Source organism: Meriones unguiculatus, chromosome 1 (assembly GCF_030254825.1).
Source record: "Meriones unguiculatus strain TT.TT164.6M chromosome 1, Bangor_MerUng_6.1, whole genome shotgun sequence".
Classification (NCBI taxonomy): domain Eukaryota; kingdom Metazoa; phylum Chordata; class Mammalia; order Rodentia; family Muridae; genus Meriones; species Meriones unguiculatus.
Window position 1 is genome coordinate 122185182 of NC_083349.1, and position 144179 is coordinate 122329360.

The 144179-nt window shown below is 48.0% G+C and overlaps 2 protein-coding genes and 1 pseudogene across 7 annotated transcripts; 2 read left to right on the forward strand and 1 right to left on the reverse strand.

The window, feature by feature from the left end:
- The first annotated feature begins 27064 nt into the window (after positions 1 to 27064).
- Ntsr2 (neurotensin receptor 2) lies at positions 27065 to 34197 on the forward strand. The gene is given in 5 exon segments (XM_021628269.2): positions 27065 to 27736; positions 30614 to 30887; positions 32340 to 32430; positions 33683 to 33851; positions 33853 to 34197. Coding segments are annotated over 5 exon segments (1374 nt in total). The 5' UTR covers positions 27065 to 27112; the 3' UTR covers positions 34069 to 34197.
- A 5205-nt stretch (positions 34198 to 39402) lies between these two features.
- LOC110541503 (large ribosomal subunit protein eL30-like) lies at positions 39403 to 41061 on the forward strand (annotated as a pseudogene).
- A 5276-nt stretch (positions 41062 to 46337) lies between these two features.
- On the reverse strand, positions 46338 to 113513 carry Greb1 (growth regulating estrogen receptor binding 1). Of its 6 annotated transcripts, none has more exons than XM_060366136.1 (32): positions 112875 to 113475; positions 107443 to 107562; positions 105620 to 105796; positions 96665 to 96847; positions 95253 to 95393; positions 92935 to 93063; positions 89411 to 89524; positions 88862 to 89005; positions 86600 to 86785; positions 82612 to 82962; positions 81261 to 81389; positions 80457 to 80585; positions 79507 to 79620; positions 78735 to 78915; positions 77121 to 77313; positions 75580 to 75716; positions 74862 to 75201; positions 73633 to 73748; positions 72053 to 72249; positions 71066 to 71170; positions 68960 to 69597; positions 66173 to 66275; positions 64945 to 65103; positions 63510 to 63652; positions 59450 to 59611; positions 57671 to 57875; positions 56892 to 57066; positions 55674 to 55895; positions 53247 to 53382; positions 50306 to 50506; positions 49471 to 49609; positions 46338 to 48294 (listed from the first exon to the last, which is right to left on the reverse strand). In XM_060366136.1, the coding sequence occupies exons 1-32, from the start codon at positions 113029 to 113031 to the stop codon at positions 48131 to 48133; spliced, it is 5790 nt and encodes a 1929-aa protein (XP_060222119.1). In that variant the 5' UTR covers positions 113032 to 113475; the 3' UTR covers positions 46338 to 48130. The 6 variants fall into 6 exon arrangements, with proteins under 6 accessions (XP_060222119.1, XP_060222102.1, XP_060222127.1 ...); XM_060366119.1 differs by having other exon boundaries at positions 79507 to 79704; XM_060366144.1 differs by having other exon boundaries at positions 55674 to 55892; positions 112875 to 113474.
- Between the last annotated feature and the right edge of the window lie 30666 nt (positions 113514 to 144179).

Sequence of the window (144179 nt, forward strand, 5' to 3'; positions counted from 1 at the left end):
AACAAAACAACAACAACAACAACAAACAGGCATAGAAAGACATGGATAGAGATAGAGGAAACTGGAATAGAGAGGCAGAGGCAGAGAACCACGTGAGAACAGAGGCAAACAGGGACACACAAAGACAGAGAGATGCTAGAGACAGAGATACTGGAGGTGCGATGGAGAGACAGAGGGGATCTGAGGGAACAGAGGCTCCCACTGCAGTGTTCCTACCAGTCATCCACACGCTCTGCAGGGTTCCTATTGCACACAGTCCCTTCCTAGCCAGGCCTTGCCAAGGAGGGCAAGGTTTGGCTCTCTCCCTCTCTCAACTCCAAGTGGCAGCTTTAGCCACGCCATCTTTAAACTTATTTATTTTGGAGTTCTTTGAGGTAGTGTTTCACTATGCAACCCAGCAGTCCTGAAACTTGCAGCAATTTTCCTGCCTCGGCCTCCAAAGTACTAGACATGTGCCACCATGCTCTGCAAAATCTTCCATGTCATGTGTTTCTGTTTTTGGTTTGGGGTCTTTGAGGCACTAGGGACAGAAGGCGGGGTCTCACACATGCCAGACCCATGCACCACCACTGAGCTGCACCCTCAGCTCTCCTGTCTTCTTACACTTCGCTGCACTGCTGTCCTCCCAGGGCTGGCTTTGCCAGCGAGGCAGCCATTCACAACAGACCAACCAAGTCAGAACGTAGGTTCCAACCGTCACCTCTCTGGGCTCTCGTGACCTCGAGCCTCCAACCAACCACCTGTCTTCCCTTTTCACCTCAGGACCGTCATTACATAAAGAGGTCATGTTTTCTGTCCCAGATGATGCAGGCTGGCTGCTCCCAGCCTCAACGTCCTGCCTTATCTCTTCTTTCCCACAGAAGCACCATCATCAATGCCTCCCAGACAGCCCATGCTTCCCTGCCTGCCCTAGGTGATATTCCAGCCCTCCTCCTTCCTAGGAGCTCACCACACTTTCTGCTTCTTAACACTCATTTTCATGTCTGCATATCTAACACTCCTTATCAAAGCAAAATTTGAATACCTTTTAAACCCCTGGCCTCCTGGAGCTCGTGACTTTAGAAGGTAAAACTCAGTGGAGACAAACAAAGCGACAATGGCGTACTGATAACCAGACATGTCCTAGGCTACTTTCAGCAAGACAGCATGGGTGATGGCCTAGACAAATAGACTTCTGCCAGCCAGAATAGACACATCAACCCTGCATTCCCCACCCCCACCCGGGGAGCGACACAGGCAGCTTGCTGTCCTCTAGAATAGTAGAGTTTGACCAGCGGAGCTCAACCGTAACCCATCACACACATTCTTTTCTCTGCTGTAAGAGAGATGATGACACACAGTTAACACAAGAGTTTTAAATGACAACAACGTTAGGGAAATTAGTCCAGAAATTAGTATGCTGTTTGAACTTGACAGCCACCAGGCTTTTACTGTTCGGCTGTCACTATCACTATATATCACTAACTAGCAACAGGGCAAGGCAGTGACTCTTTGGTATGACAGTCCCCCAATACGGTTCACCCGGGTCATGCGCTGGGGACAAACCCAAGAGCTTTTGGCAGTCAGAGCAGAGGGGCTAGAGATTGGGTTGGTCAAGTCCAGGCGCACATGCACTGGGCACCCACTGGAACTTAGCCATGCCTGTGCTAAGTGCTGAGCTCATGGGGTAATTTCTATGATGACAGAGACAGGATACTTGGATTGCTCATGGGAGGGAGGGAGGGAGGAAGTGCAGAAGCTGGTATCTGTAATTTGGCATGATGTGTGTCATAGGGAAAGAAGGGAATTTTCTTTGAGAAATGTAGGGAAGGGGAAGGAAGACAATCGAAGAGGACCAGAAAACCCAGGAAGAGATGGGAGGAAGAGCAAAGTCAAGAAACTTAGTAGGATAGTCTTGAGGTTGTGAGGATACAGCTCAAGGCCAGGGGAGAATGAATTGAGGAAGAGCCAAAGAGTTTGAACACTCAGGAAGAGTGGACTCCATACCCCTAGTGACATCACCTGCCCAGTATGGGTGTGGGCAAAGCCAGAGGAGTTCTCAGAAGGGTGAAACTCATACAACTCATTAAGTTAACCGTGCTACTTTGCACCCACAGAGCTGAAGTCCACTTGTAAGGTATTTCTTTCAATACAAGGCAAGAAATAATCCTTGGAAGAGTCTGCAAGGGTCTCAGAACTGCAGAGAGATATAAATTTTAAGTCTTCTTAAATTTTAAGTTTTATTTCTAACTTGCATTGAAAGTAACAGGTTTCCCTGTGGTATTTTTATACATACCTAGGTATTTTCCCCTCCCCCACCTTCTCTCATCTCCCTGACTTGATCCTAGCTGTGTCTGTCCACTTTCCTTAAAGCCTCCTTCCCCCACACTCACTATCCCGTACAAACATATATATAAGATCAGAAGCTGTGAGAGAGAGCATGTTGTATTTGTTTCTCTAAGCCTGGCTGATCTCACTTCATTTTCACAGCTCTATCCATTCTCTCTTTTTTTTCTGTAAATTTCATTTTTCTTTATGGGTGATTAAAATTCTGTTGTGAGCCAGACAAGCTAGCACACTCTTAATTTAATCCCAGTACTTGGGAGGCAGGGGCAGGCAGATCTCTGTGAGTTGGAGGCTGGGCCTGGTCTACTCAGTGAGTTCCAGGACAGTGAGAGCTCCAGAGTCTCAGCTTGACACCCTGTCTCAAAAAAAAACCCAAACAAAGCAAACATTGTATATATGTACCAGATTTCATCATCGATTCATTGTTGATGGCTATCTGGGTTAATTCCATTTCCTTGCTATTGAAATAGCATGTCATTTTTTTATGCAAATAAGTAAGGCACCTGTGGACTTGGCTTCACAGCAGGAAGACTCAGTAAGAGTAGGAGCTTGGGAGAGCAGCTGATACATCTCACCTGACATCTACCTGAGGTCCCTTGGCTTTCATGGCAAGCCTTCTGCTTACAAAACGCAAAGCCTTGACCTTGTTCAGAGCACAACAGATTCCAGCTGAGCAGGTTTGCGCACACGTGCAGAGCTCCTCTTTGGGAAACCAGCCCAGAACTGCCAGCTGCTAAAGGACATGGTGCACTCTGTGGAGTGGGAGGAAAGGATTCAGTCAATGGTCACAGTGCGGCTGCATGGCATCATGCCACTGACAACTGTGACCTCCGACTCTAAGTCATCAACTCAAAAGCAAACGTTCATCTGTAGAAACAGCAGCCCTGAGTGTGGAGAAATCACTGTTTCTGACGACATCAGAGCTTAGATGCTGTCCCGGAGGTGCCTGCGCTGTTCTTGTATTTCTTAGAAGAGGCAGGCGCATGGCAGCCAGTTCTAGCAGCTGTGATCAGGAGAGAAGTTCTACATAAATAACCCAGAGGAAGCCCTTTGGCCTCTAGAACATCCAGTTCCTCCCCAAAAGCCTCTGGCCTCCTGAGACTGCCGTGGTGACCTTACCAAGCACGAATGAGGCTGATCCATAGTCAGCTGGGTCTCTGCCAAGGCAGCAGGCAGTCAAGAAGCCCCACAGCCTTGGTTAGGTCCTGCTTCATGAAGGTGAACTACCTGAAAACACAGACTCTCAAATCCCAGAAAAGCCAGTACCTGGGCAGTATTCTAGCCTGAAAGGGGTTCTGTAGCTTGGGAGAAAATAATGGCACAGTCAGTTCTACACAGAGCAGCACTCCAAGGCCACCACTGGCCTGTCTGGGCTGGGAGGCCACCCAAAGCCCAGAGGCATACTAGGAAGTCACCCAAAGCCCAGGTGCATGACAAGTCAGGCCTGTCTTCCTTCCTTCAATAGTTGTCCTCAGGAGACCCACACTTGAACTCATTTCCCTTTGGGTAGGATGAAGTAGGGTTGGTTCCTCAGCCTGGTAAGAGGGGAGGAAAGTGCTGGGATGAGGACAGAAGGACATCACACACTAGTAAGGATTTGGGGTCTTGGGACTTGCAGAGCTACCTAAGAACATCCTTCTGGTTTTTAGGTTTGTTGCTGTTGTTGTTATGTTTCTTTTCACATCTCATGACCTGCAGAGTCAAAGTGACCATCCAGCTCTGTCCCCATCCTGGCTCCCATCCCCCAGAGGCCCAGGAGTTGTCCGAAAAGGGCTCACATATTCCTGACATTCTCCTCTGTGCACCATGGTCTCTTTGCAACCAACAACAAAAAAAAAGAAAAAAAAAGTGCCACTGTCTCTGTGTGCCCAAAGGCAAGCCACAGGATGTGTGCCTCCAACTCCTCAGCAATAAGATAGATAACAATTATTCCCAGGGGTAGATCAGAGTTTACTCTGTGTGTGTGTGTGTGTGTGTGTGTGTGTGTGTGTGTGTGTGTGTGTGTGTTGGGGGCACCCAAGGAAAGGAGGAACCAAGAATAAAATGGGGAATGGAGGGCTGGAAGGAACAGCCACCCACACCAGTGCCACTCTGCTGAACTGGTCCCGTGTCCCCTCCGGGATGCTCTACATTAAGGACTTTGAGCTGGTGACATGCACCTAGAACAATGAGAGAGAAGTAACTGAATCTTTACACTGAGCTGGCTGGCCAAGAAGGTGGAAGATTAATATTCTAAAGCTGCCTTCCATCTCGTCTCCGGCCAGCAGGCTTTTCAAAAAGGGGTGGAAATAACGGAAGTCAGCCATCCCAGAGTTCAGTCTTGCCCTCTCCAGTGAGGTGGTCAGTCTTGTCCCTTAAATTCATGATAGCTGTGTCTCCCTCCTCTACACTTCTCCCTCATTGTCTGGAGATCTGGACTCAGCCACTTTTTCAAATGCTGAATGTAGGTCAAGTGAGTTGGTTCATCAGGTATAGGCTCCTAATGATCTGACGTCAGTTCCTATAACCCATATGGTGGAAGAAGAAAACCAACTCTCTCAAGTTGTCCTCTGATTGCCACACTCACTTGCCAAGGCACATACATGCTGTGTGTATATCACCCACACCCAAAATAAATAAAAGAAAAATTTAAATGTTCAATGTAGTTAGTATTCCTTGGTGTCAACCTTCCACTCTTCCACAGTCACCTGAGCTGATCAGTTGCCTCAGAACACGCCGTTAGCAGTATGCACCTGCTAAGCTACTAGTGGCCCGAATGTGCAGGATTCTTTTTGCCATACACAGTACAAATGTCCCCATGTAATACAAAATATGGAAGGTCTCCTCTTCATTCCTCCCGGGCCCTAGCAACTCCTCTATCTGGAACACTTGTCCCCAAATTCAATTTCACTTCCTCTGTCCCCTTCAAGTCTTGGCTCAGATGGCATCTTCCTGGTGAAGCCACCATCACTGCCACCTGCCCTCCCTGTTCAGAACCCCATCCCTACCCTCTGCTTTATTTTCCCTCTCATATAGCACATCACTCCGTGTTTGGTTTCATCGTTCATTTATGGACTATTCAGAATGGGAGCTCCAGGGAGGCTAGACTTTAGTCTGGGTTTGTGCCGTGTGGGACAGAATTGTTGGTGAAATTTCTAGCAGAGGAGCTGGCGCCTCAGAGCTCTCAGGAAACACTGCTGGATGGCCGAACTGGGAAAGCACAGCCTGGCGATTGTCTTGGACCACAGTGTTAAGATCCGGATCTGGGCTTAGGATATAACTTAGTGATAGAGTGCTTGCATGTGAGCATGTGAGAGGTCCTAGGTTCAAACCACAGTATCACAATAATGACAACAATTATAATAAATAATAATTATAAAGCCCCACACTGCCTCATTAGACTACTGTTAAAATAGATCTACAGACACTGGGAAAGTAATTGACTTTTTTTTTTCCTTAGGCAGGGTCTCATGTAGCCAAAGGTAACTTTGAATTCCTGATCCTCCAGCCTTCACCTCTCAAGTGCTAGGTTTACTCACATGACTTAGGATACTTTGGGACATAGATGTGAGGCTTTTAGCTAGTTCTCCAACTCTCCAGCGCCACCTACTGTGTACAAGTTATCGGTCCTTGTAATCCACTCTGACCCAGTTCAGACAAGTCTCTATGATTGTTGTTTACAGGAAGGCCTTCAAATAACATAGCTTCCTGACCTCAGCTACTCTCAGATTGCAGTGAATTTCTCAAGATCTCAGAATCCCGTTTGTCTCTGTAGCTTGCAATTTAACAAAAGGTATTTGAGCCAATAGTGTCTCATTTTCTGATGACTTTTATCAAAGGAAGATATCTGTAGAAAAGGAACATGAACAAGTCTTGTCCTACAGTCCTCTGTGATCCAGTTTGGGCAGCCCTAGAGTGTCATGTACCTTGGAGGGAAGTGGAGAAGGAGGTGTGAGAGCAGAGAGGGGAGGAGAAAGCGTTTGTAAGATGCTTAGGAAGCTCCACGCACACTTCACAAAGTTTGTGATGCAAAGCCTAACCCTTGTTTTTCACCAGAATCAGTTGAGAGTTTTCTGGCATTACACACTCCGAGTCCATGCCCATCAGGTACAGAGAGCAAGCAGATGAGCCCAAGTGAGGCAGGCAAAGCCTAGGAGATACTTCAGCCTGGAATCCTATTTGGCTTGGGTTACACACCCATATGAGCATGTGTGCAAGTGTGCACACGCGCACACTCTAATTCCTTCTCATGCATGTACTGTGCACACACTCCATTCCAAATAGTGCACCCAGCAACCCCAGGACCCCCACGGCCTGTCTACCTATACAATAGTGTGCTTCTCTGCCCCTAGTAACACTCAAATATAGATAGTTTCTACTCAGCTATTTCCAGTGTGTTCAGGTATGCAGAACAGGAGGGTAGATCTGGCCCGAATGATTTAGGTTGCATTTGCAGTATGACTAAACTATGTCCATCTTATGCATATACATAATCGGGCTGCACATGACTAAACTAAGTGCACTGTGGGAAGGAATGTGCGCAGTGGGAAAATGAACATGTGATCAAGCAAAATAGAGCTCTACCCACTACCCCAGCTGACAACCCACCCTTCCTTCCTCCAGACTCAAGTGGCCCGCTGTCAGCCTCAGTAGTGGATCCCTCCAAAATCCACACTACCGATTCTCCTCAAGTGAAATTATCTTGTTCCTTTTTACAAATCTGCGCGCCCTTCTTTTCAGCTCTATTAGATAAGAGGCCCAGAACGTGGGAACACCCAGACCACCCAGTAATGCAGGGACTAGGGGCTTGTCAAAGCTCTTGGTGGCTCTGTTATTTTGGGGAACCACTCATTGCTTTGCAACTGGACTTACAAATGAGGCCGCTCGAGAGCAGAGTGACTCACCGAAGCAGAGAAGCTCCCGAGCCAAAGCAAAGAGGAGGAAACAACCTCAGACTTTGGAGTGGCGCTTTCGCAGAAGGTCAAAATACTGACTCTCCCCGGTGAGTGGCAGTACATACCTTTTAGTGTTGAACTCATCCGCATTCCTTTAGGATACCCAGGCATCAGCGTGCAGACTGCATCCTAGATGCCTTCCACTGAGTCATTCTGAGCGTTGGAGAGCGAGGGACGTTAACTCCCTGTAAGAAGGCAGCAGCGACCAGCATCACCCACTGTCATGCTGTGCCGAAGGAGTTTTCCTTTCCCAGGGACAGCTTGGAGTGTCAGATGGAGAAGGGCAGGCACAGGCATCCAAGACACACATACTTTGCACACACATGGTTGAAAGGCCTCCAGTGAGGAACTTGAGGGAATCTTTCATGAGGCACAATAGGATAGGCGAGACGGCTGGTGGGTGGCAGGGGTTCACACAGTGAGTGCAGCTAGATAAGGCCCTGTATCCACGAAAGAGGGGATGGCTCAGAAGGAGGTTTCAGATGGCACACTGGTGGCTCTGGTCTTAGCTGCTCTTAAACATTTTAGCAATTTTGTTTAGCACAGAAAGCATGTTAGTAGCTATAGCCAAGATGACGTCACGAATTAGTTCTTCAAACCATCCCAACCCCCTTGTATATAAACACATGGAACAAAAATGACATCATGGGGGAAAAAAAGACATAGACTTAAATAGATCAGAAATGTAAACAGAGGGCCAGCAAGATGGCTTAGTGGGGAGAGGGGATTGCTGCCAATTCTGATGACCTGAGTTCAATCCCTGACTTCCATTTGTGTGCCATGACACACGATGCCCCCACCCTGGACACAGGCACACACACACACACACACACACACACACACAGAGATAAATGAATATGATTGATTCACAGGCCAACAGACAGTGGCTCATGACTATCTGCGACTCCAGTTCCAGAACATTCAACATCCTCCTCAGGCTTCCACAGGTACCAGGCGCTCCGGAGGGGCACACACATGCAGGCAAAACACCCATGCACACGAAATAATAAGTCAAAAATACAACTGAAAAACATTTCAACAGTTTTCCATTTATTTGTTATGCATTGCGTATATCACGGTGCACAGGCAGAGAACACAGTGGAACTCGCAGGAGCCTGTTCAGAGACTGAACTGAGAGCACCAGGCTGGTGGAGTGGGTCTTCCTCTGCTGAGCAATCTCACTGGATAAGAGCCAATTTACCCCTCCCTCATTCTCTGTCTCTGTGTGTGTCTGTCTCTCTCTCTGTCTCTTTGTCTCTCTGCCTGTCTCTGTCCCTCTCTCTTTCTCTCTCTCCCTCTCTCTCTCTCTCTCTCTCTCTCTCACACACACACACACACACACACACACACACACACACACGCACGCATGCATGCACTCGGGACACTGATATTCCAGGAAGCAACAGCAAATGAAAACACAGAATGTAATTCTGGCATTACTGAAAGTCAAACTTCACTTCCCACAGGAGCTCTGCTGTGATTAGAACGAACGTTTTCAGCCCTGGCCAGGAAACACCACCAGAGCTGTAAGAAAACGGGGATAGCTGGGGCCCAGCCCCATACATTCCTACTCTACACCATCTGGTAGTTCTGTGAGCAAACCTGTCTGTCCAGGGCTGACACGAGCAGATGTCTAAGAGGCTGGACCATAGTGTCCAGCTCAGCAGATAAAGCTAGGTGACCAAGAAGGCTCCACCCACAGTCACACTCCAGACTACAGTGTCCCATCAAGTCTCCCTCCACATGGATATTTCCAGAGATTGGACCCCCGAGAAGCCGCTCTCCTGCTGCTCGTCATGTGCGCACCCCAGCCATTCCTCACCCCCCACGAAGACTCATGCTAGGATCAGGTGGAAGATGACCATCACTTCAGACACATTAGCTCTCTAATTCAGGCTGGAGAACCAGCGTCCATGAGCGAGCGTCAGGTCCCATCCTACACACACAGAGAGAGCAGGAAGCAGGGCCTCCGGGGGAGAGCAGGGTCTTTGGAAATAGGAGGCCCTTGCTGGAGACACAGCATCCGTCGCTGCTGGGATGAGACCCCAGTCCTGCTGATAAAGCTCTCTCACGTCTGTGCGTGATCTGTCTGATCTGAAGCTATAGACGAGCTACAGTAGTTCACTGAGGGATGAGGGTGTGTGATACATTTTTCTTTACTGTTACACGGTGTATGTGGGGGGCTGAGGTCAGAGGACAGCTTTCAGAAGTCAGGTTTCCCCTCCTACCACGTGAACCCCAGGGAAATAAACTCAGATTAGCAAGTGTCCTTCTGCATGAAGCCATCTTGCCTGGACCCACTGTGGGACTCTTTTTTTTTTCTTTCTTAGATTTATTTACTTATTTTATGTAGACGAGTGCTTGTTCTGCATGTATACCTGCAAGCCAGATGAGGGCATCAGATCCCAGTATAGATGGTTGTCAGCTACCATGTGGTTGCTGGGAATTAAACTCTGGATGTTTGCCAAGAGCAGACAGTGCTCTTAACCACTGAGCCACCTCTCCAGCCCCCACTGTGGTTAAGCATGGTTAGAGCGAAGTATGGAAAATGGCAGATATGGTAGCCGGTGTAAGAGTTTACCCAGGGAACAATAATAAACCAGGCATATCACTTCAAGGCACTTAGGATTACCAAAAACCCAAGAATAACTCATGTTTGCAAAAGGCTGTTTCCCAAATTGACTGCTTAGATCCACTCTGACTCACTCTTTCTCCCCGTGTGCTGACACCAAGAGCATTTCGAGCTGGAGTAAAAGCTAGACATTCGATCTCCCCTCGCTTCACCGTCCACCGCAGAGTGTCTATCAAATGCCTATTAATAAACTCGTTTTCTGCTTAGGTCAAATCAGGTAGAAGCACCAACTTGCCAAGTCTCCCCTCCCCCACCTTTTTCCTTTGGAACTGGTTTGACGCTTAAACCACCTCATTCTTAGATGAGGAGAATTCATTTAAGAAGTTCAATAAACACTGTCTTGTTGGTAGCTGAAGATGGTTTGTGCGTTCACTTCTTTTCCATTTGTTAATGATGGCCACTTCTCACTGGAGAAGGATGAGTTCCCTGGGCAAGACCTGGACTGAGACTCTCGTGACATCGCCCTCTAGAGGCTATTTTTGAGCCAGACCACCAGAGCCTTATTAAAAGCTCAGTGGTTCTCAACCTGTGGTTCCAAGTCAAACAACCCTTTCACAGGGGTCGCCTAGACTACTGGAAAACACAGATATTTATGCTATGATTCGTAACAGTAGTAAAATTACAATTGTGAAGTAGCAACAAAAATGGTTGGGCAGTCACCGCAATGTATTAAAGGGTCTCAGTGTTAGGACGATTGAGAACACTGACCCAGACCATCCCTATGCAGGGCTCCCTTGAAGAGGAGGAGTGACAACTAAGGAACAGGTGAGGCTTCAAAAGCCTCACACGGCAGGAAATCAGGGGGCTCCTAGCACAGCCATGAAGGGGAGCCTTCATTTGAAGGCTGGAGAGTGGCACTGCCTGTCAGGAAAGAATGGCAGCTGTGGCTCCAGAGTGGAAGACATTTGGAGAGGCCTCCAGGATGTTACCTCTTCCGGGGACTTCAGTGCATGTTGAGTGGGGCTCACGGGTGACTGTGGAGGGTGATTGCACAGGACTGGCAGGGTCAATGTGGGGGTGGGAGGCTTTGAAAGGGTCAGTGAAGCTCACCATCCCCACATCTGCAGTGGCTCTATGCTCATGTGTAATCACACACACACACACACAGAGAGAGAGAGAGAGAGAGAGAGAGAGAGAGAGAGAGAGAGAGATCTGTAGACTATTCATTTGTGGTTTATTTATAGTAAGGCTCTAAGATGGGTGTGCAGATATTGAAGATCACAGTCAGGCTCAACTTCCTAGGCCGCTCAAGCACACAGGGCCTCTCTGAGGACGTTGACATAAAGGGCCTCTCTGCATACACAAATTTCAACAGGTTTTCCTTTCCCCAGCAGGTCTCAGCAGCCTCAGTCCCAGGGCCAGTAAAGCCTGACAGATCAAGCACAGTTTGGCCCTCATACCCTGTTGCCTCCTCAGCCAGTACTCCGCAGGACACTAGGACGTCAACAACAGCTCTGCCATGACCTCATTTGATAAAAGCATCCATCACAAGCCACCACCTGACAAGAAACCAACCCAAACAAGTGGGCAGACCGAAGGAGCCATATCACGCTTGGTCACTCTCTTTTGCTTGTTTTCTCTATACACCTTCTCCTCACCTGACCTGTATCTACTCAATTTGTTTGCATATTTCTTCCCTCCTCATCTTGAATGTGAGAACTGGGAGGGCCTGGGGGAGGTTGTTTTACACACGAGTTCATTTCCAGCACTTAGAAGGGTGTCTGGCATAGTAGGTTCTAATGAGTATGCATGTATGCATGCATGCATTATGCATGTAATTATTTGTTGTGTGTGTATTTGTGTGTGGGCATGTGCACTGACATGTGGAGGCCACAGGTCAATGATGGGTGCCTTTCTCAGTCACTCGCCACCTTATGCTTTTCACACAGCTCCTCTCACTGAACCCGGAGCTCAAAAATTCAGCTGGGCTGGCTGGCCAGCAAGCTCCAGGGACCTGCTAGTCTCTGCCTCTCCAGCCCTGGGATTATAGAAACAGGCTGCCATGTTAGGCTTTCTGGATTTTCTTGGGGGGGGGGAGGGTAGAGTGGGTTTCTGGTATTTTTGTTTTGTCTTGTTTTTCTTTGTTTTGTGACACAGGATCTCACAACATAGCCTTGGCTGACTTAGAACAGGCTAAGTAGGCCAGCCTGTGACAAGACCCATAAACTGCCTGCCTCTGCCTCCTGAGTGCTGGGGTTAAAGGCGTGCTGGACTTTTTGTGAGCGGATGCTGGGGTCTGCGTGTTTGACAGGCTAGCACTTAACCAACCAAGCCATCTTCTCCCCAGCCTCCTACTGAGAGACAACCATCTATTAGTTTTATTTCAAACATGAAATTATCCACTTTTAATGTTAAAGAAGGATAGGAGAAGGCCTTCCTCCAGTGGATGCACCTGCCTGCGTCAGCATCATTCTTGACACTGAGAAGTATTGGAGTTTGAAGCTCCAGCACCTGGCAGGGACCCAGGGTCACCACTCAGGCCACCATGAGCCTGCCCGGAGTTCACACACTTTATGAGTCTTGTGGAATTTTCCAAGAGCTCATACTTTCCTCACAGCTTCTTCTGATACATTTTTCATGAGGAAAAAACATTCTGCAGTCTTAAAAAAACATATTTTTCTAAGAAAAAAGGAGTAACAATCAGACTGTTCACCAACCTCACCTCATTCGCCCTTGTCATGAGCTGGGAAAGCAGATTCCTCAGCCCCATGCTTTCTGTTCCGTTTTGCTTTGTGTTTGAGACAAGACCTCTATATGTAAACCGAGCTGGCCTTAAACTCATGATCCTTCTGCTTCTACTTCTCAAGTGTTGGGGTTATAGGAATGTGTCACCATGTTCCAGTTTTAAAGGTTAACACACCCTGGGAACCCGAAAGCAGTTGTGTCAAGGACGGTGGCCTTTCTTTAGAGGAAGCAGAGCCAGAATTCCAATCCAGGTACTATGAGCTCTGAGGCTCGGGCACCCTGTGGCCTCTATCTCGAGCAGTGGTCCTCAACCTATGGGTCACAGCCCTTCACAGGACTTGCCTTGATAAACACAGATATTTACATTACAATTGATAACAAAGTTACAGGTATGAAGGGGCAACAGCAATAATTTTATGGTTGGGAGTCACCACAACAGCATTAGAAAAGTTGAGAACCACTGATCTAGATGAAACAATCGGACGTCAAATGTTCCATCTCAATGTGCTTGAGGGAAGGAAAGTGGAGGTGAAGGTTGGGGGACTGGAATAATTCAGGTGGAGCAGCATGGAGCCTCTCAATCACTTAAAAGCAGTGTCTAAGAATTTGTCTTTGGTAACCCAACTCCATAAAGCAATTAAAAAATTCCATTTACATCAGAAACACAATAATGAAGCAAAAAAAAAAATTAGAGACATCCTTTAAAGAAGACTGGAGGCCCCAGGCTCCATCATTGGTTGTGACATTATAAAGGTGGTAGGTAGTATTTGAACTAAACCCATAGAGATGGGCAGGGCTATGGTGGATTGAAGGGAAGAATGGATCCAGTGCCATGTCCATACATGACGATAAATATGCCCTGCAGACCACCAAACAGACCATCCTGGATGCTCACTTATAGCACTGACTTCACTCCTTACTCTAGTGAAATTTCTGGCTAGGTTTCTATGATAAACACCATTACCAAAAGCAACGAGGGAAGGATGGACTTTATTTCATCTCACAACTGTACTCCATCATGGAGGGACGTCAGGACAGGAACTCAACGCAGGAACCTGGAGACAGGAACTGAAGCAGAGGCCAAGGAGGAGTGCTGCTTACTGGCTTGCTCCTCATGGCTTGCTCAGTCTACTTGCTTATACAACCTGCAACCACCAGCCCAGGGGTGACATCACCCACCATTCCACACCAATCATTAAATTTTAAAATGTCCCCACACACTTGCCCACAGGCCAATCTGATAGAAGCAATTCACCGGTTGACATTCCTTCTTCCTGGATGACTACAGTTTGTATCAACTTGGCAAAAACAATAAACAAACAAACTAAACTCAACAAACAAAACATCAGAACATGCCTGCATGTGAGTTTCTGTGTTCATCCCAACTTCTTGTCACTCGTAAGTCCCATTAGGGGGTGTATTATAGCAGCGGTTCTCAGCCTGCAGGTCATGACCCCTTTGTGGGTTGAATGACCCATGGGGGTGTCTTAAGGTGGTCTGAAAACACAAATATTTACATCACAATTCATAAGTGCAGCCAGCTTACAGTTATGAAGTGGCAATGAAACTAATTTTATGGTTGGGGGGAGCTGTGTTAAAGGGTTGCAGCGTTTGGGAGGTTGAGAAGGACTGTTAGGGGATAGTGCTTTCCTGCATGTGATGTCAGGGTGCCGCCTGCAGAGGGAGCTCAAGACCCTCATGCTCACCCCATCCTGGCCAAGGTGGGCCCTAGATGCAGGAGCCGTTTACCAGGCACTCCTCCAACACCTAAGTGAATGGTGTTTAATTTTTAAATTAGAGAATATATATATATATACATATATTTATAATTTGTAATATAAATAAAATTTTATATAGTTATCATATATGAAATATATAGTATATACATACATGTATATACAGATATACATATATAGGCTCATGTGTCACAGCGACCTTCAGCTAGCTGTGTAGTCAGTGATGACCTTCAACTCCTGATCTTTCTGTCTCTACTCCCAAGTCCTGGCATTACATACATGTACCACCATGCCTTGTTATATGCAGTACTGGGGATCAAACCCATGGCTTTGCCGCATGCTAGGCACATACTCTACCAACCAAGCTTCATGCCCAGCCCTGATATTCTTTTCATTTCATATAGTTTAGATGTATCAATTTTATTTGATGTGTGAGTATTTGGCTTGCATGTATATGCCCAAGCACTTTAGGAGAGGGCATCAGATGCCCTGGCACTGGAGTTACGTATGGATAGTTGTGAATCACCATGTGGGTGCTAGGAATTGAACCTGGACCCTCTGCAAGAGCAACACATGCTCTTAACCACTGAGCTACCTCTCCATCCTCCCAGCCCAAATTTTGGCTACTTGTCACTATTGCATTTACAGCCCTAAGTCACAGGCCGCCCTTCCCAGGTTCAATGCTAGTGTTAAGGATACTTGTTATCTGTGGAACCCTGCTGAGCCTTATATCATTAGCTGTTAGAAACATAGCTTTACAGATGGGGAAACTAAGGCTCTAGCAAGCTAAACCTGTGCGTGCCACAGCTGGCATATGAACCCGAACCCTTCCGGCCCTACACCTTGGCCTTCCGGGTCTTATATTTGGCCCATGACTGCTTGCTGTCTTTCAGAATCTGGGTGCCCAGCCAAGATGAATGTCACAGTGCACATCCCAACTAGGAAGAGAGAGAAAAAAATCCCTGACAGTGGACAGCTTGGGGCAGGAACACCCTGTACTCTCAAGCTTTGCCTGTGCTCAAGCTTACCTCCCGGGTGGACTCCATTGCCGTTTGCTGTTTATTGAAATCCTACCCCTCCTCTGCCTGGCTCTTAGGCCAGCTTCTCATAGGCGCCTTCCTGGCCCTGCCGGCACAGTCACTCCTGAACTCTGCGGCTGGCAGACTGCAGCCTGCCCACCCACAGCTGGCCTGACCTCCTTTAGGGACCTGGCTTAGCATCTCCCCCACCCTCCCCAGCTCTGAACACACTCGGGACCCAGAAATGCTTATGGGGCTGAAACAGAGCCCAGAGAGACTCTGTGAATGTCTGTGGCCAACGCTGCAGGTGGGTAGGGCAAACTGGGCAGGTGCCTCCAGGGCTTGCTTCTCTGCCAGCTGCCCTTTCCCAGCCCCATGGTGGCCGAGCTGCTTTTACTCTTCCCAGAAGCCAGGCAGCTGAGCCTGGGCCCCCAGCCAGAGTGACTGCAGCTCCTGTCTCTCTTGTCTGCTCACCAGATCCTCTGATGCCTCCCGCAAGCATCCCTGGTCTCAACCAGTCCATTTGGGCTTCTGCTGCAGTTTCTGGACTTGGTCCCAGTTCCTGTGCTTTGCTAAAGCCACAGCCCTGGGCACCCCCTTGTCTCCCAAGATTCACTGCCAGATCCTGATCCAGATCCTGACCAAACCCCCACTGACAAAGGGAGGCATTGGTTTCACAGGGCCTGCTGGTTAGGCGCTCCAGGATACTATCATGCAGTGGGTCAGGTGCTTTCAGAAAGCAGAGGCTTGAGCCCAGCCCTCAAGGCCCTACAAAGCCCAACCTTTGAACCAACCACCCTTGCAGGGAGCCAGCAGCAATGTCTCTAGCAGCAGAAGCATAGACTATTACTCCTCACTGTTCTGCCCCTCATGGACTCTTTTGCTCTGAGGACAAACAAGAGAAGCCATCCCAGCCTAGGACAGGGGAGTGACCTGTTGTAGACACTGCCTGTTGAGTTCTATAATGAATGAGCATTTGTCTAGTACACAAGACAGTAGGAAAATGACAGAATAAAACGGGACAATAGGTGGATTCCAAACTCTTTTGTCCCTTTATTGTAAAAAGCCGTCAGTGAATGGAGCTCACAATGCTCTGGGCTTTCTCTCACGCCCTCCTTTATGTCCTATACAATCTACACTGAGCACAGTCCAAACATAAGCAGGGGCTAGAAGGTAGCCTATAGAGCAGGTGCTTGCCTTGCAGGCATGAGGACCTGAGTTTCAGCTTCCGTGTAAAGCCCACGTGAAAAATCCCGGATGTGGTGGTGCATGCTTGTAATCACAATTGGGGAGGCAGAGACACAGATCAGTGGGGCTTGTCGGCTACTCGGCCTTAGCCTACACAGCAAGTCCCAGACCAAAGAGTTTCACAGTCAGCTTCCCCAGATGCCTGCTACCTGGGATGGGCAAGACAACAACATGACAATGAGGCCTGTATCTCATGGCTACAGAGTGTCAGTCATCAGGGTGGACGCCAGTGTGTCTGATGAGCATCCTGCCCTGCCCACAAAGGAGGCATGAGTTTACATCTCAGCTGATACACGTGTGGATGCGTGCTACATTTAGGTGACTTCCTATACTGAAAGAAAGAAAGAAAAAGAAAATGCTACTTTGATTCTCGACTAACCACAAAAACCGTTCATTGACTCGTCAGAGCGGCCCTCCCAAAGGGAAGCGACGCTCCTGTCCCCAGGGCTAAGCCTGTGAAAGCGCCTCCTCAAGCATGAGTCCTGACCACCAGTGGGGCTAAGTGATTAGCGGGGCACAAGCAGGAGCAGAATCTAGGGCCTCCTCTCTCTTCAGCTCCCCGGACTGCACTGCAGCCCATCCCTCCATAGCAGCCCCTCGCCTACCACCTGCCCTGAGGACAGTGAACTGACAGGTGCCCAGTGCTCTGGGACGCCAGCAGCCAGGAGCTTCTTCTTGCGGATGCAGAACAGGTGCTCTCTGCTCGCAAAGCCCTCCCTGCTCCTGGCCTAGCCCGTGCATCTGGAACCATTTGGGTCAGGGGCATAACATCTGCGCTGTACGCAAACCCACTGGCCTTTTCAGGAACAGTGAGGCCCAGATTTTAGCCCAGAGCCTATCCCCTATAGTCACTGACACTTGGGGTGATCACAGCCCCCACCTCTTTGGGCTTTAGGGTCTTCAGTGAACATAACTATGTCTATACAACCTCCCCCTTTCCTGGACTTTGGGGTCTGAAACAGGCAGTACAAGAGAACTGAGAGCTCTGGAGCCCAAGGAGGCCCGTGTCATACACAGTACTGTAAATGACCATGACAAACACGAGTCATTCTCGTGCCTCTGCCTTCCTCCCCAATGAGGTAGGGACCAGAAAACACTCAGGATCAAAGCAGACACCAAACATTTTCCATCCAGGGCAAAGAAGCCAGGCTTTGAGTCTGAAATACGCACCACCAACCCACAGGCAGCCAACAACCTGCAAACAAACTTCCATGACAGCCCTGAGGTGGGAGCTTTCAGGGAAGTGACACTGGGAAGGCAGGAGCCTCCTGAGTGGAGCTCCAGACAGCCACAGACCACACAGCTGTGGCCGGGAGCAGAGGCTGAGTCAACAGACAGCCACATGCAACCTTACCCAGGACCATGCCGAATCCAGAGAGCTCTTGTCCCGTGGCGCCTCCCATTTGGAGTTGCAGATACGATCCTGCTCTGCCATGGCTGGACCTCCTCATTCAGTGTCTGGAGAGAAATGACCCCTGGAGACAGCAGCTCATGAGCTGGAGGCTGGGCCTAGTGACACCGGAGTAGGCAAAGTTGCTTCCCTTTACTGAGCTTGGGCCAAGTCACAAGGCCCCAGCAAAGAGCAGGGTGTTGAATTGCAAATCCTTTCCCACCTGGGGACTGGCTGACAAACACAATACCTGGGATGCAAAGAGACCAGAAAACGCCAGTTTCTGTCCAGTTTGTGTGGGGCAACAATAGGGGCATGAGGCCAGCTGGCTCAGCAGGACACTTCAAATCTACCATGTCCACTCCTGCCTTTAAGGTCTATCTGAGGAGTAAAACCCAGAGACTGGGAGTAACTTCCAAGGCTGAGAGTAAGTTCCCAAGACAGAATCTGGATTGAAACCCACATGGGATCTACAGAGGAAATTTGTTGAGAGGAAGTGTTGGCAGAGATATAATCACTCAGGCTTTCTTCCTGGTTGAGTGCATGAAAAAGATGCTTTATAGGAACAACAATCCACAGCCCAGGAGATGGCTCAGTGGGTAAAGGTGCTTGCTGGGTGTCTTGGAGTTTCTATTGCTGCAATAAAAATACCATGACCAAAAGAAGAACCTAGAGACAAGTGCTAATGCAGAGGCCACGGTGGGGTGCTGCTTACTGGCTTGCTCTTCGTGGCCTGCTCAGCTGCTTTCTTATAGAACCCAGGACCACCAGCCCAGGGTTGGCACCACATACAGTGGGCTAGGCCCTCCCACATTAACCACTAATTAAATAAACGCCCTTCAAGCTTGCCTAAAACTTGATCTTATGGAGGCATTTTCTTAATTGGGGTTTCTTCCTCTCAGATGACTTTAGCTTGTGTCAAGTTGACATGAAACTATCTGGCACACTGTGCAAGCATGAGGACTTGAGATCAAATCCCTGGAGCCCATATAAAGTTGGCACCATCGTGGGCATCCACAATCCTGGTGCACCTACAAGAAATAGGAGGTGAAGACAGGAGAATCCCCAGAATCTTGCTGGCAGCTAGCCTGCTGCACACAGTCAAAAGAAGAGACTCTGTCTCAAACAAGGCAGAAGACCAGCCAGAATGGCTGGTTGTCCTTTGACTTCCATGCTTTGGCACACATGCACCACTATTCACACACACACACACACACACACACACACACACACACACACACTACAAACACCATGTACACAAAGGTTCACCCAACAAAGCGACAATTTATGCATTTGTGCTCTATGAGTGTTCCACCAAATCTGAGAGCACTTGCTCTCTGTTACACACTGTCACGGATCTGCTATAGTCAAGAGAGCATGGTTCGGCAGCAGAACTGCATTTCCCACGTGGCTATGTGGCGCACTGGGTTGTATCCCCTTTCCCTGCACTATTCATTGCCCCTATTGCACTCAGCTCCGCATCTCTCAATAACTCTGGATTTGCAATGTTTTCTTATGCCTTGGGAACTATACTGACCATGGAGGCTGCATGATCATGTGTGATTTCCCATAATTAGAGCACATCTCTAATCCTACACACAGAAAGTAGAAGCTTCAAGAGCCGGCCTTGGGTCAAGAAGTGGGAAGTGACAAAGCAGGCTAGGTGACTTAAGGGACAGGGCCCGTAAGCTGATTCTTATATTCCCACAAGTCCTGCCTTCCTTTGGGCTCAGGTGGCCTGCAGGTGCTAAGAGGAAGGCTTACCAAGACCGGTTCTGGGAAATCTGGGATCAGAGGCACATGGGAGGACTGAGCAACAGCGACAAGAAAAGAGGCTTCAGAATATCACCACTGAGCATGTTGGTGGGCGAAGGAAGCCAGAGAGAAGCAAGTGTGCAAAGGGTTGGTGCCCCACCAGAACAAGATGGCAAGTTGACTATTGCTGAAGACACTACATGCTGTGGTCTAAGAACACAGAGAATCCAAGCTTGAACTGAGTGACCTGGCAGCTTCCTCACTGCTGAGCATGAGGAAAGCGTTATGTAGGCTGCTGGGAGAAAAAAAGCCATTTAGCTGTGGACTCTGTGCTTAACACTATGTTGGTCAGGCATGATATGCCCACTGATGCAAGACTGCTATAGAGGCAAGCAACTGCTTTCTGATAGGATTTGGAGCCCACTCCACAGGGAAGAGTTCACATCTGGTCCCATACACCTTATCAAAAGCCCGTGGCTGAGGAGGTCATAGGCCCTAAGCAGGAAAAGCTATTGCTGGTGGTTTGTTACATAGACACAATCTTCCTGTCAAACAGCCTTCAAAGTAATTACACTCATACCCAGCTTTGGACAGAGAAGCTTCCCTTTGCAGTGGGCAGTGGTAAGTGCAGAGACTCCTAACTGCTCCTAATGACAAGAACGGGTGACTGCTAAATGCCCAGCCACAAGTAAGACATCTATAGTGACCTTTCTAACACAAAAAACACCACAGATGAAGAGAAAGAAAGACTATAAGAGCAGGAGAAAGTGGGGGGGGCACCGTGCAGAATTCTGATTCTCAGGTATGACTTGGCTACTGCACTCTTGAACTCGAGACAGAAAAAGAGTCAGCAAAGGATAGTAGGAGGCAAAAGCTGCAGCCTGCCTCAGTTCCCCTGTGTGTACCCCCTCCTCATGTTGCAGCCCCAGAGGCTATGGCATGCCCCTGCCGTCCTCAGCTCTGAACGGGATATTGTATGATTCTTCTGGCACACCTGTAAGATTACACACAGGAAACCAGAGCTCGAAGAGCTGGACGTAAATGGAAAAGCAGGACAGATGACTTCAGAGACAGTAGTACCCTGTTGGCAGGGACTGGATCTATAAAGTCAGGTGTATGTTCCACCCTGGGCCCCTCTGTCCCACCCACTGAGCTCTGATTCTAACCACTCACTAGGGACACCCTGGGTCTTCATTACCCTAGGGAGGATGGGTGCGCACAGTCAGAATAGGCAAGCCACCACTATGACCCAGACTAGTGCCCGAATCTGAATGCCCTGAAAGGTTCTTAAGTGCAAGGGAGAAAATGCCAACGCCCTAGGACACGTCCATCAATCTGGGTCACCACTGCCCTTACTATTTTTAATTTGCCCTGTTGAGATATTTTAAGAAACTCATGACTGACAGGTGATAAGATTGTGGGGCCTTGTACCTGTCAGGTTCGACACTGGCTCACAGACTGATGAGAGCATCGGGCACATGTAACCTGTATCCAGTTGCTGGGCACACTGCTGTGAGGAAGACACAGTGGGCTGCATCTTGGCCATTGTTCCTGGAGCGCCAAGCCTAACCCTGGGGTTTTTGCACACACGGGAAGCATGCTATCTTCTAGACAGAGTGCTTGGTGACATGTGTCTCGCTGCTGGATCAGACAGCTGTGAACGCATGCTGGTTGGGCAGTAGGCCAAGAACGGGGAGGTGACCACTAATGAGACTCGAAGCACGGGCTCAGCTCGGCAGAAGTTCAGCACTGGGCTGAAGCAACAGCTGGAACTAGGCCAGCTCTCATCTAACTCTCCCCCCTAGAAGCTGACAGGACTTAGAGGGACTCCCTCCGCCTCCAGCAGGCTTTCCTTTCCCACCTGGGAAAACCAGGATGAAAACAGACCTTCTCATGCATGTACAGTGGCATACAGTGGTAATCAAGAGACTAGCAGAAGGATCACAAGTTCAAAGCCAGCCTGAATGGCAGTGAGCTCAAGGCTAGTCTGGGCAACTTAATGAAACCCTGAAAAAAAAAAATTCATGAGGTTGTGGGGAGACTGAGGCCATAATCAGAAAGGTCTCAATGTGGTCCTGGTACATTGTGACCCTGGGAAATGGTGACAATTCTTGCTCTCTACAGAAACTTTGAGGTTAGCATCAGGGCACCATGGTGTGGGTGCAGAAACAGTGTGCGTGTGTGCACATGTGTATGCCTATGCGGTACACATGTATTCATGCGTGTGTAAGCCAGAGAAAAACTTCTAGTGTCACTCTTCAGGCACCACCCATGGCTTTCTGGAGACAAAGCGTCTCTGCTTGAAGATCAACAATAGGCTAAGCTGGCTAGCTGGAAGCCTTAGAGATCCTCCTGCCTCCATCTCTATAGCCGCAGGAATTCAAGTGTATCCTGTCACATTTGGCTTTCTTGCGTAGCTTTCGGAGATTAAAATTGAGTCCTAATGCTTGCTGGACAAGAGCTCCCCTTGTTTGATATTAGAATGTTTCAAAGAGAATGTCACAAGACTTTTATCCATGAGTCCATGTCTCACGATCCCCACCACCATTGGGACACCTCAGGTCTATGTCCTCAGCTCTAAAAGATGAGTTTTACTTTGAATATCATCAGCTGCAGGAGGCTCTAACTTCTCACCATAGCACCCTTAAGTTCTCCACCACCCCCTCAGTGATTAGACCAGGACCTGGATAGATGTCCCTTGCAGCTTCCAGCTGTCAAGAATCCGCAGGATGATGCCCTCGCTCCGTCAGCCACATCTGCTCTCACAGCAATCAATGCCCTAATTTCACCCTTCTCGTGCTTGTCCTCTTCCAAGGCCAAGGCCTCTTCCCCATCCCCAAATGATTTCTTCTTCTTCTGGACTTTAAGAGGAAAGGTCAGAGCTTGGAGCTGTCAGTGCTGAGGTCATTCTGGGAGCCACGTGCTCTTCCTACACATTTCATCTCACAGACTTCTTGGAGTTAGACAGGCTTTTCTCAGGTGAAGGATGAGGAAATGCACAGGCCACAATAGGTGCAACTTCCACAGAGTGTTCACATCCCAGTCCCCTGCCTTCATACTTAGAATGTGCCAGGGAGGGTCTGTTATTTATGTCTCACATCATACCCACCACAGCCGCCTCTCGGGATGAGGTTGCGACTTCATTCACTTTGGGCATTGTAGAACAGCAAACAGACACGCATTGGAACTGTTCAAAGCAAGTTCAAGCAAATAGTGACGCATGAATCAGCAAGCGCCCAGCATCTTAATGGATCCCACAGAGGACATGAGGAAATGGATTTTATAAGTCCAGAGATATGTCGTGGGTTATATTTACAGAGCTGCAGTGTTTGATCTGGGTCAGGAGAAAGGTCCCTATAGTAAAAGTATAGTTAGTTGGCAGCTTCAGTGGGTTAAGCTAATATCTGTTTTGTTTAATAGAGGTATTTACAGTAAATAGCCCATTAAGATGTGCTTGTGTTTGAACTGAACAAGTTCGATATATTGGCTGCCTTCATTGTTGCTATGACGAATACCTGACAGACACAAGTTCAGAGAGGAGAGGTTTTAGTTTGGTTTTGGTTTCTGCTCTGGATTGTTATGCTTCTCTGTATCTGTGTGTCGTCTCTCTGACTCTGAGGTTGGTGCTTTGAACTTTGACCTTGTTTCTTTGTCCTAACTGTTAATTTTTCCACTTAGTTCATATTTTTACACTCAGGACAGAGTGGCTTCTGAGCTCCCAGTGGGATGAGTGGAGAACTGGAATCCAACTCCAGGGCTTCTGGTGCTGGTGGTAATGTGATAACACTATATGATTGGTTGGTTGGCCTTGCATCCCTGTGTCAAAGTACCTCAGAGAAACAGTGTAGGAAGGGAGTCCTGGGGAGATGGCTCAGCAGTTAGCAGCACTTGTTCTTCAAGAAGATTAGATTCTCAGCACCTGCCTGGTGGCTAACAACCATCTCTAACTCTAATTACAAGGGAATCCAATGCCTTCTTCTGACCTACACAGGCTCCAGGCATGCTCATGGTGCCCAGACATATATTCAGGCAAAATACCTATACACATAAAAAAAAAACTCTTAAACAAACAAATAAAACAGTGTAGAAAGAAAGGTTTACATTGACTCGTAGTTTCAGACCAGGATCAGCTAGTTGTCTATACAGGCAGAGCATCTTGGTAGAAAGGGCAAAGTGAACCTGAGATGCTTATCCTGTGGTGGATAAGAAACACACACACACACACACACACACACACACACACACACACACACACAGAGCTGGATATGGTATATAATGAGGTCATGAGGGAATGCTCCAGTGATGCTCTTTCTTCCACTGAGCCACGCTTCATTCAGCTTTGAACTCTTCAATAGATATGGTGGTTTGAATATGGTGGTCCCATAAGCTCCTATATTTGAATGCTTAGTCACCAGGGAGCAGCACTATTTGAAAGGATTAAAAGGATTAGGAGGTGTGGCCTTGTTGGAAAAAGTATGTCTCAGTGGGTAGGCTTTGATGTTCCATAAGCCTATGCTAAGCCCAGCCTCTCTCTCTTCCTTCCCCTCTCTTTCTCCCTCTCCTTTCTCTGGCTCCCTTCTTCCTCTTCCTTCTCCCTCTACTTTTTCCCTCCCCCTCCCTTCTCTCTGCTTCTGGATCAGGGTGTAGATCTCAACATTCTAGTGTCATACTTGCTATTATGATCCCCAACATGATGACAATGGACTGACCCTCTGAAACTATAAGCAAGCCCCCAATTAAATGCTTTATTTCATAAAAGTTGCTGCGGTCATAGTGTCTCTTCACAGCAAAAGAGCAGTGACTAAAACAATGGCTTAACCTGAAGATTAGGTTAGTGACACCCAGGAAAACCTGAAGGCCAAGCATGAAGGCAGCTATGAGGAAGTCAACACTAATGCCAACCTAAGCAGTTTCATGGGAATTCAACCACGCTGTAAACTTCAAGGTGGGGTACATGGGGAAAGTAAATGACTTTGCAGTGTTAGCCTAATACCTATTTCAGCTCATCAGGCTCATTAAAACATCAGCACATTTGCACACACACATTTACATATGCGTGTGTGCTTATATATGTGATTACATGTGCAATATTACACATAGCCACAATCATACACACATCCATGATCACTTTTACCCATGACCTCACACACACATGTGTTCATACACTAACACTTACACATGATAAGCAGAATGGTAATCAAGGTACCAGCCACAAGCCTATGGGACATTCAAGCTGAGTCCCTGAGAAAGTCCTTCACAAACCTTGTTTACAAGAATAAAGGCAGGACTAGAGAGAGAGAAAGGAGGTGAGTAACAGGGCCAGCAAGCAAAGTCCATCAGCACCTCTGGGTGAAGGAGAGAGGAAGAGAGCCAACAGGCTGTGCCTGGACAAGAAGGGGTCACGTCCTCAGCCCTGGAATCTCAGAATGTCCCCTCACGTGGTGTCCTTATGGCTTTTGCCATGCTACAAAGCAGAGAGGGATTGTGGTCGTAGGTAGAATTGGGATTGCTAGTCAGTTGCCCTCCAACTAAGAAGGTTAGACCACATTGCTTCTGAACAGCAGTTTGAGAAGCTTCCTAGCTGCCTCACCACCTCAGGCTCCGCTGCACACCCAGCTTAGCTGTCTCCTCTCAGCCTTTGTCCTTGCCATGCATGTCCAGAGGGAACCTCCTTGTCTCTCTCCGTATCCCTCACTCCTCACTCTCTCTCTGTCTCCCCTCTCATCTGCTCAGTGTTCTAGGCCAGTGGGATAAGAGACCCAGACAAGGGGCTTGGGAGATGGCTCCTTGGTGAAGGGTGCTGACTGCCCTCACAGAGGTTTCAAGTTCAGTGCCCAGTACTCACGTCAGGTTCACAACCAACTGCGACTGACTCCAGCTCCAAGGGATCTGACAAACCAGTTCTGGCCTCTGCAGGATGAAAATCCATTTTTGTTATTATTGGTGATGGGGTTGTTGTTGTTGAGACCATTTCTCACTATGTATCTCTGGCTGTCCTGGAACTCACCATGTAGACCAGGCTGACCTTAAACTCACAGAGATCCACCTGCTTCTGCTTCCCAAGTTCCGGGATTAAAGGTGTGGACCACTACACCCAGCTGAAAATTCTCCTTATTAAAATAAATAAAAATAAATAATGTTCTCAAAGATGTGAATGATTAAAGTGTAAATCCTGACAATTATGATGTATTTTGCAGTTGGACAACTAAGAGAGAGACAGTCTGGCCCCTTTTGCTCAGTTTCCTTCCTTGTAGGGTGCTCTGGTTTACAGTGAGCTTATGCAATTGATGGCAATTGATTGTGAAATTTTCAGGGTCCAGAACCAAAAAGTGAAATGAGAGCCCTGTGCCCCAAAATTAGAAAGAATTCCAAGAGGACAAGAGGAGTACCAAGTCAGCTCTTAAGCAGGGATCCCAATAAGATGACAGATAACACACAGCCACATTTGCTGGTGGCTTCTATAATTTCTGGTTTAACTATTCAATAAAGCCATGGAGTTATGGCTCCCTTTCGAATTCCCAGACTCAAAAGCCTTCCCATGTAGGAGTAGAATGAAAGCAAATTTACATTATCTCGGTTTCACTGTGAGTATGGATAAATATCCAGAAGAAGACGAAAATAATTGTCACTGGGCCATATAACCTGTGAAGTCAGGAGGCCCAGTTGCCAATCTAATTCTGTCCCAGGTAGACGCTAGGCCTCTGTTGGGATGAGAAGACCGGCTCTCCAGAAAGCCGTCATTAGCTTACAAATGAGACCGTAAAATGTTCTTAAATAGACTTAACACACATTCTTTCCTCGGACCTGAGAGTGACAGCCTCAAAGTCCTGAGACAGTGTACTACCAGGAGGGTGCAGCCCCGTTGATGAGAGCAATTAGGGTGGCAAAGTTGCTGGAGCCTGGCAAAGCCTTCCCAGGCCTTCTCTTCTTCAGACTGCTCACAGAGATGATGGCAAACAGATGGGAGAGAGGGAGCGTTGTAAAGTTCAAATTCCATGTCTGTCTGTCTGTACCATAGCTTGAACATCTGCATGCCAATGAACTCATTTGATTTGCAGACAAATTCTGCAGCATGGGTAGTATTTTGAGATTGAAAAACAAGGAGTGGGGCACAGAGGGCTTTTAAAACTTGCCCATGGAAGTAAATAAACTGGAAAAAAAAATGTCACACAGCTTACTATTGAACCCCAAAGGATCCCCCTTTCCCACCAACTCGTGCGTTTCTGGATTGTGCCAAATGGAAGAGAGATCCTGCTCTGGACCTCCCTCCAGGGGAGTGTCCTCCAGCTTTGGAGGTTCCCAGAAAGGAGGTGGTGCCGGCTCACCGGGCAGCTAGCCCAGGCTCTGGGCAGTGAGAGGGAGGGAGCGGAGGCCACCACGAGACAGTGATGGAGACCAGCAGCCCGTGGCCCCCGAGGCCCAGCCCCAGCGCAGGGCTGAGCCTGGAAGCGCGGCTGGGCGTGGACACGCGCCTCTGGGCCAAGGTGCTGTTCACCGCGCTCTACTCGCTCATCTTCGCGCTGGGCACGGCGGGCAATGCGCTGTCCGTGCACGTGGTGCTGAAGGCACGGGCCGGGCGCCCCGGGCGCCTGCGCTACCACGTGCTCAGCCTGGCGCTGTCGGCGCTGCTGTTGCTCCTGATCAGCGTGCCCGTGGAGCTCTACAACTTCGTGTGGTCGCACTACCCCTGGGTCTTCGGCGACCTGGGCTGTCGCGGCTACTACTTCGTGCGCGAGCTGTGCGCCTATGCCACTGTGCTGAGCGTGGCCAGCCTGAGCGCAGAGCGCTGCCTGGCTGTGTGCCAGCCGCTGCGGGCCCGCCGCCTGCTCACTCCGCGCCGCACCCGCCGCCTGCTGTCGCTGGTCTGGGTTGCCTCTCTGGGCCTGGCCCTGCCCATGGCGGTGATCATGGGACAGAAGCACGAAGTGGAGAGCGCAGACGGAGAGCCCGAGCCCGCCTCGCGTGTGTGCACGGTGCTCGTGAGCCGCGCCACGCTCCAGGTCTTCATCCAGGTAAGGAGGGAAACCCACAGTGGAAGGGAAACCCACTCCCTAAAGTTGTCCTCTGACACCCACTTCCTCACGCACCCCCTTTTTCAAAAAAAGGAACCACAAGGGGAGCCTGTGAAAATGAAGATTTCATGTCCCATTAGACTCTGTACTTAGGCCACCCCAACCATGTGGCTCTTGAATGGGCCTCCGGGAAATCGAGGGGAGCGTTTCTCTGCGCCTCAACTGGGGGCTGATAGAGTTCTGTCTTCACTTCCTGGACCCTCCTCACCCACTTACTCTCACCTGCTTTTTCCTCCCTAGCTCTGCCTGGCCCCTCTCTGGCATTTAGGTCAAGTCTTTCTTTGTGTGGTCCCTCCCCAATTCCTCTTAACCCTGGAAATGAGCTATATTTCCTCCTCTGTCTGAAGGCCTTCCCTCCTCCCAAGGCCTCTCCTCCTCTGCCCCGCCCCCACGCCCACACCTCCACGTGAGCCACTCTCCCAGCACTTGGTAATGCGTTTTTTGGTTTTTTGTTTGTTTGTTTGTTTTTTGTTTTTTGAAAGCAAGTCTCACCTTTCCAAGTCTCAGGTTTCCAGCAGTTCCGTAAACCAGGGCCCCTTGAATTTACCCTGTCACTGTTCAAATGGACAGTGGTCCTAGGTGTCACACACACACACACACACACACACACACTGCTATAGTGAGAGAAACTAAAGCAGCCCCTCCAGGGTCCTTTCCAGAAATGCAAAGGACCAAAGCAGGGTGCCACCAGCATCCCTTCACTACCCATGGGCACCTAGAGGGTGTGGGAGGGTAAGCACACGAAGGCTCAGAAAGGCACGCCCACCGGTGCATCAGGACATGTGTGGGATTAGGGGGCGGCCTAGATGTCTGGGCCACCACACGCTTCTGCACTGAATTCCTGGTCAGGTGTGGACTGGAGTCTGGAGGGTCCTGTGGAGAGTTCCAAGTCCCTGTGTCCCAGAGCAAAGAATTAGACCAGGGGCATGCTTTATTGGGGGTGGGGGGTGTACTTCCAATTGAAGTGGACAGAGAGCAGACGAGGAGGAAACTGTTCGCAGTTCAAGGGCTCTGAGCCGTGAGGGTAGAGTAGCAGTGACCTTTAATGGGCCTCTTCCCCTTCCCTCTGCCTCCTCATGAAGCCCCCTCATAAGCGGTTACATAGCACCTGCCTCCTTCCACATTTGGAATTCATGAGCTTTTCCTATTCCATGCTCTGTCCCTTACCTGTGGCTACTGGTGCTGGTCACCAGCCTTTCTCTGCCATTGGTTCCTCTCATATTACTTGTGATATCTCTCTCTCCCCACCCTTTTCTCCTGCCCCAGTACCAGGTTGCAGCCCCTGGCATAGAGCTCCTCCTCTGTGCCCTCCCGTGTGTGTCAGCTGGGCCTGGTGGGAAGGGAGGAAGGGGTCTAGGACCTAGCCAGAGGTACTCTGCTTAGCACTCTGCTTTTCACCCGAGAGGAACTGGGAGAAACCACCTGGGAAGAGCCAGCTGTGCCCGTGTTTATCTGTCAGAAACACAGGAAGAAGGTTTAATTTAGAGGAGGATTCAGGACAAGGTTGGTGAGGAGGAATGGAACCCTGAGTCAGAATTATAGGTTTGCTGGCTCCCAGGAGGCCCTTTTTCTGTTCTTTGTCCCTGATGATTTGCTAACTCAGAAAGGGGTGTCTGGTGGTGGGTTTTGTTCACATGCCTGGTTTGTCTAAAAAATAAATAAATAAATAAATAAGCATGGCACTGGTATCATGAGAATAATTAAATGTGACCCTGTGAGAGTGCCAGGGATACAGCACAGCAGTTCCTCAGTTCATGTCCCCCCCCCCTTCCTTCCCCACTTATGCTCTAGAGAGTTGCCCTCCAGTTTTCCTTCCCTCTAAAGCAGCTAACCTGAGCTACCTAAGGACATTATCCATGGCCTCATGCAGCCTTTTTCCCTCCCCCCCTCTCTGCCTCCTCACAAAGTCCCTCCATCAGCATTTGAATAACATGTGTAACCCACAGAACTTGCCCACAGAGCCTCTGAGTGAATGGGTGGGGAAATTACCCACAAGCCACCCCCTCTGCTGTGTTTGCCCTGGGTACGTCCAGGGTGCCCCCTCTTCACTTGGGCCCTGTGGTGCCCCAGCTCTGGCATGGGGCCCCTTTTGCCACATGGCTCTGGGAGCTGTGTCTGTTCTTGCTTGGGTAGAATGAGAGGCATGTCCAGAGCTAGCACTGCAGCCTCCCGGTTTTCTAACCTCTGAGGCTGTGATAACAGATGATTATTTTTAATGACTCATTTTCTTTTTAATTATACATATATGGCTGGGTGTCTGGGTATGTCCACGTGAGAGCCGGTGACTGCAGAGGCTGAAAAGGGGCATCAAATCTCCTAGAGCAGGAATTACAGGCTGCTGGGAGCTGCCCAGCATGGGTGTTGGGATCAGAACCCTAGTGTTCTGCAGGAGCAGTGTGCTCTTAATCACTGAGCCACCGCTCCAGCCCATGGACTGTGGTTTTAAAATGAAGGTAACCAGCCAATGGGAGCCATCTGAAGACACTGTTTGAATATAAAGACTGCAAAAGGCTGAAAAGGGCTGGGGCCCTCAGGGTACTGTGTCCAGAGCTGGAAAAAAGCGGGCAGAGGAGGTTGAGCAGCCAGTGACGTCTCTCCTTGGGAAGCTTCTGACTCCTGTCAATAGCGCAGTATGGCTTCTCTGTGACCTTGGGCTTGCACCATAGCATCACAGTTCCGAGGCTTCCCTTAGCTTTCCCTTCCAGGTCTCTGGTCCCTGCTTCTGCTGATGCAGATTCTGAGTACACAGCAAACCTGACGGCCAGAGCCGAAGGCCTTTGGCACTGGCCTCCATAACACTCGGAATTACCTCCACAGGTGAACGTGCTGGTGTCCTTTGCGCTCCCCTTGGCACTCACTGCTCTCCTGAATGCGGTCACTGTCAACCACCTGATGGCCCTCTACTCCCAGGTACCATCAGCTTCTGCCCAAGTCAGCTCCATCCCCAGCCGCCTGGAGCTCCTGAGTGAGGAAGGCCTCCTGGGCTTCATCGCATGGAGAAAGACCCTGTCCCTGGGGGTCCAAGCCAGCCTGGTGAGACACAAGGATGCCAGCCAGATCCGCAGCCTCCAGCACAGCGCCCAGGTTCTCAGTTAAGTCCTCTGCCACAATACCAAGAGGGAGAGGAGCCCAGCTACCGGGGATGCTTCCATCAGTCCCTGGCTACGTGACCTTGGCAAGCTAGGTCTTTTTCCTAAACCTCAGGGGAGCTGTACATTCTTCCATGGCTTTCCCTCAAAAGCACAATGGGAGAGTTAAAAGAAAGAATTGGAATTCTATGCACAGAAGTACAGATCTGCCCAGGGAGTAGCATACTCAGACAGGCAGATCCTTGGCTCTGTTTCAGAAAGCTGGACTGCATGGGAAGGCCAAGAGTAGCTACAGTGCAGGACTGCAGTCTGGCGGTTGTGGACTCTCAGACTGGCTGGGTCCCCAGATCTCATTCCTCTAGCACTCCCCTCTCCAACTCACAGCACTGATCTGTTTACTTGCTTGCTTTTTTAAGGCTCTGGAACAATCTGGCCTTGTAAGAGACACTTTTAAAAGGACAGGGAATCAGGTCTCTCCAAGCACCCATCATGCCCTAGTTGAAACCTGGGCATTAGCTGAAGTCTGGGGGGATCCAATGAGACGGGTCTGCAACATCACGATCTTGTGGGAACAGATGTAAGAGCTAAGTGCACCGTGGTGTGACATGTGGCAGGAAATCAGCACAGGAAGGTGTGCCAGGCTTTGCTCTATGGCTGCTGGGCAAAAGTTCCAAGAGCCAGTGTCTAGATCTGTTGCCTTCATAGCTCTTTAACATACAGGCCAAATAGTGCTCTCAAACTTCAAGATGTATGGCAATGATCCAGAACATCGTAAAAGCCAGAGTGCAGGGCCCAGCCATGAGATTCCAACCCACGAGGTCCTGGGTGGGATGACGAATGTTCATTTCTTCCAGGATACTAGGTAGTGCTACTGCTGCAGGGCCTCTGCTACATATAACACCCTGGGTTAAATGTGAGCGGTTGCTCCTGCGAGGAGAGGGAAGGTTGTCAGAGTCCAGTAACAAGGTGATGAGAGCTTCCTAGGGTGGCAGCAATGGATAAAGGGAAGAAATAGAGTGGACAGTTGCTGAGGAAGAGCCCATTAAAAGGCAAGATGTGGACGGATAGAACACTATCCTGGCTTGTGGCCTGATGAGGGTGCCCCGTGCATCCAGAAGGAAAAGGAAGAGCTCAGGGAAAGGCTCTGCAGAGCACAAGAGGCATTTATATTATGCTGTACATGCAGTCAGCCAGGTGGGAATATCCAGCCCTAGCTGGGAGTGCATTTCCGAGCTGATTCTGGAAGCATGTTGTGCCACGGACATCACAGGTTCATATTCAGTAACCTTAAAGTTCTCTTCCCACCCTTTGGCTTGAGGAAGAGGCCACAGGAGTTGCTGTTGTCACCTTGGGCACATTCTTCCCTGAACGATGCTGTAACTGAGAACGTGTTTGCTTTCTGTCTGCTATGCCCTCTTTCTCTTTCTCTTTCTCTCTCTCTCACTGTCCTGCAGGAGCCATCGTGGCTGTGTATGTCATCTGCTGGCTGCCGTACCATGCCCGCAGGCTCATGTACTGCTACATCCCTGATGATGGATGGACTGAGTAAGTGCTGACTACTGGGCTGGGCTAGAGCCAGACAATGGAGCCTCAACTGCTCCAAAGTGTTCTGGATCATTGGCCTATAGTCTGTCTGGTCCTGCTCAGGCTATACTCTCAAAACCTTCCAGCTCTAAATGGGGAACAAGGCATTGTGGGTTTTCCTGTTTGTTTGTTTTATGATCAAGTCTTGCTGTATTGTCTCAGTGGGCCTAGTGTTGTCTTTGTAGCCAAGAATGGCAGTCCTCCTTCCTGCCTTAGTTTTCCAAGAATTGGGGTAACAGGTCTGGCTGGATCAGGGCAATCTCTGAAAACCGCTGTGACCTGGTAAGACCATGGGTATGACAGGCTTGTAGGGAGCAGTCAGGGCTATGAGCATCTTGACACCATTACAGAGCAAAGCCTGCAGCCCACAGAGGGTGGGGACAGACATTAAAGAGTTAACTTAGTTCCACGAACTAATAAAGACCACATGAAGACCAAGATGTGACCCCTTTCTGATTACAGTTAGAGAAGAGAAAACTTATGGGCTAGGAATATAGCTCAATCTGTAGAGTGTTTGTCTACTATTCATGAAGTTCCATGTTTAATCCCCAGCATCACATAAATTGGGTATGGTGGTGCATTTACTCCCAGCATTTGTGAAGTGCATGCAGGAGGATCAGAAGTTCAAGGTTATCCTTGGCTACATAAAAAGTGGAAGGCTAGCCTGAGCCACACGAGACTCTTGGAAATCACTATGCCTGTGATCATAAATGGAAGCCAAACTCCCAACAGGGTAGAGATCCCACAGTGACCTAGCTGTGTCCCCAGCTGTCTCTTCCCCAGGAGCAACCAGCTCCCCTCACACACATGTGCACACAGGAGCGTATGTCAAGCCCTTACTACTGCAAGCAATCTCTGCCACGTGGAGCATGATGACTAGAAAACAAAACAACAACAACAACCCTTCATTCTTAATGAAACCATGCCTCCTTGACCACACCACACCACACGGGCTCCCAGCATCTCGCTGACCTGGGCGGATAGCTTCTGCCACCAGGGTGGTCATTTGCTGTGTAGGTGATCAGTAATCGTATCCAGGGAAGTTACGGCAGCTGGAAGGCATCTGGGAAGGACAGCCGTAGAAACCTGTATTATGTCCATTGTGTCCTGCCACCAGGAAGACCTTCCTTGCTCGCCCAGCACTGAAGAGGGGATTTGCAGGCACTGCGAGGAGGTGGCAGCCTCTAACCAGACCCCTGGGTTTCTCTTCCAGCGCGCTCTACGATTTCTATCATTACTTCTACATGGTGACCAACACGCTCTTCTATGTCAGCTTGGCAGTGACCCCAGTCCTCTACAACGCCGTGTCCTCCTCCTTCAGAAAGCTCTTCCTGGAATCCCTCAGCTCCCTGTGTGGTGAACAGCATTCCATGGTGCCCTTACCCCAAGAAGCCCCAGAGTCACCCCCTAGCACCTATAATTTCAGGCTTTGGGGATCCCCAAGAAACCTCAGCCTGGGCGAAATACAAGTATGAAGAGAACAGACAATGGCTGCTTGGGACATGCCCATCCAGACAAGCCACACCGTCACTAACAGTCCAGGTACCTCCTGACCCAGCTCAGCCACTGATGAGCGCATACTGCAAGCAAGCCGCATAACACCTCCTGCCCTCAGCTTCCCACCTGTGCCACGGAACTAAAGAGTAGGACCCACTGCCTAGAGATGAAGGTGCCCAGTGCCAGGCCTGGTACATAGCCAGTACTCAATAAATTTTAGCTGGTGCTGTTTCTTGTTTTCTTTCTCTCTGTGTGTGTGTGTGTGTGGTGTGTGTGTGTGTGTGTGTGTGTGTGTGTGTGTGTGTGTATTTGTGGTCTCATGAGTATGCAGATACATGGATGCCTCCAAATGCTTGTGTATGTGAAGGTCAGAGGTCAACCACCCGCCTTGTTTTTGAGACACAGTTTCACTGGTCTTGAGCTCACCAATGCTGGAGTCCATTCTCTGAACATCTGCTCCAGTCCTCTGTTGCTCTGTGCTCATAGAGTTTAAGTACAAATGTCCTATACACTTCCACAAATAACAAACAAGTAGCCCAGAGGTACTGGCTGAACGGTGGCATTGCATGGGCAGCAGGGAAGCTCTCTAGTCCCTTCTAGCTGGGGACAGCTGTTACAGGCTTTGGAAAGCTAGGGCATCCCCAGCTTCCTGACAGCCTCCACCTATGTGAGTTTACCTGTGGCAGCCAGGATAGCTGGCAGGACAAGGCTGTGTGGCTGAGGGAAACAGCCATATGCTGTGCTGGCCGCAGAGCACACAGGCCCAGCTGCACTTGAGCAGCATCACCTTGGATGAAAGGAGAAGCCAGGACCTGTGTGTATTAGCCAGGCTTAAGGCCCTGGACTGCCACCCAGCACCAGGCCTCCTCCTATGAAACTTTTGCCTTTAAAGGCAAAAGAATATCCTTGGTGAGAATAAATGAGAGTTTGTTCAGGTTAAATTTACACATTCATCATTTTAAAGGGCTAAAAAAAAAATTCACTTGACTCTATAATGAAAGTTGATTCAAGAAAAACTTCAATCTATTAAGTAGGTAATTTCTTTTAGCTCCTCCTCAGGGATCAAATGAAGTTTGACAGCAAACTGACCCAGTGTTTTTCAACGTGGAGGGTCTCCTGGCCTTCCCCCACAAACCCACCCCTGATCCCTGGTGGCCTGATGGGCAAGCGCAAGCTCTCTCTCTCTCTCGCTCTCTCTCTCTCTCCTCTCCCTCCCTCCCTCCCTCCCTCCCTCCCTCTCTCTCTCTCTCTCTCTCTCTCTCTCTCTCTCTCTCTCTCACACACACACACACACACACACACACACACACACACGCTAGTAACTGCCTGAAAGGAACAAATGGCACAGGCAACGGACAATGGGAAGCATACAGAGCAGAAGGCAGGCTGCCCTGACACACAGCCTGGCTCACTGTGCTGAGATTTGTGCATAGCTTGGAGGCTACTGTTTTTCCAGTCCCAGAGTCCTTGAGAGGCAGCCAGAGGCACTGACCATACTTCCCAGTACCTATTCTCATGAGGTTACTCCCTCATCAGCCTCTTCCCACATGAGGAGGGGAGCTAGAAGATCTAGAAGAGCTGTTTCCCAAATGATAGAAGCCAGCACAGCACTGGCCTGGGACCCTGGCCATGGCTGAGGGGGAGGCTGTAAGTTGGGTTTGTCCACAGATGGAAAAGATCCCCAACACTCCCTCACATAACATCCCCCCCACATGCTCCTCAACCAGAGAGAGCTCTCTCTAGCTCCTGTGGCCTTTAACAAACTCAATGGCTCTGGTAGATGTTTTCCTAGGCCCCAGGCCAAGGCTGGGCTCCTTAGCACTCTTGTGCCCCAACAAGAGGTCACTGAGTACTGTGAGGTGGAGTGGCTCACAGTGTGAAGGCTCAAGTAGCCTATGAGGTGGCTCTGGAAGAGCAGGTCCTACTAGCCTGACTAGTCAGAAGACCCTGGCTCAGGAAAAAAAAAAAAAAAAAAGAAGCAGAATTGCTTACCTGGCCTGGTTGTGTGTGACTGCCAAGACCATGTAACACAAACAACATGGCTTAAAAAAAGAAGAAAAAAAAAAAAACAAAAAACAATGTTGTGACTATAAACATGCCAGGTGTGGGATGTGGGACTGATTCAGATGGTCCACAGCAGCAGACTATTTGCCTCATGGGGGCTCTGAGAGGCGCTTTTTGCCAGCTGCGGACAGTTTAAATCTGAGGACTCTGGAGGGAGAATAAATGCCAGAGCCCAGAGAGTGCGGGCTCCCAGAAAAAACAAGGTTGCTCCCTCACAGGCAACCCTGCTGCTCCTGGTGACTGTTGTTGCACTGGGACAAGAAGTTGGAGGTCACCTGAAACGAGGATTGGACTGACTCCAAGGAACCCAATGATCCTAATCAGCAGGAAGCAGCTAAGAGAACTGTGCCCCCTCTCCCACTAACCCTTTCTCTCTCCTACCTGGTTTTGGGATATTGGAAGAGATTGGGGTGGAGTGGGGAGAAAACAATATAGGAAGCACAAATAAAATAGTTTAAAAACTAGCACCTACACCCCAGTGAGTCTCATCATGTGGAGGCTGCAGGTCCGAAAGCCAGGCCTCAGCTGACTTTGTTGTTGTTAACTTTAGCTGTCAACCCAGAGTGACTTTGATCAGATTGGCCTATCGGCATTTCTGTGGGACATATTTTTATAGCTAACTGATGTAGCAGGGCTCAGCCCACTGTGGGTGGCACCATCCCTAGGCAGCGTGTCCTGAGCTGTTTAATAGAGGTATCTCAACAGAAGCTTGGGAGAAAGCCAATAAACAGCGTTCCTCCATGGTTTTGCCTTTAGTTCCCGCCCTGACTTCACTCATTGATGGGTTGAGAACTGGAAGGGTAAGCCAAATAAATCCTTTCCTCTCTAAGTTGCTTTTGATGGGTACTTTACCACAGCAACAGAAAAGCAAACTAGACCAGCCCCGCTCAGCCTCCAGGGTCAGATGCTTTGGCTGCTTCCTTGCTTCTTCAGTTTCTGGCAGCTGAACCTTGATATTCTGTGCTGGCAGATCCAACACTCCAGTCTGCACCTCCTTGTCCCAGGGTCTTGGCATGCTTGTGGCTCCTCGAAGGACATGTCACGTAGGGTATCTTCACTCTATTGCAGCGGTTCTCAACCTTCCTAATGCTGCAACCCTTGAATACAGCACCTCATGTTGTGGTGACCCTGAACCATAAAATATTTTCATTGCTACTTCATAACTATAATTTTGCTACTATTAGGAATCATAACACAAAGAATCTGTGTTTTCTGATGATCTTAGGTGACCCCTGTGAAAAGGCCATTTGAGCACAAAGGGGCCATGGCCCACAGGTTGAGAAACACTATTCAAGTGTGCTCTTAGCCAATTACACAGTAATGGCCCATTAGCAAACGAGGCCAGAATCCTGAAGTGCTGAGGGTTAGGACCAGTATGTCATTGGGGGGCACAATACCTCTTTTGAAGATCATGAAGACCCAAATCTTGGAGGGCAGAAGTGTATCCCTGGAGAGGAGCTTCTACTGAACAGGCACAAGCACAAGCATGTCCCCAGGTTCCCGGCAAGAATACAAGAACTCGCCAGAGTTTAATGAAGAAACAGGGAAACTGGGGCAGCATATTCGGCGAATGACAAATGCAGTCACAGAATTCTTGTTTCTTCTCTGGACATTAAGGGTTTTTAAAAATCTGCACTGGCCTTTCTGGCTGTTCTGTCCATTAAGATGCTAATCATTTCTCCGCTGGGACATCTGCCCAGGCAAGCAGATTGAAAAAGAAATGAGACCAGTTGACGCTGGAGGCAGCTTTGGCTCATGTCCTCACTCAAATAAAAGCTGTCTGTAGAAGCTGAAGCCAGATCTAATGGTTTCAGTACAAATTTCTGAATTAAAAAAGATTCATAAACTTCAGTACTGGGGTCACCTGACGTTTAGCAGAAGGTACAAAATCTAGTGGGTTTGGTATAGACTTATGTCCAACACGCAGCCCCACAAGTGCGCTTCCAGTGGAAAAATACAGGACCAAAACATTTATCCAATACAAGGGCTAGAGAAGCCAACAGTGCCTTCTGACATGACGTGGCCTAGGGAGAAGTACGTTAAGATGGAAAGCAGCTGCAATGCTAACAAGGGTGCTGCTACACTTGAAGATGAGAGTCTGGGACTACTTTTTTCTCCTCTAGCTTCTGTCTAATCTTCTCCAGGCCGCTTAGCCTCTTCGCTTGTTAAGGTGGCCCCGGCAATATCTACTTCCAAGTGTTGTTGCATTAGCAAAATGCCATAACGGATGTTAGTCACCTAGTGAATACCTGGCACACAGCAAAGGCTCGGTATATTCTCTACTCCTTGGGGTTTGCTTTGTAGCTAACAAACATTCTTGGAAGCTGGGTAACTGACCGAAGGGCAGAGGCGTGACTCCAAGGATCCTGGCTTCCATCATTGCTTTTTCTACCCCGCACATGGTACCACAAAAACTCCAAGTTACCTACTGTCATAAAGGCTGAGCCTCTGGCATTTCTCGCCTTTCCTGGTAATATCCCTTACAATGCTGAAAGTGTTTGGGTAGTTTCTCTCTTTAGGAGCCACACATACCAGAAAGGCATTCCTGAGCCCAGATGATGGGGAACAGAGAATGCAGCTCTAAAGTCAGGAACCAGAGAGTTCTGTGTCATGTCACTTAGCCATGACAACCCGCCAAGCATATACTTGGAGCCCCAGACCTTTGGAGACCCAAGGTTGAGTTGTACAATGAGTTCTGTGTTTGGTTTGGAGCATTTTGCCTGGATTTTAGGGATATTCTGAGTTGGTTATATTTGAATCTGAGGCCTCCAGGACTATGTATAACTTAGGATAACTAAGGGTCTCAACAAGCTGCATATCCTGGCAAGGATTCTTATGCATCTTGGAATTCTCTGTAAATGAAGAAACTGGTTGTTTAACAGTTGGTTGTGTTGGGGCTGTTGGAGAGACACTTGAGTATGGCTTTGAGTGTGCAAAATGGTATATGGCTAAGAGTCTATGGCACCACCTCTCCTATGAGAATGTCTATAGAGTGGGAAGAACTCAAGACAGCAGAAATAAACTTGGGGTGGAAACAAAAACTTAGAATCTCACTAACTATATAGCTACTAAAATTTTTATGTGCATTTGTCAGGTCCCCTGGAAGTGGAGTTATAGATAGGTATGAGCTGCCATGTGGGTGCTGGGAATTGAACACAGGTCCTCTGGAAGAGCATCCTGTGCTCTTAACTGCTGAACCATCTTTCCAGCCACCCCCCACAAAGTTTGACTAATATTTGACACATGCTCTTTTACCAAAATATCAAACTAAGTCTTCCAGTTCAGAACAAGTGGAGCAGCTCACTTGATAGACTGTTTCCCCAGCATGGATGAAGCCTTGGATTACTCCCCATCATCACATAACCTGGCATGATGGCACAAGCCTATAATCTCAACCCCCAGAGGTGGAAGCAAGAGAGTTACTGTAAGTTCATAGCCAACTATAGCAACATAGAGAGACCTTGTCTTCAAAACAAAACAAAACTCAGAAGACATTGGGAGTTACTCTGTTTCTTGATGCAGAAAGTGCAGATGGAAACTTTTCACATGGCACTTCTGTCCCTAGTCTGTGACTCCCAATTAGTTCCCACTTCAGTGTTAGTTCAGAAAGAAGCTGGCAGAAACATTGATCCAAAAGAGCAGGTCTGGATCCTGTCTAGAAATAAGACCGGGAGCAGTGTGTACCCAACATCTCTGCCTCCTAGGAAAGCGACAAAGGCTCCAAAATAATAAAAGAGCAAAGCCAAGGGTATGCTTTGCCAGTTAGAAAAACTGAGCTGGTCATGCTGTAATTTATGAATGTAGAACGTGACCCCACATAGAAGACCTGCAGAAGAAATGGGGCACACAGAGCTGGGGCACACTCCCGAAGGTGACTATGATCAAAGTTGATGGTGACATGACATCCATACTTACAAAGAAACATAGCGCCTCTAAGCCATGTGGAAAAGAGCTATGAAGGAGGGAAGAAGCTGGAACCAAAGGAAGATTCTGGAAGCAAGATCAGGATGGAGGAACTCACAGTAGGGACATGGAGTAAGGGTTTAGTGATTCATTTGGGAGTCCTTCTGGAAGAAGAGAATGAAACAGAAATAAGACAAGACCTGGGACGTCTAGAGGAACACTACTGCTAACAAAGGACCACAAGATTTCCTGAGTCAGCAAAAGACCAAAGATTAAAAATTAGTCTTTTAAGTTATTGTTTTAAAGTTAAGCACAAGCCTGAACAAAGGCCAGACAGGTGGAGACATGTCTAGCAACCTTCGGGGAGGAACCAGCCTTACCACATTCTTTTTCTGCCCACTAGAGATACAGTTGCTAGGAAACCAGCCCATATTGCCCCTCTCCCCTAGGACAGCCAAACAAGGAAAGCCAGACCATTAATGGTTTGGGAGCCTTCCTATAGCAAATCAATTAAAAATGCAACATCCCCTTGTGTGTTTCAACCAATAGATGCTTGCCAGCCAGGAATTCCCCTATAGGGAGGGACTGGAATCTTTAAATCAACCATCAAACCTGAGCATGAGGCGCTCTGCTCTTAATGGCTGCGGCCATGAGGGTGTGAGCCCAAGCTATAGCTTGTAATAAAAAGATCCTCGGCATTTTGGGAGCTCTTTCCTTTCTCGTTCCCTGGCCGTTTTGGTAGCTGATCTTGGTTGGGGATTGTCCCGCCTAAGGCAAGAAGACGGTGGCCAAAAAGAAGACAAAAAAGTCTTTGGAGTCAATCAACTCTAGGCTCCAACTTGTTATGAAAGGGGAAAGTATGTTCTGGGATACAAACAGACTCTGAAGATGATCAGACAAGGCAAAGCGAAATTGATTATTCTTGCCAACAACTGCCCAGGTCTGAGGAAATCTGAAACAGAATACTATTCCATGTTGGCTAAAACTGGTGTTCATCACTACAGTGGCAATAATATTGACTTGGGCACAGCGTGTCGAAAATGCTACAGAGTATGCACCCTGGCTATCATTGACCCAGGGGATTCTGATATTATTAGAAGCATGCTGGAACAGACTGGTGAAAAGTAAACCAGGAAAGTTTTTCTTTAATAAAACTTTACCAGAGCTCCCTTTAAAATAAATAAATTAATAATAAAAATATAAAGATCCTCGGGTGTTTTGCACATGAGTTGATTCCTGATGGTCTTTGAGGGTCTCACAAACTGGGCATAACAACAGAAGATCAAGGACTTCATAGGAAGTTTTAAGTGGTCAGCATTAATGATGCACATTAATGGGGTTCATTATGATATTTCCTTTCTTTTATGTGGATACATGAGTGTTGACTGTGCGAATGCACACTATGTGAGTGCAGTGCCCACAGATGTCAGAAAAGGGCATCAGGACTCCTGGAATGGGAGTTATAAGCAGCTATGAGCAGTTATGAGCAGCTATGAGCAGCTCAAGGGGCTGAAACTGAGTCCCCCCAGAAGAGCAGCATGTGTTCATAACCACTGAGACACCACTGAGGTATCTGTCCCACGTGTATTTCAACACATACAAACAGAATGCACTCATCAAATTGGGGTAACTAGCATCCCACTCCCCTTGTTATTTGTTTTCGGACTTCAGACTTCTCCACTCTAGATCTTTATAACGACATTTTATGCATGTTGATCACAGCCATCCCCTGTGCCTGAGGCCATCATGAATCTCTCCTTCTGTGTGTTGGAGCCACACTGTCCACCCCTCTCTATTCTACCTTCCCCACTCTCGCTTTTTCCAACCTCTGGGATTCATTGTTCTGCATTCTGGATGACTCTCTTCAGCTTCTGCTTACAACAAAACACAGCACTACTTGTGTTTCTGTGCCTGGTTTACTGAGGTTTTGTTTGTTTGTTTGTTGCAGTACTAGGGGAATAAACAGGGGCCTGTACATGCTGGGCAAGCACTCAACTAACTGAGCTACATTCTCAGCTTTTATCGAAAAGTTTTGATAAGAAAAGTGATAGAAAAAATTCATGAAACACAGGAGATGCATTATCAAATACATGTGTGCTATTTCCTTTTTTAAAAAATTATAAAGTCATGCACAAGTCTATCATCATCATCATCATCATCATCATCATCATCATCATCATCATCATCATTGGTTTTTCAAGACAGTTTCTCTGTGTGGTCCTGGCTGTTTTGGAACTCACTCTGTAGACCAGGCTGGACTTAGACATTTGCCTGCCTCTGCCTCCCAAGTGCTAGAATTAAAGGCATGTATGAGCCATCACCACTACCTGGTAAGTCTTTCATTATTTAACAAACAAAAATTCAAAGCTTGTGAAAGGTCAGAGGGAAATATGGATCCCTCCTTCAGCACACACACACACACACACACACACACACACACACACTCCTTGAGTCTTCCCTGTTGGAGCCACTGTCAACAGCTTGGCGTTCAGATCTGTAAGCACATGCAAGACTGCACATGGAAATCATGCACATGCTTCAGATGTAAACCAAATGCTGTAAATAAATTATTTCTACAGATTCTGGCTCACCCTCAGAGGCACAGCATGAACAGAGACAAGCAAGAGAAGAAGGGAATGCAGAGACCAAGAGAGATGCCCTTATCAGGGTCGAGAACTCTGAGGGAATAAATAAATAGACCAGATTTATTCCAAGTGAAAATAAGATGCTGACAGTCGATATAGATATAAAGCATGGGGGTGGAGATCAACCCGGATCCAACTGCCCTTTATGAAGGTGAAAGGAAATCCAGGGGTGATGTATATTAATTTTTTGATATCAGAAATGGTGAGGAAAACCAAACTTACTGTAAAAAACAGCCGGCATTTTTCTGCCAGAAGACCAGGGTCCAGGGGCCTCTGAAGATCGACCTTAAAGGCTACAGATTATTCTCAAGTGAGAACTGTGGGGGAAAATGATGACTGCCAATTCCTTGAAACTAATACAGCCATGGGGCTGGAGGTCTAGTTCAAGACAGTGTGTTTGCATAGCATGTGTAAACTGTGTTCTAGATACCAGGCACTGTAAAATCCAAAGGATATAAGAAATGTGATGACTACACCAAGTGGTTATAGAGTCTGGACATGTCTAAGAGGAGAAAGCCCTGCTACACCTATGAAAATCCTCCACACGCTGTTTGCTGAGTTTCCAGAGATGTAGAAATACAGGAAGTAGCCATGTTCTGAGGACACACCCCTGGTATGTGATTGGAAAAGGGGTCAATGCTAAGGAAGGCCCAGGCAGGATGGAGTCACCGGATTGAACCAGACAGATGTGAACAGATCAAGTCCTGGCTGGGGTGCAAGACTGACCTACAGAGTGCCTCCTTGTGTGGCTTATTCCATGCGAGGAGAGAAATTAACATTTGCTAAGCCCTTAGCACAGGGTGCAGAAAGCCTTATATAAATGGTAAGGAGGAAATATGTATTTTGTTAAATGCATGAAAATGAACACTTTATTTGCCCGGTGGATAAAACTGGCAGGTCCCAAACCTGGAGTTCATCTCTCTCATCTCAAGGAGTCTAAGACAACCAATAGGCAAATGTCTGGACAGAAAACTCGTGAAATTAAGAAAGTACTACAGTCTGGGTTTCCCCACTTCTGTCCTAGGGCTATAGATACAATGGAAGAAAGGGGTCATTTTAAAAAAGGTTCAAACCAGTGCTGAGTCTTTGGGGAGAAAGGAGACAGGAGAGGCTTATTCTACTAAGAGAGAAGGGTGTGGCGGAGAGAAAGGCCAGGAACACTTGGGATCTCTGGCCTTCATCAGGGTTGGGAAGGTAATTCTACAGAAACAGCCATGAAGATGGCCAGCTCTCCAGGAAGGCAGGCTCCATGGTCCCACACAGTTCTACAGCTGAGGAGCTATGGTTGCAAAGCACCTGAATGGATGTGAGAGTCTGAGGACAGCCGGTCGGCCACATCAGTTGGACCCATGATAAAATGGATAGGGCCACCATGTTGCTAAGTTGATAGTTAATGCCATCAACCTGGAAAGATCTAGAATCACTTAGGTTAACATTGTCCAGATCTAGGCATGTCCTAGGGGAAGTTTCTAGACTGAATTAGTAGAAGTGAGACTATGTACCCTAAATGTGAATGACACCATCTGATGTTCTAGGGAATGAAAAGAAGAAACATATTCATATTAAATGAAAAGAAACAGAGCTGAGCACAGACATTCCTTCCTCCCTGCTTCCTGACTATGGATGCAATGTGCGCAGCTGCCACCACCGCTTCCCACCACAATACTCTACACTCTCAAACTGTGGGCCAGAATAAACCCTTCCTTCCAAGTGGCTTCTGCCAGGCATTTTTTCACAGCAATAAAAAGTAGGTAATGCACTAAAGTTTCTCAACAACACAAGGAGCCATCTGATAGAGGAGCAAACAACCGGAATTGAACCTGTGATTCACCAATTAGGCTACCTCCCAACGACAAGTGAAGCCTGAGATCTCAGGTGCTTAAAGGAGGGATTGGAATGGGGTGGGGTATAGGGGTGTGTCATCAGGTTCTGTCACAGAACACCATTAAGAGAAGGAAGACGGCTCTGTTTATGGCCCCGGGGTCCTTCCGTTTCTTGGGCCTCCGTCCTAAACAGCCACATCCTGCGGTCAACACAGGTTTTAGAAGCATTGTCAAAAGGTGAGCACTAGGTTCGCAGTGAGGGGTCTTAGTAAGGAGAACAAGGTTTTCACCAAGACTATTTCATGTCCCAAGAGATCACCCATGTTGATCACAGACTCAAGGGGCAAGCCCTGTGCGCCAGAGGTTCTCTGATGTTTCCTTCCCCTGATGGGAGCGTCATCAATAGCACACTTCCAGTTTCTCTCTGCCTCCTCATAGACCCTTCCCCACAGGCAGAGTACTAACCTAGTTCATGGTTTTCGGCTGGGAGAAAATGGTATGCATAGCTTAACATTTTACATTCTCTTTATTGTTAGGTCTCAAACCCAGGGCAAAGAGCTGAGATAACTATTAACATATCAAAGCAGACCTGGCTGGAAAGTTCTCCCAGCATCCCTCAGTCCCCACCTATTAGAGAGTCCTCCTGGCTGGCCTACCTATGTCCTACTCTGAACTCTCCAGCCCAGGGGGGAGGCTACCCTTCCCCACTGCTGCTCTTCCCTCTATAACTCAGCCATTTTGGCTACACCCGTCTCTTGGCCTGGACTGCCTCTTGGTCGGTGGCTCCTCTCTTGCTCTCTCTACCCCTCTCTTCTCATGGTCCAGTTTAGTCTACGGGCCATGTTCAATCTGGACTCTTTCCTCTGCCTGGTTTCTCCTTTTATACCTACAGTTAAAATAGTCTCCATACTTTAGTAGTCATGCCCCCCTCCTTCTATTTCATTTTTTCATTTCTCTTTTCCAGGAGCCCTGCTGCTCAATCTTGCTGAGAAAGGGAAACACCATTTTCTTCAGGAGTGTCACTGTGCCTTATCAGCATTTTGTACTTCTGACAATTCTGTCTTTAGCCAGCTGTTAGCAGTGTCCCCGTGTCTGCAAAGCACTGTGGTCATCCTCACACAGGTCCATGGAGGCATTTAGTTTTACTTTCCAAGACCGGTGGTTGATCTTTATGTTCTGGACACGTTATCACTTCGCTTCTTTCTTACCTTCCTCCATACAGCTTCCCTCATCCTCTCATGCCCCCCTGGCTCTTTGCTGTGTTGATTTCAGCAGTTCCTGTCTCCTTATCTTGTTCAACTGCCTTGCCTGTGCCGTTCAAATGATTGTGGAGGCTGCCTAGGCTCTGTTATCTAGTTCAGCAGTTCTCAGCCTTCCCAATGCTGTGATATAGTTCCTCATGCTGTGATGACCCCCAAACATAAAATCATTTTGTTGTTACTTCATAACTATAATTTTGCTATTATTACGAATCAAAACTTAAACACCTGGTATGCAGGATAGCTGAGGGTTCGCAAACTACACGTTGAGGGCCACTGCTCTAATTTGGTTTGTGTTCGGGTACACAAACACAAACACAGCAAAGGCAAAGTAAGGCAGCCTATCCTCCCCTTCTATCCTCAAGTCTTCCACCTTGAGACTGGGGTTTTGTTTTGTTTTTTCTTGCTCACTGCTACGTATGTCAGCCATGAGCTGCAGGGATCTCCATTTCCATCTCCCGTGTCACTACGAGAAGGCTTGGATCACAGACATGCAACCACCCCCAGCTTCATAGAAGTGCTCGGGTCCTGAACTCAGGTCCTCATGCTTACACAGCATGCGTTTCTCTTTCCCAAAGTGTACTGTCACACCAGGAGATTTTAAGCAGGCAGTCCCTGGAAGTCACTGGCTGAACTTTGTCCCCCTTAAACAATGCAATACATACCCACCACACAAACAAGAAGTGCATTATATGTTTTATTTAGAAGACTGGAACAGTCGAGAGTGTTAGTTTAAATTAACTAATGAAATGGGAGAATGGCATAGGAGCCACTATCTACAGAAGACAAACTGAACTAGAGGAGACCAGTTTTTTGTTCCAAAACAGGAATCATGACATTCACAAATGATTATTTTATAAACACTAATGTAAATACTTTATATCTGTATATTTTATTTTTCCTTGGGGAGAAAGGTTGGCAGTAAATCTTTGGCATCAACTTGGACAGGTTCCTCCTTGGACCGTTTCCAAGCACAGTGCTCATCTATGTCTCAGCGTGCACGTGTTCTGATGAACTCCTCAGCAGCCTGTGTTCCTTCAGCTGCGGGTCACCCTCAACACACTGCTGTCTGGGATGGAGCCTGACTGTTGGGTCTAGAAAACAGCAGTTTGAATTGTGCTTCTGCTTCTGCCCGTGGTTTGTGCGCTTTGCATTCTAATCAGTTCATCTTCAAATGAGAACAGTCGTCATTCACGGATTCACATACTCCATGTATCAACAGGCCGGCAGGGGGCATGCCAGAGTGTTGATTCAAACACGGTGTGGTAACTAGCACACACCTGCTTGCTTCTCTCTGCTCCCACTTTTTCTGGGCAGCCGGCCTCTCCCTAAACGAACTAAAATGAGTAGGAAAATGCAGGCTGCCTCACTGAAAAGTGAACTTCAATCAATCTGGTTCGACACTGTTTTGTTGTTGGTTTGTTTTTTTTTTTAAAGATTGTGTGTGTGTGTGTGTGTGTGTGTGTGTGTGTGTGTGTGTGTATGCGTGCGCACACACACATGCAGGTCTGAGCACACAGAGGTCAGAAGAGAGCTTTGGATCTCTCAGAACTAGAACTACAGACATTTGCAGAATATGTGGCTTATTATGTCTGTGGTGGGATCCAAACTCCAGTCCTCATGACTGAACAGCAAGCACACTTACATAGCTGAGCCATCGCTCCGGCCCTCTTCATTGTCTTGTACATCACTTTGGTTTTTATTAGTTTTTAACATGTAAGCAACTTGGTCCTCTTCCTTTGGAAGGCAAATCTTCAGTCCACTGCTACAATCCTAATTTCCTCCCCAAAGCCCTTTTGGTTTGTAAGAAAGCTTCTTTTCCACTTTGCCCTTTCTAAGAGGTAGGGCGCTTACCCCATACAATTTTAATAGAGTCACATTGTTTCTAAAGTAAAGCAATTAATTTTTATCATAATAACTCTGATGCCTTTGGGCTAGCTTCTGCAAAGAAAACTTGTAGGTAATTAAATCATTCTTATTAAAATAATCTACTCTTTTTTTTTTCCTTGTCTCCAGCCTTTATAGTTAAAAATGTTCCTTTGGAGTATTGCTCTGTTGAGAGTTATAGGAAACGTACCTTGTGGAAATCGCAGTCACAGGCACTGTGACACGATAACCCAAGATTCTCTAGAGCAAGTCAAGTTTGTCCATGGAAGCATATGAACGATAGCAGAGTTAGCAAAACTTCATTCTGCACAAAACGGACTTCAAGATAGCCCAGGGCATGTGCTCCAGCCCAGGACACAGTAGTCTTTGGTTTTCAGTCCTGCCCATCAAGGACTCGTGCCTTTGGCTTTGAATCACTATCTGCCGCAGGACACTGTGACATGTGTCCCAGGGGGCCGCTCATGGCCTGTGTGTTTGAGTTCTTACACTCCTTGGTCTGGGACCTTCACTAGCTTCAGCAGCAGGGGGGTTCCTGATGACCCCACACTCTGAGGAGCTCTGCCAGCCTCTCTCTCTCTTTCTCTCAGATGTGCCTTCCAGTGAGGAAAAACAGTGGCCGGTCTTCCTTGGCGTTGGCTGTCTGAAACTCATCCCGCAACCTGAACTGCCATTCGTCCTCCAGCTCCAGGCGGGCCACAGTCTGGCGAAGTGAGTTCCGGTCTTGGCAGATCACACACAAGGTGGCTCCTTGAGAGAAGGCAAAGACAGAGGCAAGGAAAGAAAGGGGTGAGTTCTCCCAAGAGAGCTTCATGGGGAATCCCACTCACAGGAGCCGAACAGTCAGATGGAAGTGTGCCCAGTGGCCTCTGCTCCTTTTCATGCTGAGATCATGACCTCTGCAGCATAGACGATGGGCAGACTTACTGGGAAGACAGTGTGGAAGCAGAAAAAATGTACTGTACAGAACAGACGAGGAGAAGGGGGAGGAGAGGTGGGGGCTTGATCCCCAATCAAACATCTCAGCTCCAGCCCGGGGCTCTCATGCCATTGCCTATTCTAAGTTCAACCCTGTTTCCTACTCACGTGGGCCTTAGGCAGCTCCCACCTTTGCCACATGTGCGGATACAGGAATTCCCCATCTGCATAGCTCCCAGCCTGCAGCAATCTGCTGGGCTCTGTTCATAGTCCCCTTTACCACTTCTTTTACACATGTTCAGTTATCCCTTTTAGGCCTGACAGGAGTGTCCAACTTTTTCACATTGAGACATCACAATGCTGACATTTACAAAGTTCTGAATAAGCAAGTTTTTTTGTTGTTGTTATTTTGTTTTGTTTTTTCCTTAAAGACCCAAATGCTCCACCTCAACATTTTAAGTAAGTTTGCCATTTGGGAGAACCACATTCTTAGCCCCCCCCCCCCAGTCACAAGCTAGGCAAGTTGTTAGAGGACTGTTCTTGAGGGCAGAGCTTTGACTACTCCCCCCCCACTCTTGCTAATTAGATGAATGAGAGCAAGGAAAACGGGCAAGGTACACAGAATGCCAGCAAGGAAATAGAGCAGGCCTGGAACCTCACATTGACAAGCCCTGTCTACAATCCGTTTTCAGTGTCAACCACTAACAAGAAAAGGACGAAAATTGAAAAAGAGGCAAAAAAAAAGTGCAAAGTGCTCTATACCACGCAGAAGCCTCCGAGGGGTCCCAGGCACCAACACAATGGACTTCGAGGAGAAAGGAACAGAGAAATAAGAAATACCTGCCATTCTTTTCTCTACTGAACAAATCTAAGACCATGAACCTGGTGCTCAGTTCAAGCTTTCTGATATTTTGAGGGGCAAGGCCATGACTTTCCTTCTCTGAGCCTCACATATGCCAGGTGACAGTGTCCAGTCAAACCCAGGGCCAGGCTAGGAGTATGTATTACCTTTCAGAAAATGGAACTGCTTCAGGAAGCTAGCCCCGACAAAAGAGTCGCAGAGGTACAGCAGGAGCCCGCTGAACGTCATGTCAGAGCAGCTGATGTTTAAGGAGTGGGGCCTGGAGCTCACATAACAGACAGAAATCTGAAAGAGAAGGAGCCCAGGAGAAGTGTCACCTTCCAGGAAACTCGCAGTCCCACTCGGGGCTAATATCCAGCAAGTAGGAGGTGCTTGGTCAAGCTGAAGGTGGGGCTTGGGACAGAGACAGTCATCATGTCTCCAAAGCAAAAAAAAGGTTCCAGGGGGCGGGTGTTGCTCCAATTTGTGGTCTTCATAAATTGAGTTGAGAGTAGGGAATGCCTTGCCACCAGAACCGTGGGTTTGATCCCTAAATTCTACTTGACAATCCAACACAGTGCCTCTGCCTCAGGACTGGCAGAGGTTAAGCAGAGTGAGCATCTGAGATGAAGGCTTCAGCTCAGCTTCCCTTCCTAGCCACAGAGTCCATCAACACAGGTCAAAAACATCTGAAGAACTGAATCTGTACTGAGCACGTACGGACTTCTGTGTCTTTGTTTCATTAAGCAATGCAGTACAACTATAACAGAGGGCTTACACTGGGATGGGTCTAGATCATGGGAATGTGATTCCCATATACAGGAGGGTTACATGAGTAATGTTAAGCTAGCACCGTCTTATGCTGGGGATGTGAGCATATGTAAGTTCCCATTAGTTGTGGAGTCCTGGGCTGACCTCCACAGATGCTTGAGGGACACTAATTATGACTCCAAATCCTGGTCCTGGGCCACCTGTTCCATAGACGCCAAGCCGAGGAGTTACCTGAGGTCCTAGGTTAAGGTAGCAGTCTACAGACAACACGGGGTGGCCGTGGTTCTTGAGAGACAGTGGGAAGAAGCGATGGCTGTGGTACTGCAGGAACTTCTCCAGGAGGAGCTGGGCAGGAGCTGCCAGGAACGTGTGCTTACTGTCCGGGGCACAGATGTACTGGGATGGCACGATAGCCACAGAGCTGTCAGACACCTGCCAGGAAGAGGGACAGGCCTCAGGCCACTCAGACGTGTCTTTGGGAAAGCGCTTGAACTCAGATCCCTGGCACCCATGTAAAAGCCAGGTGTGGTCACACATTTCTGTAACCCCCAGGGGATGGGAGAGGGGCGGAGTCAGTGAGCATCTCTGCCGCTCACTGGCCAGGCAAACCAGCCAATCGGTGAGTTCTGGGTGCAGTGCCTGATGGCATCACGCAGGATAAGGGAGAGAGCAGTAGCACAAGACACCCCATATCAACGTCTGGCTTCATGTGCATGCTGACACACGTGTGCAAGCACATGCAAACACACACATACACTTCACCAAAGTGAGCATGATGAGATCACACTGATTTGTACACACTGCTCATTCTGTGGGGAAAATCACTTCAGAGAAAACAAGAGTACACATGGGCCTTGGGAACTATTTTCCAGAGTCTGAGCTACAGATGCATTCAGAGCATTGGTTCTCAATCCGTGGGTCGTGACCCCTTTGGTGACCCTCTAGCACTAAAAATAGTTACATTACAACTCATAACAGTAGCAAAATTAAAGTTCTGAAGTAGAAATGAAAATAATTTTATGGTTGGGGGGTCACCACAACCTGAGGAACTATATTAAAGGGTCACAGTGTTAGGGAAAATCAGCTTCTCCCTGACCCCCAAAGCCTTTCAGCATCCTCCCTCACAGCCCTTCCACCTACTGTCCAGCCATCACCCCCAAGCCCCCACTCTACTACCAGAACAGTTCCCTTGCTGTGGCCAGACTGCTCAAGAAGCAGAATGCATCTAAAACAGAACCTCTGCTGGAAATCATCCGAGCCTCTGCTACAGTCTCACTCTGCAATGTCCTCGCTGGCTCGTTTTGAGGACTTGTTCCTGCATGGTGGCATTGTCTGGGGAGGCTGCAGAGCCTTCAGAGATGGGACCTGGCTGGTAGAAGGAGGGCCTAGGCGGGCTTTGAAAGCCCCCAGTTCCCCTGCTCTCTACATCAAGGCTTACCGCCATCGAGCATCTCACACTCTGCCACCTTAGGGTGAACCACCCTGCTCCTCCTGCCGTCCCCCCTCTGGTGAACGGAAAACCCTGAAACTGGAAGCCAAAAGAGATCTTTCTCCCTTAACTGTCCCACTAGCCATTCTCCCACGGGACGCAAAAGCCAGCTAACAGAATGAACCTGTGCCAGACAAATGGGGCTTGTTTGGACTACACCTGGCCGCATCATTCTTGGGACTTTGGTCTCTTATCATTCTTGTGGCAAAGTCTAGACGTTTCCCATAGCCAGTCACAGAAACTTCCATCTATTTTTCTGTCACTCTTCCCTGTTCCCTGTGCTTCTTTCTCAGGGACACCCATAGACTCCTCGCCACCCGGCTGTCATATTAGGTCACCCTGAAACATCTCCTTCAGCTCTGCGGTACTTCTAACAGTAGGGCTTCACCCAGCATGGCTGACTTCTTCCTCAGCTGCAAGGCCATAGACATGAGGCAGAAAGAACTATACCAGGTGCTTAGCTTATATCCAACAAAATTAATGAAGTAATTTCACTGATATGAAAATGCTTTTAAATGTCAGTAGCTTTCCTATATTTAACTAACACGCAATTAAGATTATGTTCAAGGTGGCTAAAGATCTAAAATAATAATAATAATGATAACAATAACAACAACCACGTAGGGCTGGTTTGGCGGGTGAGGTGGCTTTCTGCCAAGCCTAATGACCCGAGTTAATTCCACGAGATCCACAAGGTGGAAGGAGACAACCAATTCTTTTCAAGTTGTCTTCTGAACTCCAAATATGCATTGTGGAGCACACACACACACACACACACACACACACACACACACACACACACTAAACCTAAGCTTAAAAATGACAATGAGGAAGTAAAAGAAATGGTGAATTTGAAAGGCACACCAGGGCCTTTGATAGAAAGAACTCGTGGTCCCCACGTTAAAGAAATTTAACACATGCAATTTGAAAACAACAACAACAACAACAAAACAAAACCACAGTGGCAGTGTCTTAGCGCGTTGGTTCTCAAGTTCTTGGGTAGAAAAAGCCTCACACTAGAACGTCCTGCTACTCCGAACCCCATGAGGGGTGGGAGGGGCAGCAGCTGTGTAGGACTATTGTCTGGATCCACATCTGCTCCAGGTCAGATGAGGTCATCGTGCAAGGAGTTGGTAGATAGATTCAAGATTCAAGGGTGAAGAGACATTACAAACGAGAACTGGAGGGACCTCCAGGCAGGACTTGGCTAGGTTACCGGCTTTCTGGGGGATATTGACTTTGGTGTTTCTGAAATGGCTGGTTTGCTCAGCTAGGACATGTAGTCACATCTCTCTCACTAGACCCTGGCTGCTGAGCAGACAAATGTGGCCACTGAGCTAGCTAGCCTGGTGTGTGAAGCTAACAGTTCTTTAGGCAAGTGCCATCCAGCAGTGTGGGGAAAAAAGCTTAGTGCGCTACACCCTGCCTGGGTGGGGAGAGCAAGAGCGCACAGAAAAGGCTTGCTTGCTGGTCTTGCACGAGCAGCTTCTCATTGGATACTATGCAGTGTCAGAGAGGGGAGAGTAGTTCCCAGGGCTTGGTACCAAATGTCCCATGCTCTGACTCCCTTTAAGAAATGAGGCATCACCCTCCACCCCCTGGGTTCCTGCTCTCAGTTTTGATATCAGGGCAACCTGGTTTTGGCCTGAGCACCTGCCTGCCAGCTGGGGCTGCCACTCTCACCTTGGATGTGATGTGGAAGGACCTGTGCCCACCCACTGCGATCTGCTTCTTCATGACGCTGAAGCGGTTGAACCGGCAGAGCAGGAGGCCAGCGCTGTGCACACGAAGGTTGAAGTCTATGTCGTCACACGTAAACCTGCTCAGAGTCAGAGGAGGAGTGGGTGTGATTGGGCACAGGCAGCATTAAGGCCCACATTACAGTCAATAGTGGGATCTACCTCTAGGTGGAGACACTCCCCTGTCTCCTCCCTTAAGAGTTAATGGGGGTGGGGGTGGTCTGGTGAGGGGACCACACCTAGGAAGGCAAGTTCACCTTCAGATAATGTTCTTTTTCCCTCCCAGAATTCCGGGCCCTTAATTCAGCCCCTGGGAGACACTGTGAGGTTCAGCTGTGTCTGCCTGCCTTTTAGAGTCCTGCCTCAGAAAGGCATAACTATCTATTTCTTTCGCTTCTGTTTTTTTCCTTTGGATGCTGGCCAGGGCCCAAGCACGCTTTATGTGTGTGTGTGTGTGTGTGTGTGTGTGTGTGTACATACGTGCACATGTGTAGTGAGTATGCTTTTAGATTACCTAACACACACTTTGGGCTTCTCCTTGCTGCCTATCGTGTGGCTACCTGACGCCAAGTGGCTGGCCTCCACATCAGCTCTTCTACATGCTCTGAGACTTACAGCTTGCCAGCCTTCAGGTCTTCCTTTGAAACCTGAACTGGCCTCAAGTTTCCGTTTGAGTTTGTTCTTTCTCCCTGAGCCCCCACTAGTATCTGCTCTTAATTTTTTTTTTTAATTAATGAAACTAAGAACCCCAAGAGGAGACACTGACTCCCCCAGTATCCTATGATGGCATTGCTGGGATTCTCCAGGATTTCCAGTGACTTCTTTATGACCTGTCAGTTCTTCAACCAGCAGAGAAAATGACCTCCTTCCTGTGCCCCCTACACCTCCATTGTGAATTTACTATGCAGCAAGGGTGACCTCAAACTTCTGGTCCTCCTGCCTCCACCTGCCAAGAGCTAGGACTGTATATAGTTTATGTGCTACTGGGGATGAAATCCAGGCCTTCAAATGTGCTAGGTAAGCTGGATCCCCAGGCCTCTACTCAATTGTTAAAAAAGAAACAACCACAGCCCAGAGTGTAAAAAATACTTGGCTTTATATGCATATATATGTTTGTGTATATATATATATATATATATATATATATATATATGCATACTTATCTGAGGCAAACAAGGTCAGAGAGAAATCACCTGCCTGTTCTGCAGGGCGGTGAGTGGCCGAATCTGTGCTCTAGCAGGACAGCCAGCCTAGCTTCCAACCTCACACTCCCAAGCAACCCACTGCCTGGCATACAGGACACTCAGTCAACAGGCTGGAAAGCAACACATTCAAATTACTTTATCGTTTTCTTTGATGATGCTGTGGTTTGAATAGAAATGGCCCCCACAGGCTCACAGATTTGAATACTTGGTTATTAGGGAGTGGCGCTATTTGAGAAGAATGAGGAGGTATAGCCTTGTTGGAGTAGGTGTGGCCCTGTTGGAAGAATTGTGTCACTTGGGGTAAACTTTCCGGTTTCCAATGCTCAAGCCAGCCCCTCCTGCTGCCTGCACATCTGATGTAGAACTCTCAGCTACCTCTTCAGCATCATGTCTGCCTGGATGCTGCCATGCTCTCCACCATGATGATAATGGACTAAACCTCTGAAACCATAAGGCAGCCCCAATGAGATGTTTTCCTTTATGAGGGTTGCCATGGTCACAGCATCTCTTCACAGCGATAGAACATTGACTAGTGTATTGACAGATGGTAAGATTGCTTATCTGGTAAGGAAGCCCAAGTGAAAGAAACACCCAGCACAAGGTAGCTCATTAAGGAAAGCATCTATGAATGAAAGAATGGAGTGGAAGAACACTATAAATTCAGAACAACCAACCCAGCATGGGAGGACCACCAGCACTGTGGGTAGAGCCAATGCTCCAGGGGCTCTGATGATTAATCCTGATTGTCAATATGATAGGCATCAGGGTTACCATAGAAACAAGCCTCTGGGTGTGTCTCTGAGGGAATTTCTAGACCAGGTTAATTGGGGTGGGAAAAAGCCACCCTGTATGTGGGCAGCACCATGGGCCTGGGTCCCACGCTAACTAAAAAAGAATTGAGATGAGCGCCAGGACTCATTTCTCTGTACTTCCTGACTGTGAAGGCAGGGTGACCAGCTGCCTCACACTCTTGCCACCATGCCCTTCCCCACCATGATGTATGTAACTGTCACACTCCGAGTCAGATAAACCCTTCCTTCCCCAGGTTGCTTCTGTCACATATTTGCCACAGCAACGGCACAGTGCAGGTGGAGGGGAGGGGAGTCTGCCAGGCTTGCCCGAGGCCGCATCCTCACCCCACCCTCCACCAGGGGCCCCGAGCTCACCGGTTCTGGTTGTACTGTACGTTCTGGGTCAAGTCTACGTTGAGGATGAGGAAGTCGTGCACGTGGCATCGGGAAAACGGTTCCTGCACCTCACGGCCCCGAGTCTTGCTGGACCACTTCCTCATGCCAATCAGGGCGTAGTGTGTGATGTCAGGGGACGCCTCAATGTGCTGCATGATGTGCTTCAGAGAGACGTTCCTCTCCGACCAGGAAAACTCTCTGCTGGGAGGAGAGAGGCCAGTGTCCCCAGATGACAAGCAGATAGGAGCAAGCCAACCAGGGCACAGCTTCCTAACTGCATGGTGTGTGGCGGACAGGGCTGAGGTGGACAGACCCAGTTCCATCCAACCAAGGGCCTCCAGGTATCCTAGAAAGTACTACACATTTACTGCTGCTTCCGTGTATGGAATGGAGTCACATGCCATGTGTTGAGCTCACTCAGATGATCTTTAGCTCATCTTTACAATGAACTCTAACCTGGGGACTAATAGCACTAAAAAATGAGGAGCCTAGAACTCCAAAAGATTTAGCTGCTGACTGAAAGTCACAAGCAAAATCCATGCCAGGAGGGAAGGGTTTGGGAGCGGGACCTGGGCTAGATTACAACCCGAGGGGCATCTTGGGAGATTAGCAATGGCCCTTTATTGATGGGCTGGAGGGTTTAGATAACTGGATATGTTTGATTTGTGAAAAAAATTTGCATATGTGTTATATTTTGCTTTTGTGTGTGTGCGTATCACACTGAGCAGATGTTGTCCTTTTCCTTTATAAAGATTTAGAGTGTGTATGTGTTCGTGTGTACTTGAGTTCATACAACTGTGTGTGTGTGGAGGGCATATGAGCCCTTAGAATGGGAGTTGCTTTGCTGAATGGGTCTTGTGTTATGTGGGTTCTGAACTCCATCCTAGGATTCTGTACAAAGAATTCTGTGCTGCTGGGTGACCTTCCCTGCCCTCGCATTCTGTCTGTAATACATATATGTACACATATACTATATATACATACATATATGTATACATATATGTATATATATACACATATATATGTAGTATATCATAAATAATTCCTAAAAATCAAAATAATCAGTACTTGGACAATAGGTCCACTTCTGCCGTATCTGGGCCCTGGCTTCCTGTTGTGAACGCTGAGAGGGGACTGCCCGTCACTGCCTTTCATGGTTCCCTGAGTGCAGGGAGGCATGTGCCCAGGCTACCTCACCTGCTCCGTTCTCCAGCACACTCCACATCTGATGCATTCCACATTACACAGGAGTCGTCGGAAATGACAATGAAGGGCCAGATGTCCTGAGGCTTGACCCCCAGCTCCTCCTGCCGGTTCCTCTCCAGCTCCAGGTTGTGGTAGCACAGCTCTTTGATGAGGAAGTGGGCTGCCCCTGCAATGGCCAAGTAACCTGACTCAGGGTTCCATTCTGTACCCATGTGTACAAGACAGAGCCCACACCGGACAAACCAGAACTACTGACCCAAAGGTCACACCCTTCTAGAGTTTATACACACATCTGTGTATTCTTTGTTCTAACAGCTGAGAAAATGAGTTAAATGAATAACGAAACAGTTATAAAGAAATGAAGGATATTCCGAAGAAAACTCTAACATAGGAGCTAAGAGATACTTCAGTTGGTAAAGAATTTGTCTTGCCAGAACACAGACCTGAGTTTGAGCCCCAGGACCTATGGTTTTTAAAATGCTGGAATGGTGGTCTGCATGTAGAATCTCAGCCCTGAGGAGGCAGAGACCAGGAGATCTCTGGGGCTCACTGTCCAGCCAGCCTTGCCAAATCAGTGAGCTCCAGACAATGAGACCTAGTTTCAAAAACCAAGGTGGACCAGCTTTTGGAAAATGATGCCAAGGATGTCCTCTGGCCTCCGCACTCATGCATGTCCACTGGCACACGTAAGCTTCCACAAGCAAAGAATCTGACATCTTTCCCCCTAAAGAAACCATATCTGGCAGCATGTATGTGCCAAAGTCACCTACCGACTCCAGCACTGTTGAAGATGCTTGGGAGTACAAGCATGATGTGGTTGGGCCAGTATTTCTTATAAATGGCCATTTCGTACTCCTTGACCACCAGCACGTGTAGATGGTTGGCCCCATCCATCGCATGGTACAGATTAAAGAGCCCATGCTCGTGACGGCCCGTTGTTGGCGTGAAGGTGGGACTTTTGATGTGTTCGTGACTCTGAAAAGCAGTAGAAAAATGAGGGAGAGCGTGTATAAATGTTGGTGTAAATCCTTGCCGCTTCTCACATCTACTATGGGAAAATGCAGTTGTTTCTAATCTCAGAGAGAACACTGTGGTTAAGCACAGCTGTTAAACCATGGGGAAAATTGGGCTGCCCTAGTTCAGAGCCTGGCCTAGCAGAGCGTATCCTCTCAGAATGTGCCCAGTTTAAGCCTGGGCTAGCTTGCTTGGGGCTCAGAGCAATACAGGGTAGAAAAGCACATCCCAGTGAGGCCACTTTAGACAGACCCTCTCCAGCTGGCCACTAGCCAGTGATAGCCCAGACACAAGAGTGTGCTTGATCAAATTCACAATAACCATTCATCCACACCTCACTTACCTGCAGGCCTCGGAATAAGAAGTCAAACATAGTCTGGGGTAGGAATGGGTGTTATGCAACAAAACCTAACGGGCATACATCAGCTAACCAAACCTGTAGCCATCTCATAATGGAATCTGTCTTAGCAGGTGTTGTTCTGTATGCCCAAACACCCACCATGGACACTGACAGCCCTCGTGGCCTATATATCAGTGCTTGCAAGTGGCACTGTCTCATGCAGCCAAGTCCAGCCTGGCTGACAGCTGGTACTCTGGAGGAGGAGCAGTGTCCTCCACTTATGTCTGTTGACAGGGACTGCTAAATAATAACCAGTCAACCCTGAGGCTCTCAGGCTGAATCTGGGAAGCCAGGAACCCTCCAAGAAGCATCTGTGTGGGGGGAGAGATGGTAGGGACAAGGGTAGAAACCTGCCCTGAACTGTTTATGGAAGAAACATTGAGATGCCGGGGATTCCCTCACACACACACCCCAAATGACAAGGGGGAAAGAGAAGACAGAAAACACAAGTGATTATGGGTTAATCTTTGTGGATGTTGGGGGACAGGCCCTTAGGGAGTCTGGGAATGTTTCTCCTATTCTTTCTACCTCAGCCTAACCAGGTGGTTCATGACAAGGCATTAAGTGTGGGCTGGGCAGACATCTCACCAACACGTGGTGTGTCCCAGGTACCGCGGACATCTCATGTTGGTTATCCTAAGTAATTCTTAGAGAAAATGGTGTGGCTAATTTTGACATGGGATCGCATATGAACTTGAATGACTATACAGCCTTGAAATTCTGATCTTCCTGCCTCCCCTTCCCCAGGGCTAGGATTGCAGAATGTGTCCCCACCCCGAGTTCGTGTGAGGTGGGAGAATCCAGGGCTTTGTGCATGGTTAGGCAAGGAGTCTGACAACTGAGTGCCATCTCCAGCCCCACCAAGAAGCTTTTAAAAATGAATCATTACTGCCCACCTTTGTAAGCCAGGGAAGGGAAGCTCGGCAATATTGAGTGACAACTAATGACATAATTAGCAAGTGTTATACCAAGGCTCAAGTGTGAGTGACTTCTGAGTCCACACCCTCAGCAGCGTCCCCCAGGTTCAGTCACTATTTCTGTGCCCTGCTCCGAATGGCCTTGACTCTTCAGGCGGCTGTGTGTCTACACCCCCAACTCAGTGACCGCCTGGCCCACCGGAACTCTACACCAGTACCTTATCTGTGACGAGTGGCAAGCGCATGCTCTCCAGCTGGCCTCCAGGTTGGCTGAAGACAAAGTGGTGCTCCTTGGACTTGGGGATGATGAAATGGAGTTGGATCTCCTCTCCTAGCATGGAGTAAGAGAAGGCAAAGGCGTGCAGGGTGGACTCATAGAGCTGAGGTGTGAGGGGAAAGGACAGAGCTTATCATCAGAGTCGGACTTACTTCCCCAAAGAACCCAGGCCCAGCCTGGTCATGACTACACCCACCTCTGTGAGTGCAAGAGACTCAAGGCATAGAGCATAGATGCTCAGATCACATCCAAGGTCACCCACACAGCGCCAGAGCCTGTTTCCATCCTGAATCCCATCAGGCTTGCCCAGTCCTGTTGCTTACGTCACCAAGGCTTTCTGCCCTTGGGATCTGACCTAGAGACCCATCAAAGAAGGGTCAGCAAATAAAGCATTCATGTAGCTCTCATTTGTGTGTGCAAGTGTATATGTGTGTATGTGTGTGTATGCATGTGGAGACCATAGGCTAATCTTGAGTGTCTTTCTTCAAGCACTGCCCACGCTATTTTTTGAGACAGGTCTTTCACTAGCTTGGAGCTTGCAAAACTAAGCAAGCCGCCTGGCCAGCGAGCCTCAGGATCTGCCTGCCTGTGTTTGAGCACTGGGTTTACATGTATCTAACGCCATGGCCAGCTTTTTCTTTCTGTGGGTCCTGGAGGTCAAACTTGGGTCTTCACGCTAGCAAGGCAAACAACTAATGCAACAATTCAGCACATCAGCCCTAGATTTTGCTTCTAATCTTTCTTCGTTTAAATAACAGCATGTTAAACCTAGGCCCCACATGTCCTAAGCAAGCACTATACCACTAAGCTACAACCCTAAGCCATATTTCACTTTTTGAGTTAGTGTCTAAGTTGCCCAGGGAAGGCCTTGAACTTGTGAGCCTTCTCCTCCTGCATAGCTAGGATTACAGGCCTGTGCCATTAAGACCAGATTTCAGTTTTCATCCCAATAGGGTATTTTCTGTTGTAGGTGTCATGAGAGCTGGCATATAACAGAGCGATAATCTGCATATAATCTTGGATGTCTTAATACATTCAGCCTTGTGCCAGAATAAACTGAACTTTTACACCCTTTGCACTGTCACTAACAGTCCTGGGAAGGATTGCCATTCCTAGGAGGCAAGATTGCTGTCCCACTGTATGGACATAGAAGCTAGCATGCAGAGGTCCTGGGCTCACCCCTAAGTCTAACCTTACTTTCCTCGTGACTGTTTGTGTGCACTCCTTCCTGGGAGTGACACCCCACCCTCACCCCCATCCCCATCTACCCTTGTTCTTGGCTTGGACAGCCTCTTGGGTCCTCCTGACCTTTGCCTTTCCCTCTTGACAGTCCTCCATTCCAGGAGCTGCAGAGGAAGTGGGCAGTCAAGCAAGCCAGTGCACACTGCCTTCTGTTCCTACCAGGGTTCTACCAGAGCCATAGAGCCTTTTGGGGAGCAAAGGGATTAGACCTGGGGGGCTATGTAGTAAAGGTGGTAATGGGAAGAGGATCCATTAAGGGGGGAGCAGGGAGAAAGAGAGAGGGGGTAGGGGAAGATTCTCAGGAGGCAAAAGGGAGGAGAGAAGGACAGAGACGTGGAGGCCAGAATCAGATGCCAGCAGCTGGCTGCAGCCCCTGCATCCCTCACCAGACTGGATGGAGACGCCTCACCATCCAAAGCATGCTGCTATTTGACGAGCCCCAGACCCGAGCACCTCATGAACGCATGCCAGTGTGCCCACCATCTAAACACAGGGCGTCTCTGCTTCCAGCCTCCTGTGCTCTGGGCTCCCACAAAGGCAGAGAAGAAGGTGTGCCCTTAATTTTAAGTAACAATTCGCTGTTGAAGTTACTGCCATGACTAGTGATTACAACACATGAGACCTTTTCAGTTTATTAAAGTTCAAAAGCCAAGTAAATAGTTTCACCACAGGTATGATTGTCATTGAGTAATTGCTTTTATACTTTTGACATTTTGTAAGTTTTCTACATGTATGGAAGAAATATCTGAAAAACTATAGTAACAACCATACTTAGGCAGGAAAATTCCCAATATATTAATTTGGAAATATGCTGAATAATAAGCTTAGAGCACTGTCTTAGAGTAAATGATTACAACTTTGAGTGTCTTCAACAGTTTATCACGTAATAGATGCAATAGCTACAGCATGTAGAAACTGAGGCATGAATCTGAGAGTGTGTTACCTGTATCAAGACATTAAAATTCAATGTAAAGAAAACATAAACCTTTCCTGCCTAAATAATCTATATACCAATGGTGAAAAAAAATTTTTTTTCAGTGAAATGTGGAGACTTATTTTAAAAAAGAAAAGAAAGTAGTTTCACGTGTTTTGTTGTTATTGTTTTTAATTCTTAAAAACAAAAACCACATGTCCAAGGTGGGGAAAATGCTCTTTGTTTATCTGGCATGAATAGTAATAACTATCTTGACCTGTAAAAATGCTTTCCAATATCATCTAGAGTAAAGCACAGACTTAAAAATGTAGTTCTGAAAAATGCATTTGCTATACCTTTGGTGGCCAAGCTGAAGGCCAGGCTGAATTAAAGCCACCGAATGCTGTTTCCCTTTTTACAAGACAAATGACGAGCAGGAATCCTTGCCTCGGGCCTTCAGTTCCCTCAAATGAGCAGGTGTCTGGCTCCTACATGCTCCAGCCCTCTATGTCCTTCCTGCTTCCCCTGCCTGGGTCTGAGTTAAGATGAACCTCTTAAATGTAAACTGCCAGAGGTTATATGTTTATTACTAGCCAGCCTTTGGTCCTCCACAAAGACTAACAATTAGCTAGGAATTGTCCATCCAAGCTGCGACCTTTCCTACCAGTCTCTGAAGAAGCCCACTTGCTTCCCGGTGCCTAGGGCCTTCTGTGACCCTGTCTCTCTGACCACCCCCCTGGCTGCCTCCTTGGGTTCCAGACATACTCAGCTGAGATCGGTTCTCATCCCCAGCGACTATGCTCATCCATTTTTTTTGTACATGCAATTTTCCTTTCACCTGCTTTGGCCCCTCAGCAAATTCCTAGTGATCCTTAAAAATCCTTTCTCTACCCCCACTGAATTATAAAAATTAAATAGCCCACATCTGAAATGCTTCATCCTAAGGATCCTTCATATTAGGTTTTTTTCAGATTTTGTAAAATTTCTATGGACATTTCAAGTGAGGCATCCATAGTCTAAAATCCCATAGGCTCTGAAGTCGGGACTACTTTGAGCATCATGTTAGTGATGACTTGATTTCCTGACGAGGGATGCCCAAGCTATGTCTTCATTTGTAAAGTGGTGATGACGAGGCTTGGGTGAGAATCTATTAAGAGCCTAGACAGGATAGTTTTCTAGCCTGGATAAATTACTGGTGTGGTTTTAACCTAGCGCCCTGATGGCCAGCCAGAGCCTGAGATGGCCAGAGAACCAGCCCAAGAGTTATCCTTTCATTTAGTCATGACAGGAAAGGCTGGGGCTTGAGAAGGACACGTACATGCTGCTGGCATACAGGAGGTACTCAACAAAGCAAATTCCTCCTTTATCTATGTGATTTCCAAGCCACAACCACACACGACTCTCCTTCCTGCTTCGTGCTGTTCTGGAATCTTGCTCAAGTGCCCACCTCACTCCCAGACCATGAACTCAAAAAACAGAAACAAGGCTTATTTGTGCCTGCATTTCCAGGTCCCTGTAGTACGTTCTCAGTGAGTGTCCCTAGCACTGAAGTAACCTTTGGATTCTCTAGGGCCTGAAGGTAGGAATGACACTCCTACTGTTGGCCACTGATGCCTGAACAACCACAGGGGCACTGCTGTCCTGTAGGGTCAGCAGTGTATTTACAACCCAAAAGGTGAAGTTGGAATGCATGCCACCCAGGAAGACAGAGCTTCCGGAACTCTCTTCCCCTACACTGGAACATCCTCAGGGAGCCACAGGGAAATAAGCGCATGAGCGGCGGTGGTGCTGCGCCAGCAGGTGCTGTTGGGAGCAGCCGGAGAGCCGGCCAGTGCCAGAGGCCTACCTGGTAATGGGGGTGGATGCCCATGTACTGGTGGCACTGCTCGCAGTGGTGGTATGTGTTGTACGCCGCATACTTGGACAGTCTCATCCGTGCCGTCTGACGGCGCACGTACAGGTCCTCTGGCTTCCTGGACGTCCCTCTGTCTGCAAAGACATTCCTAGCGTTAAGGAGCAGCAACCCGGAGCCAACATCCCACCCCTGCCTGCCGAGCTCAAAGGGAGCGCAATGCTCAAAATAAGCAGCCCACCAACGGGCTCTCCCTAAAAACTGTCTCTCACGTCCTAGGCCCTGATCAGAGGAGGACAGTGTCTCAGAGGGGAAACTAACAAGGAGAGGACTCAGACTGCATGGATCACACCTGTGGACCTAAAAACACCTTATAAACATTTTGAAGGAACCCTTACATGACTAGAAAATAAATCAACAGCATGCGTGGTACCCAGCTTCGTAAAGCAACCTGGTAGTAACAGCCCTTTGTTGGGGTTTATCTATGGGAAGGAACACACACACACACACACACACACACACACACACACACCCTTCCTGACAGTGACAAAGAGCCAGGCCGGCAGGTTCTCTTTATCTTTATAGAGACAGGGTCTCACTGCATAGCCTAGGCTTAGCCCAAACTCTTAAGCCTCCTGAGGACTGGGATTACAGGTGTGTACCACCACACCCCGGCTTATAGGTAAGCTGTTTTCCCTGACGTGACATTTACCATGCATTCTCAGACTACACTAACAACCCCTCTGGCCACACCCGGCAGTGTTGCCTTGGCCCTCACATACCATAGACGTCAGAGTTCCTGAGGAGAAAGCAAGAGGCTAAAGATAGGATAACACATACAACCATTTGGTGACAAATTCTCAAATAGAAATATTCATCTTTTACACTCCTTTAGCCAAACCTTCAACATTTTCCAACCACAACAAGTCCTTGGGGCTCTCATAGGCTCTAAGGTAAGGCCCCTTCAACTTGCAAGGGGCAGTCTCAGTGCCGAACCGGGTTCTAGGAAGTCATTCACTTAATACAAATAGCATCACTAAAGATACACCTCAAGCCAGCTGACGTCTATTAATACAGAAGAAGCAATTAAGCCTATGTACTTTGGCCAAGAGTGAAGTAAGACATCCAATGTGTCCTCACTGTGTGTGCGTATGTGTTCATTACCATTTCCCATGGGTACCTGTAGAAGCTTGAGGTTGACCAGATGTCTTCCTCAAGAGTTTTTTTTTCCCCCATTTTAGTTTGTTTTTTTTTTTAGATAAGATCTTATCTGAATCTGAAGCTCACCAGTTGGCAGGCCCCTGTCTCTACTGACTCTAGTTACAAACATGCATTGGTCTTTTTACATGGATGCTAAAGATCTGAACTCAGGTCCTTAGGTGTGGGCAGCAAACACTTTGCCAACCAAGCTGCCTCCCCCTCCCCTAACCTTCAATCTTGATGCTCTGATGGTGTGAACAAATCAGACTGGCATCCTCATACTTCGGGTCATGAATGGTGTAATCAAAAGGCATCTTCTGGAAGAGCTCCAGGTCTGGCCAGGGGTCTGTGAGCTGTAGATAGCGCCAATCCGATTCCTCCTGGAGACCTAGGAGATTGGCAGAAAAAAGGGATGCATGAGAAACAAGAGGTGAGGATGAGTTACTTAACCCAAGGATGCCCAGGGATGATGTGTGGAACCAAATCCTTGTCAATCTATGGCCACCCGGGGACTGCTACTGTCTCTAGAAAGCTTCTGACACAGCCATATTTCAGGATGCCTCTAACAGGACGAGGTCATACACCAGGGTCTGTCTCTACCCAACAGCCTTCACTCTGTCTCCTGTAGACACAGGTCTGCTCTCTGGCCCGCACAATGACCTCCAATCCTCCAGAGTCCTGAGCCCTGAGCCTGTGCTGCGTTCCACCAACATCTACTTCATGTACAGCCTGAGCTCCTTGTACTTGTGGTGCCTGTGCAGGTTTCTTTCCTACTCTGTTATCAAAATCATCCCAGCCAATGTGACTCAGTTGGCGTCCCTCTGCCTTTAGAAAGTACTTGAGCCATTGCTCCCCGCTGTGGAACACTCACACATAAAGCACATTTTATGCCTGCCACATACACTAGGCCTGGTACAGCCTTCTGGTGGCCACCAAGGTTTGCTGGCTGAACAGTCAGCCAAAAAGTCTAATTGGCCAACTTCAATTGCATAATATATTGTATTATTACTGATATCATGTATTATAGTGAATGTATAATATAGAGAAAGTTATAGATGCTAATTTAAGTATATGCTATATATCCAGGCCCTGCTAAAGAACTCCATTCTACAGGCCACAGGCCAGAGAAGCCCAATTCCTGCTTTGGTACTGCCCAGCAGGCTCCCCACATAAGAGGACACCATCCCAGCTCACAGGGCTGTATTAAAGATAAATACAGATAGCATCTATCACAGTGGAGAGAGGCAATAAGCACAAATTGCTTCAGTGTTAGTAACTCATCCTACAAAGTTCTCAAAGGGGGAATAAAAAAAGTCTACCAGAAAAAAAAAAGCCCTTGGGGCAAGTCAAACTGTGAACCTGAGAGTCCATCCTGAAAGGGAGGGACACATACCAGGGCCATTGACAAAGGTCAAAGGACTCTTGCCCAAGCCCAAGGATCACCAGATACAACTCACTGGTATTGATCTCTTCCTCATCGTAAACATCCACCTCCGTCAGCCGAATCAGCATCCTGGACAAGATACTGAGGAACTGCAGGTAGGCACCCGTCTTCCCGATCTGTGAAGACACTAGTATCAGAGCCCAGTGGAAGGAAGCCTGTCCCTGTGCTGAACACCAACTAGAGCAGTCTCCTGCCTCAGGCAGTCTCGCTGAAAGGCACGCCACGGAAGTGAGAACCCTGTGGTTCTCAGCTTGTGCATTGAACAAAGCAAGGATGTGTACTTTGATCTGCTTTTACCCAGAGGCATGGTGTGTCTGTTTGTGTGTGTGTGTGGGTGTGTGTGTGTGTGAGAGAGAGATCGAGTGAATACGCGTGTGAGTGTGCGCATGTGCGTGTATATGTGTGTGTGCACACACGCACACACATGAAGTAAAATTAAACATAAAATTACTGAAAAGAGACCAATGATAGATGGATGCATTGCAGTATGCTCAATCTTATTAATAACCCATACCCTGTTTCCCATTCATTAGATGGGTAAAAAGTTCTAAGGTGGTAAGATCCAGCAGTGTGTAGGTACAAATATGTGGGGGGGGGGGGGGGCTCCTAGAAAACCTGTTCTTTTTTCTAATTTTTATTTGTGTATATGTAGGCATTTGCACATGTGTCCATGCATGTAAAAGTCAGAGGTCAACCTTGGTTGTCATTCTTCAGATACCATCCATCTCATTTTTTGACATAGTCTCTTCATTGGTCTAGAACTTGCTAATTAAGCTAGGCTAGCCCAGGCATCCTCCTGTCTCTACCTCTCCAGCACTGTGATTACAAGTGTGAACCCACATGCCTGGATTTCTAGGTGGGTGCTGGGGCATAAAACTAAGGTCCTTATGCTTTGCCAACAAATCCACCAGCCCCAACTCCATTTTTCCTATTTTCTAATTAGAAAAAGTAATGGATAGTCATTTTAGACAATGAGAAAAATTACAGCTTGATAATAAAGTAGAATGCTGATGATCCTGCCTCCCCTCTAACCACAATGAAGAGCTAGACCTGTTCCCAAGGCATGTTCACATATGCAGCTATTTCTTTCCTGAACTGATAGGGCATGTATTATTCTACAAGTTGATTTCAAGTTAGTTTCTCAGAGAAATTTCACTGGCAACATGGAGTAAGCTCTTAGTTTTGGCTGAATTCTAGGATGCAGTCATCCCCAAATGTGTTCGGCTGAGACTTAGCCAGCGGACTTTCATTCTGTGTCATTTCTAATCATTATAAATAACACTCATATATTCTTCGGATTTGCATTTTGGGGGATGGATCCCTGGAAATGACCATGCCGAGCTGAAAGACAGTACACGTTAAACTCTAATGAAGCAGACAGAGCATTCTAAGAGTGAGGCAACACTCTAACACACCTCACACCTCTGCACTGAGAAGGTCAAAATTTGCTGAGTGTCAGGTGACATTTGAACAAAATGTGGTCTCAGGAACTTGGACCCCACAGTCTTAGTCGCTGACCAGTTCTAAAGATCATCCTCCTGTTCCGCCCATGCCCGCACTGACCCTTGGGGCACCGTGTGTGTGTGTGTCTGTGTGTGTGCAAGTGTGCATAAAGACAAGAGGCCGATACTGGGCACCTTCCTCAGCTGCTCCCACCTTACTTTCGAACCCAGTGTCTTGCCGAGCCTTGAGCGTCTCCCCAGTGGGGGGATGCCACACCCTGTATTTTATATTGTTTTTACATAGTGAGCATCTCACCAATTGAGCCACGTCCCAGTTCTGCTTTCTGCGGATTTCTCTTAGTGATCTCTGAAGGACACACAGTGAACTGATAAAGAGCTGAGTCCCACTCTGTCAACCTGAGCAACACAGACTGTTACTTTGTTTCTAACTGGAAAAGTATTCAGAGGTTGTGTGTGATGGTGAAGGTCAGAAGTATCCAGAGGCTGTGTGTGATGGTGAAGGCCAAACTCCACTTGAAATTGCAAGCAGTTCCTATCCAGACACCATCCCTGTGGCCCGCACACTAGAGGAGAAAACTGGGGTTGCCCAGTGAAAGGAAGAAACCTGCCAAGGAATGGAATGTTAATATCACCCTCCTCGTCCACCTGCTCACTATGGGCCATCAGAAAGATTCTTCATTGTGGTAGCTAGTTTTAACTGTCAACTTGACACTACATTGGGAAGAGTCTTTTATTGTTGTTATTGTTTGAGACAGGGTTTCACTAGGTAGCTGTGGTTGCCCTGGAACTCACTATGTAGACTATCCTGGCCTCGAACTCACAGAGAACCACCTGCCTCTAACCCCCAGTGCTGGGATTAAAGGCGTGTGCCACCACTCCTACGAAGAACTGTTTAGATCAGGTTGGACTATAGCCATGTCTGTGAGGTTTATCCTAATCATGTTAATTGATGTGGGAAGCCACAGCCTAAAGCGGGCATCATCATTTCCTGGGTTTGGGTCTTGAATGATTTAAGAGTGGCATAATCCAGCTGAGTGACTAAGCACGCATGCGCGCATTTCTACGCTCTTTGCTGTGGATGCGATGTGCCTAGTTATTTTAAGTCCCTGCCGCCTTGACTTCCCTGCTGTGATGGACTGTGACCTGCAATCGTGAGCTGAAATAAACCCTTTCTCTTCCCAAGTTGCTCTGTGTCTGTATATCTCATCACAGCAGAAACAGAAAAGAAACCAGGACATCCACAGATGCTGCACAAATGGGTAAGCAGCACTCGGCAGGAGAACCCAAGAAGACCCTGGAGGCCTGGCCTGTGCGGGGGCAGCAGGTATGGCACCCACCTGAGGCGGCCCACTGAGCAGCAGCCTGCGGGGGTGGAAGCCGTCCACCCTGCCCTCGGCTCGGTTGCCGTAGTCCATATGGCTGGGCCTGGGTACTGTCCACTGCCGGTAGTAGAGGGACTGTTCAGTCGATGTCATCATCTTGCTGAGCAGGGGGCGGAAGGAGCTGGTCCACATAACCGAAGGGGAGGGCAGGAGGGAGGTGGACTTGGGCAAGCCGCTGCTGTCGGTGGACATGAGCATGTCATACACAAGCTTGGGCAGGAAGACAATGGGTGGCTGGCGGCAGGCCTTGGCCATGGAGCACTGCGAGGCTTGGAGCACAAGTACATTGGCAGCGGGCACCGTACAGGTGGACGATGAGCCCGAGGAGGAGGAAGAGGAGGACGACAGCTGGGAGGATGGAGCAGCTGGCACCTGCAGGTTCCTCCGGCTAGTCCTGAGGCTGGAATCAGGCTGTGGGGCCGGGCCAGGGCTGTGCCTGCTGATAACCATAGGTCCCTGACTCACTCGGAGACGCTGTATCTCCCCAGGAGGCCTGCCCTCCTCTGCGGGGCCACCGGGTGGAGGTGATCTGGAAAGCTCTCCCTGTGGAGGTCCTGAGGGCTGAGCCAGGGATTCACCATAGAGCACTGAGCCTATACAAGAGAGGAATATGGTGAGGGGCGCTCCAGGAACAACCTGGCACAGACTCACAGCTGGTCCTGGGCCTAGCCCCGGTATGCTGGGATGTCAGACTCTCCTCCACAAACCAGACCTTCCCCCAGTCACCGAGTGCCATGCTGACGAAACAAGGCCTTCTTGTATATCTGTGGGGCAGACTATGCCCTGGCACCTGCTGTCACTCTTGGGCTTCTAAAGCAAATCTTCTGCTGGGTGCTGACTTCTTCCCACCCCAGACCACAGCTTAGTATCCCCAAATCTCAGCTAGGTTCCACTGAACCCCACGCACGCCTACATGCCTCTGAGCTCAGTCTGGAATACTCTCTACCAAAGAACGTCTTTTCCACTGAGGCTCTGCACGGAGAGGACTATTTTCTGGAACCTGCAATGAACAACTGCCCTAAATCTACCCTATATGTGAGACAAACCGAAGGACTTGGTGTGACTCTGTATCTGGAGAGGATTAACATAACGGTGGGTGTTTACAGGCAAAGAAGAATTTATCTTTGTTCTGTTCTAATTGTATTTCTTATCTAGTTTATAGGGTAACGGAGTTCCGTAAGGCATGTGTCCTTAGTTTTGGTTAGCCCTCCCTCTTATTCCTACCTCTCCCCCATCCCACCACCCTAATCGTTTTGTTTGGCCTCAAGCTTTCTCTGTAGCTGAGCATGGCTTTGAACTTCTGATCCTTCTGCCTCCAGCCTCTAAGTACTGGGATGATAGGCATGTGCCACCATGTCCAGCTTATGTGGGACTGGCGATTGAATCTGGGTCTTTGTGCATGTAGAGAAACACTCCACCAACTGGAGTGGCATCCTGAGCCCCCTACATGAAATTTCTTAGGGGCAGAGTTCATGCTGAATTCACCTTTCAACACTCACATTACATCAAATGCCCAGTTTGATATAGCCTTTAAAATGGGTAATGCTATTCCCTGTGCATGGGGTCTCGGCTGAGCTCAGTGACCAAGAACCTCTTGGGTTTGGTGCCCATGTGAGACTTTACACATCATCCCTTCTCCTGGGTACAAGCATTGTGAGCTCCTCTTGCTTGTCCCATGAAGCCCCCTGTATTCACTTCTCTGGACAAGACTCCTGCTTTCCTCAAGCAGTATGCTTGAAGGCAATATCCATGATGGGGACCCCAAAAGACCCGTGCCTCTAGGTGACCAGGACACTATGGCCTACACTACAGCCAGAGGCAGACTAGATCTTTCCTCCCGACAGAAACAGCTGGACCACAGAGTCCTCCTATCCTGCCTTCAAGCCTTCAGATGTACAGTTCTGTTCTAGGCTCTTTTAGAGTCAGTTCTAGACTATTCTAGACCATCTGTTCTCACGGGTCCTGACTAGAAGCCTGGACTCAGAAGGCATGCCCCTGCGTGTGTTCTTCCCAGGCTCTGAAATCAGAGGCAGCCCCATGTGTGATGTTCCAGAGACTCACCAGACGCTTTGGAGGAGAGGGAGGAAGATGCTGAGTCATGGGAGTGGGAGCGCTCCCTCTTCACAGGGCCCCTCTTCTCCGAGGTGGAGCCTGCCTCAAAACACCCTGGGAACACAGAGGAGTCGGCATCTAGAAGTCATGATGTCATTATGCCTCGTTCCTTGTTTCTTCTCTCACTCCTTCATTTACCTGCTGCCATTTTAATCCCAACATACACAACATCACACACGCACTCAAACATATACACAAACGCGCACACACCACACCACACCACACTTAGCTAGGCTGAGCTCGAAAAGGAGTTAAGAAGAGAAGAGGAAGAAGTATGTCAGGTCAGGCCAGTGAGTGCAGTCATAGCACAGGCAGAAGGGAGATGGGAATATTTAATACCATGGTCACAGTCACGCTAAAATTACACACCACACAGAAAGTCCTGTTGAGAAGGCTTTGCCATCTTATAGGACAAACTGCATTCTTGTCTCATGTCACCCAGTCAGCAGGCAGAGGAGTGAGGGGACTTTACACTCATCTCTTTAACCTATGTACCAGCAAATGCCTGGCTTCTATTTTCCCACTGTACCGTGGACTACAGCCAGATACTGTCCTTATTTGTACACCGTATTAAAAACACAGCATCAGACCCCTGGAGCCTACAAATGACGCTAGGCTGGTCTCATCGACTTCAACAACACTCATCACAGTGGCGGGTGAGTTAATTTCCAACAGAGGGAACAAGTGAGTGGACCTACTAGCATTGAAAACAAACCTTGACTTAAACCCTAAGACGTCTCCGCTTTCTTCTTACTCTTTAGGAATTCTGGATCTCAAAAGAACCTATCGAAGTTCCCATCTCCCAGTGCCACCAAGAATGACCGTGCAGGGGAGAAAGGCAGAATCCGAATCTTAAGAGAGTGTTGTCACTTAGAGGATAGCCCCGGAGGATATGAGGCAAGAGCACCTAGGAAAGACCAGCCCGGCCACGCTCACCTTCTGTCCCTGCCTCCTCATCTTCGTCTGTGCTGCTCAGCTTCTCGCCGTCACTCTCCAGGGCCTCGTTCTTGGCCCCCTTCTCCAAGGGGACATCATTGCTCACAAAGTAGGCTGCCAGGCCCAGCTCCTGCTCCAGCGATGTCCTCGCCAGGCAGGAGGAGTTGATCAGCCTCAGGTCACAGTACCTCAGAGACCTGGGGAGGACAGAAGGAATTCATCCATCGCATGCCTTTCCACGGGGAGGTTCTGCTGCGAGGCGACAGAGAGACGTGGCTGCGCCTGCCTCCCATGTTATGCCACCAGGCTACAGAAGGCAGGGTCACACTAAGTCTTGGAGGACACCTACCAGGGATCTACCCCTGTGAGGCATGTAATCAAGACACCACTGACTTTCGGGTAGAGAAGAAGTGAGGCTTGAAGCTCAGTATCACCGCTTCCTGGCACTGGAATCTCTGACAAGATGTGTAGCTTCTCCGAGGCTATGAGTTTTTTTTCCTCCCCATTTAAAAGATGAGGCTTAATATCATAAGGACCTATGTGTGCTGTTAAAGACTGAATTCATTGACTGGATATTCAATTAAGCGAGCCACATGTAATGTGTCCTGGGGTTGTGCTGGAAGCTACGAATAGGACAACAATGGAGTCAGACTGCTGAGAGAGCCTTGTAGAAGGACAAGTGACATCCTAGTGACCTCCTGTCCTAAGTATGTGTAGACTAAAAAGCAAAAGGAGTCATGCGATGGTCATGTGTCTGTGAAGACTGCAGAGACACACGGGTAGGAAGATGTGGTGGTCTGAGTGAGAATGGCTTCCATAGACTCTTATTTGAATGTTTGGAACTGTTTGGGAAGATTAGGAGGTGTGTCCTTGTTGTCACCGGCGATGGGCTTTGAACTTTCAAAAGCCCATGCTAGACCCAGTCAAAGTCAGTCTCTCTCTCTCTCTCTCCAACTTACAGATCAGATGTAAGCTCTCACCTACTGCTCTAGTGCCATGCCTACCTACTTTTCACCATACCTCCCGCCACGGTGATCATATGTTAACCCTCTGAAACTATAAGCAAGCCCCTAATTAATGCTTTCTTCCATATGTTGCCTTGGTCACAGTCTCTTCAACAGCAATAGAACAGTAACTAAGAAAGAAGACATTTACTCTTTATACTCAACTACCTACTCTTTCTGAGTGGCATGATGAGTCACACACACACACACACACACACACACACACACACACACACCAGTCACCACAATGGTCAAGGAACCAGGGAAACTGGCCCAGTTTGGGGGATGATGGGCGCCATCCTAAACATGGCACTGTCCCCTCTAATACACAGAGTTCTCCCAACTGGAGTTCATTTTCCTTCAGTCTGGCACTGCTGCTCTTCCAAACTCCCAGCTGCACTCGACAGTGTCCTCTGAGAACTGGAAAATACTATCTACGCCCCAGACATACTGCCCTGGAAAACCAGCCCAAATACATCACCCGTGCTGACTAGGGCTGGCATTGGGCAGTGGTAACTCAGGCTGTCCTCCTCCCCTCCAGATCTCAGGACCCCAAGGTTCTGATTCCCAACTTACCGTGGCAGTGACTCCCCATGAGGGTCCATCCCACTGAAGATTAGGATGCAGGGCAGGCCCTCCAACTCCAGGTAGGTCTGAGGCCTCCATTCTGCATCCTCAATTTTCTGCCACATCTGTGAATATGAGAAAGAAAGAAAGCTGCAGAAATGAGGCCTGAATATCAGCACCGTCACCTCCCACAGCTGTTAACGAGCTTCACAGAAGCTCCAATTTTTCCCATCCAAAAGATATGAATGAAGGACCCAAGCATACCATTGTGGACTTAATGTACCAATTGGTGCTGGTGAGATGGCTCAAGTATAAGAACATTTGCCACCAAGTCCTTATGACCTGAGTTCAATCCCCAGAGCTACTTGGTGGGAAAGACTTCTACATGCATCCTGCAACATTTACACACACACACACACACAAACACAAAATAAATTAATAAGTGTAAAATAAAACATACTACCTAGGCATGCAATCATGCAATTCACACTTAACATGAGCCACTTCCTAAACCAGTCTGGCTCTAGAACACCCTGATGTCCAACCACTAGCTGGTGAACCTCACATTCCATCTTGTAATACAAAGGAAGAGCTTTGTTCTGCATGTAAGTGTGTGGCGAGTCTCTGTGTTTTCAGTTGGGGAGCTGTGTTCTGTTCCCGTCTATCTCCCACAGCAGGAGCCAGACGTGTGAGGACATCTGCAGACTGGACCATCCTCGGGAAGACAGTGGTTGGCCCGGTTGGCCCTGACATCTCTCTCTGTGTTCTCTGACGATACTGCCCATGCCTCTCTTTCATGGCTTCCACCTATTTGTTCTTTCAATCAACTCTGCCCCCTTCTGCATTTCTGTCACCTATGTGTTTAATAAGAGCCTACAAGGGGCTGGGTACTGCGCTTGGCTCTGAGGGACTGAGATCTGTCCTTCCTTCACTACTTGGACAAGAACAGAGACCCCCACCCCCAAGTGTAGAAGAGGATGCTGAAGTATGAAGGAATAAGCATCATCTAAGGCAGAGAAGAAAGGCGCCTCAGAAAGAGAATAAAAGGCATGCTTCATCTCAGAGGGCTGATACTGCAGGCTGTGTGGACACAGGGAGCCCAGGAGAGGGGCAAGAAGTGGGAAAGCAGCAGAAGGAGGTGGAGGGTGGCCAGGTCTCAAGGGTCTGCTGCCATCGCCCCCTCTCACTGCCCTTCGGTGACCCTCATACAGCCCTCTGGCCCTGAGCACAACACCCACCTTGAGCTGCTTCACAAAGTGATTGCCCACAGTGATGCCAGAACTGGGGTGGCTCAGAATGATCTCAAAGTGCTCCTCCAGAGCCAACCGAGCTCGCACGTGGGCCAGGCGCTCGTAGGCCACAGCCGCCAGGGGCGAACAGGGCACACGCAGCAGGACCATGAGCCCGTGGCCACAGGGGCACTGCTTCGGGGAGTTGAGGAGGTTCTGGGTGATCTCCAGGGTCTCCACTGACGTATGGTTCTTCATCTGTGGGATGCCGCTCACAGCCATCATGGCGGCCGCATAGTGCTGCACAAGAACAAAGGTCCTGATCACCGCACTGTGCAGGCGGGGGAACCTGCAAGGAACACAAACACAGCATGCCCGTGACCCAGGGATGGCCAGGCTTGCCACCAAGACACAGACAAGTCCCAAGTTACAGAGGCAACAGAAACCGTTCTCAACTGCCCTAACATTATGACCCTTTAATACAGTTTCCTTGTGGTGTGGTGACCTTCAGCCAAAAAATTATTTTCATTGCTACTCCATAACTGTAATCTTGCTGCTGTTATGAACGTAATGTAAGTATCTGTGTTTTCCAATGAGTCATCAGAGAGCAAGTGAGGGAGGGGGGTGAACTCCTTTCCTGGAATTCCGTGGCCCAGACGCAGACTTCCACTGTCCTCTTACCCTTGAAGCTACCAAGTATGTCTAGTCACTTTGAAGAGAAACGTACCTTTTCCCTAATGCAGTAACCATGGCCTCAAAGGAGCTGTCATACCGGAGCAAGGGGAGACTGTGTCCTGACAGGGTGGAGTCAATAAACTCAGACAGCCCGAAGTACTTCTTACTCTCATGATACAGATCCACTCCCTAAAACAGAAGAAACACCAGGCAGTCAAGCATCACATGCACACAGAAGGTCCGGGGTTCATAGACCAGGTCTGTCTGTGGACACTGTTGATTGGCATCTTGATCTAAACCAGTGGTTCTCAACCCCTTTGGGGGGTGGGGTGGATGATTCTTTCACAGGGGTCACGTATCAGATATCCTGCAAAGCACACATTTACATTACGGTTCATAACTGTATCTGAATTAGAGTTATGAAGTAGCAACAGAATAATCTTTTCATTGGGGGTCCCCACGTCATGAGGAACTGTATTAAGGAGTCACAGCATTAGGAAGGTTGAGAACCACTGACTCTAATACTGATGCTGTGGTCCCACGGGCGGTACTTCGTAAGCCTCATTTTGCAGGCCTAGAGCAAAGAACAAAGATGGAGTGTCCACATCAGTCGAGTTTCCACTCGTTTGGCCCCAGTCTCCTCAGGGTTGGGGGTAACGAAGAGGTGAACGTGAACTTATCTAATGTACCTTCCGTTGACATAAAATTCTTTCCAAATGAATGCAGGAACTCCTTTGAGCCAAGCAAAGTTGGGAGAGGTTGTCCAAAATGCGAAGGCATAAGCTCTGCTTTCAAACAGCAGAGTGGGTAAGCACCGTGGCCAAGGAGCCTAACCCTTGGTCATCCCCCAGCAGTGGTCCTATGCAGGTGGCCTGCCCCTCTCTTTTCATTCTTGCCATCTGTAAATCAGAAGATCCTCTGGCCCTTTTGCAAGGCACCTAGAGCGGAGTCCATGGGAAGTGCCAAAGAAACATTGATTCCGACGTCCTGGGATAGAAGCCAAACATCCGTATCCTTGGGAGTTTATGGGATGACTGAAGCATTCTGAAGAAGTCCAGAGTTCCAGGGTACTTACTCCTTATATGCCCAGCTAGAATCCAGCCACACAGAATTCACAAATTACCAGAACTCTGGGCATCTACTTTTATAAATGACAACGGGCAGCCAGCTAAAACAAGCCTCCCAGGATAAAGGGGGTGAGTTCAGTTTGATGAATGCTTTGAACGTGGCTGCATAGTAATCCACTCCACGTGGAGCCTGAACCACTACCATCTCCCAGGGCTCCATCTTCAACGTCTCTACCCAGTGCCAGGAAAATGCTCATTTGGAATGTTGCTCTGAGATTCAGAGCTTCAGTTCCTGAAGAGGATGTCAAACCAACTGTACCGCCTACACATTTAAGATGGGACAACCCACAGATGGGCTTCAAACATTTCCCCAAAAACAGCCACAAAGGCTTTAACTCTAACCCCAGGCCAAAGCGAAGATCCAAGGAGCTAGAACCCACTCCCTCCCAGCTGGCCACGGCTTCCACTGAGCTGGCGCCTCTAAACTTAAGCACTCCGGCTACACCGCCACACAGTAAGCACTCACATTGCTGTAGGCGATGGGCCAGTGGATTTCATTATAGGGGCTGATGAGGGTGTGCTGTGTCTGCAGCGCATACGGGAAGGAGGTCACGTGAAGGGTCACGATGTTGGGTGCCTCTTTCACCTCTCTGCAGTTGAGCAGTCTGTCCACTAATCCCACAGACGGATCACTCTGAGAGTAGATGTTAGGAACAGCGCTGCGGAGGGGGGAAGAGGAAAGAAGCGTCAGACGGGAGCACTAACGCTGTTTGATAGCCTTGCAAGAAGAAGGCAGCTGATGAAATAACTAGTTCCCCTGCCTCGCCAGCAATGGAAGCTTATAGCTCTGCTGACAACTAGGAAAAACAAAGGAGGTGATTAGACTTGGTATCTGTCAGGGGCTCTAACAACATAGAAAAACTATCAAGAAGGAAACTGTAGTGGATTTATTGCATGATACAGCATCTACTCTAGAACAGCAATTCGGTGTCAAAAGGTGACGGGGATGTGAGTGAGGGGGGGAGGAGACACAGGGAGACGGATGAGCTTCTTACTGTCCTCCTGACTTGGCAGAGGATATTGGCTGGTGGAGTGCTTATTTCCCTACCATGTGCAAAGCCCTGGTTTGATCCTGTTTGATCCACGTAAAACAGGGCATGGTGGTGCACACATGCGATGCCAGCACTTGGCAGGTAGAGGCAGGAAGATCAGAAGTTCAAGGTCACCCTTAGTGATATACCGAGTTCAAGGGTGGCTTAGGCTACGTGAGACCAGCTCTCAGATGAAGTCCCACTGTCTTGATATGGTTCAAAGATAACATAACAGGACAAATTCTACATTTTTTTAGAAGACAACATTTATAGGAATAGGAAGCCTTTTGGATCCGAAGTCTTGGCAGCCAGGCCTAGCCAGAGCTTTCTTTGTAAGACAATGGCCTCAGTCGGCACCCTCTTAAATCGATGAGATAGAATAAAGAAGTCGATGCTTCATCTTCTGGGTGCCAGGCAGCCACCTGAGACAATGGCTTCCAGATGCTCCATTCCTCCAAACCCACATGCAGACTCTAGACTGTAAAGTGCCTGGGCCCTGGCAGGCTTAAACAGCTACAATCCATGCGAATCAAAGCCTTGCTCTATGATCTGGTCCAGGAACTTCCTTCTTCACCTCTACCAGAGGCGACAGCCAACTGATCAGCTCCAAAGCCAACCTCCTGAAGGTGGCCAACCAACTGACAAACCTCACACACATCTAGGTGAGATTCATTTCAAGGAAGTAAAAACATCCACCCTTCAGGAAGGACCAAACCAGATGCCACCCACAGTCCTAGCCCAGACAGAGCTGTAGCGGGGAGGGCAGCAGCCCACAGCCTCGGCTGTCATTCAGAGGCCATGGCTAAAGGCCTGGCTCTTCCACCACCTCCGACCTGGCTCCTGATTTCACCCGGTGCTCTCCCTTCTGCAGCTCTCAGCCCTTAGCCCTTGGAGATTGCACTGAGTCATCTCAGAGATGACACACAGCTCTAGGGGGCTGAAAACTGCCCACATCCTCTGCTTACAAACAGAGCCCCAGTGCTAGCTCAAGACTTGTGCCCTCATCCCCAAGGAGAAACATTTCACCGTCACAGACCAGGAGGTCTGACCTCACTAGATCCCAGTGGGCGTGGTCGTGGATGAGGACAAAGAGCGTATGTGGGTTCTGGAAGGAGTTTTGCAGAAAGGCCTTAAATCTTGCCTGGGCCTCCGTGTCTAGCTTCAGAACGTGTTGCTCTGCCCTCTGCTTGGTCACAGGCTCTTTCTCCAGGCCCAGCTCCTGCAGAACCCCTGTAACACAGCAGAACACCTCAGGAGCTCCTGGGTTCATTCACCACCAACACACTGTGGGCCAGCCTACGTGGCCTGCCCTGATGGGAGAGGACAACAGTTCAGATACGTGGGCAGGAGAGTACCTCCAGACTCTTCAGCCCAGGGAGCTGGATAAAGGACTGGCGATGTGCACAGTTTCCCCTCCCAGGGGTGCCAGCTAAGCAAGCTCCAAAAGCAACAGCTCTCAAACAGGTAAGACTAAGGATGGGAAATGCCCAAGCGCCTAACAAAATTATCTCAGCTTTAAGCCGTAGGCCCAGCAGCATGCCAGTAAGGAGGTAAGACATGCTATGTGAGCACCAATTAGCAGCAGCCAGTCACAGAACTGAAGGGAGGAATAGCAAAAAAGCCAACTGTTGGTTCTACCTTCCATCTTGAGAAAATCACTGTCTTTGGACATGTTTTATGGTCTATAATAAATGGGCAACAATAGTATACTTGCTCCATCTATGGCACAGCAAAGCGTGGCGACAACATCCACCTGTGACAGCAGACAGTTCAAAGCTCCTTCCCCAGGCCTCACACCTCCTCCTTGAAAGTCCCCCTTACCTGAATGCCAGACATGGAACACGGTCTGCTGGTAGGTCACCTCTGATGGTGGAATGCAAATGAGAAAGTCCACCTTCTCGAAGGACCCCAGGTCCAGATTCTGGGTGCTGGAATCTGCGATTGAGCACACGTGGGAGAGGAGCTTCTGCGCCACCGCCAGCTGAAAGGGCCGGACGCCCCGTGGCTCCGGATGGTAACCTGCAGCCAGAGCCCCGAGGGATCCCGGATGAGCACAGCAGGCAGCTGCCACCCTCAGCTAGAGAGATGGATTGAGTCCCAGAGTGCAGGAGGGAAGGCCTAGCCACACAAAGCAATCTGGGAAAAGAGATGCAGTCATATTCATCCAGGACATGCTCTCAGCCAGGCCCTGGGGCAGCCTCTCAGACATCCTCCCTCCTCAGATAATAAAGTCAGCAAACACTCAGGCGACACATAATTATAGCTTCCACCAGCTGGTGGGGCACTGTGTTCCCTGACAGGGAAAGAAAGGATCACAGTGCCTTAAGCCCTCATCTGAACGAATAATTGCAACAGTGTACTGGTGGAAAAGAATCGGCAGGAAGAAATATCAGGAGAGGACAGATTGCCTCACATCAAAACATCACATTTTAAAACTGGCAGTAGGTCTATTTTAATGGTAAGAGCACAGCCTACCTTCTGGGTGCACCTCAGAAGCTTAAAAAAGTCTCAGATTTTCTGGACAAGTGCTGTAGAGTTTAGACCCATCCCTGAAGGGTTCCTCATTACCTGCTGACCACACCTGAGAGAACTCACTGTCTATACCTGTGCATACTCCCGCTAACACTCACTGTGCACACCTAAGTACCAGCCATAGCCATCATTATCTATGCACATGGCAGCCACCCCTTCCACCACTCACTGAGCCCACCTGTGCTGTCCCCTTTTCTGTCATTTACTGTGCCTACCTGTGCCCTTCCCCCACCACTCACTTGTGCACACGGGAGCCCCACTGGCATCCAGCACGGCTGTTTTCTTGGCAGAGGAAGCAGTGAGGGAGGAAGAGACATGGCCTTGATTTTCCTGGTGAAATTTGTCCAGCAAAATGTCAATGTCACCCTCTGCCCAAAACAGAGAACAGAAGTGGGTTTCGCATCTCAGAGGAAGGCAGCAACCCTCTCTGGACCAGCTACAGTGTCTGGTCTTGGCCCGAAGTAATGTGTGGAGAAGGCCTGGTCTTCCTGTCCCAAAGGTGTGTCCAAAGGTGGTGGAACAAGATAGAAATCGGGTGCTTAAGGTCGGGGGTGAAGGGAGGCATCTTGAGCCTTCTCAGGCAAAGATTAGCCCATAGAGCTTTCTCGAAGGGCATTAAATGAGTCCTGAGGGATCAGAAAGCTGGGGATCGGGTCGGGACTGGGGGTCTGAGTGACTGAATAGGCCACAGAGAGAAAGGCAGAAGAAGGGCACAAAACACAGGGAGAGCCAGCACCAGAAGATGTGATAGGAGTACTGAACATTTGAAGCTAGTCAAAGGTATAAAGGGCGACCCTGTCTCAGACAGACAAACAGGCGGGAAGCACGACCATGGACCTCTACAGCCAGAGCAGGAAGACAGACAGTCAGCCAAAAAGCACTGCCCTACAAAGGAGGCAGAGGACTTGTCAGTGCGCAGAATGGGGGACCCAGGCATAAGAGCTTGGCTGCGGCAGATCCCAGGGCTGAGGGGACCCCAGCCACCTCCCGACCGCATTCACTTCTTCTCTGTGTGCACTTGCACCTGCTACTCACAAGCTCACCTGGACAGAGGCTGTTAAAAAAGGCGCCCAACGAGTCCACTTTGCCAGTGACCAGCTCGTAGTGGACTTCTCTCTGGTACTCTGCAGGGCTGAGGAGGCTCTCAGAGAGAATCCGGGCTTGGTATTTCCCTGGAAGGCAAAGAGCCACTGTTGCTGGACCCTCGGCACAGAATCCTCATGAATTCTCAGACACAGGATGTCTGACCTGCCCCAAGCCCAGCACCATGCCGGCAGAAGAAATGAGTCCAAGGCTTGCAACATCTTGACCAAGAGGGGCTAATACAGAGGCCAAGATTGCTTAGAGAAAACCCCTGGGCCTCACTCTGGATGTCACCACCAGCTGTGTGGCACAGGTAAGTCCCCTAGCCTTCCCAGACCCATCCTCATTGGTCCCAGTGGCTAATGGCAGTGCCAACCTCATGAGCAATAGTGCCAGGCACACTGCAGAAGTATGGGCTTATTATAGACAGTGGGACTCATACCCAGAAAATTAATTAATAAAGGCCAGTCAGTTAAGGAACAGAGAATGTTAAGAGGCCACCAAGATGCTGTGTAGGAACAATGTCCACTTTTAATTAAAAGCGATACAAGAACTTCAGGTTGAAAATATATACCATTTGTGAACATTAAAATAGCACCCCCCCTCCCACAAAAAGAAGCTAGAGAGATGGCTCAGTGGTTAAGAACACTGGCTGCTCTTCCAGAGGACCTGGGTTTAATTCCCAGCACCCACATGGCAGCTCACAATTGTCTGTAACTTCAGTTACAGGAGATCTGACATCCTCATACAGACATGCAGGCAAAACACCAATGCACATAAAATAGAAATAAATTAAAATTAAAGCATTAAAAAAATAAAAGCATGCCATCTTGACTCCCAGCCCCAGGAGCAATGGCTGCACACAGTAGGCTTTCAGGGAAATTTTTAATACTTAATTAACAAAGTAGATCATTGGTTTTTTTGTTTGTTTGTTTTTGTTTTTGTTTTTATCTCAGTCTGGTCCTTAAATAATTGGGGACCAAAGTGGTGGTATGAATGCATTATTTTGGAGCCAGATTTTGGAGCCAAGGCAATTCAGACTCCAAAACTGGGCCCAGTCTCTTCAGGGACCAAACAAACGGGCACTGCTAACCCAGCCACAGACGGCAGGGATGTCTGTAACTAAGCACGTTTTTCAGGGATGAGCAGCTGAGACCAAGGCTACCTTCTAAAGCCACCATCATGGACAAAAGTACTGACTGCCCCTACAACCCAGAGCCCCCAAGACAAAAGAGGAGGACCCACCAGGGTGAGACACTGAACACTCAATAACATGGCTTTCCCACTGGCCAAGGGATAGCCAGGGCTCACCAGTGACGGCGATGCAGGAGTCGATGGCGGCGTTCCGGCAGGCGCAGATAATGACTACATAGTTGGTCTTGGAGAGTTTACCCTCAATGAGCAGCCGGAACATCTCAGAGAGGCCCTCAGCCAGAGAGTAAGCACACTCGATGACATGCACGCTGTCGTTGCAGGAGCTGGCTGCCAGGCCCGCCAGCCAGGGAAGCTGTGCAGAAGTCACAGGGGCAGTGGCGCTAGTGGCTGGCGGGAAGGGTTGTGGAGGCGCCTGCTGGTACTGTCTTATCTCTGTCAGGTGTGATTCACGCCAGGAGCGCAGGAAGATCTGCTCCAAGTCCTCCATCAGCGGCACCTGGTCTGCAGCTGCAAGACACAGTAGCAGTGGAGAGATGGCATCAGCGCCTGCTGGGCAGATGCACCGGCAGCTTGCCACCAATGCCATGGGCATCCAAGAATGCAGAGGATCACACAACCTGAAACAGTGATGTCAAGTCACCAAGGCTTGGAGAATAGAGGGCATAAGATGAAACCAGCCACAAACCCGCCATCCCACCACAAAGAAAAACATGTTCTCTTTCTCTCCATCTACTGTATATAAGGATCTTGGGTACTCAACTTGATTCTTAACCATAACCCTGCAAACAGGTTTCCATGTGTTTATGGTCTCCCTGCACAGCACTGCTGATGGGGGTAAATGACCCTGATGTGGAGGGGTCATGGGGTCATCCTTGTCCCTACTGTAGATCTCTGTATTTCTCTGTATTACTCCATAGGTATTTCTGGAGTACCTGCCTTTAGGTACACCATGATACTTCCAAGGCCGGCTGGGTAGTTTTATGTCAGCTGAACACAAGCTAGAGTCATTTGGGAAGAAGAAACTTCAGTTGAGAAAATATGACCACCAGGCTTGCTATGCAAGCCTGCCTGTGGTGAATTTTCTTGACTAACAGTTGATGTGAGATGGTCCAGCTCATGGGAGATGGCGCTCCTCTAAGCAGGTGGCCATAGGTGGTATAAGAAAGCAAGCTGGATTGAAACCAGATAGTGGGGTAGAGAAATCAGCATTTGAATGAACAAGGGTAAATTGTATACCTTCCACAAGAACATTATACCAACAGGAAAAAAAAAAAACCTCTCCAAGAGAGTTCTGTATGCCAGGAGCTGTGTTCTCTGTATTTTCAATAAAACAACCAGCCAATGCTGTGCAATAGAGGGAAAAAAAAAGAAAGAAAGAAAGGAAGGAAGGAAGGAAGGAAGGAAGGAAGGAAGGAAGAAAGAAAGAAAGAAAGAAAGAAAGAAAGAAAGAAAGAAAGAAAGAAAGAAAGAAAGAAAGAAAAGGAAAGGAAAAGAAAAAAAAAAAAGCTGGGCAAGGCAGTAAGCAGCTATCTTTTGTGGCCTCTGCACCAGTTCCTGCCCTGTTTGAGTTCCTGTCCTGACTTCCCTCAGTGAACTCTTTCCTCCCCATGTTGCTTTTGGTCATGGAGGGTGTTTGTTTGTTTGTTTGTTTAATCACAGCAAAAGAAGGCCTAGGCTTGAAATCTCAACAGTCACTCCCTCCAGCATGACTGGTGTGGTAATTTTGGTCCATTACCCTCAGCATCAGTGGGTACCATCTCTTGGGTACTGAGAGAAAAATGACTCATTGCTCACATGTCCGTCTTCAATGACTGGTGAGGTCAAGCATGTTTTAAAAGCCCCCGTAAGTGTTTTCCTTTGTGAATTATCTGGGTATTCTAGTCTGATATTGCCTTCGAGGAGCTAGAAGAGAGGTCGTTAGACTTCCACCAAGCTGTCCCCACACCAGCTATGGAACCTTGGCTGCCCTGCCCACAGGACAGCAGTGAACATAGCTTAGCACAAATATCATAAACTTCCCTAAAACACCATGGAGTTCAAGTGTGAACTCTGTCGCTGACAATGTTGTGCTGCAAACATCAAAAGGCTGGCCAAGCCTATCACAACTTTCCAACCTGTACTAGCAGCTCAGAACTGTCCCAGAGTTTAATTAGATGGGCTTATAACTTCATTTATTTTCGTACTTATTTCTCATGTATGCCACAGAACACCGTGTGGCAGTCAGAATTCAGCATTCTCTCTTTCCACCATGTAGGTTCCAGGCTCAAACTCATCTTTAGGGTTGGCGGCAAGCACCCTGACTCCTGAGCCATCTCACTGGTCCTGTTGTTTTGATTTTAGTCGACAGTTCTGATTGTGACTAGCTATTTGAATTAGGTAGTCAGATTAGAATTGGCAGATTAGCTGTTACACCCTTGTCTCTAAGAACTCTCCCTTGAGCCCACGTCTCTCTCAAGAGCCACCACCTCTAGGCCAAGCTCCCTTAGAGGTGGCCTATACTCCCTATGCTAGTTTCTTTGCCTCTCTTCTCTCTGACCTGCTCTCATATGGCTTTTGGCACTGTCTTCCTCCTATAACCTTTATCAAGGTGGCTACCCGTCCATATGGGTACAAGTTAATCAGCAGTGTCCTGGCTTTCTACTCCCAGCCACATTGACAGGTGCTCAGCCCTTGGCCTTGACACACTTCCCTTTAGTGACCTCTGTATCCACCTAATCCATTCCCCCAAACCCACCCTCAGTATGCACCAAGTTAGCCCTGCTGAAGCTGCACCCACACATCAAGCAGCAGACCAGCATTCTTGGTCCTGCAGCTCATGCATCCTAACCAAGGATGCTCAGGTAAACACAGCAGCCCATGATAGAGCCCTGGACAGAGGCCAGAGGTCCCAGGGGTGGGGAGCTGTCCAGATTGAGTCAGCAAGGCCTCTCTGAGGAGGTTGCACATGGGTCAAGACTCAAATGACAAGAAGGGGCAAGGTACACAGATGTCCTAGACTAGAGCATTTCATAGGTCCATGATGCTCCAGCAGGACCAACACTACTCAGGAGACAACAGCTGCAGCAGAGTGGGACATGCCACCACCAGGCCTGGGAACGGATGTCTATTTAGCCTGATTGGAAATTGCCAGTGAGCCCCAAGGAAAGAGATGTGATCTGGTCCACAGTTCTCACAGACATGGAGAGCGAGAGGCAAGAGACGTTAGTGATGGGGAGGGTGGTGATGGGGAAAGGGCGAGGCTGGATCCTGGTGAAGCTGTGCCCATTGATAGGTATGTGGACCTTGAGCAGGAGCCTCAAGGAGACCTGACACTGGGTCTGTCAGAACCTTGACCATCCCATACTTACATCCTGAGCCTCCTCAGCCACTGAGCCTCTGACTACCTGGGTATTGAGGATCAAGCCTGAGCCCCTCACTGTCCACCACCCACTGCTCACAGTGGGCCATTGCTGGCCTAGACACTTTCACATAGACTATACCAAGCCCACATTTCCTGAATTTATAGCTTTGGCCTCAGCTTCTGTGGGACTCGAGAGTGCTCCCTCCACAGGGCAGCTGGCCTTGAGAGCAACGCAACCAGAAGTTACCAACACATTTCTCACTTATTCTTGCCACTCACCTGTTCCACCCACCCACCAACCCCCCCTACATACACACCTGCTGTACTCCCTCATACCCAGTCATCTCCCACCTGTGCTACCACACACACACCCTTCACCTGTGCTCCCACATACACTACCCCCCACCGTGCTCTAACCCCCCCCCAACCTGCACTCTCTCCTCAGCTCTCTATAAGGTTGTTCCCCTGATGGTCAAGTCTCTACTCAGGGACCTTTCTTAATGACCCTAAATGGACGCCACATGCCCACCCACCTCTCAAGGGTCCCTTTTCTGAGAAATCTCTCGCCTCTTGCTTCTCTCCTCTGGTTGAGCTGACCCTGCCTGGGGTCAGAGTGTGGGCTTCACTGCCTGTGTCTTTGTGTGTGGAGTGGCAGGTGAGTGAGTGATTACCCCCCTTCCATTTGCTGGCCCCTCCATAGGAAGGTTAGGGGTAACATGGTCTTCATACTCCTCTCTGGCCTCCTAAGTCTATTGGTCCTCCGGGTAAGCGTCCGCCCTAGCCCACAGCTGCACGAGGGCTCACCCAGCTGGACGAGGTAGTAGACGGTCAGCAACAGCTGTGTCTCCTCTGATATGGGCTGCATGGTGGAGGCGCCGTGCTGCTCATAGGCCCGGGAAAGCGACTGCGAGTTCTGGTAGCAGGTGTACAGCAGGGGGCTGATGACCACATCATTCAGGTTTCCACAGAGATAGGGGAAGTTCCCATGGCCTAGGGGAGAAGAAAGCAGCCACTCAGCACTGGTCTGGGGCTCAGCCTTGGTGGGGCGCCATTGCCATACCCTCTGAGCCTAAGAGCCAGGAAAGCTCCCTGAGTCTCTGAAGGGTCCCTTTTCTGAGAAATCTCAAACCTTCTACGGCCCTTGCTGACCTGGTACACTTGCTCTGACCTCCTGGAACCTGGAACAGAAATGTCATCTGCCATATCCAGCCAGAGACAGGGCATTTGCTTGTTTATTGTGTCCAAACCCCTTATTTCACAGTTGAGCAAGTTCAAGCCCAAATAAAAGAAGCTTACCCTAACCTGAACAGCGATGACCTTTGAAACGCCTGGTGTATGTAGCAGTGGGAACTATTCACTTGACTTGTGACCCCAATGCCAAGCTTTATACCTTCCTGAGGCTCTATAGCTACCAGAGTTAGCAAAGCAGGTCGGTGTCTAGACCCAAAGATCTAGAAAGTGAAAGAGCTTCTGAGATGCTGGAGTGGGTGTTAGGCTTGTTCTAATGACAGCTCTTGGGGTACAACTGTCCAAGCAGGGGTCTGATCCCTTCTTGGCCATCATTAGCTACATGACCCTAGGCAAGAACTTGACCTTTGCGCAATGGAGAGATGTTAAATGTTCAGCGCATGGTGAGAATGAATGTTCTCTGTTACCAAAATAACAGTGGACCTCCCTATGTAGAGCCATGCTCAGACTGGGCCACACTCAGTCACGTGGGACTCCACGGGCCACTTCTTGAGAAACACTGCTTCTTATTCTTGAGTATGACTGATTTGCTAAGACACCTGAGCTGGTCCCACCCACGGCTCCAGGTTCACAGTTTAGGCATGTTCTGACTGTAGGGCAGGGCTGTGAATGTGCACCTCTCTTCACTCCCCTCAGATGCTGGGGTGTAGGAACAGCTGGACAGCACTGTTCATGCATGTGCTGGCTTCCAAGAGGCAATGCGGTTGGTTACTTTAACAAAAGAGGTGCCATGCCTGTCATGCAAGGGGCTGGCTCCTGGAAGCTGCCCTGAGAACCACACGAAAGCTAAGTTACAGAACTCCTGTCTGGACCCGGAAGCCTAGGTGGGGGCCAAGGAAAGGATTGTAAGTGAGCACAGAAGAGGATCTTTCAGCTGAGCTCACTCAGTGTGCAGTGCAGGCCTGCAGGGCTCCCTCCTAGGATGCATCCCGCAGCCTGTCCCCAGCTCTGTGTTCTCAGCCTTCTCACCCACAGAACAGCATGAAAGAATTTGCAGCTTGATGGAGAAGGTCAAGGCACTGAAGATCAGATTTGTACTCTCGCTTCTGAACATTGTGTTGTTTTCACTCCTGAGTTTGGCGGCCCTGGTTTATTTTAGGAAAGAAGGCAATGCCCTGTCCCAGTGACCAATTGCCGCCTCTGGCATTTTTCTGCCACGTTCCCACCTCTCTTCCTATAAACGGGGCGTCAAATGTACAGTTAAGGAAGCAGATACATACGGCCCTGCATACCTCCGCATCTCAGGCACTGCTTGCTGAGCCTGCACACAGCTCCCCGTTTCAAAGTCTCCAGCTCACCACAAAAGGATTTCTTCAGCTGGGCTACAACGCTACTACCTCCACGTGACACACGCTAGCCACCACACAGAGGAGATTAAACCACATCTTATTTAATGCTTCTGTAGCCGTGAGCGTGGTGAAGTGCATGGTCCAAAAGAACTAGTGGCTTTGGGTGACAGTGGAACAAGCTGTGGGTTGCTCTGCCCATCTCCCCAGTCCCTGGGGCACTAGCCAAGTAACTGTAGCAGGTTCTGTGAAACAGGGGGTGAAGGAAGGAAAGGACACCAAACAAGCAAACGAGTGTCATGGGGTAGTATCACCACGCCTGCTGGGACAAACTGACACCGTCTGTCCTCAGTGCTCTAGAGACTGGGCCCACGTCATCTGTTCATTGCCCTGGAGAGCTTTTTTTTTTTTTTTTTTTTTTTTGTCTTGGGAGGATGCCTCTGTGGAGTTGGACTGAGATGAGGTCACAGTTTTGTGTGGGATCCCTTGCATGTTTCTGCACCTCCACAGCTGGATGCACAGCTGGACTTGCCTTTAAATATCACTGGCTTGGCCTTGCATATTTTCAGCAAGTTGTCGGGAACGGATACTGGTTCACCGGAGGCCACCAATGGGAAAGTGGCTGACGCTGGCCCCACCAAGCCAGGCTGGGGCACGCAGGGCATGCTGGTACCTTCTAGGAACACAATAAATACATTAGTAAAACATAGCAAATAAGGCATCTGTCCCTAGCCCACCCGATGTACACCCACCTCACAAAATGGCTGCCTGGCCCACCTCCATACCTACAAAACAGCAAGCCTGCTCAGCTCCACCTTTCCCACCAATAGACGGTCTCCTCCAACGGCAGAGAAGCTGCTCAGAGACCTTGCCAGATCAGGGGACTGATACGGAAGCATTGTGAGAGTGTAGACTTCAGGGAGCAGCAGACACATGAGAAGAGTCCCTCCACTATGCCAGAGCCCAGCTGCCCAGAGCCCCTCATTCATCTGCCCACCCACGTGTGCACACGTGCACACACCAGCAGGCCACCACCAGTGGCACCCACCTTTGAGGTCTAAGCAAGACCCTAGCCACTCACCATGCTTAGCTCTGTTGCCAGCACCCTGAGGGAAGCCACCATCCGTGGTCGATTTAGACTCTGGGGACCACCCCTTGTGCCGTTTCTTGGGGGGCCCAGAGTTTGGCAAGATACCTAGACAATATTCAGAGCATGGGTTAGGCCACCATTGGAAACTGGTGTCAATAACATCCTCCCCTGCCTTGGAGAGCAGGCTTTGTTTTGTTTAGAGAGGTGTGGCTCAAATCCAGGACCTTGTATATACTAGGAAAATATTCACGCATGTGCTGGCTTCCAAGAGGCAATGCGGTTGGTTACTACTGAGGTAGTAACTACAATGTACTACTGAGGTACATCCACAACCCTTGGATTTTAAGCCTCTAGTCAAGTATCTAGGCAAAAGTAAACATCCTGTTGATTTTTATAAATGTTTCACTCCAGGGTGGTGTTTAGGCTACATCTCTCTAAGTTTGAGTTCTTTTCTTAAAAAAATAAAATAAAATAAAATAATAATAATAATAAATTCTACTGTGAAAGTGGCTTAGTCAGAAGCAGAGAGAATATAAGTAAAACGCTGAAATGAAACACTCAGCCAGGGCTTGGACTCAGCGGTGCTGCCACCGGCATCAACCGCATTACCAGAGTTCAACAGTTTGGCCACTTGGGGGCAGTGCCGATCCACCTGCACACCCCCTTCCTGCCCTCCAACCTCACCCTCACCTCCACCCAGCCAGGAAAGCTGATTTCAAACCTTCAAAAGCAAGACCAGAAGCTGAACCCACTGTTGCTTTTGGGTCATCCCTGCCCACTCTAGGCTAGCCTGGTCTACATAGCAAGTTCCAGGCCAGAGCCAGGGCTACCTGGTGAGACACTGACTTTAAAAACAAAACAAGCAAAAACCTCTGTCTGAACACAAGCCTATTCCTAGGAACTCAAGAAGCCTGGCATGTGGGGAGTGAGTCATCCTGATACTTGGGGCTCCTGGGTGATGCCAGAGCCAGAGTGGAGACCGAAAGGACGAGCTGAAAGTAATGTCTCCCTCAGCCTAGGCAGAGAATATACATGGACCTGGCAGGTGCTCATCAAAGCTGTCCCTTCCCAGCGTCCGACCAGAGCCACCACGCGGGGCCTCTGGTGTGACAATAAGAGCACATGGCCTGTCACTTGTGCCTGCAGCAGTTTGAGAATGACCGCTGTAGAGTCCCTTGAAAGAAACACCAAACACTACCTCATCTCAGTGGTAAGCAAACGAACACAAAGGTACAAGGACATGAAGTACTTTGCCTACAAGGAGCTCTCAAACCAGCAGGCTTCTTTGCCCTCATGAGCAGGACTCTCACCTCTGCACCAGGTGCCTAGCTCACCAAGCACGGACCCCAGGAGCAGAGGAAGAACTTCTTGAAGAGAGGACCCAGCTCCTGTAGGGATTGCTCCTGAGCTACTGGAGGGCAAGGCTGGAGCTGAGGACCCCAGAGAGGATACTGGCATCCCTCTCCTTAAGAAGGTCAACTGGAAATGCCTCTACTGGGACTCTACCCCAGTGATTGCTCTCAAAACATCAGGAGCCGGGGTGAACCGATTATTCCTCTGTCTCTAGAGAGAACCCCATTTGGCATTTCTGAGGAGGTAATTCAGCACTTTTAGCTTCCTTTCCCCCTCTGCTTGGGAGTACCAGCCCGCCCATGCCTGTGAGACAAGGCTCCTAGTTCCCATCACCTACCAGGAGGCAACATGTCACTGAGAGCAGCGAGTTCCAGGCCTCACTCAATTGGAAGGAGTTTCCTCCACACTGCCTTTGACAGTCTGCTCCCTCACACCCTCAGCCCCCAGGACAGAGAAGGCATGATAGCTCTGATGCATGCCTGAGCTCAACTCTGTGACCCAGGTCAGCCAGGGTCTCTCAGTGAGGCCCTCTCTCTGTCAGGCTCTACCACAGCCATGTGCTGGGGACTCTGAGGTACCTTCAAAGCAAGGTCCCAGTGGGTAGATGGGACCCCACCAGGAACTCTTTTGTGGGAAAGAAGGCTATGGCCCTGAGCTGAGCTCTGGAAAGCCATTGAACAGAGGTAGGGTGAGCACCTACCAGAAACAGGGGCAGAGTGTGGACATCATGGTGAGGCCACCAAGGATATGAACAGTTAAAGGTGGAGAATGAGTTTCAACAGGCTGATTCCAGAAGGCCTTTGAGGCTCCATCAGGGAACTTAAAGATCACCACACAGAGACACATACAACTTCACAAACTAAGGTTGGAAAGTTCAAGTCCAATCCTGAAGGAGCCTCTGTAGGCTAAAGCCTGGGGTCCAGGCTGAGAGGATCTGCTGAGTTGTTACATTAGTTATATGAGTTGTGGGTCACTAAGGGTCACAGAGCTAATGTCAGAGAAGAAGCCACGGACGGCAAGGGGCCTCCTGTCCTTATGACCAAGAGCCAGTCTTCTGGTCATGTGGCTGCCCTGCATTCAGCACCTGGAGAAGAAACAGCCATGGAGGAAGGTGCAGGTCTCGGGGGTAGGGTAGGGAGTGATAAAGGCTCCAGAATGTGGAAGCTACTCAAGACTGAAGAGCTTGGGTTCATGGGGACAGGGGAGTTGCTTTTTTAGCAAATGGTTATACCGTCTACATATTTTGGCCAGAGAAGCCTTCTGGCGAGCCCAGGGTGCCTCTCTGGGCCTCAGTTTCTTCCTCGAAGCTGAAAATAAAACCCAAGCAAACACACTCAACCCATGAACTGCAGCTCCATGACCAGGATGGACATTCTCTAAGAGCCTTTTCAATTTAGTGTCTTGGGCCCAAGCTCCAGCTCAGTCATGTTCCCAGGGCAGGGAAAGAGGGAGGGGCAAAGTAGGAAGGGAAGGGGAGAAGAGAAGACTTGCTGTAAGAAGACTTGAGTACGGAGGAGTCTTGTTCCTAAGGCTTGTTCTTAGGAGCAGCAATGGTGGGAGAAAGAGCACTGGGCCAGGAGTCTGAAGGCAGTCCCCAAGTCTCTTTGCCTCCTACCTCCCACAGGTCTCTAAAACTCACTTATCACCTCCCCCAGGTATTAACTGGGCAGGCAAGCTTCAGTGCTGGGCTGATGCTGACCACAATTGCCAGTATCAACTGATGAGCTCCCAGATGTGCGGCGACTCCATGCAGATGCTGGAGGTCCCCTCACTGTCCTCAAGGTGCCATACTAACCCCCCAGAGGGACTGCTGAAGAGCTGCAAGGTCCTGGGGCTTTTACGGCAGAGCTGGCCTCTGAATTCATTCTCATCTGCTCTGACATCCATTTTTCCCCAATCGTCCTGACACCTACTTCAAAAGAGGTCACCTGCCTGCCATCAGCACAGAACCCTCACTGCCTCTCAGCACACATGCCGCCTCTGTCACGTGACCCACACAGCACCCAGCAGACTGGAGGACATGTGACGCCTGTCCTGATGCTCGCCAAGGCAACGTTAGACCCAGGAGGCTTCATGGCCCTAGGCCTGTAGCTCCCGTGTCCCCTCTGGCCCAGGACCAGAGAAAAGAAGGGCCCCAGCACCCCCAGGATAAGCAGCACTACCTAAGGCTGAGGGACGTGGCAAGACAGACAGGCTATTCTTCGCCAGCTGGGGGTGCTTGGGGGAATCCTTGCCATTGAAGACAGCAGGACTTGTTGCTGTGGTCACCGAGGGGTGATCAGAGGCCGTTCCTGAAAGGAGAAAGGGTGGAAAGGGGGTCAGACCGCAGGCTGCGCCGGAGCCACGCAGGCAAATGGCAAATTAGCTCTGCGCTGGTGAGTTCCATCAAGAAGGTAAAGTTCATGACACAGTGATTCTGCTTTATGCTTGCCTGTGCACACACACATGTACACACACACATTCACATGTGCACATTCACTCTCACACTCATTAACCCACATACACATGCACTGCTGTGTGCACATTCTTGCCCATGAGGACAGACATGTGCACATATGAATATAAACACATTTCTAATTTCACACACGTACACATATGTGCAGGTATGCATATAGGAGCATATATGCATGCTTTCCAGCTTATACATACAATCGTACAGAAACACACTTAATAAACACACAAATATGCAAGGAACCAATATACACAAATACTTGTATGCACACTTAGAAATTCATACATGCTCCTGCTCATATATGAACATGTGAGCAGACAGACACATATGAACATGAACACACAGATACCATGAACCTTTTGCTTTCCCCTCAGTGGGTCTAACATGGGAGAGGGAAGAACTGGAGAGCAAGCGTGGCCGGGGCTTCTTAACCTATGGCCCCACATCTGAGATGGATGGCTCTGCTGGCTTCTACCTTCCTCCACCTCCGCAGTTCAGACTGTATCAAAACACAGCCAGGTTCTTGTCTTCCCCTGCTGGCACTCGGGAGGCAGAGGCAGGTGGGTCTCTGAGTTAGAGGCCAGCCTGGTCTACAGAGAGATAGTTCCAGGACAGACAGGACCATACAGAGAAACCTTGTCTCAAAAACAAAACAAAAAACAAATCGAGAAGGGCTGGCAGTTTGGTTGCCGACAGGTCTGGGCTTCTTAGAGGGTTAGGTTCCCTAAGTCTTGAGCATAACTGAGGGCAAACCTGGACTCTGGTCCTGTAAGGAGGCTTGTGGTGGTCAGGACAGTCTGGAAGTCTTTCAAGTAGAAGCAACATGTAGGGACAGTGGCTCAGGACAGTTAGAATGAGGTTCTGGGGCTGACTACTTCTTGTGAGCTATGTGACCTGGCACACTAGCCGAATCTCTCCACATTTCAGTGTCTCCTCCATAAAATGGGGGTCAGGATAGCAACTGGAGGAGCCTCTGTGTGAAGGACCCAGGAGGGCAGACATCTAGTCCATGGAATAGACCTGGCATGGCACGAGTACCACAAGGAGCCACTGTCACTGTAGTCTCATTTAGCTCACCCCATCACCCAGATGAAAAGGGACCTCCATGTTTCCATAGGGAAAAGAGTTAAAGTCCCCAGAATTAAGAGAATTGCACAACTACTCAGCATGGATAGTGGCTGACAGCTACGTCAAGTACTTAAGACACAAAACCAGCAGGTTCCCCAGGCCACAGGGGCAAAGGGCATGAAGGGCCTGAACACTGGAGGAAGAAGAGGATAGAGGCCAGCCTGCAGAAGAGAGCCTAGAGCCTCTGGAGGACAGCATGTTCCAGCTAGAGGGATGTACAGATGCAGAGGCTGGGACATCAGCTTCACTCCCAGGGCAGTGTGCCCCACTGACTCTCTGGGCAGGAGAAACACAAAGCACCAGTGGCCTTTGAGTCCTCGGGAAGGCTGATGTCTCTAGACAACAGCAGCCATGCTTACTTAAGACATCATCTGTGTGGCCCGGGGCTAGGTGTATGAAACTTGCCTCCCTACCCCCACACTCACTCCCCACCCCGACCCCTGCGAGACCCTGGGCAAGCTTCAGCCTCCATTAGACTCAAATTTTCCAGACACTCCACTGCTCACAGAGCATGGTGAGCCTTCATGGGATACAGGCACAGAGCAGACACAGCCATGGTGAGATAAACGACAGGGATACAGCCTCCTAGAAATCCACCTGAAATGCTGGCTTGGTACCTGTCATCGCTGAGCTCTTATGCTGGGACCTGAGGAATCAGTTGGACTCTGACATGGAATCACATTTCTCATGGAACAGGAGAGTAGGCAAGCTTTCCAAACGTACGCGTTGTTAAAAGCTCAGAGATTCAAAGTGACATAGAACGACAACATGCAAAGTGAAACTTATCAACTCAAAACGGCAAAGAACGAGACAGAACGAGAAGCATGCCCTTTTCCTGTGCTGAAGGATGCTGACGCCGGGTGCATGGCTTTAGCACTTGGGACAGCACTGTAGTCTCACCTGCCAGCTGAGCTCCCACTGGGACACCGGAGTTCATCCCAGGAGCAGGCTCACCGGGGAAGGCAGTCAGGGACCCGGAGCTCTCCAGCAGTGGGAAGAGAGAAGCAGAGTTGGTGTTGGAGTTCTGCCGACTCCTGAACTCTAATGGAGACAAGAAGCACATGTGAAATCTAAGTGGCTCTTCTCCAGTGGCTACAGAATGACTTCCTAGAGTGGAACTGTCCACAGGAGAGAGGGCCATGTGAGCATCTGTAAAGGATGCCAGTGCCTTGCCAGTGTCTCTGTTCCAGTGCAGGGCAGAGGTGCCGTGTTCCAAAAATGGTTCCCTGCCCACAGGGTGGCTCCATCAACAGGGAGAACAAGATTGCCAGGGGGAGGACCAAGAAATACAACTTATGCAACTGAGTTATCTGATCCATGTGCTTAACATCCAAGGAGACAGAGTAACGGCCCAAGGCGCAGGACCAGTCAGCACCTCCCTCCACCCCTACACATCCTCTTCCATAAATTATGCCTCCCAGCAACAGCTCTAACCTGTGAGCAAGAGAACTGGACCCATGAGGAAGACCAGCTTCATCCATGGGGCCTGGGAACTGACGGGTACACAGTGGGAACTTATTAAGCAGTCATAGACTAGAGTAACGGAGGAAGAGAAAATGAGAGGGAAAAGAAGGGGGAAATGAGGAAGAGCACTTAGAGTCAGTCACTCACACCTGGGACCTCTTTCTTTCACTCAGAACCAGTGTGGAAGAATCCAGAACATGCGGGAAAGTAGGGAACAGAAAGACAGCTCTCCTGACTGTTTCCGGGAAGTTCCTTCTTGGACACACTCCACCCACCCAGGGCAGGCCTCAGAATAGTCAATGCACACCATGCAGCCTTTTCCTGCACTCAGCTCACTCCTGGGGACCAGCACCCAAGAGCACCAGGGACTCTCTGGTGACAGTGAGCAGGGCTCAGGGATGCAGAAGCTGGTGATGGAGTGGCACTGGCCAAGCCCAGCTTTCTCAGCCTCCTCTCTGTGTGACACCTTGGGAATCATGGCCTCTTCCTGGGGTCTCTATCTTGCACACTGTGGGGTATTTAGCAGTTTTTAGCAGTGCCAGCAGCAGCCTCTACGCCTTATGATCAGAAGCATCCCCAGACAACAATAAATGCCTCCTGGGAAAAAGAACCACTGTCCCTAGTAACCAACAAAAAGGTTCAGCACCGAGTGTCCCTCTGCTAGTGTTAACCCTGCCCAGTGAGTCTGTCACGTAAGCTGTTCCGAGTTTCAGTGACACCAAGGAGCATCTTCAGTGTCATGCGCTGGGCCCTTGCTGCAGCCTGGAGCACCGTACGGCAGCCCCACCCCCTCTTACCCCCAGCCCCCTCCACCCCTCCGCCCCTCTGGATTCCAGCCCCTCCCTCACCAGAGCCTTTCCAGCAAATCAAAGGTCCTTTGGTCAGCGCCCCTTGTGCATTCCGAACCAGGTAGTACTTGAGGTGCTTCTGTTTCTTGGGCTGCGTAGTCAGCTTCAGATTGATGTGGTTGGAGAATTCAGTGAAGTAGCAGAAGCCTTTCTTCCCACAGCCAACACAGTTCCCAGAGAAACCTGGGCAAGGGAAAGCAAGCCATGAGCCTCTCTCCCTCCCTTTCAACTCCCTTCCAGCCTCCTCTTCAAACAACCACAGTTCATGAGAACTCTGAGCATTTGCACCTCATACCGGCAGTCACCCAGAGTGTGACACAACAGATAACCTGTCACGATAATCAGGCTCAGAAGTCAAGACAACCTTGATGTAACAGCACCAAAGAGACTGGGCCACAGAAGTGAATCTGGGCAGGCATGAGACTTCACCTTCTTGGGTGCATATTGAAAACTACACGTATGTGAATGGATGAAGAAAATGTAGCCTACACACACAAAGGAATTTTATCCAGCACAATGCAGAACATAATTGTATCATCTGAAGGGGAGAAAAAAAAATGAATGGAACTAGTGGTCATCATGTTAAATGAAACAAGCCAGACCAAGAAAGACAAACATGTTGTTTTTCTCTCATATACAAAATCTGTATTCTAAACATATATGTATGTATGTATGTATGTAGGTTTCTCTGTAGCATCTTGGCTGTCCTGGACTCACTTTGCAAACCAGGCTATCCTCAAACTCACAGAGATCTGCCTGCCTCTTCCTCTCTGAGTGCTGGGATTATAGGTCTATGCCACCATGCCCGGCTAGGAATATTTTTATATATGTGACATATATGTTATACAATAAAGGGATAACATTCAGAGGAGGAAGGGAACCAGTGAGGGGATAGGAGGAGGGACAAGAAAGGGTGAGCAAAATATGAGCAAAATATGAGCAAAATACAATGATATACATGCATGAAGATGTCATAATAAAACCCATTGTTTTATATGCTAAGAAAAAACAAATAAAAAGTCATATCCTGAGCTCATTTTAAAGGACCAGAATGAGCGCACTCAGCTCGTCAGGCAGATCAAAATACCAAATGCATGGTGGGGATACTAGGAGTGAGATCCAAGTTCGGTAGCCAGCAGAGTAGAGACACTGTAAAAACAAGGTTGTGCCAGGGCAGATCACCCTCCCACTCCGCCAGCCTGCAGCCCAAGACAGGCCCTCTGGGTAGTGAAGAGAAACTTCCTCCTGTGAGCTACAAACATGTGGAGCATGCATTAAAAAGGATCTCTACAAAGCCCAGCAGCATTCCAACGGAAGAAGCGGTAGGCGCTGGTTAACGCAAGAGGTGACAGCTTGGCCTAACCACTGCTCCTGGGCAAGCCATCCCAAGACAACCGTGCTCGGTCTATAGCAGGTCTGATTCCTGTGAGCCCAAGGTCCTGGGGCAAGGCAGGCCCTGGGGCAAGGCAGGCCCTGGGGCAGAACCAAATGTGCTTCTTTATCACACTCTCGGCTTGGCGGTCTCCAGAGGTCATTTTGTGTGCGGCCATAAAAACCACATGTCTCTACATAAGCACTGCTCTTACACAGTGTGTCCCAGGGACTGTGGCTAGCATTCAAATGAAGTCCAGTAGGTGATGAAAGGTAAAACCACTGCACAAAGTCTCCAATCTGCATTTCTTGAGCGATTTAATATTCTATAAAAAAGGCCTTAGGGACAAAGAAAAATCTCTGCCTGGCCAGGATGGGTACAGAATGACTTGGTCACCCAAATTCGACTCTCACTGTAGCAGTGTGGACAGGTAAGGCGGCATGGACGTGACACTGCTGTGTGAGGCTCAGGGGATAAGCAAGTACGCACACAGTGCCAAGGACATTGTGTCATTCATTGTCAAGTGCACAGGGCGCTCCCCTTAACTGACCCCACTGCCAGTCACTATGGAAAGCAAAAACATTCTTGTGAAATCAGCAGAATCAGAGACACAGAGAGTGGTATCTAACCTCAACCCAAGGATGCAGCTCGGGTCCACAGACACCCAAGGCTGTGGAATCTTCCACCCACCTCTAGCTTCATCCTCTCACTGAGACAAGGTGCCTCTTGACCCATCCACTCCAACCACCCCCACCCTGTCCCGTCTCTGTCTCTTCCACAAACGTCCCACGCATGACCAGCCATTCCTTAAGTACTCAGCTCCTTGAGTCAGAGAGGGGACTGGCACTTTCCCAGGCTCCTACACTCATCTTGCTCAGAGTCCTGGCATCTGCTCAGCATCAGGGAAATGTGTCTTGTTCACCCATAACTCTCCCCACCCTTCCAAAGAGCCATGCTTTGGTGTGACTGTATACACGTTGGGCTGTGCAAGCATGTGTGTGTGACAACATTACCAAGAAGTCGGAAAGAGAGGCATAATTAACCAACTGATTAACAATAATTAACCCTTCTAGTTATCCACTGGCCTCCAACCTAGAAACCTTGAGACACACACAGCCTGACCGGCATCCAAAAATGCAACCTTAAGAAATGTCCACAGTTCCTGAGAAGGAATTCTAAGCCTGAGTATAAAAAAGATGCTGAGCAAGACACAGGCACTACAAGGTCAGGGACACTGAGAGACCATGTCCAGCAGGAAGTGACTGTAGCCATGTAGAACGGCTCCTGATGGCTCAGAGGTCAGAGTAAGCATCTGGCCAGCTGCTTAGTGGAAGTTGGGTGGCAGTAGCAGCAAGCTCCCCTGCAATAGTAAAACCTTCCAGCTGTGGACATAGCTGTGTGTGTGGATGAGAAGAACACAGCTGCTGTTGGGTTTCAGACCATACCAAAGTGGACCTCACCTCCCAGGTCCTCCCAGCATCCCTTGGTCCCTACCTACTGCAGAGTGTGTCTGGCATACCCTCCCCTCTATCCTGAACTTTCCAGCCCAGGGGAAAGTTCACTATATAATCTAGATATTCTGTCTTCTCTTCCTTCTTCCTTTGGTTCTTCTCCCCTTCTCTTCCTCTCCCTTCTCTCTTTGCATGCCCCCTCCCCCTGCCTAACCTCCCCAGGGGGCCTGAGAGCTGCTTCCAATAAACCTGCATTTATATACTATAACTTCATCTTGCAATTAGTTCATTCTGGCCTTTTAATCAGATGTTCCAAGAAGCAGCTGAGGGATAAGGAAAGAAGCCAAGGTGAGTGCCCAGGACCCAGCCTAGAGGAAAGGAGTGACTCAAACCATCAGCTGAGCTGACGGTGTCATCCTAAAACTTCAGAAAATTTCCTGAAGAGCCGTGAACACTTTCAAGAAAGAGTGTGACATGGAGTCCTTCCTTTTGGAAATTGACCCTGAGACTTGGAAGTTTATTTAAAAAACAAACAAACAAACAAAAATAAAACCACCTCATTAGAAAGTGAAGTATCTGGACTGAAGTCTCAGACTCCTACTGAGCACAGATGCCAGAACTGGAGGGACTATTCAGTTACTACACCACCAAAAGTGGTCTGTACGGATAACCTTCTTCTGACCTCCTCAGCACCCTGAGATCTTCCCATGGAGCTAGTTTGGCAACTAGAGTGCTATCTATTTAAGGACCACATCCATGAATGGATGCTGCACCTGCAGGTTACTGTGTTAAGCATGCCCTCCTAAGGGGAGGAAGCCCCTGACCACCCATGCAGCAAGCATGTGGGAATACAGAAGTAAGCAGGCCTCGGGTTCAAGTCCTGACTCAAGGATACCAGGTTACGAGCCAGGCGTGGTGGCCCACTCCTGTAATCCCAGGACTCAGGGAGGCAGAGGCAGGCAGATTGCTATGAGTTTGAGGCCAGCCTGGTCTACAAAGTGAGTCTAGGACAGCCATGGAGTCTAGGCTACACGAAGAAACCCTGTCTGGAAACAGGAAAAAAGAAAAAAGTATACCAGGTTACTTCCCATCTCAGAGCTTCATCTTCATTACCTGCAAACATGACCAGAGGCTAATATTTATTGTACAGCCACTATGTGTTAAGCTGTATGTGTGAAGCCCTTGATGTTACCAACATCCAGGCCCCATGTTGAATTTCATGAAACCTGTGAAATAACCCCTAATGTCTCCAGTTTATAGGTAAGGGGACTGAGACCAGCTTTGGGTTTACTATGTCGTCTCTTCCACAAAACCACCCACAGGAACACTACAAGGGTTAAGGTGTGTCCTGGATATCTCAGACTTGGAGCGCAGTGCCCTCTCTCCTCTTGGGCTAAATGGAAGAGACGAGAGCGCAGGTGGCAAGCCATGTGACTCTGCTGTGGGTTTCCATTGTCCAGTCGCAGACCACAGAAGGTAAGACAGGGAGAAAAGCTGCAACTTCCTTCTGGACTAAAGTGGCGTGATTCCTCCCGGAAGGCCCCACAGTGGCTTCCTGTGGACTTGGTGGGTGGTGTCTACGCACACGGCTTTATGGCTATGTCGGGTGGGGCATGGGGGGCAACCCTAGGCTTGTTTCTGGGATCACTTCCTTTGCAGAAAAAGGGTCTCCATCATTTAGCCCTCATGAATGGGCTGGATTCCCATTGACACACACAGTCCAAAGGAGACCTCCTGGATAGCTCTGTGAGAGATGTGAGTGGCCACAAATCCCATGCTTGTGGTCACATTCCTGTTTGTGGATATGAGTGCACTCTGAGAGCAAAGAAGGGGGAAACAATTTCAGCATTTCACCTTGAACTTTGAGCCAAATCCCAGGCCCATGCAGAAGCACTGACGTCTGTGGAAGAAGCAAGCAGAGCTGGGTCAGATGGACCCCAGAGAGGCAGGGGACAGGGCAGGGTGCTGCGGTACAATGCGGAGGGCTTGAAGTTTCAGTGAAAACATCATAGTTATCTTGGGTCCTATACTAGCCTCAAACTCATCCCCTGCCTCAGTTTCTTTTCTGATAAAAACCAGTCATATGTGTGAGTCCCAAGAAAGTTTTCTAAAACACAATAATTGCCTTACTTTTGGAAGAGTTATTGATTATTTTTGTTTATGTGCGTGCACACATGCATGTGTGTGTATTTGTGTGTAAAATTGTGTGAGGAAATGCCCACGTGTGTACAGGTACTCACACAACCGTTACAAGGTATTGAATCTCCTCGACCTGGAGCAGGTACTAGGAACCGAACTCAGTAACTCTGGAAAAGCAGCAAGCCCTCTTAACCACTGATCTATAGCTGCAGCCCCTAATTGCAGCCTCATTCGTGACACCACCAATATTTCTAAAAGTACGAATTGGATGGGAAAAAAATAAAGGAGAAGAAACACATCATATTAAAAGGCAGGAGCGGAGGATGTAACCCACGCAGCTGAGCGTCTGCTTGGTGTATACGAAGCACCAGGTTTGATCCCAACGCTGCATAAAATTAGGCATAGTGATGCTACCTGTATCCCAGCACTGGGGAGATGAAAGAGGAGGATCTGAAGTTCAAGGTCATGTGAGGCTACATAGTAAGTTTGAAGCTATCCTGGGAGATACATGAGACCATGTCTCAAAATATGAATACATATTTAAAATGCAAAAGAAAAGAAATGAGCCAAAAAAAGTTTTAAGAAAACTTTGGTTGGGTCTTGACTTTAGCATACCAACTTTTAAAAACGAGCATATGATAAAATCTGAACCCACACAGTATTTTACAATATTTACGAATGCTTTAACTTTTTAGATAGGATAGTGGCACTGGCTTCCCAGGGGGAGGAAAAATGTCCTTGTCCTTTAGAAACAGATACACATGGAAACAGTTTCAGATGAAGTACATAGGGGGTAGAACTTGCTTCCAGATAACCCTGGCAGAGAGAGGAGGAAAGAGTCACAAGGCCCGGGCCTGGCAGCACCCCACACTGGAAACTACTGAAGGCTCTTTCCCGCTGTCTGTCAGGGTGGCTTCCCAGCCTCTGTCCTGCAGGACCCAACGAAGGCCCAGCTTCACACACCTCTCCCAGTGTCTATGCCATGGTTCCTGGGATGTCCTTTGTCCCTACTGCATCATCTGGGTTTGAGATGTAAGGCCTGGCAGTGGCCTGGGTGGCCTTCTGGAAGTTAGCCTTTGCCTTCTGTGTGCCACAGACAAACCATAGGCCACAGTGTCTCGACCTCACTTGTTATCCCAGCATCCTCGGGACAGCTCCAGGCACATAAGCTTCAATAAATGTTTGTGTGTTGTCACTCCCACCGTTACTGCTTTTAGCCAACTAGAAAAGCTTTACTGATTTTTTTTCAGGGCCTGTCTTGAACCTGGCTGCCACTAAAACATGCTCTCCATCACCAACATTCCATGCCGACACCGTGGTAACTTTCTGAGGGCACAATGCCCCATAAGGTTGGGTATAAGATTTGCTGGCATAGTTACTTGCTATAGGCCCCATGGACCCCATGGACCCCATGAACCCCAAAACTGTTTCTGCTTGCCTATGTCTTCCCCACCAAATCAGAAGCTCCCAATGGAAGGGTTGGATTCCCAGGTATACTGAAACGTCCGGCTTCATTTGACCTTATACATTCAATAAATGTACAGATAATGTGCCTGCTAACTAAACAACAGACTCATTTTCTCCTAAGAAATAAATGTACCAGGAAGACAGATGTTTTCTTCTCTGATGGCTAAGGTATTGGCCAACTTAATTAATTACTGGCAACAAAACAACAGCAATAAAAACAACAACAAAAAAAAAATTTGAAGCACACACCTAAAATTGTAACCTTTCAATTTTCTCATACAAAATCACTCAGCAGCTTCAAAGTTGCTAGAACAATATTCCTAAAAGCTTTGCTTCCCCTACGATGATCCACAGACCCTGTTTTATGGACCACTAAACAGGGATGAGCCCAGTTACAGCGGGAGCTGTGGGGGCCACCTTGTCCTGGGCAGCCACCCCGGTTAATAGCAGGAAACCTAAACAGTGTTAAGTGTCCGCGCTGAGAGCATAAAGTTATGTTCAAAGGAGAAAGCGCAGGCTATTTCCAGCCAGCCCTTGTTCCTCATTCCGGATGGCTTTTTGCCAGCAATTAACCAAGTTCCTTCCTGAGCATTCCAGCCACTGGGGAGGAGCCAGACTCTTAGGGGCTGGAGGAGAAGAGCTGGAAGACTCCTGTCTCCACGGCTCAAGAGCCAGAAACTCCCTGATTTACTGCCCCAGCAATTCCCATATAGTCACAAAGGGGTGGAATTCAGACAAGACCCCTCATCCCACCTCGTCCTACCCCACCCCACCAGCAGATCAAAAGCCAGCTGTGTGAGGCACTCAGTAATACGAGTACTACGTGCACCCAGTAGCTCCAACAGAGGAGCTGGGGTTCCCCCAGTCTCTGTAATTTTCCAGGATTGTTAGTAAAGAGCTGACCTCAACAGTGCACAGACCTGCCACAGGACCCACACCCTAAACTGTGCTGGCTCCTCCTGGGAGCATTCATCTGCCTCGTTTGAGAGTTTACACACATTGTGACCCCACACAGTCTGGAGGCAGGAAGTATTTCTTTTCTTCCTGATTCCCACTCTCCTCCCCCGAGCCTTCCTCTGCATGATTTTCCCCACCTGGTTTTCGGACATAAGAAGCCCAAAACTGGATGTTTAGAGGGCTGAGACCCTTGGAGAATGCAGAAGAAGTTGTAAACTTTCTCAGTCTGTAATTCTGCCTCAGGAAGTCTCTCTTCTAAAGTAGTGAGACTCCATGTGAAAATGGACCACGCCAAGTCTTATTTCCCCATTCTCCAAAGAGATGAACGGGCAATCCCAAAGTTGTTAAACAATAACAAACCACCCATGTCCAGAACATGTATCCAAAGCCCCTCTGTACTGCATGAATGAAGGGGGAGAAGGAGGCTGCCTGGAGGCCTGCAGATCCTATCCAGATCTCCGGGCTCTTGATCCTAACTTGCCTCTTCCTTGATGTTGCACATGAAGGGAGCATGGCACACAGCAAGAGCGAGCAATCGGGAGTTAGTGAGCCAGTGACTGTTTGAAAGACTGGACAGGTTCCCATGGCCAGGAGGAAAAGCTACAACCCCACTGAACCTTGACCACAACAAAAGCTTGAGGAACACGGTGAGTAAGGGAAGAACTTGGAGCCTAAAAGACTTGAACTTGGGCTCCTGGTTTCTACTTTATACTCTCATGACTTAGGGCAAGTTCATGAGCACGTCTAAGCTCCCCTACAGAACTGTGACAGTCACCACCTTTCCAGGGGGAGCTGTAAATCAAAGCAGAAGATGGCTGGAGAGTCTGGCAATCGCGAGATTGTAACCACATGCACACAAGGAAGCGCACATACACATGGCCTCACTCTCCTGCCTGTTAGTTGCTAAAAGCATCTGGGAAAGGGTTTTTAAGCCCTTTCTGATCCAGACAGGCAAAGGAAGGTTTGAGCAGCAAACTATGAAAACCCCAGTATTAAATGGTAGGCTTTCTAAAGGGAAGCAACTAGTCACTTTTTGAAATTCATGCACACAGCCATACGCATACATGTGTGCGCACACACGCACATGCACAGAAAGGCCAGTGGTCAACCTCGACTGTCATTCCTAAAGAACACTGCCTGGATTCTGAGGTACCCTTGGGTTTGATAATTCAGCTAGGCTGGCTGCACAGCAAGCCCCGAGGAGAATCTGTCTGTCTGGAGTTATTATAAGCAAAACCATCATACCTGACACTTTATAGGTTTTTGTTCTGTTTTATTTGTTTGTTGTTTTGTTTTTGGTAAAGATCAAACATTTAGCTAAAGATCAAACTTGGAGAATGGCAACACTTTCCCAACTAAACTATCTCCCTAGGCCAGGCCAGTCATATTTTAAAATAATTCCCATTTTTCTTTTATCCCATTTAAAAAAAAAATAAAAAGGTACCACAAGGGATGAAAAGAAGCAGGTATAGCACATCAAAGAACCCAATCACCAGCAGCCAAAGCCTCCCTTGCCCTGCCCCACCCACAGGCAGACAGAGCCACAAAGAAAAGGAAGCAAGCACTCACCAAGCAGCGCATTGTGGCCGTTGTCATCAGGCAAGAACCTCTTGTCCACTGCACACACCAGGAGGTGGTCCGGCAGGCTGGGAGACTTGGCACCCACAAGTAGGAAGCCTGCAGGGACCTCAATGGGCTCGTTGGAAATGGAGACAAGACGGAGGTCCTTCCCAGCCTGGCAGAAGCCTAGAAGGGTTAGACAGGACTGGCACGCTGTCCTGAGATCTCCCAAAACCAAGAGCCTGGGGGCACAGGAGCACCCAGGGGTCCTCCTCTCTGGGTTAGGGTTTGACGTTAATTACCTCTGAGACAAAAGCATCAGAAAGTGAGAGCTGTCTCATCTTGCACATACTACACTTGATGGGGCCACAGAACGAGTACACTCAGGGGGAGGACCACAGTAGGGCCTCCCTGGCTTCCCCTGTGGGAATCTCAGGTTCACGGCAGAAGCCTCTCCACACCCCTTGAATCTTTGTATTGCAAAGCTTTTAAATATATTTCCCATGTGGAAAAAGAGGTCTCAAAGGTATCTGAGACTAGGTAAAGAAGAGGGGAGTGGCCGGGGTCTCTTGAGCTGTCTCCTGAGTCCTGCTTTAGATGAGGAGGGGCTAACTTCACAGGCTTCCTGCACTGTCAACCACCAGAGAGATGCAAGATCCTCTCCTCATCCCAGGAGATGACTCTAAGCCCCGGCAACCTTGCATAAGCTTCTCTTTCTTTGGCTGCTCCAGGCTGTCTGCACTGGTCCCTCATCAGATTTTCTCTCAATCCACCAAGCAGCTCACCTTCAGGGCAGCTGGAGAATGTGGGCAAGAGCATCCGGGGTCTATGTACTACACTGTGAGAGCCACGTCAGTGACCACTACTCTCACCGTTCCCCTCTGGGGACACTAGACAGTTCTGTGTCACAGCTGTACTGACTTCTTTGTCCCAGTAACATCAACTGGTAGTCAGGGCCAGGGGTCAAGGTCAGGCCTCAGAGCGCAGAGGGTATGGGCAGCTACCCTGATCATTTTCCAGTCCCGGCCTGTCACCTCTCCCAGGGCCTGCCTGAATGGCCTGTTTATTCGTCTGCAACTCCCAGGAAGCATGCATCTCAACCCATAAGCCTTTGCGCCACTGCTTCCTCCGCAGTTTCCAAGCTTCTCCAACCAAGGTCCTCTCCTGGCTAACTTCCTCCAAAACCCAGAGATAGGACCCTCATCTCTGGGGGTTCTCTGAAACTCTCTGCCTGCATTTTTCCCTCAGCTCCCATGCTGCCACCCACACAAGGTGCATAAAGCATCTGTCCCCCAGGATGGGCCCCCAAGTTCTCATCTCTAATCTCTAGATTTCCAGAGCAAGGAATCAACAAGTAAATTGTGAATTACTGTAACAGCAATGGACAGCTCTTGGTTCAGGGAGTAGCAGGCTTCCCTGGTGCAGAGCATAAGCTCTCGCCACTGCACTGAGATGTTGCTGTACCCAGCACGCCTTGCCTCTGTTCCTCATCAGCTAAAAGACAGTGACACTGCTGACTGCACAGATTCCAAGATAATACAAATATGTTAGCTTCACAGCCAAGAACTGGCAGGCAAGAAAGGTCATTCCTAACCCATTCCAAATCAAATGCCCTGCAAGGTCAACTCTGATTTCCAAACAACAGACCCAAAACAATGACTGTTGGGCTCCATGCCATTCTAGCAGTTGAAACTATCCACAGTGGCTGAGCAGCTGGGCCTGACTCTTAGCTTCCTGTAGCCTATGTGGGGACACAGGCCCAGTTCACATTTCAGGGGACAAGGGAGGGTATGACAGAGCTGCAGATCCTGAGCAGGCATGTAGTGCCTTACCATCTGTGGTGCAACAGCCTTCAGGAGGAGGGGGCAGCTGGTAGGCATTTGGGGGACTGCTGGGTTCCAAGCCTCCTTCTCCCTCTTCCTCTTCTTCCTCGTTGTCCACTCGGCTGCCGCCTAGAAGTGAGAGACAAGAGTGATGGTTTGTAAAGAAGTTGCAGTAGGGCCTTGAAAGCCTCCTCCAGGGTCTTTCCCTCCGCCTGGAGCTACAAGCTCAATGAAGGCAGAGGCCTGGGGAACTGGTCACACAAAGGCGGCCTGGAACCCTCTAGGGAGCCCTCGGTAAAACCTCGCTGCGTTGTAATTCATTGGTCCTAAAGAACACTTGGAAGTTGGATACCCTGATCTTTCTGTAACTGGAGGGAAAAGCCAAGGCTCTCCCAGGGAGGATGACTCCCCAAGACCAAGGTGCACACAGACTCAGGCTCAAGTTCACATCTCTTCTAGCCACCGCAGCTGCACATGTCTGCCCAGGTGCAAGGGAGTTGCTATGGATACAATAGCTTGCTAAGGACTGGATGCAATGCCTCAACACGACACAGTAGGAATTCCAAAAATATTCAAGTATCACCGTGTAAGATGTAGCCTGTATTACAAGTAAGGAACCTGGGGCTGACCCACAGCTGCCCAAGGGCCAGTAGTCGACCCTGTGTCTGCAGCTGCCCCTTGATGTCCTTGCAAACAGCAGTAGCACCGCCTCAACACTGCACAAGGGGGCTGCTGAGTTATACACTGATGTTCATCCCAAGAATGCATATCTTTATTGCTGAAAATACAAATACACAGAGAGAGGAGGGTATTCCAGAACATTCTAGAATCGGGCCAGGCATGCTGTGGCTTTAGGAAAGGAAGAACAGCACATATGGACCTGGTGGGGAAAGCCCTGGCCATGAACACCACCCCTCAACATGGTGTGTTAGTGCAGGCTCCCTGGCTCCCTGAGGATTCCTCCCTCACTGATCCAGCACCCAGCAAGATGCCCAGGGCAGGGGGCCATGCGAAGGAGGGAGCAGCCCACCATCCGATGGTGAAAGCAGGGGGTTCACAAAATTAGCTTTTTTCAAGGCTGCTGACATTTAGTCTTTCCGGTGTCTTTTCTCATAGTGTTCTGGGTAAAAATATTCCTCAGCGTGTCTTTAAATTTCATGTACCAAACAGCGCACAGATTAGCTCGCAGAAAGCATCTTTACAAGCGCCCTTAAATGCACTGCAGTGAGACATGGCTGTCCCCTCTCTTTTTGTTTCCCTGTCCCTAACTGCTGGCTTGCTTTCTCATACTTGGCTCTAACATCCTCCCAGCATCCAAAGGTTTTAGGTTAACAATAACGTTATGTGCAATGGAAAAGCCTAGACCACAGCTCTGGGAAGTTAAGTTTCAGTGATTCAATTGCTGCTGCCCGTGTGGCCACAGGACACTCAGTTTACTTCTCTGGGCAAAATGTGTTGGTTACAGCGTAAGTCCTAATGTCACTGTGAGTTGTAATGTTCTAGAACAGTGGTTCATAGCCTGTGGGTCACGACCCCCACCAGGGTAACATGTTACACAGTTAAATTATGCTTCATAACAGTGGCAAAATTACAGTTATGAAATAGCAATGAAATAATCTTATGCTTTGGGGAGGGTCACCATACCATGAGCAATGGTATTCAAGACTCACAGCATTAGGAAGGTGCTAGAAAATGTGGCACCTCAGTGTGCCACTGAGCTTTCTACCTAGGATTTAACTGTACGAGCTACTGAGGACATAACTTGACAGGCGCCAAGACCTTGAGAAGGAAATAACAGCTCTCTATTTTTCCTGTGGACCTTGTGGGTGCAAAGGACAAATACCAAGCGGTAGGAAAACTGTCGGAAGATTGCACAAGAATGAACACACAGCGTGCGAGGAATGAGTCCAGGCGCCTCATCTCCTTAGCATCTCCCTGTGCTTAAACTAGGTGCAGTTTAGCCCCTGCAAGAGGTCTCAAAGTCCCACCAGACTCCAGGAGCCAGCACCCAGCACCCAGCAAGCAGAGGGCACAGTCCACACGGGGCTCTGATCTAGCTCTGGACGGACCCAGAGAGCGGCATAGACATCAGCCTTGGAGTGGAAATTCTCACACGAGCTTCCTCAACAACCCAAACAAATGCCCCCAAAGCTGGAGCTGTGGGTGAGCCCTATGAGCTCACCAAGATGGGCTGTGCATTATTCTGCTAAGCCCAACGAACCAACATTCCAACACACTTAGAAAGAAACAAGAGAAGAGGGTCTTAAGCCTCAGAGAGCCAAAGGGCTCAGACTGCAGGCAAGGTTAAAGGTCAAAAGTCTGCAGCAGACTTTCCCAACTTTGATGGGCTCCTCAGCCAGCACAAGTCCTGGGGCAGACTAAACAGAAGTGTTTACGGAGGTTTCCTGGCAGGATGAGAGCCTTAAAGTGGTATCAGACAAAACCATCAGGGTTGAGGGCTTAGCGCAGTAACAATAAAGCACAAATCCAAGGACCCCACAGCGCCCCTCACTACAGGCACCTAAGGACATTCGCTCTGCTGCTGGTGCTCAGTTTTCTTGCCATGAGCCGCACATCATTCCGAGCAAGTAGGATTATAGGAAATTACCTGCATTATGCTTAAACAGTAAACTTGTGATGCAGTCATCTGTTATGTTGGTCTTTCTCTTAAAAAAGTCAGGATCATGTAAAAGGATTTTCCCCCTAAAAGGGGGAGTAGGTAAGAGCCCTAATTCAAAGAACAAAGCTATAATAAAGCCCCTGATAAATTACCCCCCACAAATACATAAAATGTTACTAGATCCCCATGAGTTTAGTGTCCCAGCACCTTGGTCATAAGCATCATCAACAATGGTATTGTCTAAGGAAGGCCAGCCATCAGATAAGAGACCCTGACAAGAGACAGACAGACAAAACAAGATGGGGCCAAAAAATGCCTGTCTGGTCTAAGGTTTATGATGCAGAAGATATGGCCCAAGCTTAGTGCTTGGTTTATGGTGACATCTAAGAAACCCAAAAGTCCCCCGCTCCCACCCACCCCTCAGTCTAACTTCTGTGCTGGACAAACAAAATCCCAGGGGACAGTACCAGGCTATTTGCTGAGAAGAGAGGAAAAGCGCCCGAGGAGTCAAGTTGTCACACAAACTCAAAGGCTGAGCAAACCCACTCACATCTGGCAAGGAGCTGGGGCCCTCAGCACCCGAGCAATCATATTCATAAGCCTCAACACTGTCCCTGGGGGCTGAGATGAAGCTCAGAGGCAGAGCAGTAACTAGCAACTAGGAAGTCCTGGGTTCCAGCACAGTCGGGGTGTGGGACATACCACATACCCAACAAAGAGAAGATCCTCTGAAGACGCAACCCACCTCCCTCCCTGCCAACTAGAAGGGGCAAGGTGGGCTGTCCAGGGAGATCTTCAGCAGCAGGAGAAGATGACGGGGGATTCCCCAAGGGCTCACCCACCTAGAAAATTTCAAGCAAAAGCATGAACTTACTGCTACTCTCTGTTCCCATGTGAGCAGCTGTGCACTGATTCTCCCCACATCTGACCCAGTGTCAGCCCTGAGTGGGCAATACACTACCCCTCAAAATCTCCAAGTCACGGAGGACCTCAGCATTCGCAGGTGGACAGACAGTAGAGTTTAGGACGCTACCTAAGTGTTCTACATCATTATCATGACTGCCGTTCTTAATTTGCCACTGGTAAGGCTTTCAACTATAAGTAGTTAAGGATGGCCCTGGAAAGCATAGTTCACAGAAGCCTTTCACCTGGTCAGAAAAAAAAAGGGCAGGTGGCTGGGGGAGGGGAGGAATCAATTAAATAGTATCTAATGAGAGTCTCCACTGAGCAGCAGATCAGAGCAGATGCTGAGACTCACAGGCAAACATTAGACAGAGCTCAGGTACTCTTTTGGAAGAGTTGGGAGGATAGAGGGACCTAGAGGGGACAAGAACTCCACAAGAACACCAACAGAGTCAACTAATCTAGGCCTATGGGGCCTCACAGGGACTGAATGACCAACCAAAGAGCATGCATGGACTGGACCTATGCCCTCTACATATATGTAGCTAATGGGCAGCCTGGTCTTCATGAGGGTTCCCTTCAAGTAGAGCAGGAGCTATTTCTGACATGGACTCGGTAGCCTGCTTTTAGATAATTTTCCCCTAGCTGGGCTGCCATGTCTGCCCTCACTGGAAAAGAATGAGCTTAGTCCAGATCAGATTTGATGTGCTAGAGTAGGCTGGTTCCGGAGGAGGGGGGCTCCCCTTTCCTGGGGAGAAGGGGAGCAGAAAAAGGGAGGTGGGTGGGGAACAGGAGGAGAGGAGGGAGGGGGCTGTGACTGTGAATTAAAGTGAATGAATAAATTAATAACAAGAAAGAAATAATATATCAGCTCCCAGAGAAGTCACAATGAGACTACCTACACCAGAAAACATCAACACTCTCTTAATGACTATCATGGTCTTATCAGAGAACTTCATGTTTTCCTAATGCATAGTGCTAAGCACAATCTAGTTTCCCTTAGACCTGGACCCAGGTTGCTTAGGTCTTTAGCTGTGCCATTTGCAACGCTAAGGAAGCTAGAAAATGACCCACTTTGTCCTCTCACAAGAATAATGGCTCTCAGGTAGCAGCGGCGCTTCAAGACAGGCACCCCACACAGTGCCCTGAAGCCTAACAGAGTGCAAACCTGGCCAACATTTGTCTTTCTTGTTTAATGATGATTTTTTTTTTTTTCACTTTAAACCATGACCTTTTCTACTTCAAAAAACACTGCCGTTTGTGTGTAATTTCAAGCAAAAGCATGAACTTACAAATAAAAAAGAAAATTCTAGAGTAGTAGCTGTTTCATCCTGTACACTGTTTCAGGCTTACTTGACATGAAAACACACACACAGTTCATCTTCCAGATAAAGGAACATCCCGAGCCATCCCCACGCTTGAAGATCACTTATTAATTTCATTCTTGGTACATGTAAAATTCTTAAGGGCTTACTCTTAATATATTTTAAGCTTCTAGAGGAAACTTACACCTGTTTCCACACAGAGACATAACCTCTAAACTATTTTTGCAAAGATAAGACCATGAGTCACAGAAAGAAAAAAAGAAAGAAATACAGAGCTGAGGGTCAAACGTATTAAAATCTCTTTCCAAAGCGAAAATGCAAACCATCTAATCAGGGTCTGAGTAATGCTTTCAGGAGAGTCTAGCACACAGCACTCTCCCCATCTCCTAGGAGTCCAAGATTATTTTTTTTCTTTGTATTTTCTGGCCTGAAACTTACTTTTAAACAAATAAAAGTCTGTGTGCAACTTTCATTCTTTTTTTTTTCTTTTTCCCCAAATGGGGCAAAAAAAGAACTGCAGGTTTATTCCATGCACCTTGGCTACCCATAGAAATAAATAGATGTATACACACACTGAAATATGTATTTCTTACCTTCTAATGAGGACAACTGCTGCTCAGCCTCCAAATACAACTGGGAGAAGATGGGCCGGGGCACCAGGGTGTTGGAGCGTAGGGAAGCCTCGATGGAGTTGTGCAGGACCTCTTCAAAGCGCGTGCTCTTTAGCTGTCCAGCATAAGAATTGCCCATCTCCAGAGCACAAAAAGGATGGTGTCTTCTGGTTAAAATGACATTTCAGTTCTGCAGAGAAGGGCTGCTTGCACACAAAGCCCAACCAGGAGATAAACGCAGCAGCAAGAAGGAAAGGGTTGCGGCCTCTGCTCAGCTCCAGACAGGAGAGGGCGGCTCTCCAAAGCTACTGCCAGGCAATTACAGGAAGTTATATAAGTAACAACCCCCACAGATTCCACACTCACACAGCCCACCACCTCTTAGGATATGCCACCAAGAAGTGTTTAGGCTTTTCCTGATTTTTCCCAGAGATACGATCCTGCCTCCCAGGGTCCCCAGGCAAATGACATAACTTCTTCCACAAATGGCCATTCACTTCTATGACAGCATAAGTCTGGGTTTTAGGATTATAGGAGGCACACAGACATACACACACACAGAGAGAGAGAGAGAGACAGACAGGCAGACACACACACACACACACACACACACACACACACAAAGATACTCAAACACACATATACACACACATCCTAAAGACAGAATTAGCCGACAGCCCCTCTACTATTTTTGTTAAAAAGCTAGCTATTAAAATTCTCTCTTTAGAGTCCAAAAGGTTCTCAGTGGTTCTCAACCTGTGAGTCACGACCCCTTTGGGGCTGAAGGGGTCACCTAAAGCCATCAGAAAACCACAAATATTTACCTTGTGACTCGTAACAGTAGCAAAATTAGTTGTGAAGTAGTAACAAATTAATTTAATAGTTGGGGGTCACCACAACATGAGGAACTGTATTAAAGGGCCTCAGCATTAGGAAGGTTGAGAACCACAGCTTTAGACAGTATTTTAGCGTATTAAATGACTCTATCATACAAGTAATGCATAACAATCCCAGGACCTCTGGAAAAAAAAAATGAGGAAACCACTGACACAAGACGATAATCCTTATTTTATCTGTGCCAACTTCATAACTAATTCACATGCCTAAGTAGACAGCTCATTGGTCTTTAGTGTATTCACCATTTTGTGCGTCTGTTACATGACTGATCTGGCATGTCCATCACCCCCAGAAAGAAGCCTAAGAGCTGTCACTCCCCTGCCCTGCAACAACAAGCTTATTCTCTGTGGCTGCAGCTCTCCTCCCTTGTTCCATCTATTGCCAACGTGGAAGCACTGGCCAGGAAGCCTCCTGACAAAAGTTTCTTCCATGTAGCACAGGGACTCCGCGATACAAATGCATCATGGAAGCCGGGTGGCGGTGGTGGTGGCCATGGCAGTGGCGGCTGTGGAGCGTGCCTTTAATCCCAGAGCTGGGGAAGCAGAGGCAGGTGGACCTCTGTGAGTTCCAGCTTGGTCCACAAAATCGTCTAGGATAGCCAAGGCTACACAGAGGAACCCTGTCTCAAAAAAACCAAAAACATTGAAATGCATCCTGGTATGAATCAGCAGCGTGGTACCAAGGAATTTGATTGCTTGTTTGTTTGTGTTTTGTTTGCAGTCCTGAGGATCAAACCCGTGGCCTCTCAACTGTTAAGTGGAAACGCTACTGAACCTGATATAGGGTCTCGAGTAACCCAGGCTCCCCTGGGCTATGCAGCCAAGGATGGCCTTGAACTCTTAATGCTCCTGCCTCCATTTCCTGATTACTGGGATGACATCTGACATCTGTGCACCACAATGCTCAGCTCCTCATTTCTTTCTGGACAACTTACGTCCTCCATTTGGGTTCCCTCTTTCTTTGCCCCAGCACTTATCAAAGAGTGTTTAATTACTAACTAATCAAAATGGAAGGCCTTACACGACCAATTAAATTATAACTAAGGCTAGTCTTTAGACACTCTACTTTTTAAACTTCTTAAAGGTCTCTTTCTAACTGATGCCCAAGGGGGTTTACAAGAATACTTTGTTCAGAAGAGAACACACAAGCCCTGTCCAAGTGCAAGAGATGTAAGAAAGAAGGCCATTTTTTTTCCTTTTTAAAAAAGATTTATTTAATCATGTATTTTTATGCACATGAAGTAAATGCTCTGTCTTCACATACCAGAAAAGGCAATCAGATCCCAATACAGATGGTTGTGAGCCACCATGGGGCTGCTGGGAATTGAACTCAGGATTTCTGAAAGAACAGCCAGTGCTCTTAGCCACTGAGCCATCTCTCTAGGCCCTCAAATTATTTCTTTCTTGAATACCCTGGCATGTTTCTTTCTGGTGTACTGTTAAACTTTGAAATAACCTAGGGTTCACAGAATAGCACCAGGAGCCTCTGGTTTCTGTCTATAAGAATATTCACTCTAGTCGGAGGCTTATCTTCACCACCACCACTGGCCCATCACTTTTTGCCTTAAGACACGTGCTGTAAATACTCAGGTTCCTTGCTCCATGTCCCACCTGAAGGGGAAATGAATAATGCGGTCTGTGGATATCCTGCCTCTATTGCAGGGGGCAACAGCCTTCCTCTTCCAGCTGAGTCAATGGAGCCTATTAACCACTTCCTGCCTGTGGCAATAACTATTGCCCACAAGGCCCATCCACCAGCTCACCGACATCCAGGGAAATGACCAAAGAATAGTTCAGGAATTCAGCCAACAAAGGGAAAGTGCTCCAGAGTGAAGAGGTCAGCGGCTGACACACTGAAAGATGGTCGGAAGGGGTCCTGCCTCCTGTCCATTGGCTGCTTTGGTTTGCTGCTGTTTTCTTTTACCTGTCTCATACTTCAGGATAGTCACGAGGGGGTTGGCTCCCTTTGGGGACTTGGGAGTGAGGCTTATATAGTTCTCAATTCAGGGTTAGGTAAACCTGGGTCTTGTGTGGTTCTCAATTCAGGGTGGCCCGCCTAAGCTGCCACCATTAATGCCACAAATGCCTCCTGCTTATATCGCATCCTTGTCTGGACAACACCAGGCGCCCAGGAAGAGCTTTCTTTTAGCATATTGACACGGAGCCCTGCAAACTGCAACGGCCCACAACCCTATCCGTTTGCCTGCTTGTGCCAGACTGGCATCCAGAGCCCAGGGAACTAGGTCAATACCTAAGATGAATATAACAGTAAAAGGAAGAAAAAACACAGATCCTTGGAGCAAGAGCAGGCTGCAGTTCTTCCCTGTTTCTCGGGAGAGATAGCTGGGGAACAGGCATGCCACTGACTATAAATTAACATGGAGGTGCAGAGCCTGAAGGAGCCCATGTTGACAGAATGGAAATGGGAGGTGGGGAGGAAAGAGTGTATGTGGCAAAAGAGCAACAGCTAAGCAAAGTTCTCACATTCAAGAAATGGCAACCTTGGGAGGCGGGACATAGGGTGGGTATAATCAAGACATGTTGTCTACATGTTTGAAAGTGTCAAAGGGCAAATTAAAGTATCTTTCTAAAATAAAATCTTTCCTCTGTTCTAAACAAACAGCACAGAATGAATGCTTTTCTGAATAGAAGAACGGACATGACAACGAATTTCAAGACAGGCACGCAAAAATCAAGGTTTTATATTCTCACACTACAATGCTTACTACTTGAACTGTGTAAACTTCATGGTATTTAGCAGAGACACAGGACCCTGGAGAGGAAGGTAGACATCATCTGTTCACAGCATGCAATTCTGATCAGACCATGAATGCATGCATACATGTTTTCATATGCAGAGCAAAATAGCTCATGCGCTGAATATCTAGATTCATGGCTCAAAAATAATGGATCCATCTGATCAATGATGTATGACTAAAACTGACCAGCTACTTTCACTACACAATAAACATAAAATACAAAAATGCTTTCAGGGGGCCAGTGAGTAAAGATGATTGCTACTAAGCCTAAGGACAGGACCCACATGGTGGAAAATGAGAATGAACTCCTTCAAAGTGTCCTGTGACATCTGTGCACACGCACACACTAAAGCAAATGTCTTTTCTAAAAAATTTTAATCTTCTGAAGCAAGGATGTAAATTCCACTGTTTTTTAAAGGTCTGATAGGGTCTAGGAGTAAGTGGTCCTTCATTTAAGTCACATTCCTCCGTGATATAGTCACCAGCACACTGCCCTTACTCAAGCAAATAACTCCACACCTACGCTTATGCAGGCAACACTGATTAAAAGCAGTGGGCCACAGACACACACACAAATACAAAAGACATTCAAGTAGGTGGGAGACTTGGGAAAAAGAAAACAATTTAGTGGAAGGAGAAGTTAAGAGAAGATAATGGGGGACTATGATAAAAAAAAACATTATGTATAAGTATATATATATAATGAAATTATATTTCATATATATAATTATAAAAGAATACACTGTTTAAAATTCTGGACCAGGTGTAGTTGGTCTCTGGTCATAAACAAATAAATAAATAAATAAATAAATAAAGCTTTTCTGTGTAGACATAATTCACCTCTAAGGTATGGACACAATTGCTCAATTTTCTGTTTTACTTCTGTTTTTAAAAGTACATAAAATAGTAAGAAAGTTTAAAACTATGGTAAATGCTTAAAGGATGAAAGAAAGTTCCTTGTGTCCCCATTGCTGAAATTCAGTTACTGTTGATATTTGTCCTTCTAGGTTTTTCTACGTACAAGATTTTACTGACATTTATAAATAGCTCTGAGTTCAAGGCCATCCTGGTATATAGAGTGAGTTCCAGGACAGCCAGGGCTATACAGAGAAACCCTGCCTAGAAAAAACAAAATTTATGTATTTCTAAATGAAAGACTAGTTAGTCCCTAGACCCTATTTAACCTTTATAAAAACAATATTATTAGCTTTAAAGGGCTCGAAAACATAAGTTCACTCCCCAAAACCCAAGGCAGAAAAGAAAACTGATTACTAAAAGTTGTCCTCTGACCTCCACACCTGTGTCATGGCACACACGTACCTGCACTCACACACACACACCAATTATAATAATAAATATAAAACAATTTTTTATTAGAAAAAAAGAAAGAAAGAAAAAGCACGGGAGAGGTGGCTCTGGGGTTACGAGCACTGCCTGCTCTTCTAGAGGACCCAGGTTTGAGGTCCAGCATCCACATGGCAACTCACGACTATTTGTAACTCCAGTTGTAGGGGATCTAACATCCTCCTCTTGCCTCTGCAGACACCAGGCACACATGTGGTACACAAACATACATGCAGGCAAAACATTCACACACATAAAGTAAATTAAATAAAAAAGAAAAAGGATTTTTCTCTTACAACCATAAGCAAACATTGAAGTTTTATCATCCACAAGCGATAGCAATAGAGAAAATATACTCCCTATCTGCAGGCACTTCTGATATCATGGCCATGAGGACACCCTGGTAGATAAGACTGGAGAAGCAGCATTAAGGATGTTGTTAAATGTCACGGCCCTTTTTGTTTTCCCTACGGGACCACAACCAAGCAGTGTGGGCACTTTCCAGATACCATGGTAATATTCTGCCTTATATACAGGTCATGGCCAGGTTATCTTACCTGCAAGCTAAGGAAGAGTTAAACCTGATATGGTGTCCTATCATTCTACTCAGAGTTCTCCTCTTGACCATGAACATAGAGCCTAATTCAGACAATAGAGCCTAGTTCAGGATCAAACAATAGCACTTAAAAACTTCTCCACAGGGTAGACCAAGAATCAAAAGATAGAAAAGGTAAGGACATTTTAATTATTCAATTGTACACTGAGACAATTATAATATTAAGCTAACTTTCTTTACTGGTTAACCATGTCATTGTCCTGTCATATTATTTCCAAGATAAGAAGAAAAAACAAACAAACTATGCCTGGCCACAATTACTCTAAAACATCTCATGAAATCACTAAGAATATTCATACATTTAAACATCTTTTTCTCCCCCACTTCAAGAAAGGTGGTCAAGACCTCGCCTAAGAAAGGTCTTGGCAGATGCCAAAAGGGAAATGCTTTCATGTTTTCTTTTAATGTCTTTATCTTGTTGACATAGTAGCAGATACTCTTTGAAGATGGGGGAGGGGGGTTGAGACTAATCCATGCACTCCCTAGGAGTTCCAGGAAGAGGAACAAAGGAAAGAGTGGTGGTACACAAGAAACAACTTTTAGAACTTTCCAGAACCGTAGGATAGAAGATTCTAGATCAAAAGAACCCTCTGAGTACCTAGCGCACACACACACATATACAAAGATAGGAATCAAGGTGTATGGCCACGAAATATTAAGATGTTAGGTCACCAATGAGGGAAAAAGAGGAGAGAAAGTCACATTCTAGATTCAAAACGACCACAGCAGCTCTGATTTCCTAAAGCAGCACCAGACACTTGAAATAGTAATGTAATGCCTTGGAATTCTGAGGGAATCTTTTCTACCTAGAATCCCATGCTCAATCAAAATCACAAAGCCAAACAATAAGAGAATACATTTTTTAGAAATTCCAGGTCTCCAGGAAATAGAGGTCACTGGCAAATGTCAGCCGTGGAGCCTGCAATCAGCACCCAGCACAGGAGATGGTAAAGGGTTTCACAGGTGTTGGTGATAACATGTGTGAAGTCACGTGTAGCAGGGGACACAAGGTTCTGGGAAGGATGTCCCCAAAGTGACAGACTGGACTATGTAGTGTTTTACACCACACCGGCAGTTTTTCAAGTTCTACAAAAATATGAGGATGAACTATGGGTAGATTCAAAGTGACTTCAAGTCTAGAGAAGAAGCAGTTAGTACCTGCAGGAAACGATGTACAAGAGTATGTGCCTGTCTTGTACATGTGTGTGTCTAGGTACATGCAGGTCTGTCTGGATGTGTGCGTGTCACCACATGTTGGATGTGTGTGTTCAGTTTGCTAGCATACATGCAGACACAGACATATTTGACTAGGCAGTTGGACATGTGTATGTCTTCAGGGAATGTGTGTGTGTGAAGATGTGTAATTGCCACAGGATGTGTGAGAAAGCTAAATTCCCATATTCTACAGTAGGAATGGAAAGATAGTCTAGAAACAAATAAAATACTGAAACAAAAGGCCTTGTTTGGAAATGAAGAGATAAATATCCCAAAAAAGAAACATTGCTGCTTGACCCAGTGAGAAGAACCAGCGGATAAAAGGGTTTTCCACCAAGCCTGAAGCTGGTGGACCCAACACGGTGGAAGGCGACTCAACTCCCACAATCTTCTCTCAGGCCTCTGCATGCACACTGTGACATATCTCCTCTGGAAAAGTAACTGTGACAAGCTTAACAGGGCATAGAAGCCTCTCAAGCACCCTTGTACTCATGGCTAAACCTATGCATGACCGTCCCTTTCAGTGCCTTTCCTAGTCAACGACAGGACACCACACAATTTTAGAGAAGGTTATGGTGCTCCATTCAACTTCTAGCAAACTGAACCCCGGCCCGTGGGCTGTGTGCAGCCAGAGATAGCTATGAATGTGACCCAGCACGAAATTGGAGACTTACTCAAAACCTTCTGAGAGACTTTTGTCATCTTTTCTGAGGTTCTTCAGCACATGCTCTGTAGATGACAACATGATATCAAATGCAAATGTCAAAGGGTGGGACAAACCTACCAGGACACTGACCTAGAGAACCTAAGCGTGCCCGTACTTCAAAGCTAGGTGTCGCCTGGGTGCATTACCTCTCCGTCACATTGAAAGTTGAGAAAATACTGCAACTGTACAGAGAATAAGGCTCTACCTACACCGCTGAAACCTCCAGGCAGAGCCCCACAGTCCCCATTGCAGAACCGGTCCATCACATGTGACAAATCCCAAGGGACATGCAAAAACATACGACTTCATTTTAGCTGTTTTATCTGTTCTCTCCCATCACTTCTCAGTGTAAATTTAGAATGATTTTTGGATAGGCAATGCATGCTTGGTTGTACCTGTGTGGAGCCCAGAGGTCGATGCTGAGTAGCTTCCTCTACCATCCTCCATCATGCTCAACATAGTGTTCAACATCTCCATCTCGCTCAGCAACTTGGCAAACCCAGCTGGCTACTGAGCTACATGAATCTTCTTGTCTCTGCCACCCTAGCGCTGGGATTACAGATGGTGCCGCAACATCCGGCTTCTGAAGTGGGTCCCTGGGGTCCCAACTCAAATCCTCATGCTTGCACATGATGTCTACCAACTGAGACATCTCCCCAGCCCCTAATTTATGTTTGATAGGACAGACGATACATGAGGGCACTTTAGTCCATGTATTAAATTTATAAACCAGTAAATATGCCGTATAGATACACACATAAATATATACTTACATTTGTTCTCTTTATGTCCCATGGAGCTGGGCTGCTGAAGCCCTTAGACAGCCACTACTCAGAAGAGGCAGGAGTGAGGGGAGGTGACAGTGAAGTCTGGAGGATGGAGTGTGGGGATGACAGCATTCAGACGCAGCCCACATCTGAGAAGCACAGCTGGGGCTATAATTTAGGTCCTCAGGATGTCCCTAGGATGACCCCCTGTTCAATCTAAACAGCCTTCCAGCTGACTTTTCTCCCCCAGGTTCTACTGGAAGACCTTACTGCTCTTTACTCCGATCATAGTCGAGAGGAATTTCCCTGAGCAGCAGGAAACAAGATGTGTACCCGGCATTCTTCACTCCAGAGCACAGCACTGCTCAGCCACCGCTTCTGTATGGTCTTCCTTTAGCTAACCTTCACCCCCAAAGCACCACTGTTTGTTCTCTGCCTGCATCTCCACACGGGCCTGGGCCATCTATGGCGAACAGCTTCCCAGATTAACAGCTGCAGAAAGCAGCGAAGAAGTTTACTCCTTGTTCCTGTCCCCTCACTTCTGTCCCCACCTCCCTCAAAGCTTGAAATAATTTCCTATGGAGAAAAATTTCCTCTCTCCACCACCCCAGCCACCCCAGGTTCCTAGAGACGGTGCAGCTTGCCTCAAACATCTCAAAGCCCAAGTTCAGACAGCCAGTGTTCTCAAGCCACAGATTCCTTTGGCCTGGCCCTGCCTGCCCTCCTCCTGTCAGATGCAAAGATCATTCTCCTCCCAGTTTGACCCAACAGTCCAAGAATTCCACCTTCTAAGCCTGCTGCTAAGAGAACATGGGCACATCGCAATGCTGTCCTGCAACATCCATCAGCTAGTCAGGCGGTACGTGTACGTGGTCAGTGTCAGCATCCTTGGTTTGTGTGGCCTTGGTAATGGAATAGGCAGAGGTCACCTTCAAGAGAAAGGGAAAGGGGAGCAGAAAACTCTCTCTTGTGTTAACTATGCCTCCTGGCACAGTTCCAGCCCTTAAAGAAAGCTTTGTGGAGCCAGAAAGGTGCAGAGAAGCCTAATAAGATTGCATGAAGGGATGAGGGAGAGTGAAGAGAACATGAAGATGTCACCCTGTGTAAGGTCATGGAGGGGCCCCTGTTGGCTCTGAAAACAGTGAGAAGCCAGCAGTGGGCTCAGCAATACAGAAGATACCAAGAAGCAACACAAGGCTGGCATGAGTGACAGCAACAAACCAGGCCTTCCCAACCCTCCTGAGACCTCACCCAGGCCTGCAAAGCTCCCTGCATGGGGTCTCATGGCTCCGAGTCCCATGTATTGCCACCACTGTCCAATCTCCCCTTTACCTTGAAAAGAAAGGCCAGGCTCCTGGGGGAGGGAGGGGCGGCAGGGCCTATGCATGGCTCCCTACTGGCTCCCTTCTCCACCTTCCACCTACCCTGCCTGTTCTGAATGCAGCCCAAACACTCCCCAGGCCTCCCTCCGAGTTCTGCCTCTTTCTGGAAACGCTTCCCCCACAGTCTCTGCCAGAACCACACATGCGGATGTCAAAGGCAGCGGCAGGGCCACAGACCCCATAAATTCTCACTGCAGCGCTCCACACTCCAGCCACCACTAATTCTGACTCCACCCTCCAACTTTTGAACAAATTCTAACTAGAAGAATCCTCCAGGCAACAAAAACAGGATGATTTGTGTCTCGGGAGCCCAAAGTTTATGAATATGAACATATGTGTATGTACACATACATGCATAGTGCCTCTGTGCACGCACGTGCCAAAGCCTGCACACGGAGGCCAGAGGACAACCTGCAGGAGTCACTTATCTCCTTCCACAGTGTGGGTCTGGTGGATAACCTCGGGTTGCTAACACTTCGCAGCCTTCACCCTCTTGCTGACTTGAGCCCAAAGTCTTGAGGAATGGAACAGAACAAAGCCATTCCCTCTGATGATGGCATGCTCCTGCCTCCAAGTCCCTTCCAGCAGGCCTGATGGCTCCAATGCTATAGCAGTAGCAAGTCCCGAATATATGATATGGCAATAAAGGCACTAAACTGCAGAATTGCATCCCATAAACGCTTTGGCAGCCCTGCTGACAGGAAACGATGGGGTGAGGGATGGCATTCGAATGGAGATTCCCTGATCTGTCTTGCAGGAACTCATGAACTCCACAGGTGCTATGGAGGCAAGAAAGGCGGGGGACTGGGACTGCGGCTGGGGACCAAGCTACCAGCCCACCTCCTCCCCTGAGCTAGCCCAGCCTGAGAGGAAACTCCACGGATTCACTGCGCCCTTCACAGTCATCTGTTCGCAGAAGGTCAGGGTGAGTCTTTGGAGATCTTTGAGTGCTCTCAAAAAGAATGACAAAGCAGACGGCTTTTCATTCTAGCCATTGCGAGCAGTGAGTGGAAGCACAAAGCTGGGGAAGACGTCACTGGAAAGCCCACTCTGTCCAGGGCCAGCAAAGCAAGCTCCGAAACAGTGTCTGAGGATTCCCTAACCTGCCCTTTGTGATAGCTCTGACTGTGGCTTTGGCATCCACCTTATGTAAAACAAGTCATTTACCTCCTCCTTATTATCCACAGCAAACAGTACCAAGGACATAACTAAGTGGGCTTCCTTCCAGTTAAGTAGCCCACACCTTACAAGAGATAGCCTATCTGCTCCTCCCAGACAGTTCCGTCATAAGCAGGCAAGGCCAACACAGATCTCTTCAACCCCAAAGCCAAATCCACCATACCTTACAGAAAGCTGGTCACTTCTGGGCAGCCCCTAAACCCCTAAACCTCCTAAGAGCAGGTTGCAAACCCCCCCCCCTTAAGGGCGGAAGCACACAGTGGCTCCCCCGCCTCCCTCAGCCCAGCCGGTACCTTTGATCTGCCTGGGAGAACAGGACACAGGACAGGACATAGTGAGCCACTCGGTTCCACCCTGGTGAGCAGCAGGGAGCCTGCGTGCGTGGGGGGTGGGGGGGGGCGACCCGACACCATAGCTCAGGAGCCCTGACACTGAACGGTATCAGAACCGGTATCTACCGCCATGCCGCACACTGCAATCACTCCCCACAGGGAAAAGAAGGGGGGGGGGGTTGGCAGTGGCTGTTCTGAGCTCCATCTGCCCCGCTCCTGCTGGGTCAATGTTCTCAGAACTGAAGTGCTTGCGGGTCACAGTGCTCTCCCCGCAGGTACATAACAATCCATTTGTCTAACCGCAGGCAGTCCAACTGGTCTTTTTTTCAATAATATAGAAGTTTCTGTACTAGGTAGTACAAAACCAAGTACGCTGGTCACAAAGGGTGGTGACCAGAGCTCTGCAGGCCAGTGAGTGGACAGTGCACTGTTTACAGCACTGGCACGAACCAGAAGTAACCAGTGTCCCCCAGGGACAGCAGCTCCTGAACACGGGGAACACCTCGGCACCTTGACCTTCCTTAAGAATCCAGAGAGGCGTGGATTTCATTTTTAGATATGTATTTGTTCTTGTGAAGGCGCATCTATACATGCGTGCAGACATGCCCAAGGCATTCACGTGGAGGTCTGGGGACAGGCCACACCTGCCTCTCACCGGCTTCCAGGGATCGGGACTCAGGTAGCCAGCCTGACACTCTTAAGTGTTTTCACCCGCTGAGCCGTGACCCTGGCCCTCGGGACATACTTCAACTTTTTCATTTACATCGTTTGTTTTTCACGACTGTGAAAAATCTTTGAGAGAACCCCAGCTGGTATCCAGAGCCCTCTATACATTCTATACTTTTCTTCCATGAATCCAGGACTCTAGACCAATCCTAACTGAAAGAGAGGGGAAAGGGAAGGGGACAGACAACTCTATTTGTGGTAGACAACTTTAATCTTTATTTGCCTACAATGATGACTTATTTGAACACAAGTTGGGAGGTTTCAATGCCATTTACCTATGTGAAAAAAAAAATCTAAGAAGTTGAATTATCCTTGTTAGTTCTCAAGTCAGCAAAGGCAGTTCCAGATATTTCTAAATATCATCCCCCAAAGTACCAGGTACCACAAAGTGGAATTACGATACACACACACCTCCATAACGCCCCCAACTCCTGCCTGAACAATGGCTCCTAGGAAGAATGGCATCCAGACCACCATTCATATACTTCCTGTCAACTTTGGAGCAGTGCCCCCTGGTGGTCCTGCTTGACAGATTTAGGAGCCCCAAAGCAGCCTCCCGGGGCCTCTGCCCTCATCGGTCCCCTTCAAAGGAGGATGGAGAAGAACCACCACATCTACAGCACCTGTGGCTTTCTGCCAGAGCACTGTGGGCGATGGTAGGAAACTGTGACTAAAGAAACATCCCAGAAGGACTATCTCAGATAACCTACAACACCCGCATACAATGAAAGCTGTGCATGAAGGCATTGCAAATAGCACACACACCCTCTTAGGCTCTAACACTCAGCAAGAGAATAATTTATGGGCTGACGCTATGGCTCATGGGTGGAGAGCTGACCTAGAAGCCATGAGTTCAGTCCCCACAAGAATACCAGGAAGGAGGGAAGGAAGAGAGGGAGGAGGGAGGGAGGGAAGGAGGGAGAGAGGAAGGGTGGAAGGAAGGGTGGAAGGAAGGAAGGAAGGAAGGAAGGAAGGAAGGAAGGAAGGAAGGAAGGAAGGAAGGAAGGAAGGAAGGGTGGAAGGAAGGGTGGAAAGGAGGGACAAAGGAAAATAGATGGGGGGAGAGAGAGAGGGAGGGAGAAAAAAAGGGAGGGAGAGAAGGAAACAAAAAAGATGTAGAGATGCTACTATGGAACTGGAGAGATGGCTTAGTGGTTAAGAGCACTTGCTGCTCTTCCAGAGGACTCAGGTTCAATTCTCAGCAACCACATGGTAGCATTCAACTCCCTGTAACTCCAGTTCAAGGGGCTCTAATGCCTTCTTCTGACCTCTGTGGGCATGTGCACACATACGGTGCACAGACACATTTAACATAACATGTTCATAGCTGAATAGTGTATGCTTTAAATTATTATATGTGTGTTTAGACATACATTATAATATACTCTGATTACTGTAATACATCAATTGTAACACAGAGTCCATTAAACTCTGAGCAAGTTAACCATTATGTGCCTCAGTTTCCCAAACCTGAAAAATAGAGAAAAAGAAAAGAAAAAAAACACCAAAAACCTCCCGTTTTGAGGAGTGCTGTGTGGATTCTGTAACTCACTATGCCATGGAGTGCTTGCAGTGGTTCCTGGTACATTCAAAGACCAGGCACAGCAGGGTCCCAGCAATGACTATCATCAATAAGCTCTCAGCCTGTGCATATGCAAAAATCATAAAGGGACTGACGAGTACGCGCTGCAGTCGCCCCTACACGGAAGGGTTCAGTGTTTCCAGGTGCTTCTCATTTTTGCTCCGATCAGTTAACTTTTAGGTTGGTCTACGTTAGCTTAAGAAGAAACTTAGCAAAGCAGAGTTTGCCTCCCTTGGGTCTGAATGAAGGAGCTTTGCCATGGTAGCGCTTTTCCCTCCCTGTCAAGATAGACTTGTGACTTGCAGCCTTGCAGCAGGAGGGGAGGGATGAGGCGGTGGGAGGTGGGGTGGGGTGGGGAGTGATGGCAAGGCAGAGAGAGCTAGCTGAGGTGCAGCAAGGCTTGTCCTCCTGATTTAAATTTCAGCCCCTTTCACATGAAAGGCTGCTCTGCCCTGACAAAAGACACCTCCACGTAAACCAAGGTCACTGTCAAGGCCATCACAGCAGCCGCTGCCACGTCAGCTTTTATTTTCCCTCCCTGACCACAGAGACTGGAAGGAATGACTTTCAGGAGGAACCAAAGTCTTTATTTATTCAACAGAACGCTCCAGAAGACTATGACAATCACCATCAACAAGTAAACATGCCTTAAGTTTTACAGAGGCGTGTCCCTGAGCAGTGTCCAGATCGCTCCAGGACGGGCACTGCACAGAAGCTCACAGGTGGTGCTGCTGCCACCACTCAGCACCCAGCACCTGCTCCCTGAAGATGGGAGCCACACTCCGATGCCTTGCTGGGTGTTCCCCAGTTGTAAGGCCCTTATCCATAATATGAATTCCTGCTCACTCTTCAACAACCAGCTGCAGCATCTCTTCCAGAGGAACAGTCCCTTCGACCTGCTTCTAGCATAGAACAGGATTCCCCTTCCTGCTTCTTCCTAGACAGTCCTACTATTCCCCGTGTAGGCTGCTACACTTACATTGATCTCTCGGAACCATCAGCCTGTGTGCCTGGCTGTCTCCCCTCACATGGAGGGAGCTGTAAGAGAATATAGATGTGTCCATCCCCCGCCAATCAAAGTGCCTGGGGAATTAAGAAAAACATCTTTGCAAGTGCTTGGCCTTTTGGCTACAGCCTCACAGAGCAAAGGGTATTTAGAAGAGCTTATTTGCAACGATTGCTTTTCACTAGGGAAGAAGAAGGAGAAAGAGAAGGGCAGGGGGAAAAGGAGGAGCAAAGAGCTCAGAACAACAACAAAACAACACCACCAAAAAAAAAAAAAAAGGAACTTCAAATACCCATATTTAGTCAAAATATTAAAAGCCTACAAACTTATCGGGCATAGCCAGTAAGTTAAAAAGACAAAATAAATAGTGTACACAGAACTGGTGAACTGGCGTAACCTTTTGGGGGAGCTTATGAAAAGCCAAAGCCCTAGTTTTCCCATCTAGCTAGACTGTGCCCAGGCCCTTCTTAAATTAGTGAATTTCAGAATATGGAGGTTCAATGTAGCAAAGAATCCATCCAATCCATTATAATCAATGAATACATTATTGGCCTTTCATTTACATGTATCGACTGTCATCCTGTGGGCGAGGTGGTGGGAGCAAAGAGCAAAGAGAGATGGCCTTCCTCCTAAGAAATGTAGCCAGCTGAGAGAGATCAACAAACAAACTTACATGTCTGGTCTGACAACGAATTTCTACCTCCACATCCAACATACTTGACCCTTCCTGAAATCAGCATTAAAAAACAGTCTAGTTTTAGGGCCCATGAGATAGCTCAGGGGATAAGGGTGATTGCCGCCAGGCCTGGTGACCTGAGTTCAAGTCCCCACACATGGTAGAAGGAGAGAACCAACTCCCATAAGCTGCCTGCAGACTTTCATATGGCTGTTGTGGCTTGCGTGCACACCCCTCTAGAACATACACAGACTAATAACTGCAATAAAACGAGTTCTTTCACTATGTACATCTCACAGAGGCATGGGCCACCATGTCTGTCCAAAAAACTTAAAAACTATCAAATTTGTTCAATTTTCAGCTTTTAAATGGAAGGAACTATTTTGATATACTAAGGCAAATGGGTCTAAATGGCACCTTAGCCGGACTGAGCTACGTAGGAACACACAAAACCATGCACGCACCCACATACTCAAAGACCCACGAGCTACTTCAGCCAGCACATGGTTATGCCCCCTGCCCATGGGGCATTAGAATTTTCCACAGATTTCTACAGCACCCTTTTTCCTCTACACCACAGTGACTCGGGCTACTTCCAGTGCTCTCTGCATGCACATACGAGCATTCTTCTGTTTTTACTGTAGGCTCTATATAGTTCTTAACCGTTTGCCCATGTGTAAGACTTGCTGCCCTTTCTATTGGGATTTTCTCTCTTTTTAAAATGTGCCACTGATGAAGTGTTTGAGCGCTGTGTCCTTAACTCCATCCCAATAAACATAAGTTTTTAATCCTAGGTGCAATGATTTCTTTTTGCGGGGGAAGGTTTCGAGACAGGGTATCTCTGTGTAGCCTTGGCTGCCCTAGACTCACTTTGTACACCAGGCTGGCCTCAAACTCACAGAGATCCACCTGCCTCTGCCTCCCAGAGTGCTGGGATCACGGGTGTGCGCCACGGTGCCCGGCTGGTGCAATGATTTTAAGAACACACATGTTGTATTATAGCTGTAGAGTCTGTATTTTCCCCCTCTAGGAGTAGGAAAGTAAATCTGTATTCTTGCATACAAGACAAAGGCAGAGTGCTCGCTTGGCTCAAGCCCCAGCACAATATAAGCTGACTATGGTTCTGTGCCTATAATCCCAGCACTCTAGAGGTAGAGGCAAGAGGTTGAAGAGTTCACAGTAATCTTTGATGTTACACTGCAAGCTCAAGGCCAGCCTGACAGACCTGAGACACTCAAAAAAAACCTAAAAGTTTCTGATTTATGTATCTATGTGAAGAACAAAAGGTGGACCAAAATGAACAGGCTGGTGTTGGCTTTACAAAATAAAAAAATGACTCCACACAAACTCTACCCCACATACTCCTAATCTTTCCACATCTGCCTGGCTCTCTGCACTGAATCTCTTCTTGGGGCAGGACCCGATACTTGAGGTTTGGTTCTGCAAAACAAAGCTCTGAAGCTCCACGTCATTTGGTCTCTTTCCTCCATCAAACACAAAATAAAGTTCAGACCTCACAGTAAAATGTCCACCCCTGGCACTGGCTTACAGGAAAGCAGTGTCTCCAGGGAAGCGTTGGGACGTCTGTGCCTGGGTTCCAGTCCCAGCCTCCTCGCCCACCGTTATCTTGTGACCACGGCAGACCCCATGCCTCTCTGACCTCCACCCTCCTTGGCAGTACATGGGGCTCTATTTTGTCTGCATGTTTGTCTGTGTACCACGTGTGTGTGCTCATGCAGACCGGTCGAGGGGTGCCAGATCCCCTGGTACTGGAGCTACAGATGGCTGTGAGCTGTCATGTGGGTGCTGAGAATCAAACCTTGGTCTTCTTCAAAAGAAGCCATTGCTCTAACCACGAGCCATCTCTCCAGATCCTGGCCATTTATTTAAAGTGAAGATTATAAATCCCTCTGTTACAAACACAGTTCATCTGTCTTGTGTTATTTGCCTATTGTGAACCCCCACCTCATGTCTTTTGAACCTAAAATTTAAAAACTGGGTGTTGGAAGGGGTAAAAATCATTGGGAGGTTAAGAAACCTCTGAATCCATTTCTCTGGGTCCATATCAGCCAATCTCTCTCCTGAAAGCCTTTCACTAGTGTATGAATTCATTACTCACTCACTCATTTACTCAAATATTTAGGGGTGCCCAATATGTACAATAGGGATGAGTGACAGCTTCCCAGAACCTTCATTTTTCTCAGCAAAATGAGGAGTAAAATACCCTTAAAAGACTGTTGAGTTGAAAGAGAGCCTAACAAACCTTTGACAAACCCTGGCGTGTCCTAGACGCTCAGCAAACACAATTTACATGGAAACTGTCTATAATGAAATGAATAAGGCTCAGCCCGGTCCCAGCAGATCTCCAGTATTGGTAAACATGACACCCCCTGTACCTGTACCCACTAATGTAGGTGCACAGCTCACTGCTTGGAAGAGACAGTCTTTCTCCTCCTACAGACCCAGACAGGCTCGGGCAAGTATCCCTGGCCGTGAAACAATGAGCCTGATTATGACCGCTTACCACTCAGGAGGCACCGGCTGGCTAGCTGACTCATCCGGCCAGCGGCTGCAATTAGAAGCGTTCCAGGCACTTCTGGGTCAGAATGACCCAGCTGCCACAGTTATGTTTTGTTGTTGTGTTGTGTTTCGTTTTGTTTTGCTTTTTTCCCCCAACTGATACAGTTTGTGGTGGATCTTCCAGCAAAAGCTTAAGAAGAGATAAGCATTCCGTGGCTTTGGCTCAAAGCAACAATGTTGTGAACTGTGTCCATGAGACACAGCTTCCAGTCAAGGAAACCATGAACACTTTCATGCTTCTGGCTACAAATGACCCTGGGTATAATTTTCAGGGACCCCCACCCCCACATGCACAAAGCACGATATTTCAATAATAGAATTTCTTGCAAGGGATTTTACCCACCACCCAACATGGGGTACACATAAGTATCATGAGTCTCTAGGTTTCCTGGAGGCAAGGCAGTAAGAGAGAGAGACGAGAATTAATAACTCTGAATATCAAATCCTCGACAAAACTTTCCAGAGGGAAAAAATTAGCATTTTTTTCACATAACTCTTGCTAGTGTTAACTCATTATCATGGTTGGTTTCTACACATTTAAGATGATGTATTCAAATAGCAAAATACATGAAATAATAAGAGCATGTACTTCAGGAGAGAGGCCACAGCGCGCAGATCTTTAGCCCACCATATACTTGTATCGATTGTTTTTTGAGACGCATCGCATTAGCAAAACTCACCATATGGCAAAAGTGGACCTTAAACTCCTGATCCCTTCCAAGTACCACCATGCCCTCTTGTTCATTAATATCTAGAAAAAAGCTGGAAGGGAATACACTAAAAAGTGAACAAGGCATGTTTAGCAAAGAAAAATTATGGCATCTTTTACTTTTTGTTCCTAATTTGTATCCCCTAACTTTGTTTGTTTTGCTTATGCAAATGATCACATGCAAATTTTTAAACGTATTTTTCTATGTACAAGTGTTTTGCCTACATATAAGTATGTAAGTATGTATGTATGTATGCATGTATGCGTACCATGTGTGTGCCTGATACAGACAGAGGTCAGAAGAGGACATCAGGCCCCTGAAACTGGAGTTAGAGGTGGCTTCTCTGTTTGTATGTGTACATGTTCACGTGTGTGCACCTGTGTTTTCATGTGTGCACCAGGTGCACATGGAGGTCAGAGGTCAACACCAGATGTCTTCTTCAATCACTTCCCATCTTGTGTTTTGAAACAAGGCTCTCAATGAACCTAGAGCTCAGTGATTCAGCAAGATTTGGGGCCAGTGACCCCTGAGGATCCTGCTGTCTATGATTCCTCAGTGCCGGGATTACACACATGCGTCACCACGACCCGGCTTTCATGTAGATGTTGGGGGTCAAACTCATTCCTCATGTCTACACAACAAGCACTTTACCAACTGAGCCATCTCCCTCGCCCTCTAAACTCTGTTTTAAAAACAGTGTGTGTTCTATTTAAACAGACACAAGGAATATCTGTAATACTCTGATGTTGCAACAGAATCGGAAACTCAGAATAAAGCATAAAGGCCTTACCAGCAAAAACAAAAAACAAAAAAAAAACTTACATGCTTTTTTCCTACTCAGTCTTCCCAAGTTCAAGAACCTGAACTTTATTCTTTTTCTTTTTTCTTTTTTTTTCTTTTTTGAGACAGGATCTTCCTATGTAGCCTTGCCTGTCCTAGAATTCACTCTGTAGATCAGTAGATCAGGCTGGCCTTGAACTCCCAGAGATCTACCTTCCTCCGCCTCCCCAATGCTGAGATTAAAGTCACGTGCCACCACGCCCAGCCTGAAGTTTATGTCTTATTTGTCTCTTCTTTTTCTTCTTAGGCATCACATGGTTTTCAATGTAACTCTCAAGTTAATTTTTAGCTTAAAATTTAACATAGACTTAACCTGATCTTTTTTACCCCCTGCTTTGCAAAGGTCAACTTTAATATACATAGGAATGCCTGAGAGGTCTTGTTAAAATTCTGTTTCAGTAGATCTAAGCTAGAGCTGAAAATACCATTTCTTTCCTTTAAAAAAAAAAATATTTATTTCTTTAGTAGAGAGAGGCACGTGGGTGCCACAGTGCCCTGGGGACCAGGTCCTATGGAGGTCAGAGGGCAGCTTTCGGGAGTTGGCTCTGAACTTGCACCTTACTGAAGTCTCTCTTGTCTCTGCCATGCCATGTACTCCCAACCAGTATGTGCCTGAGCTTCCAGTCAGCTCTGCTGCCTCTGCCTTCTTGCAGCTCAGAGCAGCTAAGCCAGGACTTCGGGTGTCCACTACGTCTGGCTTTTTACATGGTTTCTGGGGACTGACCCCAAGTCATGAGGCTTGTGCAGCAAACACTTTGACTCGCTGAAGCCGTCCCCCTGGCAGGAAATATCATCTCTAACAAGCCACTTAATTTTTAGTTTGACCCAAGCAGCGAGCTTTTCAGCTTCCCACTCCTACAGTCTCTGCGAGCGGACTTGTGCTGTACATGTTTTCTCTGACTGGCTTTTCTGCTTCGCACAGAGCCCTGGAGCTTACCTACGACGCTGCCTCGGTCCATAGGGCCCTTGGCACCACCACTGTGGAGCATTTCACTGTACAGTGTATTCTTCCTACAGTGGCTGGTGGTCGGTGGAAGCTATTTCCGGTGATTGCTTGTTCGTGAGTTACTGCAAATGGCCCTTGGAGAAGCCTTCTCCTATCTCTCCTGTTATAAACACAGGCTGGTACACAACGATAGAGTTACCATTCCGATAGCAGACTACACAGATGCCATGCCCAAAAGTGCAGCATTGGACCAACTTACATACCCACCATCAGTGAAATCATCCTATAGGTGTCCCATGTCTTTATCCACCCTGGCCCGCTGTCGACTTTTTTCTCATTTTTGCATGCTGGGAATATGCAATGTTGGCTGAGGCAACATGAAATGGTAGCTGATTATGAGAGATTTTTTTCAAGTTTTTTGTTGTGGGAGAGGGAGGATAGAAGTTTTTGTTGTTGTTGTTGTTGTTTTTTCTTTTCATTCATTCATTTACTTTTGTTTTACATCCTGATCAGAGCTTCCCTGGCTCCCTCTCATCCCAGTCCCTCCCTTTCACCTCCCCTTCCTCTATAGCCCCCTGTTCTCCTCAGAGAAACAGAAACCTCCCATCAATTATCAACCCCCCTTGGCATAGCAAGTTGTAGTAGGACTGGGTGCATCTTCTTCTACTGAGGCTAGACAGGACTGTCCAGTCAGGGAAAAGGGATCCAATGGCAGGCAACAGGGTCAGAGATAGCCCCTGCTCCTGCTGTTAGAGGTTCCACATGAGGACCAAGCTGTATACCTGTTACATATGTGTAGTGGGCCTAAGCTGGTCCCATGCATGCTCTCTGTCTGGTGGTTCAGTCTTTGTGAGCAGCCCCTATGAGCCCACATTAGTTGATCCTGTAGGTTTTCTTAATGGTATCTTTGACCTCTCTGGCTCTTTCAATCCTTCCCTCCCCTCTTTCACAAGACTCCCCGATCTCCACTGAATGTTTGGCTGTGGGTCTCTGCATCAGTTTTCATCGGTTTCTGGGTGAGGCCACTCAGATGACAGTTATGCTAGCCTCCTGTCTGCAAGTATAGCAGAATATTATTAATAGTGTCAAGGGTGGGCGCTCTCACGGCAGGGGACTCAAGGTGGGCCAGTCATTGGTTGGTCATTCCAATTTTCTGCTCTCTCTTTTTTTTGAGTAATTTTTAAAAATTCTTTATTAATTATACTTTATTCACTTTGTATCTGTCCTGTAGTTCCCTCCCTCCTCTTTCTGCATGCATGGCCCTCCCCAAGTCCTCTAATAGGGGAGGTCTTCTTTTCCTTCCTTCTGATCCTAATCTATTAGGTCTCATCAGGAGTGGCTGCATTGTCTTCTTCTGTGGCCTGGTAAGGCTGCTCCCCCCTCAGGGGGAGATGATTAAAGAGCAGGCCAATCAGTTCAAGTCAGAGACAGTCCCTGTTCCCATTACTATGGAACCCACTTCGACACTGAACTGCCATGGGCTACACCTATGCAGGGGTCCTAGGTTAAATCCATGAATGGCCCTTGGTTAGAGTATGAGTCTCTGGAAAGACCCCTGTGCTCAGATTTTTTGGTTCTGTTGTTCTCCTTGTGGAGTTTCTGTTCTCTCCAGATCCTACTATTTCCCACTTCTTTCATAAGATTCCCTGCACTCTGCCCAAAGGTTGCCCATAAGGCTCAGCATCTGTTTTGATAGTCTGCAGGGTAGAGCCTTTCAGAGGCCCTTTGTGGCAGGCTCCTGACTTGTTTCCATGTCAGGAAACATGTCTTCTAATGTCCATCCTCTTTGCCTTTCTGGATAAGGATTGCGCATTTTAGCAAGAGTACTCCCTCTTGATTAGTTTCTTTAGGTGTACAGATTTTAGTAGGTTTATCATATATTATATGTCTATATGAGTGAGTATATACCATGTATGTCTTTCTGCTTCTGGGATAGCTCACTTAGGATGATCTTTTCCAGTTCCCACCATTTACCTGTAAATTTCATGATTTCCTTGTTGTTTATTTCTGAGTAATATTCCATTGTGTGGATGTACCACAATTTCTGCATCCATTCTTCAGTTGACTGGCAACTGGGTTGTTTCCAGCTTTTGGCTATTACAAATAAAGCTGCTACAAACATGGCTGAGCAGATGTCCTTATTGTGTACTTGAGTCTTTTTGGATATATGCCTAGGAGTGGTATAGCTGGATCTTGAGGAAGCGCTATTTCTAACTGTCTGAGGAAGTGCCAGATTGATTTCCAGAGTGGTTGTACAAGTTTACATTCCCACCAGCAGTGGAGGAGGGTTCCCCTTTCTCCACAACCTCTCCAGCATGTGTTGTCACTTGAGTTTTTGATCTTAACCATTCTGATGGGAGTACGGTGAAATCTCAGGGTCGTTTTGATTTGCATTTCCCTGATGACTAATGACGTTGAACATTTCTTTAAGTGTTTCTCTGCCATTCGATATTACTCTATTGAGAATTCTCTGTTTAGCTCTGTACCCCATTTTTTAATTGGATTATTTGATTTGTTGCTGTTTAACTTCTTAAGTTCTTTATATATACTAGATATTAGTCCTCTGTCAGACATAGGGTTGGTGAAGATCCTTTCCCAACCTGTAGGCAGTCGTTTTGTTCTGATGACAGTGTCCTTTGCTTTACAGAAGTTTTTCAGTTACATGAGGTCCCATTTATTGATTGTTGCTCTTAGAGCCTGTGCTGTTGGTGTTCTGTTCAGGAAGTTGTCTCCTGTGCCAATGAGTTCAAGGCTCTTTCCTCACTTTTTCTTCTATGTGGTTTAGTGTCCGGTTTTATATTGAGGTCTTTGATCCACTTGGACTTTAGTTTTGAACAGCATGATAAGTATGGATCTATTTGTGTTTTTACACAGGTAGACATCCAGTTAGACCAGTACCATTTGTTGAAGATGCTGTCTTTTTTCCATTGAATGGTTTTGGCATCTTTGTCAAAAATCAGGTGTCCATAAGTGTGTGGATTTATTTCAGGGTTTTCTATTCGATTCCATTGATCCACCAGTCTGTTTCTATGCCAGTATCATGAGGTTTTTAGTATTGTTGCTCTATAGTACAGCTTGAGATCAGGGATGGAGATACCTCCAGAAGATCTTTTACTATAGAGGATTGTTTTAGCAATTCTGGGTTTCTTGTTGTTCCATATGAAGTTGAGAATTTTTTCTTTCAAGGTCTGTAAAGAATTGTCTTGGTAATTTGATGGGAATTGCATTGAATCTGTAGATTGCTTTTGGTAAGATGGCCATTTTTACTATATTAATCCTGCCAAGCCATGAGCATGGGAGATCTTTCCATCTTCTGATATCTTCTTCTTTCTTCAGTGACTGGAAATATTTTTTTCATACAAGTCTTTGATTTGCTTGGTTAGGTTCACACCAAGGTACTTTATGTCCTTTGTGGCCATTGTGAAGGGTGTTGTTCCCCAAATTTCTTTCTCAGTCCTTTTGTTTTTTTGTATACAGTAGGGCTACTGATTTTTTTTTTTTTTTTAGTTAATTTTGTATCCAGCCACTTTGCTGGAGGTGTTAATCAGCTGTAGGAGTTCCCTGGTAGAATTTTTGGGGTCCCTCAGGTATACTATCATATAATCTGCAAATAGTGATACTTTGACTTCTTCCTTTCCAATTTGTATTCCCTTGATCTCCTTTAATTGTCTTATTGCCCTAGCAAGGACTACAAGAACAATGTTAAAGAGATATGGAGAGAGAGGGCAGCCTTGCCTTGTCCCTGATTTCAGTAGGATTGATTTAAGTTTCTCTCCATTGAGTTTGAGATTGGCTACAGGCTTGCTGTATATTGCCCTAGAGTTTTATAAATCCCAGACTAGCTTCAAATTTGCTATGTAGCTGAGGATGACCTTGAACTTCTAATGCTCCTGCTTCTACCTCCTCAGCACTGGAATTACTGGCAAGCCCCGCTATGGCGCTAAGACTTCACTCCAGGGCTTTGTACGTGCTGGCCTCCACCAACCGAGCTCCAGCCTCATCCCAGGCAGTGTGGTTTTATTTGCTCTGCCTTTCTCAAAGGTGAAACTGAACTCTGCTTATTAGCTATCCATTACCCTCCTGTCCTTTTCCATAGTTCTAAATTATCCCTTGACTTTCTCTTCCCAAATGTAAAAGAAACATCTATGAATATTAATACCTCACTGTGCCTGGTACTCTGGTTTCTCTTTTTACTGATTTATAGGTTCTTTTCTCTGAGGGGATAAGGGATTCTCCTCCATCTTCACAAGTTTAATGCAGATTCCTCAACTTTTTTTTTTTTTTAATAATTCCTTCCCATCACTTTCGAATGAGGCAAATTCTGTAGATCCTGGTAAATGGAAACTTCCAAAGTTACTGTGGAAGAAGAATATATATGTATATTCAAACACATTGGCATTTGTTTCATTTTTTTGTTTGTTTGTTTGTTTTTTCAAGACAGGGTCTCACTGTGTAGCCTTGGCTGTCCTGGAACTCACTGTGTGAATCAGGCTGGCCTCAAATTCACAGATATCTGCCTGTGATACTGGGATTAAAGGTGTGACCACCATACTTAGTTCCCTCTGGCTTCTTTTTAAAGTGCTAACTATACACTATAATATAATTCTGTACCTCCAGCGAAAAAAAAAGCAACGTTCAATAAAGTTAAAGATACAGGGTCAGTTGAGAAAAATTGACGGGAACTAATCCTTCATTCCACCTAATTACTGAATGACGTTGGCAAAGTTATGTGGCTGTCCTTTTCATTTTTATAAGATTTCTTTGTTTGTTTTTATTTTACGTGCATGTGTGTTTTGCCTGCATACATACCCACACATCTATACACATTCGTATATACGTACTTACCATGTGCACGCAGTGTCCACAAAAAAGGGATCAGACTTCCCTGGAACTGGAGTCACAAGACAGCTGTGAGCCACCTCGTGGTGTGGGGAACTGAGAGGAGCACCCAGGGCTCTCATCTCCTCTGCCTCCTCTCCTGCTCTTTCAGGACAAACGTGAGCACAGGAAGTGACCCTGCCCTTGTTTGATCTTAATGACCTTATGAGATATTTAACCCTATTTTTTGATGCTCTTTTTTTTTTAACTTTTTGTTTTGTTTGTCTTACTTGCTTATTTTATTGCTGCTGCTCACTTTTTGAAACAGGAACTCTCTCTCTCTCTCTCTCTCTCTCTCTCTCTCTCTCTCTCTGTAGAAAGAGTTAGCCTGAAACTCACTATATAACACAGGCTAGCCTCTAAATTACCATTCTCCTGTGTCAGCCTCCCAAGGGCGGGGGTTACAGGTCTGAGCCACCCCATGCAGCTCTATTAACCCAATTATTGACTTATTGGCAATGCTGGGGATTAATACCAGGGTCTTGCATATACTAGGCAAGTACTCTGCTACTAAGCTACATCCCCAGCGAGAAAAGTGCACTCTGGCATACATATACTAGTTCATCAGAATATTGGCAGTCCAGGTTTCTCCCATACAAACTGTATTGTGTCAAAGGCAGAGAATAGAGCAATGAATTCAAGGAATTCGCGGCTTTCAGCTAGGATGTGTGTGCTTTGTAAGTTCCCGCTGCCGTCTGGAATGCTTTAGGAAAGTGTTCTCCCATAAGGAACTTCTGCGTGTGTGAGTTTAGAGTGGATGAAAAGGAGCTACGAGCCTGCATCCTACCAGAACAGCCCACTGTGACTTCTGTAACTTGTTCTTCAGACACAGATCAAAAACCTGAATTCGAGACCCTTGCAAGGTCCAGACTTGTCAAATACAACCTCAGTGTACCACATCCCTGAGTTATATACCTGGTTAAAGAATTGACCTTACAATCCAAGACAAGTGATCTTGAGATTGGGTGTTGGTTCCACAGCTATTTGCAGAAAGATTAGTATTCATAAAAGCTAAAGGGAAGGGAAATTAAGGGCTAGAGGGGCTGGTGGACCCTACAGCATTTTGGGATACTGTGTCAACAGAACAGTAAAGGTGGTAGATGTTAGCTTTAGGGACTGGCGACACAGCCTCCTGGGCCAGCCTGCCCATTTCCTTGGAGCATTAATCGCCCCAAAAACTGCTCTTCTGTTTCTGTCATCCCACAAGAGTAGGAACTCAGCTAGAACAAGAAACAAGCCATTCACCTATTCTCAACTCCGTCAAGCTCCAGGATGGGCAACGGCCCCTGAGAGTGATAGCTTCACCTCATCACATGAGGTCAAAGTCTATGTAAGTACCAGAGGCAGAGAAGCCTTGGCCAAAGGCCCATGGAACTCAAAGAGAGGCCGTCATTCTAAAAGGAAATACGCATGAAACAAGGGCACACCCTGCACACTTGCTAAAATGTGAAGTACAAGAGCATTAGTTTCGGGTCAGGGTGAGTGTAGGGAGGCACTCCCTTGTGGGTAGTCAGGTCAGGTTGCATGGAACGAGAATTTAGCCCCTGGTAGCTTGACCTCCAACATCTGTCCTGCAATGGCTTCAACAACCAACGCTACTTCTGCAACCTACTCCATAGCAGAAGGAGGAATACTGGCAAAAGATAAAAGCAAGGCAGCCTCCAGGTCAGAAAAACACCACTTTTCCAGAAGCCCCACCCAATGGGCTTCTGCTGACAAAGCACTGGCCAGAAGCTCCGTGACCTCAGCCCCCAAGGGCACTTGCTATTTGAAGACAGCCAAGGCTGGAGATGGCAGAGCGGGCAGAGCTGTCTGGCACCGGCAGCCTTGGAGCCCAGCATCCTTCCAGCCCGTGACTGAGGAGATGAGTGATGTATTTTGGAAAGCACAACATGAGACGCCACGATAAGACCAAACAGACCAAGGCCAAATTGGTCCCAGACTAGGAGGTCGCGCTGACCCTTCTGGGAGAAGAGGATGTTCAGACAGGCCGTAGCACTGTGTGTAAGGACAGTCTGTGAGCCTGCAGAGGTGGCTCTTTCCAGCCCATAAGCACAGCACGAAGACTGTCCCCAGAGGACACCTCCACCGAGGTGCCACACACCACCTCTCTTTATCCGCACATAACTCCAGGAGGCAAAGAGGAAAAAGCGTGAGGACTTGCCCAACGTCACTCAAGTAAGAGACCCGATAGGAATCTGTCACGCTCCCAACCCACAATCTCCTCACCTTTCCCCAGCTTCATCTTGAGAGGCTGGAAATGGCCCTGCCACGATTTGATTCCCACCAGAGCTGAAGCAGACCAAGCTTCAGCTCCAGGCATTTCTCAGAGACAGGATGACAAGCCTCTCTGACAGTGGCTTTGCCCTCGGGAGCCTCAGAGCTCTCTGCCTGTCATGGTCTCTAGTTAACGCTGTACCTATTAGGTCTGGTCTGACCAAATAGTCCCAGCTGAGCCAAAACACTCCTCAGAGCTCAACGATGGTGAAGGAGAATGTTGCAGACCTCCAAGGAAGAACAGGCTTCCTCTTTCCTGTACTGGAAGAAGGACAACATTCCAAAAGCTCACATCTGTGCTGATGTTCCAGGCAACAGATCTTCTGTGGCCCACGTATGAGGTCATGAACACCTGTGCCCCCAGCACTGGGTCCGTGGGGCAGAGATAGGAGGATCATTGAGTCTTGCGCCCTGGCAGCCTAGGTCCAGGGTCAGTGAGAGACACTGTCTCAAAGGAACACAGGACACTGGATGTCCTCATCTGGCCTCTCCATGCATGTGTACACATACCTGCATACACACACGGACCAGCTCTGAATCCACACAACTCTATGGCAAGGGCACCCTCAGGCCTGTCCTTCTGTGTAGCCACATAAGTATGGTGTTACCAAGCAGAGAGGATGAGCTCACAGAACTGACAGGCTCTAAGACGTCTGTAATCCCGTTATCCTAACATGGAAATGAGCCACAGGAATTTTGTGTCTACGCTAAGAATGTGAAGGTGTTTCTCCTGTTTACATAAACTGGGGTCTGTTGAATATCAATCTAAAGATGATTTAAAGTATGTAAGAGGACATGTGTATGTTATATGCAAAGGCCACACCATTTTATGTGCCACTGGGCTCGGGGTAACCGTACTTCCCATGATATCAGCCACGTTCAGGGTTGTACAGTCATTAACACCGAAGGGGGCTCAGCAGAGCTGAGCTTCATGAGCCTTTCCAAATATGGAGGCTTAAAAAGCAAGTGTTGAGCCGGGCATGGTGGCACACGCCTTTAATCCCAGCACTCAGAGTGGCAGAGGCAGGTGGATCGACATGAGTTCGAGGCTAACCTACTCTAGAAAAGAGAATCCAGGACAGCAAAGGCTATACAAAGTAACCTTGTCTTGAAAAAAAAAAAAAATATGTACAGCAAGAAGTTCTTTGTTAGTGCCTGTTACAGGGTTACAACTGATGTTAACACAAAATAGGTCGATTTAAAATTTTAATTTTAGGGCTGAGGAGAAACTCAGTGGGCTGAAAGTATGAGGACTTGAGCACCGTCCCCACGGAGGAGGTGGAGACAGGTGGATCCCTGAAGTTCTCTGGAGCTGGCTAGACAAGCAGCCTGGCAGAGACCAGGGAGACCCTGTCCCCCAAAACACATCTAATTATACAAATACTACGTCAGCATGAGCTGGACCTCCCAACTTGGGAACTGCCAGCTCCACCAGGCACAGATGTATCAACCTGTTACGCGCAATGCAGCTAGTACGGTTAAGAGAGTGCAGCAATCATCGGGTGCCTCCTGGCAAAGACAGGCAAAAACCTGTCAAAAAGATGAGGCTGGAGGCTGGCAAATGGCCAACTGGGTAAAGGCATTTGCTGCCAAGGCTGACAATGCTTGGGACCCACCTGGGTGGAAAGGAAAGAGCTGAACTCTGACCTACACACACACACACATACCCACAGAGAGAGAGAGAGAGAGAAACGGAGAGATGCACAAAGTAAATAAGTAATTTTCTTAAAAAAAAAAAAAAAAGATGAAACTTCTGAGGGCATTTTGTATGCAAGAAGTCATACACTTCATATTTTATTATTTTCCATTTTGTCTCTTTCTCTATTAGAGCTGGAATGGATTGCCCAAGTCCTATTCAAACTGACCCCAATTATCAGCAGTCTGGCGTAAGCTGCCTTGGCAGGGAAAGGCTGGACCTGGACTAGATCGCCCTGCCTAGACCCAGCCCTCTCTAGCTGCCCCCTACCTCTGGTACTCAGCTAAGCTGTATCATATTAGATACCTGACCCTGGCTTTAGAACTCTAGCATCTAGACATGATGAGAAACCACGGAGAGTAGCCGAATTTGCCTTCAAAGAAAAGTAATTATTGTCCGATAGCAAAAAATAGGTGACATCTCTTGTTGTGCAAGTGTGAGGACCTGAGTTTGAATCCCCAGAACCCATGGAAAAGCCAGGTATGTTTGTACTTGTGTCTGTAACCTCAGTACTGACAGGTAATGAAATGAAGATCCCTGGAACTTGATGGTCAGTCTAGGTAGAATAATGAGCCTTGGGTTCAGTGCGAGATTATGTGTCAGGAGACTAAGGCAAAGACTAATAGAGCAAGACACTCAACATTCTCCTCCGACTTCTGTATCTGAACACAATCATTCTCTCTCTCTCTTCCTCTCTCTCTCTTTTTCTCTCTCTCTCTCCCTCACACACACACACACACACACACACAGTGGTCAGTATAAGAATCTCTGCATAATATAAATGTCACACACTTTATGGCTGCCGTGAATACCCAGATGGGCACAGGGGCTACTTTGTTACATGGTTACACATAAAGAAACTGGCAAGCAAAATTGAGACTGGAACCAAAAGCCTGATGGATTACAAACCCTTCAGTATCTGATCTACCATCAGTCACACAGAAACAAGGCACACAGCCAAAATGTCAAGGCACAGCCACTTAAAATAGCATATTTTCCAAATGTCCAAAAGGTTCTAACAGCATGCTATGACAAACACTTTATAAGAGTCTGCAGAGAGCCATGACCTTTTGGCTATTTCTAAAACCAGAAGCAAGGAGGGAAAAAAAATCATTTGCAAAGATCACAAAGTTTTGAAGAAAGTACTCACTCACTGAGCCAAGTCATAACTTATGCCAGAAAACTGTTATTAATACACAGATTTCTGTGAACAGGAAGCTACGTAGAGAGGAGCAGACTTAACAGTGGGCTAGCAAATATGTTGCAATTCATCAAGAAGTCATAGAAAGGGTTCCTCAGTATTTGGTATACACATTGCCTTAGTTTGACATGAGATGTAGGTGACAGTAGGCATGGAAGTCCCAAGAGGACAGTGGCCCTCAGGAGATGCAGAGGGACCCACTGGCTCAGTCAGTGAGCATTCACAGGTACTCACTCACCTTTCCTCTCTTGTAACTCCCCTGAGAATGCATCATGAAGGAGATTACTGTAGAGGTCAGGAGCGCCATCATTATTCTCTCTGCTTGATCAACAGAGCTTGTCTGTCTCATACTGTATACCAGCAAAGTGGCTTCCCCCATCAATCAGGTGGATTTCAAAACCCCTAGTGATTACAAAAATACAAAGAGCCAAAGAGTCAATTAGAGAGGCCCTCGGACCAAAGAAGGACCTGCTACCTGGAGAAGGCAGCAGGTAGGTCAAGGTCAGAGATCTAAAGTAATGCCTGCCCTGAAAGTCCCCAAGTTTGTCCCAGGAATCAAGCTACTAAGCAGATGAAAGAACCAGTGAGCAAACAATGTGAAAAGCGAACTAGCCCACCAGGCTTTCAAGGGAGTGATGCCTCCTCTCTGCTTCCCTCACTCTTGATCTTGAGCACCTGTGAATCAAGAAGACATCAATGATGGCCTGAACTATAAAATTCCCCTGTTGAAGTCCTTATCCCTAGAATTGAAGTTTCTTGGAAGCAGGGTCACTGTAGACAAAACTAGATATGAGGTCAGAGTGGAGAAGAGTGGACCCCTACTCTAATGTGACTTGTAATCTTATTAAAAGGGGGCCTTTTAATTTTTTAATTATTTATAATATAAATTTTAATTATATATAATATATATTACACACATATACTCACGTATGATGGGATGCAAGTGAATTTAGAGTCCACAGAGGCCAGAAGA

Bases quoted from the DNA above. Each gene is read 5' to 3' on its own strand.
- Greb1 (XM_060366119.1), bottom strand. From the start codon at position 113,031: ATGGGCAATTCTTATGCTGGACAGCTAAAGAGCACGCGCTTTGAAGAG. The intron at 89,006-89,410 runs GTGAGTGGCTAG...TTGTGTTCCTAG, and splicing joins TGGCAACAGAGCTAAGCATG to AAGGTACCAGCATGCCCTGC. The intron at 55,896-56,891 runs GTGAGGTAGCCT...CTCTCCTCCCAG, and splicing joins TGTGCTGGAGAACGGAGCAG to CAGAGAGTTTTCCTGGTCGG.